This window comes from Rhinoraja longicauda, chromosome 18 (genome assembly GCF_053455715.1).
Source record: "Rhinoraja longicauda isolate Sanriku21f chromosome 18, sRhiLon1.1, whole genome shotgun sequence".
Classification (NCBI taxonomy): Eukaryota; Metazoa; Chordata; class Chondrichthyes; order Rajiformes; family Arhynchobatidae; genus Rhinoraja; species Rhinoraja longicauda.
The window spans coordinates 9,110,403-9,238,408 of NC_135970.1; the positions used below are offsets into that span (position 1 = coordinate 9,110,403).

The window sequence follows — 128,006 nt, forward strand, 5'->3', positions numbered from 1 at the left end:
TAAGGTGCACCACAAAATCCCAAATATTGTGACCAGCCTACTCACCTCCCTGCCTCTGTCCCTAGAAATATCTTTTAATAATGAATCTGAAAATTGGAGGCAACAATTAACCTACAAATAAATTATGGGGCAAAATACAAAGTGCTAGAGAACTCAGGGATTCAGTGGGTCAGGCAGATAGATGGAACAATGGGGTGAAAGCTGAACAAGCGAGATGGGGTGGGGTAAAGCCTGGCAAAGTGTTTGGTTGATACAGGTGATGAATGGGGCATGGGATTGGCTGATAGGTGGAGTCATTGACAAAGACTAGAGGTGAAAAGGAGACAACAGGGTGTCAGGGGAAGATGTGGAATAAAATGTGAAGCTGGAGGGAAGCATATGGGGGTTTGGGACAGGGGTAGGGTGGAAAGAGAGGGATTAAAAGGGGAATATGGGACTCAGAGATGGGAGGTGCACGCACAGATGAAGAGAAAGGAGTATGAAGGAACTGCAGATGCTGGTTTAAACCGAAGATAGACTCCAAATGCTGGAGTAACTCAGCAGGACAGGCAGCATCTCTGGACAATAGACAATAGACAATAGACAATAGGTGCAGGAGTAGGCCATTCAGCCCTTCGAGCCAGCACCGCCATTCAATGCGATCATGGCTGATCACTCTCAATCAGTACCCCGTTCCTGCCTTCTCCCCATACCCCCTCACTCCGCTATCCTTAAGAGCTCTATCCAGCTCTCTCTTGAAAGCATCCAACGAACTGGCCTCCACTGCCCTCTGAGGCAGAGAATTCCACACCTTCACCACTCTCTGACTGAAAAAGTTCTTCCTCATCTCCGTTCTAAATGGCCTACCCCTTATTCTCAAACTGTGGCCCCTTGTTCTGGACTCCCCCAACATTGGGAACATGTTATCTGCCTCTAATGTGTCCAATCCCCTAATTATCTTATATGTTTCAATAAGATCCCCCCTCATCCTTCTAAATTCCAGTGTATACAAGCCCAATCGCTCCAGCCTTTCAACATACGACAGTCCCGCCATTCCGGGAATTAACCTAGTGAACCTACGCTGCACGCCCTCCATAGCAAGAACATCCTTCCTCAAATTTGGAGACCAAAACTGCACACAGTACTCCAGGTGCGGTCTCACCAGGGCCCGGTACAACTGTAGAAGGACCTCTTTGCTCCTATACTCAACTCCTCTTGTTACGAAGGCCAACATTCCATTGGCTTTCTTCACTGCCTGCTGAACCTGCATGCTTCCTTTCATTGACTGATGCACTAGGACACCCAGATCTCGTTGAACTCCCCCTCCTCCTAACTTGACACCATTCAGATAATAATCTGCCTTTCTATTCTTACTTCCAAAGTGAATAACCTCACACTTATCTACATTAAACTGCATCTGCCATGTATCCGCCCACTCACACAACCTGTCCAAGTCACCCTGCAGCCTTATTGCATCTTCCTCACAATTCACACTACTGGAGAGAAGGAATGGGTGATGTTTCAGGTTGAGACCCTTCCCTTCCTTGGGAAGGGATCAGTGAACCAAGAAGTTGTAGAGAGAGTGATCGCTATGTAAAACAGAAAGGGGTCACTGCTCCTTTCCCCTCCTCCATACACTCATTTCCCATCCTCAAGTCCCATAACACCTATAGAGTGTCTGTTACACGGGTCTGGTGGTGGGCAAGTGAATGACATGGCCTACTTATTGGAACCGACTGAGTGTAAGTAGAGGCCTCAGTTCTGGCGATGTTGGCTTGGCAGCGGACAATGACATTGGTTCCTTGAAGATAGACACAAAAAGCAGCATCTCTGGAGAGAAGGAATGGGTGACGTTTCGGGTCGAGACCCTTCTTCTGTGTCTGTCTTCGGTTTAAACTCAGCATCTGCAGTTCCATCCTAGACATTGGTTCCTTTGTCCTTCCAGTGAAATTGAAGGCTTTTGCGGAGAGAATCAAGTCAAGAGTGTTTTATTGTCTTATGTTCCACATAGAATAGAATAGAATGGCCTTAATTGTCATCCAAAAACATGTGTCTGGACGAAATTCCGTTACCCGCAATCCAACAATGAGAGGCAATAAAAATAAAGCAATAACACACACAATCACAAAACCAACATGAAACAAAAAACATCTATCCTACTCATACTACACATATGTGTATCCTACACATACACACATAAAAAACAAACTATACTAGTGCAAATAGACAAAACCAATGCCAAGTCCATGTAGTTCTGAGCTTATTGGTGGTTGTAGTGTACAGTCTGATGGCTGTAGGGAAGAAGCTGTCCCTGAACCTGGAAGTTACAGCTTTCAGGCTCCTGTACCTTCTTCCCTTTGGCAGGGGGTAAATGAGTGTGTGGCCAGGGTGGTGATAGCATTGGTGATATCTATCCAGTGCCTTGAGAAGCCCACACACTAGTGCCAAGCAGTTGTATTATTGCACTCCAAGCTGATGCTTGGCGAAAAACAACATATGTTAACTGCCCAGAGCACTGACGTGCTGCACATTTGTGATATCCTGATTGAGTTCTTGATTGTGCGGCTTAGGAACTTTTAACTTATGTCAACATCAAGGCATTCTCAGTTCCAGAATAATGGCTGAAGCACAAAGCATTACAATATATCTTAATCACAGCCTCAGAATCACACGTCGTGTTAAATTTACGTGAACTTTTCCCTTCGCAAACCAGCTGTCCTTTTCAGTAACGAAGTCGCTATGTTCTGTGACTGAACTACGCTGGAAATGGAGTGCAGCTCATTTTATTACAGCATGGACAGGGAGAAGATTCAAATTATATCTTCAGTTCAGTTTAGTTTATTGTCACGTGTGCCAAGGTACAGTGAAAAGCTTTTGCGTTGTGCTATCCAGCCAGCAGAAAGACAATACATGATTGCAATCAAGCCATTGGCAGTGTTTAGATACGTGAAAAGGAAATAACATTTAGTGCAAGGAAAAGCCAGCAAAGTCCGATCAAGGATAGTCCGAGGGTCACCAAAGAGGTAGATAGTAGTTCAGCACTGCTCTCTGTTTGTGCTTACCGCATTTGAGACCAGATTCCTGATTTTCAGGAACAAAGTACTGATCCACTGGTTCAAAATGTCCTGAAGCACTTCCAATAGCAGTAGTTGTTCTTTCACTGCTGAAATTTGGATAAACACTACTGCCTACACAGCAAGATCATACAAAGTGAGTAAATGCTTGGGAGATGTTGTTTGAGAAAGGAAGGACCAGAAAGAGATTAACAGAAAGCTTTCAATTTATGGTCCTGTTCTCATCCTCAGAAAGCTCAGAATGATTGGGCTCGTAAATTATTTAACAAAGGGTCGTGTTATCTCAGCAAATAAGATCATCAATCCGCACACAAAAAAAATGATAACGACGTTACTGGAAACATTCACGAGGCAGGAAGCATCTGTGGAGAGAGGAACAGATGAATATTTCAGTCTTACGACACCTCAACAGATGTCAGATTGCAAGAATTAGCACGGATGGTCTTTGATTTTCAAATACTGCGCACGAGAAAATTGAGGAAAACAGAAAGTGCTGGAGTAACGCAGCGAGTCATCTGCCGAGGGTATGGATAGGTGACGTTTTGGGTCGAGGCCCTTCTTCAGACTGATTTTACTCCAGCATTGTTTTTCTGCTCAAGATTCCAGCATCTGCAGTTCCTTGTTTAGTTTAGTTTAGTTTTGAGATATTGCTTGGAAACAGGCCCTTCGGCCCACCGAGTCCACCCGCTCACACTTGTTCTATGTTATCCCACTTTCTCATCCACTCCTTACACACTTGGAGCAATTTTGCAAACCTACACATTTTTGGGATGTGGGAGAAAATTGGAGCAGCCCAAGGTATCCAAGTGGTCGCAGGGAGAACGTACAAACTCCACACAGCCAGGATCGAACCTTGGTCTCTGGTATTGTGAGGCAGCAGCTCTACCAGCTGTGCCACTTTGCCACCTACAATGAAAAAATAAGAAAGTTGAACGAGTAAATGACCAGTTTATTGCCCTTAATTTGGCTGTAATAGTCAATGAGGGAGCAAAGCTCCAATAGCACAAATATTGAACCTCCATCTGAAGTGAAAAACATAGTTATGAATGAATGAATGAATAAGTTTATTGTCCAAGTATGTGCATATACAAGGAATGTGCCTTGGTGCTCCGCTCACAAATGACAACACAACCATATAGTTAACAATTAAGATTAAAGCATAAACTGATCAAAACAATAAGGATACAACATTACTGTCTAAACATGTGGGTGAAAATAAACAATAGACAATAGACAATAGGTGCAGGAGTAGGCCATTCAGCCCTTCGAGCCAGCACCGCCATTCCATGTGATCATGGCTGATTATTCTCAATCAGTACCCCGTTCCTGCCTTCTCCCCATACCCCCAGACTCCGCTATCCTTAAGAGCTCTATCTAGCTCTATCTAGCTCTATCTAAACCAGAGCAAAAAAGAAACTACAGACTTTGGTTATTGAGTAGAACTATCACTCGTGGGGGAAAAAGCTGTTTTTATGTCTGGCTGTGGCTGCTTTGACAGTCTGCAATCGCCTTCCAGAGGGAAGTGCTTCAAAGAGTTTGTGGCCAGGGTGAGAGGGGTCAGAGATGATCTTGCCCGCTCGCTTCCTGGCCCTTGCAGTGTACAGTTCGTCAATGGGGGGGATGGTTGCAGCCAACAACCTTCTCAGCTGTGCGAACGATCCGTTGCAGCCTATCAGTTTTATACCTTGCACAATGGACTGGACTTTTTTACAATGCAGCACTGACTGTTCCCTGGGCTGCTCACGCTAGATTGCACGAACAAATGGTGGAGAATAGCTTGAACCCAAAGCCTTCACACTCTGTGAGAGTGTTACCAAAAAAAACCCTTGGTTGAATGATGTAGGAGAGGACAGGTTGATATTTGCCTGGCCTGTGCTTTCTCACCTGAGGTGCAATTCCTTGCAGTGCTTTCGACTGCATTGACACAAGGGTTTTTACCACCAAGCCCCTGCCCCACTCTTTTCAGATGCTGCCCAGAGTTTAGATGCATCGACTTTTCTCAGATAGCTGCCCGCTTTGCCGACGTCCCTATGGTGATTTGCCAAACCCAGGCACAGAGTGATGTCTGAACTTCAGATCGATCGCAGGTTGGACAAACTTAGAACAATAAGTTGGAATTGTGGCAGCAAAATGAGGCGTTTTTTTGTTAAAGTTCCCATATAAAAGGAGCTCAAGACAAACAAATATCTGCCAACATGACAACTCCATGTAAACATTTATAAATCAGCAGACGAGGTGACACATAAGAGAAAAGACAGAGAGGCTTCCATAAATCAATGCTGTCATCTGCTGTTTAACACAAACTCCTTCCGCTAAAATCGTAGCTAGTCCAGGCTGTATTATATCTGGGACTGTGCCTAGCATCCCGTTGCTATCCATTGAAAGCCCCCTATTCCCATAGTGTCTCCCCACGGATGGAGCTTGATTCATTGCCAGCAGGTCCCAGGAACTGGGAATGTGAAAGGAATGGTGCTGGGAACCAATGTTGTGACCGGAAACGTGAGCACAGCGATCAGCCTGGCCCCACAGTAGGGCAGGCAGGAGTGATGCCAATAAAAATATACACAGGTCAATCAGCATCTGGGCTGATAGATGGCAGATTGGGTGTGTGGAGTCTGGCTGGGCTGTGACGTTGTGATCTGTACCCACAGCGTTAAAGAGGTAGAAATTCACCCGTTGTCAATCCCAAAATGAGTGTCCTCATGTTGGCTGGTTACTGAACTCACCTTGTCATATTGTTGTGGGCCAATGAAGCTCTGTCAAAAGTTGGGCAATGGAATGGAGAAACTTCTTTATTAAAACACACCAATTATCTTGAATTAGAGCCTCTCCCAAACTCAGCACCACTCCCACCATGTGTAGGAAAGAACCACAGATGCTGGTTTAAATCGAAGATAGACGCAAAATACTGGAGTAACTCAACGGGACAGGCAGCATCTCTGGAGAGAAGGAATGGGTGGTGTTTCGGGTCGAGACCCCTCTTCAGACTGATGTCAGGGGGGGGTGGGCGATACAGAGATAAAATGTAGTCAGAGACATTGAGACTGGTAGGAGAACTTGGAAGGGGAAGGGATGGAGAGAGAGGGAATGCAAGGGCTACTTGAAGTTAGAGAAGTCAATGTTCATACTGCTGGGGTGTAAGCTACCCAAGCAAAATATGTGCTGTTCCTCCAATATGCACTGGGCATCACTCTGACAATGGAGGAGGCCCAGGACAGAAAGTCAGTGAGGGAATGGGAGGGGGAGTTCAGGTGTTGAGCAACCGGGGGATCAGGCGGACTGAGCGGAGGTGTTCAGCAAAACCATCACCGAGCCTGCACTTGGTCTCAGCGATATACAGCGGATCCAATAGATGAGGTTGGAGGAGGTGCAAGTGAGCCTCTGCCTCACCTGAAAAGACTGTCGGGTTTCTTGGATGGAGCCGAGGGGGGAAGTATAGGAACAGGTGTTGCATCTCCTGCGGTTGCTGGGGAAAGTGCCTGGGGATGGGGGTGGTTTGGGTAGGTGGGACGAATTGACCAGGGAGTTGTGGAGGGAACGGTCTCTGTGGAAAGCAGAAAGGGGTGGAGATGGGAAGATGTGGCCAGTAGTGGGTTCCCGTTGGAGGAGGCGAAAATGTCGGAGGATTATGTGCTGTAAGCCGTGGCTAATGGGGTGGAAGATGAGAACAAGGGGGACTCTGTCCTTGTTACAAATGGGGGGAGGGGAAGCAAGAGCGGAGCTGCTGGATATCGAGGAGATCCCAGTGAGAGCCTCATCTATAATGGAAGGGGGGGAACCCCTGTTCCGTAAAGAATGAGGACATCTCCGATGACCTGGTGTGGAAAACCTCATCCTGGACGCAGGTGCGGCATAGACGGAGGAATTGGGAGTAGGGGGATAGAGTCCTTACAGGAAGCAGGGTGGGACGAAGTGTAGTCTAGATAGCTATGGGAGTCAGGGACCACTCCCACGATGTTCACCTGCACCAACTCGATCAGAATATGGAGGCCAGCACAGCGGCACCTCTGTGCCTGGGAGTCATCCCACCAAACAGAGCTTTAGATTTTTTTTAGATTTAGAGATGCAGCACTGAAACAGGGTCTATGGCCCACCATGTCTGCATTGACCAGCGATCCCCGTACACTGGCATTATCCTGTACATTAAGACAGTTTACAATTATTTTTAACGAAGCAAATTAACCGACCAACCTGTACGTCTTTGGAGGGTGAGAGGAAACTGGGGCTCCCGGAGAAAACCCACGTGGTCACAGGGAGAACGTACCAACTCCGTATTCAGGATCGAACCCCCATCTGTGGTGCTGTAAGGCAGCAACTCTACCACTGCACCATTGTGCTGCCCCTTTAGATGGGACTTGCCAGCAGATCACCCTGACACTGCTAACACTGCTGGGGTCCTTTGCTTTATTTCTAAATGTTTTTAATAACTAGAGGCATGTTAAATGTGTTTAAATAGCTTTGAATGGTTTTTAAAGCAGAAATAACAAAATTAAGTAGAATTAATTAAAAACAGCTAGATGCCACAGAAATCCATTAGAAAGGTTGAGATAATGTATAGAAAATAAGCAAAGCACTCAAACCTGCTCACCTTTTGGTGGGTCATCCCTGTGAAATGATTGGGTTGGTGGGGTGTGGTGGGGTGAGGGGGGGGGGATATGAAATGTGCATCTAGTCCCTTCAGCTTTGCACATCTGTGCTCCATTCCTGAACTTGGTAGTGAGTCAGTTGGCACAGACACTACAAGATGCATTTAGTTCAGTGCTACAGTGTGGAAACAGGCCCCTCGGCCCACCGAGTGTGCGTTGACCATCGACCACCTGTACAATCAGCCGTGCACACATTCTGTGTGATCCAATCCTACACACGAGGGGAAATTTACCGAAGCCAATTAACCTGCAAACCTGCACATCTTGGGAATGCGGGAGGAAACCGGAGCACCCGGAGAAAAGCTACGCTGTCACAGGAAGACAGACAGCAGCCGTGGTCATGATCGAACCCAGGTCTCTGGCGCTGTAAGGCAGCAGCTCTACTGCTGCGCCACCGTGCCCATTCGCCAGTTTATCATTGACCTGCACACTTCAGTGCCCAGACTGGCTGGACAGCGAAGAGGAAGGACTGGTGGTTCCGCATGGAACCATTGGCCACCGTCGAGCAGGATCCAGCCCAAGAAACAGTGGAGACATGAGGAACTACAGATGCTAGAATCTTGAACAAAGCACAAGTGGCAAGAGGAACTCAGTGTGGAGGGAATGGGCAGGTGATGGTTCAGGTCGGGACCATTTTTTAAACGATGGGTTCCTTTACATCCACATGGGAAGGCAGACAGGGGCTCGGTTTAACTTCTGGTCAACACTCACCCCTTCCCCACCTGACCCTGTCTGCCCATCACTAACCCCCCCCCCCCCCCCCCCCCCCCCCACCTCCCCAATCTGGTTCCACCTACCATCTACCAGTCTCTGTCTCACCCCTTTCTCTCGCTCTTTACACTGGCTGTCTTTCCTCTACACTTTTACTCCTAATGCAGTGCTGTGAATGAAACATCTGCAGGACAGGCTTCCCTCAGTAGTGTGCCGAAACGGCTGCCTGGAAAACGTTTACGAGCCATTGGAGCAATCCTCGACCCCATGCCCGTTTGACATAGATCTGTTAGTGCTTCTACCAGCTCAGGCATTTGGTGGCTGGGAACAGTGCACTTTGCTGTCTTCACAATGTGACTGGCATACAGTGCGGGAAAACCGAGAGAGCAAGGGAGGAAATGAGACGGAATTCAGCCTGGAAGTCATTAATACAAATCCACGTTCAAAGTATCGCCGGCTTTGCAACGCATGTATCAATGTAAGCACCATGGCAACCGCGCGGTTGTAAAGAGAGATCAGCACAAGGCAGCTCACTCTCTCACACTGGATCCGAAACCTGCTGATTGACTGAAACACAAAGCAAATCATTTAATTAAAATGTTTATTGAAACCAGAACTGAGAACATTCAAAGCAACCAGCTGTATCCAGGTTTGCAGAAGATCATGGCAGCTCACGACATATTTCATCCTTGGGTCACTATTGAGATTCCAAGAGTAACTAATTGGATGCAAAAAATGTGCTTTTATTTGAATTATAAAGGAAGGTGAGGAATCGCCAACTAAAAGGGACCTTGATTATTTATTGACTTACATTCCTAGCACAAAACCAGTATTTTATTTTCAATAGACAATAGACAATAGGTGCAGGAGGAGGCCATTCGGCCCTTCGAGCCAGCACCGCCATTCAATGTGATCATGAGTGATCATTTGCAATCAGTACCCCGTTCCTGCCTTCTCCCCATACCCCCTGACTCTGCTATCTTTAAGAGCTCTATCTAGCTCTCTCTTGAAAGCATCCAGAGAATTGGCTTCCACTGCCTTCTGAGGCAGAGAATTCCACAGATAATGTGCACCACTTTCGAAGCCAAAAAAAACCCCACAGCTCTTGGAATATGCACAAACAAAGTCAGCAGGTCAGGCAGCATCTGTGGGGAGATGCACAGTTATTGATTCAGTTCATTGGGCTCTCGCCACAACTGAGAACACTTGGAAATCAAACATGTTTCATGCCGCAGGGAAAGAGGGAACAAAGGGAATATCTGATGGGATGGAAACCAGGAGTGGTGCACATTCTCTGAGCCAGCCCCACGTAAGAGGTGCAGGTGTTGGCTGAGAGAGGCTGGTGAGGACATTATTTGCAGCTGATTTGGCTGAAGGAGTTGTCAATAAAAGTGGATAAATGAAAATGGAGATGGAGAGAGGGAAAAAAGGGCAAAGAGAAATGTCTCTGGGTGTAGGTTGCTGCAAAATGCTGCAAATGCTAGAAATCTCAAATAAACCAATACTGGAAATAGTCAGCAAGGCAGGCAGCATCTACAGAGGAAAAAATAGAGTTGTGTTTCAGATTAGTAAGGTTCCATCAGAATTGGTCAGTTGGGACAAGTCTGGGATCTGAAATTGGTTAGTTCAGTGTTAAGCCCTGAAGTCCACAGCGTACAAAGTCAGAAGATATGTGCCATAATCAATCTCTCAAAGCACTTCAGCACCATGGATGTTAGTGCCACCGGTCGGTTGCCATTGAGGCGCGTCACCTTACTCTTCTTGGCACTGGTATTATTAATACACTTTTAAAGCAGGTGGGAACGTCAAACCTTAGTAACAAGAGGTTGAATATGTCCGCAAAAAACTCCAGCTAGTTGGTCTGTGCAGGTTTAAGAAAGCAGTCATGTACAGCATCAGGTCTGGACACTTTTCATTTCCATTTTATTTTATTTCGAACATGTTAAAAGACATCAATTAAAAAACAAAATAAACAAAAAAAACAGAAGAAATACAAGGAATTTCATCCATTACTTAACATGTGCGAAAAGGAGTAGGAAGAAGTGTGAACTTATTTAATCCTACCCCCATTCCCTAATCAATATTTATCAAGTATCAGATATTAATACAAGAATACTCATACACCCTTATATGTTCATATAGATATACTTATTTAAATAATGATGTGTTGTTATATGTAGACCCCTGGTGACTGTTAATCCCCCTCCTCACTGTACCTAGAAAAAATCACTCACCAACAGTTCTCAGTCATGAAGGATCTTCTGACGTAGTCCTCATGGTCCATATTCCCTCCATTTCCTGCATATCCTTATGCCTATCTAAAGGTCACTATTGTATCTGCCTCCATTACTACCTTCTACAGCACGCACTCCAGCCACCCAGTCCCCTTCTGTGTAAAAAATGGGCCCCATACCTCCCCTTGAAACTTTGCCCCTTTTATCATAAGGCGATGCCCTCTAGTCTTTAAACATAGGTCATCAATTTGTATCATTAACTTTACCCTGTTGAATATTTCCAGCATGTCATACTTTTATTTAAAATTCCAGCGTCTGCAGAGTTTTGCCTACATTTCCAGAATTCTTTAATTTTAACTTTGCCTTTTTATCTCTCTCCTCTTCTGCTTTCAACTTTTATTTGCATCCTCTCCAATTTAATAAGCCTTTTTTCGCCACCCTCTCTCAGCCAGCACCACCATCTCTGACCTCATTTGATTCCCCTTGCTCCCAATCCTCCCACAGACATTCCCTTTGTCCTCTCCACCCTCCCCCTTTCTCAGCAACTGCAAACATGTTTGAATTATAAGGTCTTTATTAGTTTGAGAAAGCAGCCTGGCCTGAAACCAATAACTCTGCTTCTTCCTCCATCGATGCTGCCTGGCTTGCTGAATATTCCCAGCAACCGTTGGAGTTTTTAAAAACATATAAATTGTCCAATCAGTCTGCGAGAAAAATGATAATTAGGTCTACCTGCCAGACCACCAAACTAGGGTCTAAAAAACTCCTTCACTGCAAGAACCAGTATTTTCAATTCAAATTATTTTTTGTATCAATAACTATTCATTGGAGACACAGTGTAACTACATTTCCTCTGTTTTGAAAAGAATACAGCAAAACAAAGAAAAGTCTGTTTTTTATATTCCTCCATTCTCCCCATCAAGTTCCGCAACCTTCTGAGACCTAATATGCTCCAGTTTTGGCCTCTGGCTAAGCCCAAATTTTAATTACTCTTGTCATTCATAAGAATATAGGAGCAGGAGTAGGCTACTCAGCCCCTCAGGCCTGCCCTATGTCCAGTATGAGGAGGCTGCTCCATCCCAAACCTCATCTCCTCCTCTGTGCCCTCAATTCCCTGACCTTTAAAAACTCAGAGCGTTACGCCGCCAACAAAGAACCAGCCTCCACGACCCTCCAGGGTGGAGAACTGCAGGGGATCGGCACGTTGGCGCAGCGGTAGAGTTGCTGCCTTAGAGCGAATGCAGCGCCGGAGACTCAGGTTCGATCCTGACTACGGGCGCCGTCTGTACGGAGTGTGTACGTTCTCCCCGTGACCTGCGTGGGTTTTCTCCAAGATCTTCGGTTTCCTCCCACACTCCAAAGACGTACAGGTTTGTAGGTTAATTGGCTGGGCAAATGTAAAAAAAAATTGTCCCTCGTGTGTGTAGGACAGTGTTAGGCAGCGGGGATCGCTGGGCAGCGTGGACCTGGTGGGCCGAAGGGCCTGTTTCCGCGCTGTATCTCTAAATCTAAAATAATCTAAAAATTCTACACAAAGTTACTGTAATCTCCATTTTAAATGGCTGTCCCCTAAGCTTGTAACTGAATCCCCTTTTTTGGATTCTCCTGCAAGTGGGAATATCTTGACATCTACCATGTCATGCCTCCTGAGGATCTTACATGTTTCAATGAGTTTCTCCCTCATTCTTCTAACCGCAAAGAATATATTTCTAATTGTTTTCCATGTTTCTGATAGGGCAATATAGACATACCAGGTGGGTCTCCTTTGAACTGCCTCCAATGTTAGTATATATTTTCTTAGATAAGGGGACCAAAGCTGTGCACAGTACATCAAATGCGCATAATTGTAACGAAACTTCCCTACTTCTGAACTCTAAAGTAACAGTCAATAAAGGCCCTTTTTCCTTCCTAACTATTTGTTCCACCTCCCTGCTAACTTTTTATGTGCTCTGTGCATACGAATACCTAGATCCCATTACATAACTACTTCCCACTGCACTTAACTCATCTGCAACCTTTCTCTATTAAGATAATAATCTGCCTTTAGATTCATCTTACTAAAGTAATAATAATAATAATAATGCATTACATTTTATTAGCGCTTTTCATATACTCAAAGACGCTTTACAGGGATTTAGAGAACATAGGGAAGTGAATAAATAGATAAATAAGTAAACGAACAGAGAAAGGAGACAGAAGATGAGGTGACCTTCAGTGGTTGAAGGCAGTGCTGAACAGGTGAGACTTCAGTGATGTTTTGAATGTGGTGAGTGTGGAGGAGTCTCTGACGGTTTGGGGTAGTGAGTTCCATAGGGTGGGAGCAGCGATGGAGAAAGCCCTGTCCCCCCAGGATCTGAGTTTGGTCCGGATGTGGGGGCATGGTATGTGGCATCACACATGCCAAATTAAACTCCTTTCAGACTGAAGAAGGGTCCCGACCCGAAATGTCACCTAGAAAGGGAGTTTGTAGAGTGCCTCCGAGACAGATTCTTAGAGCAGCTTGTACTGGAGCTTACCAGAGAAAAGGCAATTCTGGATTTAGTGTTGTCCAATGAACCAGATTTAATAAGGGAACTCAAGGTAAAGGAACCGCTAGGAGGTAGTGACCATCATATGATAAGTTTTAATCTGCAATTTGAGAGGGAGAAGGTTAAATCAGAAGTGTCAGTGTTGCAGTTGAACAAAGGGGATTATGAAGGCATGAGAGAGGAGCTGGCCAAGGTCAACAGGAAAAGGATCCCAGCAGGAATGACGGCAGAACAGCAATGGCAGGAATTTCTGGGTACAATCCAGAAGATGCAGGATCATTTCATTCCAAAGAGGAAGAAAGATTCTAAGGGGAGCAAGAGGCAACCGTGGCTGACAAGAGAAGTTAGAGATCGAGTAAAACTAAAAGAAAAGATGTATAACATAGCAAAGAGTAGCAGGCAGCCAGAGGATTGAGAAACTTTCAAAGGGCAACAGAAGGTAACAAAAAGGGCAATTCGGGGTGAAAAGATGAAGTATGACGATAAGCTGGCCAAGAATACAAAGAAGGATAGTAAAAGCTTCTTTAGGTATGTTAAGGGAAAAAGATTAGTAAAGCCAAATGTGGGTCCCCTGAAGGCAGAAACAGGTGAAATTATTATGGGGAACAAGGAAATGGCAGAAGAGGTGAACAGGTACTTTGGTTATGTCTTCACTAAGGAAGACACAAACAATCTCCCAGATGTACTAGAGGACAGAGGATCTAGGGAGACAGAAGAACTGAAAGAAATTTGCATTAGGCGAGAAATAGTATTGCATAGACTGATGGGACTGAAGGCTGATGATCCCCAGGGTAATCAAGGAGGTGGCTCTAGAAATTGAGGACACATTGGTGATCATTTTCCAATGTTCTATAGATTCAAGATCAGTTCCTGTGGATTGGAAGGTAGCTAAAGTTATCCCACCTTTCAAGAAAGGAGCGAGAGAGAAAACGGGGAATTATTAGACACACAATGCTGGAGTAACTCAGCGGGTCATGCAGCATCTGACATTACTGGTGGGGAAGATACTGGAGTCAATTATTAAAGAAGTAATAACTGCGCATTTGGATAGCAGTAAAAGGATAGGTCCAAGTCAGCATGGATTTATGAAAGGGAAATCCTCATTGACTAATCTGGAATTTTTTGAGGATGTGACAAGTAAAATGGATGAAGGAGAGCCAGTGGATGTAGTGTTTCTGGACTTTCAGAAAGCCTTTGATAAGGTCCCACACAGATGATTAGTGGGTAAAATGAGAGCACATGATATCGGGGGTAGGGTATTGACATGGATAGAGAATTGATTTGCAGACAGGAAACAAAGAGTAGGAATAAACGGGTCCCTGTCAGAATGGCAGGCAGTGGCGAGTGGAGTGCCGCAAGGCTCGGTGCTGGGGACGCAACTATTTACAATATATATGAATGATTTGGATGATGGAATTAAAGTAACACTAGCAAATTTGCAGATGACACAAAGCTGGGTGGTAGTGTGAACTGCAAAGAGGATGCTAGGAGGTTGCAGGGTGACTTGGACAGGTTGAGTGAGTGGGCAAATGCAAGGCAGGTGCAGTACAATGTATATAAATGTGAGGTTATCCACTCTGGCTGCAAGAACAAGGAGGCAGATTATTATCTCAATGGTGTCAGATTAGGATAAAGGGAAGTGCAACGAGACCTGGGTCTCATACACCAGTCACTGAAAGTAAACATGCAGGTACAGCAGGCAAAGCTAATGGCATGTTGGCCTTCATAACGAGAAGATTTGCGTATAGGAGTAAAGAGGTCCTTCTGTAGTTGTACAGGGCCCTTGTGAGACCACAGCTGGAGTATTGTGTGCAGTTTTGGTCTCCTAATTTGAGGAAGGACATCCTTGCTATTGAGGCAGTGCAGCTTTGGTTCATGAGGTTAATCCCGGGGATGGCAGGACTGTCATATGAGGAAAGATTGGAAAGACTGGGCTTGTATTCACTGGAATTTAGAAGGATGAGAGGGGATCTTATATAAACGTATACAATTATAAAATGGCTGGACAATGTTGGGGGAGTCCAGAACCAGGGGCCACAGTCTAAGAATAAAGGGGAGGCCATTCAAAACTGAGATGAGAAAAGACTTTTTCACCCAGAGAGTTGTGAATTTGTTGAATTCTCTGCCACAGAAGGCAGTGGAGGCCAATTCGCTGGATGAATTTAAAAGAGAGTTAGATAGAGCTCTAGGTGCTAGCGGAATCAAGGGATATGGGGAGACGGCAGGCACAGGTTACTGATTGTGGATGGTCAGCCATGACCACAGTGAATGGTGGTGCTGGCTCGAAGGGCCAAAATGGCCTCCTCCTGCACCCATTTTCTATGTTTCTATGCCTTTTCTCCAGAGATGCTGCCTGGCCCACTGAGTTACCCAGCATTCTTCAGCAACTGAGCCCTGCAATTCCCTTGATCTTGCCCCCACTCTCACTCTCTTCCTTTAGGCCTATATTTAAAACTTGAACAATCTTCCAGTTGCCTCTGCTCATTGTGATGTTTTGCTTGATAATGCCGTTGTTAAAAGTTCAAAGCGATAAAGTATAAATGCATAACTGTATAAAAGTATAATTGTTGGCATTTGACACAGTGGCAAAGGGTGAACTCATTAAGGGTGAGAAGTAATTGCCATCAACTCCAACTGCCTCAAACACAATAATGAGTCAGCCCCACACCTAATATTAATTCAGACATTCCACTGTCATTCACTCTCTTACGCTAGTCACAATTCTCATCCATCATTCATTTAGTGTGTCAGCAGTTCTTGGTAATGACTGTAATTAGCTTCCAGTGGCACTTTATATTCATGTCTATACGCTCCTGACATGAGGTCAAATGCAGTGGAAATTGCTAATTTTACATTTAAATGGACTGAACCAGTTCAATGTATGCTATACCTTTCAAGTCCCACGAGAGCTCTCCTGCCACAACTATGTACTTCACCTATAATGGTTTCCAAGCAATCAGAATACAATTAAATACCAGCATCCTTAAAATCAGAATTATAGAATGGTTATATCTGTCCAAATGCATGAAAAATGTTTATTTTCCAACCACCTTGTACGATCCATTCCATTTCAAATTTGCTTCTACAATTACCATCGCAAGATTTGAACTCATGACTCCGTATCAATGTTCCAGGCTCCCAATGTTGGGCTCTGTAATTAAACCACCAGACTCCCAGACTACCAGACTCCTGCATCTCCCTTTGTCATTTTAATGATTTGTAAGCATTTTCACCCCTAAATCTCTTTGGATCTTATTTTTTTGCTGTTTATCGCCATTTAGAAAGTGTTCTCAAGGTGAGCTCACATCCATCACCATTGAAGGATGTGTAGGAAAAAAACTGCAGATGCTGGTTTAAATCGAAGGTAGACGCAAAATGCTGGAGTAACTCAGCGGGTCAGGCAGCAACTCAGGAGAGAAGGAATGGGTGACGTTTCGGGTCGAGACCCTTCTTCAGACTGATGTTAGAGGAGGCAGCGGGACAAAGATAGGATGTAGTTGGAGACAGGAAAACTAGCGGGAGAATTGGGAAGGGGGAGGGGAAAGAGAGGGACAGAGGAACTATCTGAAGTTATGAAGGAATGGGTGATGTTTCGGGTCGAGACCCTTCTTCAGACTAATGTCAGGGGGCCGGGACAAAGGAAGGATATAGGTGGAGACAAGAAGATAGAGGAAGAACTGGGAAGGGGGAGGGGAAGAGAGGGACAGAGGAACTATCTAAAGTTGGAGAAGTCAATGTTCATTGGGCTGCAAGCTGCTCAAGCGAAATATGAGGTGCTGTTCCTCCAATTTCCGGTGTGCCTCACTACGGCACTCTAACATTTCCGTCACCTCCAACAGGACCCCACCACTGGCCATATCTTCCCATCCCCTCCCCTTTCTGTGTTCCGCAGAGATCGTTCCCTCCGTAACTCCCTGGTCAACTTGACCCTTCCTACCCAAACCACCCCATCCCCGGGCACAACAAAGCATACAAAGATAAAATAAGAAAATAACTGCAGATGCTGGTACAAATCGAAGGTATTTATTCACAAAATGCTGGAGTAACTCAGCAGGTCAGGCAGCATCTCAGGAGAGAAGGAATGGGTGACGTTTCAGGTCTCGAAACCCGAAACGTCACCCATTCCTTCGCTCCTGAGATGCTGCCTGACCTGCTGAGTTACTCCAGCATTTTGTGAATAAATACCTTCAATTTGTACCAGCATCTGCAGTTATTTTCCTACACTATCTGAAGTTATGAAGTCAATGTTCATACCGCTGGGGTGTAAACTGCCCAAGCGAAATATGAGATGCTGTTCCTCCAATTTACGCTGGGCCTCAATATGACAGTGGAGGAGGCCCAGGACAGAAATGTCAGATTGGGAATGGGAAGGGGAGTTGAAGTGCTGAGCCACCGTGAGATCAGGTTGGTTAACTTCAGATAGTTCCTCTGTCCCTTTCTTTCCCCTCCCCCTTCCCAGTTCTCCCACTAGTCTTCCTATCTCCTACTACATCCTATCTTTGTCCCACCCCCTCTCCTGACATCGGTCTGAAGAAGGGTCTCGACCCAAAACGTCACCCATTCCTTCTTTCCTGAGATGCTGCCTGACCCGCTGAGTTACTCCAGCATTTAGTGTCTTCCTTCCATCACCATTGAAAGCTATTTGCCACCATTTTGCACCTATGGTTAATCCATTCATAGCTCTTTTTGATATAAAATATACTTCAGCATTGCTTCCAAAATTCCCTTCCTTTGAAATCAGCAGACTCGGGTATATGACTTTCAACCACCAACAAAGCTAACGAATGATCAGCAAAGTCACACCACTGGTAACAAATCGTTCCTCTTTGTCTCCTGCCACTCAGACAGTTTCCAAATCAGGTTGATGAATTATATTCAGTTCTTGCAACTTTAGCAGACTGTCCCTCAATGCCAGTCCTTAGTCAAGTGCCTTCTGGAATTTCATATTACTATCGTGCATAGACATTCCATTGTCCATCACTTTAATAAACCCTTCATGAAATCAATTGAATTCATGACGCATGACCAACCTTTTACGAATCCAGAATTGCTTTCTTTCAACAACTGAAAATTCTCAAGATGTTCAGTCCTCTATGTTTCAAAATTCTAGCAATTATCTGTTAATAGATGCCAGCCAAACTGATCCGTAACATTTTCACAATGCTGGAGTAACTCAGCGGGTCATGCAGCATCTCAGGAGAGAAGGTATGGGTGACGTTTCGGGTTGAGACGTTGTGACCCGAAATGTCACCCATCCCTTCTCTCCCGAGATGCTGCATGACCCGCTGAGTTACTCCAGCATTGTGTGTCTACCTTCGATCTTAACCAGCATCTGCAGTTTTTTTCCTACACCATAACATTTTCAGTTCAGTTTAGTTTCTTGTCGTGTGCACAGTAAAAAGCTTTTGTTGCGTGTTAACCAGCCAGTGGGAAGATAATACATGATTACAATCAAGCCATTCGCAGTGTGATGTCCCTTATCTTACATGATAAGGGAATAACGTTTAGTGCAAGGTAAAGCCAGTAAAGTCCGATCAAAGATAGTCCGAGGGTCCCTCATGAGGTAGATAGTAGTTCAGGACTGATAACAGCTGGGAAGAAACTGTCAGCTTTAGTTTTTAGTTTTTAGTTTTAGAGATACAGCGCAGAAACAGACCCTTCTGCCCACCGGGTCCGCACCGACCAGTGATGCCCGCACATTAACACTATCCTACACCCACTAGGGACAATTTTTACATTTACCAAGCCAATTAACCTACAAATCTGTACATCTTTGGAGTGTGAGAGGAAACCGAAGATCTCAGAGAAAACCCAAGCAGGTCACGGGGAGAAAGTGCAAACTCCATACAGACAGCACCCGTAGTCGGTATCGAACCTGGGTCACCGGTGCTGCATTCGCTGTAAGGCAGCAACTCTACCACTGCGCCACCATGACTGCCCTTAGCGGGTCCTTGAATCTGGAGGTTTTGCTTTTTTATACCTTTTGCCCGATGGGAGAGGGGAGAGAGGGAGCGGCCAGGGTGAGACTGGTCCTTGATTATGCTGCTGGCCTTGCCGAGGCAGCATGAGTTATAAATGGAGTCAGTGGTAGGGAGGTTGGTTTGTGTGATGGTCTGGGCTGCTTCCACAACTCTCTGCAATTTCTTGCAGTCTTGGATGGAGCTGTTCCCAAACCATGCTGTGATGCATCCCGATAAAATGCTTTCTATGGCGCATCTGTAGAAGTTGGTGAGGGTTGTTGGGGACATGCCGAACTTCCTAAGCCTTCTTAGGAAGTTGAAGCGTTGGTGTGCTTCCTTGGTCATTGTTTCAAATGGGTGGTCCAGGAGAAGTCGTTGGTGATATTTACTCCTAGGAATATGACGTTTTCAACCATCTCCCCTTTGGTGCTGTCAATGCAAACTGGGGTATGTGTTGGGAAGCTACATTTCCTGAAGGTAGACACAAAATGCTGGAGTAACTCAGCGGGTCAGGCAGCATCTCAGGAGAGAAGAAATGGTGACGTTTCGGGTCGAGACCCTTCTTCAGACTGAAGAAGGGTCTCGACCCGAAACGTCACCCATTCCTTCTCTCCTGAGATGCTGCCCGACCCGCTGAGTTTCTCCAGCATTCTGTGTCCACCTTCAATTTGAACCAGCATCTGCAGTTATTTTCCTGCTGCACTTCCTGAAGTCAATCACTATCTCCTTTGCCTTGCTGACGTTGAGAGCAAGGTTGTTGTCTCGACTCCAGCACACGAGGTGCTCAATCTCCTTCCTGTATTCCGACTCATCATTATTTGATATCCAGCCCACATTGGTGGAGTCATCGGGGAATTTGTAAATTGAATTTGATTTATACATGGCTGCACAGTCGAGGGTGTACGAGGAGTATAGAAGGGGGCTGAGAACGCATCCTTACGGAGCACCAATGTTGAGGATTATCGTGGAGGATGATTTGTCCCCTTTCCTCACTGGTTGGTCTGGAAAGAAATGCTAGAAATTTCATATAACATGCTGGAAACCTGAAATAAAAACTAAATGCTGGAAGTCCTTGGAACACATAAGCATCCTGTTCCTGAGAACATTCCCTGAACCGATTTCTCCTTAAGTCAGAAACGTTTGTTTTCTACACAGTCATATCGTATCTCTCTACATACACTTATCATAAAATTTTCATTTCATTAAATAATCACCCTAACATTCTCCATAAATAAATTAATGTAGCCAGTCGTTAGTGAATAACATGAAACTGACTAATAACAATTTTTTAAATTATAATTATAATTATAATAATAATTTTTATTATTATTAATAATAATAATAAATTGTTATTATTACTATTATTATTATTAATAATAAGAATTAAAAAAATTATTAGTTATTATTAGTCAGTTTCATGTTATTCACTAATGACTGGCTACATTAATTAATTTATGGAGAATGTTAGGAGAATAATAAATTGTTATTATTATTACAAATAATGTAATTATTACAAGTAACAAGTATTGCTATTATTACAAGTAATAATAATAATAATTATTATTATTATTATTACTTGTAAAATGCTTTTAATATTGTATGGGAGAAATTTGTACAATGTTGGATTTTCTTCAGTCAGGTCATTTGTAACCCAAGGTGTGTTGGAAACACACAGGTAGGTCTCGGCATCTGCAAAAAGAGACAAAAAGTAGATATTTCACGTAAACATTTTTTGTCAGAACCATAAAACTGAGCAAACAAACATGTTTTAAGTTGGAGAGAGGTGGTGGGGTGGAGAGGACGATAAGGCGGAAACCCTTGCAGAGGTGAGACAATGTTTCAGTGCCACCTCATTAAGCACGTCTGATTTGCTGCTGGCAAATCTGAGGAAAGACATTCTAGCCTTAGAGGGAGTACAGAGAAGGTTCACCAGATTGATCCCTGGGATGACAGGACTTTCATATGAAGAAAGACTGGATAGACTAGGCTTATACTCGCTGGAATTTAGAAGACTGAGGGGGGATCTTATTGAAACATATAAAATTCTTAAGGGGTTGGAGAGGCTAGATGCGGGAAGATTGTTCCCGATGTTGGGGAAGTCCAGAACCAGGGGTCACAGCTTAGGACCGAGATGAGAAAACATTTCTTCACACAGAGAGTGGTGAGTCTGTGGAATTCTCTGCCACAGAAGGTAGTTGAGGCCAGTTCATTGGCTATATTTAAGAGGGAGTTAGATGTGGCCCTTGTGGCTAAAGGGATCAGGGGGTATGGAGAGAAGGCAGGTACAGATTACTGAGCTGGATGATCAGCCATGATCATATTGAATGGTGGTGCAGGCTCGAAGGGCCGAATGGCCTACTCCTGCACCTATTTTCTATGTTTCTATGTTTTTATTTGCCTGCAGAAATATAATTAGAGGGAACTGAACAAGGACAAATGGGGGGAAAAAAAACAAACAGAAAATATTGGAACTGTGAGATGCAGAAGATAGAGTTGCTGATAGTCTGAAACAAAAGAGAAGTCTGGAAATGCCGCACAGATTACATAGAGATAAATAAATAAGTAATGTGTAGGAAGGAACTGCAGATGCTGGTTTAAACCGAAGATAGACACAAAATGCTGGAGCAACTCAGCGGGACAGGCAGCAACTCCGGAGAGAAGGAATGGGTGACTTTTCGGGTCGAGACCCTTCTTCAGACTGAAAGTCACTGGAAAGGGGAATAAGAGTTGTAGACGATGATGTAGAGAGATAAAGAACAAATGAATATAAGATATGTAAAAAGGTAACAATGATAAAGGAATCAGGTCATTGTTAGCTGTAGCTAGGTGGGAATGAAAGACTTGGGTGGGGGAGGGATGGAGGGAGAGGGAATGCAGGGGTTACTTGAAGTTAGAGAAATCATTTTCATACCACTGGATTGTAAGCTGTCCAAGCGAAATAGGAGATGCTCTTCCTCCAATTTGCGTTTATCCTCACTGACAATGGAGGAGATCTAGGTCGGAAAAGTTAGTGTGGGGATGGGAAGGAGAATTATAGTGTTTAGCAACCAGGAGATCAGGTAGGTCCAGACAGACTGAGCAAAACGATTGCCCAGTCTACGTTTGGTCTTGCCAATGTATGGTCCACATCTTGAACAACGGGTACAGTAGATGAGGTTGGAGGAGGTGCAAGTGAACATCTGCCTAATCTGAAAGGACTGTCGGGATCCCTGGACAGAGTCCAGGGAGGAGGTATAGGGACAGTTGCAGGAGAAGGTACCTGAGGAGGGGGATGGGAAGGGATGAATTAACCAGGGAGTTGAGGAGGGAAGGCAGAAGGCGGAAAGGGGTGGAGATGGGAAGATGTGACTAGTGGTGGGATCCTGTTGGAGGTGGCAAAAAATGTCAGAGGATTATGTGTTGTATGCGATGGCTGATGGGGTGAAAGGTAAGGACTAGGGGGACTCTGTCCCTGTTGCGAGTAAGGGGAGGGGGAGCTGCAGGATACTGAGGAGACACGTGTGAGGGCCGCATCTATGAAGGAAGAGGGAACTCCCGTTCCCTAAAGAATGAGGACATCTCTGATGTCCTGGTGTGGAAAACCTCATCTTGGGCGCAGATGCGGCGTAGACGGAGGATTTGGGAGTAGGAGATAGTCTTTGCAGGAAGCAGGATGGAAAGAAGTGGAAATAAGTCTTGTTGCAGGTGGATTACTTTTCAACAAACTGGAAGGGCGAGTTATCTGAAATTATAAAAAAATAATATTGAGACCTGCTTCAGTGCCATCAATGCATTCCGGGGTATGTGTACTGCTTCGCTTCGTGAAGTCGATCACTATCTTCTTTGTCTTCCTGACATTGAAAGAAATGTTGTTGTCTAAACACTAGGTCACCAGGTTCTCAATCTCCCTCTTGTTCTCCTTCTCGACATTAATTGATATCCAGCCCAGAATGGTGGAGTCTTCTGCGAATTTGTAAATTGAATTGGGTTTGTATTTGGCTACACCATCGTGGGTGTACAAGGAGTAAAGTAAGGGGCTGAACGCGTCTTTGTGTACCACCATTGTTGTGGATTTGTCCCCTATCCTCAATGATTGGGGTCTGTTGGCCAGGAAGTCGAGGGTACCAGTTGCACAGATGAGTGCTGACTCCAAGTTCCACAAGTTGGCTCATCGCACAGATCATTGACCCACAGCAGAACTGGATAGTACTGATAGAACCAGAGAAAGCGAGTTACCTGAAGTTGTAATTCAACGTTAAATATGGAAGGCCACAATGTGCATGGACAGAGGATGAGATGCTCTTCCTTAAGCTTATATTGGGAGTTGTTACAACAATACAGGAAGCTGCAGGTGGATAGCTCAGAGTTGGAATGGGATGGTAAATTATAGGAAGCCCTGAGTTGGCCCTGTGGGCTGAAACAGGTGCTCCACAAAGCCCTAACCCAACTTGAGTTTTGTTACTGCAGTCTAGAAGAGAGACCCATTGTGATTCCTAAATGCATGAGATTGGGAGAAGTGCAAGTGAATTACTGCTTCACCCGTGTGGACAGTTTGGGTCTCTTGATAGTAGGAAGGGAAGAAGTGGATGGATGGGAAAAGTATAACTTGATGGAAGAGGTGGGGATGGAAGAGCAGACCAGGGAATTGTAAATGGAATGGTCCCTTCAAAATGCTGAAAGGGCGGGAAGGGAAAGGGAAGGTATCCCTGGTGTGGAATCGTGAAGGATGATCCTTTGAATGTGGAGGCCAGTGGGGTGGAAGGTAAGTGCCTTCCTTATTAGGTAGATGAGAAACTCTTTATTGCTCTGTCCAGAGGGAGAGGGGGTGATTGCTGAGGTGTAATATAGTAAATGTGATAAAAGTCTCTGTCATGCATTGTTTAAAGGAAACCATAGTTCAGGGAGAAAGGCAACATCTCAGAGGCAAGTCTAATCATTAGAGTAAACAGGACAGTAACTGAGAGAATAGAATAGCATCCTGACAGGAGACATGGAGGATAGGAAGTACAGTTAAGATAGTTATAGGAGTCTGCGGGTTTATAATGGATGTTTGTTGGTAGGTCGTCCCCTGACACAGGGACCGTGAGATTCTGAAAGGGAAGAGCAAAATATGAACCATGTGGAGGTGAGAATTGGGTGGCAATTGGCAGCAATGGTGATGACATTGTTGAGTTTTGTATGAGTGTAGCAATCAGCACCAATACATGAGCAAGCCAAGGGGACTTCCAAAGTTTCTGCTGCTTCTCTTTCATCTATTAATTCATGATACGTGGATGTTGCCAACAATGACAATATATTGCCTGTTCATAACTGCCCCAGAAATTAGGAAGTAGTCAGGAAATAACATTCATGTCTGGCATCACATTCATGGGCGGCACGGTAGCGCAGCGGTAGAGTTGCTGCTTTACAGCGAATGCAGCGCCGGAGACTCAGGTTCGATCCTGACTACGGGTGCTGCACTGTAAGGAGTTTGTACGTTCTCCCTGTGACCTGCGTGGGTTTTCTCCGAGATCTTCGGTTTCCTCCCACACTCCAAAGACGTACAGGTATGTAGGTTAATTGGCTGGGTAAATGTAAAAATTGTCCCTAGTGTGTGTAGGATAGTGTTAATGTACGAGGATCGCTGGGCGGCACGGACTTGGTGGGCCGAAAAGGCCTGTTTCCGGCTGTATATATATGATATATGATATGATATGATAAGGGCCAGAGAGGCTAAAGGACTTCAGGAATTGGAATTGTGTACATGCACCAGTCAACACCAATGGTGCCAAAGGAGAGGGAGATGATCGGAAGCGTCAGGTTCCTACCTGTAAATATCACCAACAATTCGCCCTAGACTAACAATATTGAAGGTAAGGCAAGAAACTGTCGAGTTCGACTTCGCGTTCGCAGTCAGTTGGATGACAATAATCAGAGACGGCACAGACTTTACCTGTTAGTTTATTAGAGATCTCGTGGACAGGTTTCTAAAAGCACACACACCAGAACACCTGTCGCTTTGGGCTACCCGCGATATACTCAGATCCTTACCGCCATCTACAATAGCCTCCAGTCTGCAGCCAACAAAACCACATCAATGCCTCCACTTCCTCAAAAATTTGTCATGTCCAACTTCCACAGATGCATCACAGCTAGTTTGGCAAGTGCCCTTCGGAAGACCACAAGAGGGTTGCAGATGTAGTCCAGCCCATCGCACAAACCAGCCTCACCCCACCTGCCCCCACCATTGACTCCAGTCACAGCCGAAAAGGCCTGTTTCCGGCTGTATATATATATGATATGATATGATAGCGCCGCCATTGAGAATTATCTCAAACACAAAGACAAATGGAAACCTCTTTGGAAGAGTTATTGACCCAGTCACTAGTTCATTAGGGAGAGACACGGAGATTAAAGGGGACCTGCGCAAAGCAGTGTCATAGAGTCGTAGTGTGGAAACAGGCCCTTTGGCTCAACTTGCCCACACCGCCCAACATGTCCCATCTGCACTAGTCCCACATGCCTGCGTTTAGTCCATAGCCCTCTAAACCTGTCCTATCAATGTGCCTGTCCAATTACTTCTTAAAAGTTGCAAAAGTCCCTACCTCCTCCGTCAGCTGGTTCCATACACCCATCACCCTTTGTGTGAAAAAGTTACCCCTCAGATTCCTATGAAATCTTTCCCCCTTCACCTTAAACCTATGCCCTCTGGTTCTCGATAATCCTACTCTGTGCAAGACACTCTGTGCGTCTATCCGATCGATTCCTCTCATGGTTCTATGCAGTGGTTGAAGCAAAATGGAGATACTGTGTGCGTTTGATCTTAAATAATTGGTCTACATATAATGGGGGCGTGGCGTTAGCCCTGCAGAGTGCCATCCAAAATGCGTACCATTTTGAGCAAAACACAAAGCGCATAACGTTCTGTTGCACTGTGTAATAATGTACAATAATAATGTTGATTTTTAACCTGGGTGCTTTCCCTTGCTCGCACGGTGGGCGGGTGATCTGACTCCCCTTCTCAATTCAGGAATCAGCCGAGACCGCCGCCAAACCAGGAAGTTGAGCGAATATTTTTTTGTTTGGAAGCGAGTTACGTTCAACCTTTCCGCTTCCTGGGGCGGCGGTACCGGGACACAGGTCAACATTATCCGCGGGGCCCGCAGGGAGGCTTCACTGGAGGCCGAGACGCCTTCGGAGCGGAGGGTTGGTTCCAGCCAAGCCTCGGCTAAAGTCGGGAAGTCGATACATTTGTTGTTTAATACTTAGCAGCCTGACACATTGTTGCAGCGCCGGAGTCGCCCAGACATTGCCGCGGCTGCAGGTTGGATCCGATACATTGTTGCCGCCTGTGTCCACTGATCCGATACGTTGTTGCCGTCTCATTGTCCACTGATCGGATACATTGTTGCAAGGTCATTGTCCACTGATCGGATACATTGTTGCAAGGTCATTGTCCACTGATCGGATACATTGTTGCAGCCCGGCGGATGGCGAGCAGCGGCGGCGGCGGCCTGAAGGCCGGCGAAGAGCCCGCCCCTGACGGCCTGTGCGACGTGTGTGAGCCGGACGAGGCGCAGCCGGCCCTCAAGTTCTGCAACTCCTGCAGGCTCTCCTTCTGTCAGACTCACGCCGGGCAGCACGACGAGAAGCCGGGCAACCGGCAGCACCGCCTCCGGGACTACCCGGCGGCCCGCGGCGGCGAGGGAGAGGCCCAGTCGGAGGAGGAGGAGGAGGAGGAGGAAGAAGTGGTGGTGGTGGTGGAGGAGGAGGTGAAGGTGGAGGAGGTGAAAGTGGAGGAGGCCGCCGTCGCAAGCCAGGGGCCGACCAAGGGAAACGTGGAGCATGGGGAGAGGAGGAAATGTGTGGATCACAACCAGGAGATCACGCTCTACTGCAAGGACGATGAGAAGATCATCTGCGTGCTGTGTGCCGTGGGCTCCCACAGCCAGCACCAGCTCATTACACTGGACGAAGCCTACATGGCCGTGAGAGTAAGTCTCCTTTCAGTCCACCGGGGGAGGGGGGACGGAAGGAGAAGGGGACGGTCGCCAGTCGGGTTTCCAGAGACGCACGAATTACAAAGTACATCTGCACATTGGGTGCAGTCCAGTTAACCACCCCTTCTCTCACTATCACACTTTCCTCTCACTATCACAACTTCCTCTCGCCCTTCCACACCCACCCCATCAGATTGTTTAATAACAAAATAGTAAAAGCCCACATTTTCACATGTGCATCCCCCTTTCCATGAAACCTCTCCACACAGACTGGCACACCTCCTCATTGATTGTATTCAGGACAGAGATTGTCTGATTTCTGCATATCAGAGCAGTCAAAGGACTCGGGGATAATACTGCTTGGTATTGAGGTGGAAGATCAGCAGTGATCTTGTTGAGAGGCGAGATCCAGCTAGAGGGGCTGAATGGCCCACACCTGCCCTTACTAAGGATGCACTCACTGCAAAAGCCACAGGGCTGCCAGTGAAGCATTAAAACAAAGGTGAACGCCCATCCCCATTGGCCACCATGATTCACCAAATCCTGAGACCGACACCAAAATGTTGAAAGAAAGAATAGATGCTCGTTTACAAAAAAAAGCACAAAATTGCTGGAGTAACAGCGGGTCAGGCAGCATCTCTGGAGAACGTGGATAGGTGACGTTTTGGGTTGGGACCCAGAAGGGTGTTGGAAATCGATTATGGGGAGAAGGCAGGCACAGGTTACTGATTGTAGATGATCGGCCATGATCACAATGAATGGCTCGAAGGGCCAAGTGGCCTCCTCCTGCACCTATTTTCTATGTTTCTAATTAGGGTTAAGTAGAACTAGACAGTTATGTTGGATGTTAAATGGAATTGTGCAATATAATGAACTGTGTTATGTTGCACCCTAGAAAACTTTCCAACATGTCCAACAGGAGTGTTATAAATCCAAATTGGGAAATATTGGGACTGGTGGCCAAAGGCCAGGTACAAATAGGCATTTTGGGAAGTATCACAAAGAACTGGAAAGTTCAACATTCGTATAGGGTTATATTTGTCATATGTACCAAGATACAGGGGAAAACTTTGTTTTGTATGCTATCCAAGATGAACATAGCATAGGTGAAATCAACAGGTAGCTCAAAAGAGAAGTTGAACAGAGTGCAGAATATAGTGCTACAGCTCAGCGAAAATACAGATTTAAAAAAGACTAAAAGTGTAATGAGATAGATTGGAAGATCAGAAATGTATACTTAGCATATATGAGGACAAGTCAAGGGTCTGGTAATAGTCTGGGAGAAGCATTTCTTGAATCTTGCTATGTTCCTTCAAGTCTTTGTATCATCTGCCGAGAGAGTGGGTGAATGACGGGGTGATTATGTTGGCTACTTCCCTGAGGCAGTGTAAAATGTAGATGTAGGCTATGGTGGAGGCTGCTTAGCATGATGGCCTGGGCAGAATCTTCAACCGTCTGCAGATTCCTGCAGTCCTGGACAGAGCAGTTGTCATTCCAAGCTGTGATGCATCCTGATAAGATGCTTTCTGTGGTGATTCTGTGAACATTTCTAAGAGTAATTGGGGACGTGCCTGATTTCCTCAGTCTTCTGAGGAAGTGGAGGCATTAGGGTGCTTTGTTGACCATATTGATTTGGTCAGACCAGGCCATGTCGTTTGTGATTTTACACCTGGGAACTTAACCATCTCCACCTCAGCACCACTGGTTCAGACTGAGGCGTGGACTCTACTCCGCGTCCTGAAGTCGATGACCAGCTCCTTCTTTGTGCTGAAATAAAAAAATTGTTGCCTTGACCCCCATGTTATTATGCTCTTTATCTCCGCCCTGTACTCCATCTCGTTGTTGTTTGAGATACTTGGAAGGCCGCCTCCAGTTTTTAGATCAAAACTGTGATATCTTGAACTCAGACACAGAATAACAAGTTAATGACTGCACAGCTGTACTGTGGTTTATTCAATCATTTACAATCCTCCAACCAAAGGTGGCGCTAGTACAACTCCTTCCACCCTAATAAAAAAAATATTTCCTGGTGGACATTGTGTTTTGAATATAACCAACAGTATGAAATTATTACAATCTTGTCTGATAGTTTACTTTTATATAACCTGAATAAAATGAGGCATCATGCATATATGTTGCATATACAATGATATGTGCATTTCAGGAAATAACTTCACAAATTTAACCTAACCACTGGGTTTCTCCTTCTTTCTGGATATCTTCCCTGACCAAAAGTTTCTGACTGTTTAGAACAACTTGGACTCATTTTGAATCGAGTCAAGCCTTCCTTTGACCGACATTCATAGATTCCAGTCCATCAGTCAATTTTGTTTGACTGTCAACCCCACTTGAACCTCCATTTTCAGGCTGATTCAAACTCTCACTAACTTGTGTACCTTCTTGTACTAATCCTGGTTCATCTGGTACCTGTACATGAGTGGTAACCCAATTATCTGACTCGTCTAATTGGTCTGATTTCAACCCTGTCTGTGCTTGCATAGGCATGACATGGTCAATGTGCATTTTTCTCACCTTTCCACTTCCAAACATCTTGACCAAGTATGTCCGTGGTCCGCACTTTTTCACTACTCTTCCAGGTAACCACTTCACCCACTTGTGATGATGGTTTTTCACCTTTACCTTCTGATTCAACCCAACACTCCTTTCCTTTACTCTACTTCTGTCATGATATGCTTTTTGTTTCTCCTGTTTCTCTTCTATTGTTTGAGCCAAGTTTGGTTTCAACAGTGAAAACCTTGTTCTGGGTTTTCTTTTCAAGAACAGTTCAGCTGGTGTTTGACCAGTAGTGGTGTGAGGTGTGTTTCGATATGTAATCAGAAAGTTACCAGTTTGTGAAACAAAGACAACTGTCTTTTCTTTGGATTTGGATCCAGCAGTTGTTTGACTAATGTACGCTTCACAATTTGCACTGTGCGTTCTGCTGCTCCATTGGAAGCGGGATGGTATAGAGCTACTCTAATGTGTTTTACAGCATTCCCTTTCATGAATTGTGCAAACTCTTGTGAACAGAATTGTGGTCGGTTATCAGACACAATTTCCTCTGGAAATCCACAGGACGCAAACAACCCTCGCAAAATGTCTATCGTTTTGTTGGATGTCGTTTTTTTTCCCATCAAAAACACCTCAACCCACTTGGAGTGACTATCAATCACAATGAACAATTGTTGTTCATCTAACTCTGCAAAGTCAATGTGTAATCTTTGCCACGCTCTAACCGGCCATTTCCATGGCTGTAGCGGTACTGTGGGTGGATTCTTTCCAACTGCTTGACATGTGCTACACTCTTTCACCATTTGTTCTATGTCCTTATCTAGACCAGGCCACCATAGATAGCTTCTAGCTAGACTCTCTGGAATTCTCTGCCTCAAAAGGCAGTGGAGGTCAGTTCTCTGAATGCATTCAAGAGAGAGCTAGATAGAGCTCTTAAGGATAGCGGAGTCAGGGGGTATGGGGAGAAGGCAGGAACGGGGTACTGATTGAGAATGATCAGCCATGATCACATTGAATGGTGGTGCTGGCTTGAAGGGCCGAATGGCCTGCTCCTGCACCTAATGTCTATTGACTCTTTGATAGACACATTCCCAAATGCTGATCATGAAGATGTTCTAGCAATTTTACTCCATATTTTTCAGGTATTACAACTCTCGCTCCCCACATGACACAACCTTGGTCTACTGAGAGTTCGTTCCTACGTACAAAGAATGGTTTCAGTTCTGCCTCTAAATTCGGCAATTTGTTTGGCCATCCATTTGTAATATATTCCTGCACTCTTGACAAAAATCTGTCAGTGCGAGTAGCCTTCCGAATGTCCCCTGATGTGATAGGTAACTCATCTACATGAGAGAAGTAAAACAAGTCCTCTTTGTTTGGGGTAACCTTTGATTCCAAAGGTAATCTAGACATGGCATTAGCATTGCTGTGCTCTGCTGCCATACGATACTGAATATCATACTGGTATGCAGACAATATCAATGGCCATCTTTGCATTCTGGCTGCTGCCAGAGTTGGTATGTGTGCTTTTGGATTTAGGATCACTGTCTCGATTACAAACCTTCTACCATACAAGTATTTGTGAAACCTCCTAACGGCAAAAATCAATGCAAGAGCCTCTTGCTCTATTTGCGCATAATTTCTCTCACTGGCATTGAGTGTTCTAGACGCAAATGCTATTTGCCTTTCCTCTCCATTTTCTAACACATGGGAGATCACAGCACCAACAACGTATGGTGAAGCATCACATGCTTCATTGGCTTATTGACATCGTAATGAACAACCATTGAACTCTCTGCCAAAGGAAGTTGTTGAAGTGAGGTACTATAACAACATTTCAAAGTCATTTGGACAGGATAGGAAAGGCTTTGAGGGATATGGGCCAAACTCAGGCAGATGGGACTAGTGTAGATGGGGCATCTTGGTGGGCATGGGAAAGTTGGGCCGAAGGGCTTGTTTCCTTGCTGTATGACAATGACTCTGTGTTTGGGTCTGACAATGGTGATCAGTGAAGAGATGGCAGGGAAGGTATTTCGCATTGTGGATGCATTAGAATGAGCATTAGGAAGGGGAGTGGTTGGTGGAGATAGAAAAATGGACCGGGGGTTGTGGAGCACAGTCCCTGTGGAGGAAAGTGTGTTTGGTAATGCAATGCCACAGGTAATGGCAGAAACGGTGAAGGTTTGTATCTTTGCCAGTGGAAGGTGAGGGTGACTTTCCCGATCTTTGTTCCGCTTGGGAGGAAAGGGGTTGAGAGCAGAAGTTTACACCCCAGCGGTATGAACATTGACTTCTCCAACTTCAGATAGTTCCTCTGTCCCTCTCTTTCCCCCCTCCCCCCCCCAATCTTCCTTCCCAGTTCTCCCACTAGTCTTCCTGTCTCCTGCTACATCCTATATTTGTCCCGCCCCCTCCCCTGACATCAGTCTGAAGAAATTTATTCACAAAATGCTGGAGTAACTCAGTAACAAAGAGACCCGAAACGACACCCATTCCTTCTCTCTTGAGATGCTGCCTGACCTGCTGAGTTACTCCAGCATTTTGTGAATAAATACCTTCGATTTGTACCAGCATCTGCAATTATTTTCTTATACTATCAGTCTGAAGAAAGGTCTCGACCCGAAACGTCACCCATTCCTTCTCTCCCGAGATGCTGCCTGACCCGCTGAATTACTCCAGCATTTTGTGTCCACCTTCGATTTAAACCAGCATCTGCAGTTTTCGTTCCTACACATCCTGGAAGTAGAAGAGATGCATCCTGGAAGTAGAAGAGATGCATTTGGGAGCCCTGCCAACCTTGGTTGAGGTGAGATCACAATAATGGAAGAAGGGAGACATCTGAAAACACTGGTGCAGAGAGCAGAGTAGGGAAGACAAAGATGGAGGATCTGGGAGAATGGAATGAAGTCCTTGCAGGAAGCAGGCATGTGTGGTCGACACAGCCAGGGGTGAATACGGGCCAATGGATATTAATGACAAACTAATTCATCAGACAGGTGCCAAGAAACGCAGAAGTCAGAATGGAGGATATGAAAGTGAAAGCAAGGGGACAATTAGCAGCCGAGGTAATGAATTGTTTGAGGTTTGTGTGGGTGCGGGAAGCAGCGAATGATTGTCAGTGTAACGGAAGAATATTTGGGGACGGGACTGGAGTGAACCTGAAAAAGGAAAATACCACTGATCTGAAAATCCCCAATCAGTGAAAATGGCTTCTGTCTGACCACTCTGTTAATTCCTCTAAATGTCTTGACATTTTGCATCAACTCATCTCTTGGTCTCAGTACATTGCCCTTTAAGATACAATCTGTCAATTTATTTTTTCATCCACTGTTGCGGGAGAGAGGGGAGAAATGTCTGGCATTTATCTCAGCCCATGGTCTGTAACAATGCCTCTCAGTGAATGCTTTATAATGAATGTACAGTATTAAAAGCTAAATAATTGCTTCTTTTATCGAAGGCATGTAGAGTCTTGCACGTCAAGTCTGCTTTTCCTGGCCTGAGGCCATTATCGGTTGGGGGCTCTTTGGACCAAGTCCTGTGGCCAAACTCCATTGCAGACAAGTGACATGTGAGGAGAGTGGGTGTTAGAAACACTGCCGGCATGGTCTAGAAGCCAGTGCACAGGTCCCCATGACCAACAGGCTTGCTATTCCTCAAAGGCCAAGTGCTGTCTGTTGTGTGGTTGTTTTATGATGTCCTACAAGAAATGGCACTGGTGTCAGTGAACACTTACACTCAGTCCGCCAAGGCCTGCTGGATCTCACCCGGCTGGTAACCATTTCAACTCTTCTTGCCATTCCCATTCCGACCTTTCTGTCCTGGGCTGCCTAGTGAGCCCACATGTAAACCAGAGGTTAAGTACCTAATGTTCTGCTTGGGTAGCTTACAGGCTGGTGGTATAAACATTGAACTCTCCAATTTTTGGTTGCTAACCAATCAACCTTCCCCCCCATTATTTCATTGTGCCCCGCCTGTATATGCACCCATTTCTCCCACTACCTCCCCTTCCACCACATCCCTTCCTCTGGCTTCACATTTCATGCATCTTCTCTCCTTATTTCACAGCGTTTTGCCTTTTTAAATCATCCATGGCCTTTGTCCAACCATCTGCCAAATCACACACCCCCCACACACACACACACACCCCCCCCACACACACACACACACGCGCGCATACACACACACACACACACACACACACACACACACACACACACACACAAACACACCCCTGGCCTGCCTCCACCTATCATTTTCTAGGGTTTGTCCTACCCCCCCCCCCCCCCCCCACCTTGCTTCCAGCTACCTTTCCCCTACTACAATCCATCTGACGAAGGGTTCCAACCCAAACTGTCACCTCTACGTGTCTTGCAGAGATGCTGGCCGACCCACTGAGTTTCTCCAGCACGTGTCTTTGTCTGCTGGTATTTTATTGTTCCCTTAATCCCAGAGTTGAATAGTCTGGGAGTGTTCATGCAAATGAGTTTCAATCAAATCATTTTCCTGAAATTTCCATAAACTTTAGCTTCTCACCATGAACTTCACCAGCAGCCCCAAAGAGGCAATAGCCAAATCCAGCCTTTCTCGGTTTCCTTGCTCACTTTACCTCGTTCATCTATATACTAAAACTCTCGTTTGTTTGTTCCTGAACTACAGCCAAAACGCTACACTATAGCGCGAGAATTTTAGGCCCACCTTACTCACCATCGTCCCTTTGGTGTGAATGGAAGAAGTTTCATTGAAATCGGTGTTATATTTTAAAAAGTCATTCACATGTTAAAGTTTAAATCTATCTCCTAGGGAGGGAGGGGGAGGGATGGAGGGAGGAGGAGGGAGGATAAGGGGGGTGTAGTGGGGGGGAGGGGGGGTTGGAGTGGGGTGCGGGGAGGGATGGGGAGGAGGGAGGGAGGGGGGAGGAGGAGGGGGGAGGAGGGGAGGAGAGGCTGCTGCACCAATGCAGGAGAGGTTTGGGCCCAATAGGACCACTTGGCCAAGTCTTTACTTAAAGAAGTAGGACTTGCTTATCATTTCAAGGTGGTGCTGCGAACCTCAGCATTTCAAATCCATCACGAAATCCTCATGGTTGAAGCAGAAAGCAGGGGGGGGGGCAAGGAGAGAGGTTTGAGGTCATGTAACTGTAGAGCAACAAATGTAGCTGAAGCTGCACCTAGCACAACATGGAAGCTAGTTGTGGTCTCCCTGACCCCTTTTCCTCTCCTCTTCCTCAGAGTCGCCCTCCTGCTGACCTGAAGGGTGCCATGGCGGAGATGGTGGTGCGGTTGAAGTCAAAATGCGTCGATCCGCTTGTAAGTACCTGCATCTCGGCATTGGTGACCCGCTCTGCATTCACAGACTGAAATAGCCGGAGCACCACTGGCTTGGCAGCCACAGCGGCTGTTCCGATGGGCCCTCCTCTCGAATCTAACCAATATCTCCTCTTGTTTTGGGCCATATCATTCTAATAGTTTATATCACCAGAGATAAACTGATCATTCTGCCTTCCCTGATTGAGAGGTGCTCTTGCTCACAGAGCCCAAGGTATTTGAAACCATTTAGCTGTCTGTAAAGTGCTCTGAGACTTTGTCTTTTTACCAATGGAGGGTTTTTTCCCACTTCTCTTTAACTTCTCCATCTGGACAAAAGGTATGTGTATTTTATTTCTGTCATGAGGTTCTGGCAGGGTCAGCCTTGGCTCCAGTTTGGGAGACCCTGCTCGGCTCTCTTGCAGTGCACGTGTGGTCTGGGCTGCAACTCGCAATGGCAGGAGGGCTCGTCATCCAGTGCAAGCAAGTCACCTCGCCCGCTCGGCCTCAGCCCCCCCCCATCTGTGGCAGAGTCTGTGGCTCCCACGTTGTCCTCCTCAGTCACTTCAGAAGCCATGGGACAAGAGGAGGAAACCTGTCTGACATGGCATAGGTTCAGGTGCAGTTTAAAGCTGTTTAGTTTAGTGTAGAGATAAAGCGCAAAAACAGGCCCTTTCAGCCCACCGGGTCCGTGCCTTACCAGCGATTCCCGCACATTAACACTATCCTACACCCACTAGGGACAATTTTTCTTTTACATTTACCAAGCCAATTAACCTAAAAAACCTGTATGTCTTTGGAGTGTGGGAGGAAACCGAAGATCTTGGAGAAAACCCACGCAGAACGTACAAACTCCGTACAGACAGCACCCGTAGTCGGGATTGAACCCGGGTCTCCGGCGCTACATTCGCTGTAAGGCAGCAACTCTACCGCTGCCCCACCGTGCCACCCCCTCCCCCATTGTCCTTTCAGATATCATGGGTTAGGCACTACACAGGCTGCATAAAGGACCAGCCTCCCCTGTACACTGCCTCGGCAACATCCCTCATTTGGCAAAGTGCAGCTTTCCAGAAGGCAAAGCTCCCTGGACAGCCCAGCTGCCTGTGCAGTTGGCGTGGCAGAGTGCCGGAGCTGGAGCCACAGTTTTGGGCTGCAGGCTCGAGTGTTGAGGAATGATATCAAACTCACCAAGCTCTGACCTCCACTCCGCTGCTGGGGCCATTACTGCAAGCTTGCCTCGGGCTCCATGCACACCACACTTTTACAGTCGGCCCCATCCGGTCTTGAGAAAACAATATAGGGTGTGATTGGGGTAGGGAGAGTGCTATTCCCATGCTGCCTGGCAATACGAGGTGCAGTAATCTCTCGGGAAGTAATGGCCCACTGCCCCCCGTTGGTGCCCTGGCGATATCAGTGGGGCATTTCCTCGCACTGGCAGAGCGCGCTGGGAACTTTCGACCGTTCTTCATTCATGCATTCACACCAGCAGGCTCTTGCGTGCCTCACTGCACTTGTATCAACTTATTTCATTCAAATCCTCCCATCAGGCCTCGCTGGGGCTACCTCTCGCCCCTGACACAGTCGTGTTGGACAGCAGTAAGGAATTGGGAGTTGAGCGAGCCCTTTGTACAATTGGGTCATCCGCAGGCCGCTGTCTGATTAACAGAACACGCTACATGGCTTTCAATTAAGACTTTTCTTGCACAAGCTGTCAGCTCTGACAGCCATTCACAGCTCAGTGCTTCCTTGCTGTTCTGCCTTTCCCCATTACTTGCACTCAGAAAGTCCATTGTCCACCACTATATAATATTTGCAACAGTTTTGATTGAAGCCATTTGTGGTTTGTCGTTCTTTTAAAAGCGTAATTGTATGATATCCAGGCACACTTGCCAAGATTCGGAAAATGGTCAACTCCTTGGGGCATGCAAAATCTCTGAGGATAATGAGCAGGCTTTGTCAGATGATGTAAGAATATTTATTGTCGAGGCCTCGGCATTGTCCCTGTCAACCCTCAATGGAGAATGAGGGTGGAGAGAGACTGGCTGCTCGGTGCTTTCTGATGATCAGCCTCCACTAGTTCTGCATTGTTTGGAATTATGTGCCCACAGACCCGTGTGATCCCTTCATATTGGTCAGGTTCTAGAGTCTAGAAGCAGCACTGCCTGATATATCCCTGAGATATGCCTTGACCAGTAGCGATACTAAAGCATGCCAATCGACCCATTATAGACAATAGACAATAGGTGCAGGAGGAGGCCATTCGGCCCTTCGAGCCAGCACCGCCATTCAGTGTGATCATGGCTGATCATTCTCAATCAGTACCCCGTTCCTGCCTTCTCCCCATACCCCCTGACTCCGCTATCCTTAAGAGCTCTATCTAGCTCTCTCTTGAATGCATTCAGAGAATTGGCCTCCACTGCCTTCTGAGGCAGAGAATTACACAGATTCACAACTCTCTGACTGAAAAAGTTTTTCCTCATCTCAGTTCTAAATGGCCTACCCCTTATTCTTAAACTGTGGCCCCTTGTTCTGGACTCCCCCAACATTGGGAACATGTATCCTGCCTCTAACGTGTCCAACCCCTTAATAATCTTATACGTTTCGATAAGATCTCCTCTCATCCTTCTAAATTCCAGTTTATACAAGCCTAGTCGCTCCAGTCTTTCAACATATGATAGTCCCGCCATTCCGGGAATTAACCTAGTAAACCTACGCTGCACGCCCTCATTATGTCCAGAGTAGCTCCCATCAGTCCCAATTCCCTCTTTATTTCCATGTATTTTGCAACTTATTCTCTCTTGCAGTCTCTCACTCACTCCCAATACTGTCTGGTACCCTCACAGCTCCTATTAATGTTCCACAAGTCAATTAGGGTAGAGTTGCTGCTACCTTACAGCACCAGAGACCCATGTTCAATCCTGACCACGGATGCTGTCTGTATGGAGTTTGTACGTTCTCCCTGTGACCGAAGATAGTCACAAAATGCTGGAGTAACTCAGAGGATCAGGCAGCATCTTTGGAGAAAAAGAATAGGTGACGTTTCGGGTCGAGACCCTTCTTCAGACTGAGAGTCAGGGTGAAGGGTCTGAAGAAGGGTCTTAGCCCAAAATATCACCCATTCCTTCTCTCTGGAGATGCTGCCCTTCCCACTGAGTTACTCCAGCATTTGGTGTCCATCTTCAGTATAAAATCTTGTATGAAACATATAAAATTCTTAAGAGATTGGACAGGCTAGATGCAGGAAAAATGTTCCCGATGTTGGGGGAGTCCAGAACCAGGGGTCACAGTTTAAGAATAAGGTGTAGGCCATTTAGGACTGAGACGAGGACTTTCTTTTTCACCCAGATAGTTGTGAATCTGTGGAATTCTCTGCCACATAAGGCAGTGGAGGCCAATTCATTGGATGTTTTCAAGAGAGAGTTAGATATAGCTCTTGGGGCGAACGGAATCAAGGGATATGGGGGAAAAAGCAGGAACTGGGTACTGATTTTGGATGATCAGCCATGATCATATTGAATGGCGGTGCTGGCTCGAAAGCTCCTGCACCTATTTTCTAGGTTTCTATGTCTACGTTTCTAAACCAGCATCTGCAGTTCCTTCCTACACACTCCCTGTGACCACGTGGGTTTTCTCCAGGTGCTCCAGTTTCCTCCCACACTCCAAGGATGTACAGGTTTATAGGTTAATTGGCTACTGTAAATTGTCCCTAGCATGTGTAGGATAGTGTTAGTGAACGGGATGATCGCTAGTCAGCACGGACTCGGTGGGATGAAGAGCCTGTTTCCATGCTGTATCGCAAAAGTCCTCCCTGTTCAATGGTTAGAATGTTTTCCAATTGAGCCCTTCAAATGATTTTGTCCAGCATCACACACCCTGGCTTAATGGAATATGATCTTATCTATTAAACACCACATGGAACACCACTGCACAGTGTATTTGAAGCAATTCGCTTGTCCCCTTATTCTATGATGTCAACAAAAATATTGTCAGAGAACACTTTCCTCAATCAGTATAATTTGATGTAATTTTTACCCAATCATCAGTGTAATGTCAAGTCGAGTCAAGTCAATTTGGCCTGCACACCCCTCTGTGGCAATGAGTTCCACAGATTAACTCTCCCTCCACATAATGGATAAACGCCACCTCTCACTTGCTACAAACGTGGCTCCCTCCTTCATGCAAGTGTTCCATACCCCTCGTTCTGTTTAATCATAACTGACACACCACAATTGTAGTCCCTCATTCACAACTATTTTTGTTTCTTCTTAAGCTATCCCTCCTGGGTCACAGGTAGTGTAAGAAAATAACTGCAGATGCTGGTACAAATCGACGGTATTTATTCACAAAATGCTGGAGTAACTCAGTAGGTCAGGCAGCATCTCAGGAGAGAAGGAATGGGTGACGTTTCGGGTCGAGACCCTTCTTCAGACTGATGTCAGGGGAGGCGGGACAAAGGAAGGAAATAGGTGGAGACAGGAAGATAGAGGGACAAGTTATAGGTGCAGACTTAGGCCATTCGGCCCATCGGGTCCACTCCGCCATTCAATCATGGCTGATCTCTGCCTCCTAATCCCATTTTCCCGCTTTCTCCCCATAACTCTTGACACCCATTCTAATCAAGAATTGTCTATCTTTGCCTTAAAAATATCCACTGACTTAGTCTGCACACCCCTCTGTGGCAATGAGTTCCACAGATTAACTATCCCTTGACTAAAGAAGTTCCTCCTCACCTCCTTTCTAAAAGAGCGCCCATTAATTCTGAGGCAATGACCTCTGGTCCTAGACTCTCCCGCCAGTGGAAACATTCTTTCCACATCCACTCTGCCTTTCATTATCCTGCAAGTTTCCATAGGTCCCCCCTCAACCTTCTAAACTCCAGCGAGTAGAGGCCCAGTGCCCAGTCAAACGCTCATCATATGCTAACCCACTCGTTCCTGTGATCATTCTTGTAAACCTCTTCTGGACCCTCTCCAGAGCCAGCACATCCTTCCTCAGATAAGGGGCTCAAAGGTCCAGGATGGGGTCCAGGATGACTTGCTCCCCCTACATTTCTGATAAATGCCAGATGCATGTGCATGCTTTGTGTTAATGTGGGTGGCCAATGCACGCTAATAACCATACAACCACACAAGCAGAGATGAGAGACACGCAGAGACGAGTTACACACGCAGACAGAGAGACGCACACACATGAGAGAGAGACACACGCCAGCGCACACACGCGCACGCACGCACCAATGACAATGTACCCTTTCTCTAATAGGACCGTTCATAGACATCCTCTACCCCATTTTCTTTTCCTGTCAACTTCTTAATCTTTATCCACCCCTTCCCTTGTGGCTCATGATCTTTTCCTTTGCTGGTGAATCTTTGGAAATCTTTATCCAAGAGGGCAGTGGAAGGCAAGTACTTGGAATATTCCAGTCAGACTATTGGAGATTAACAGATATAAAGGATTCTGATTGATGCAGGAAAGTAATAAATGATCAGTCGAGATATTATAGACTGTTAAGACATAAAGGAGGAACCGAGTGGTCTACTTCCAATTCGGATTTTTATGTTGATTGGTTTCCTTTGATTATCACACTCTGCCCATCCTGGCTCACCCCATTCTCCAGCCCCAACCCCACAGCTACTTCCTCTCCTAAAGTGAGTACTTCTGACCGATGCTCACCTTCTTTGAAGCCACCACTCGATTTCTGATCACTGCCCATCTCTCCCCCCCCCCCCCGTGACTGAGTCTGTGACCGAGCCCAAGCTCAAATGAACATCTTCCAGAAGACCTTGGGAGAAATTTCAACCATCTATCCATGCTGCCTTATGTGGGAAGATTGTTCATTCTCAATGCTCTGTGCATGGGCCTCAAACAACACGGCACTAGTAAAGATATAACAAACTACAGATAACAGATCAGACTGAGGAAGGCATCCGACCCAAAAGGTTTTCCTGAGATATTGCCTGACCCGCTGAGCTATCCAGTACTGCATCTTCATTTGTAAACCAGCATCTGCAGATTATTGGGCAGATCATTAACTGCCCATTTCCCTCCACAGATACCACCTGACCTGCTGAGTTCCTCCAGCACTTTGTTTTTTGCTAAACAAAATTATACCTGATCTGATAAGGGGACTCGAGGTAAAAGAGCCATTAGGATGCAGTGATCACAATATGATAAGTTTTACTCTACAAATTGAGAGGGAGAAGGGAAAATCGGAAGTGTCAGTATTACAGTATAGCAAAGGGGATTACAGAGGCATGCGGCAGGAGCTGGCCAGAATTGACTGGAAGGAGGCCCTAGCAGGGAAGATGGTGGAACAGCAATGGCAGGTATTCGTGGGAATAATGCAGAAGTTGCAGGATCAATTTATCCCAAAGAGGAGGAAAGATTCCAAGGGGAGTAAGAGGCACCCGTGGCTGACAAGGGAAGTCAAGGACAACATAAAAATAAAAGAGAAGTACAACAAAGCAAAGAAGAGTGGGAAGCCAGAGGATTGGGACTCTTTTAAAGAGCAACAGAAGATGACTAAGAAGGCAATACGGGGAGAAAAGATGAGGTACGAGGGTAAACTAGCCAATAATATAAAGGAGGATAGTAAAAGCTTTTTTAGGTATGTAAAGAGGGAAAAAATAGTCAAGGCAAATATGGGTCCCTTGAAGTCAGAAGCGGGGGAATTTATTATGGGGAACAAGGAAATGGCAGACGAGTTGAACCGGTACTTTGGATCTGTCTTCACTAAGGAAGATACAAGCAATCTCCCAGATGTTCTAGTGGCCAGAGATCCTAGGGTGACGGAGGAACTGAAGGAAATCCACATTAGGCAGGAAATGGTGTTGGGTAGACTGATGGGACTGAAGGCTGATAAATCCCCAGGGCCTGATGGTCTGCATCCCAGAGTACTTAAGGAGGTGGCGCTAGAAATTGTGGAAGCATTGGTGATCATTTTCCAATGTTCTATAGATTCAGGATCAGTTCCTGTGGATTGGCGGGTAGTTAATGTTGTCCCACTTTTTAAGAAAGGAAGGAGAAAGAAAACGGGAAATTATAGACCAGTTAGTCTGACATCAGTGGTGGGGAAGATGCTGGAGTCAATTATACAAGACGAAATTGCGGAGCATTTGGATAGTAGTAACAGGATTGTTCCGAGTCAGCATGGATTTAGGAAGGGGAAATCATGCTTGACTAATCTTCTGGAATTCTTTGAGGATGTAACTAAGAAAATTGATAGGGGAGAGCCGGTGGATGTGGTGTACCTTGACTTTCAGAAAGCCTTTGACAAGGTTCCACATAGGAGATTAGTGGGCAAAATTAGAGCACATGGTAGTGGAGGTAGGGTACTGACATGGATAGAATATTGGTTGACAGACAGAAAGCAAAGAGTGGGGATAAATGGGTCCCTTTCAGAATGGCAGGCAGTAACTAGTGGGGTACCGCAAGGCTCGGTGCTGGGACCGCAGCTATTTACAATATACTTTAATGACTTGGATGAAGGGATTAAAAGTACCATTAGCAAATTTGCAGATGATACAAAGCTGGGTGGTAGTGTGAACTGTGAGGAAGATGCTACGAGGTTGCAGGGTGACTTGGACAGGTTGTGTGAGTGGGCGGATGCAGTTTAATGTGGATAAGTGTGAGGTTATCCACTTTGGTGGTAAGAATAGGAAGGCAGAGTATTATCTGAATGGTGTCAAGTTAGGAAAAGGGGATGTACAACGAGGTCTGGGTGTCCTAGTGCACCAGTCACTGAAAGGAAGCATGCAGGTACAGCAGGCAGTGAAGAAAGCCAATGGAATGTTGGCCTTCATAACAAGAGGAGTTGAGTATAGGAGCAAATAGCTCCTTCTGCAGTTGTACAGGGCCCTAGTGAGACCGCACCTGGAGTACAGTGTGCAGTTTTGGTCTCCAAATTTGAGGAAGGATATTCTTGCTATTGAGGGCGTGCAGCATAGGTTTACTAGGTTAATTCCCGGAATGGCGGGACTGTCATATGTTGAAAGACTGGAGCGACTAGGCTTGTATATACTGGAATTTAGAAGGATGAGAGGAGATCTTATCGAAACGTATAAGATTATTAAGGGGTTGGACACGTTAGAGGCAGGAAACATGTTCCCAATGTTGGGGGAGTCAAGAACAAGGCACCACAGTTTAAGAATAAGGGGTAGGCTATTTAGAACTGAGATAAGGAAAAACTTTTTCAGTCAGAGAGTTGTGAATCTGTGGAATTCTCTGCCTCAGAAGGCAGTGGAGGCCAATTCTCTGAATGCATTCAAGAGAGAGCTAGATAGAGCTCTTAAGGATAGCGGAGTCAGGGGGTATGGGGAGAAGGCAGGAACGGGGTACTGATTGAGAATGATCAGCCATGATCACATTGAATGGCGGTGCTGGCTCGAAGGGCCGAATGGCCTCCTCCTGCATCTATTGTCTATTGTCTATAGCGAAATTCCAAGTTTCTGGTATAAGTCATGTTACACTGAAGTGTTTGGGTAGAGGGGCAAGTCCTTCACTGAAAGAATGAAAGTGGAAAATGTTGCAAGCATTTACTCGAGTTCATCCACTTTACTCTGCTACCTCATGTACGATATCCCTGTATCACAAGAATCTGAGAAGCTGCCTCTTCTTACATTGAAAATCAAATGATATTATTTTAAAAAAGACAATTTTGCAAGAGCAATTAAGTTTTGGTGTGTAATTACTTAGTTGATGTTTTCATCCTATGAAACATACCTTCCCTGTGTCCCCCTCCCTGACTGTCAGTCTGATGAAGGGTCTCGACTCAAAACGTCACCTCTTCCTTCTCTCCAGAGATGCTGCCTGACCCGCTGAGTTACTCCAGCATTTTGTGTCTATCTTCGGTGTAAACCAGCATCTGCAGTTCCTTCTTACATTTCTGAAACCTTCCATCCGTTGTCTTGGTGGGTGTATCACTCATGGCTTTGTCACTTCTTATCGTATATCATGAACAGATATATTAATGCTGACATTGGCCGTGAGCAAAGTGGCAACATTTGCAGTTTACATAAGCATCTGCCAGGTCTCCAGAGATGATCATATCATATCATATCATATCATATCATATACATACAGCCGGAAACAGGCCTTTTCGGCCCTCCAAGTCCGTGCCGCCCAGCGATCCCCGCACATTAACACTATCCTACACCCATTAGGGACAATTTTTACATTTACCCAGCCAATTAACCTACATATGTACATGTGAGTACCTGAGCTAATCCACGGTCTGCACGAGGCTAGTGACAATGTAGCCATGAGAGAGAGTGAAGTCCTCGGAGGAGTCGAGCTTCCCCTCCTGGAGAGTGAATGTACTGCGACCATCATCCCTCCTCTGTTTAAACCAATGCATGGAAACCACAAGCATGGCGGTGATAACATTGTTGCTAATTTCCAGCCACACCGGCTTAGCTTCACAAGCAAGAGTCTTCCTCACATCAGTAGACAAGAGCAAATTCCTGTGGGTTCAACAGGAGGCATCAGTAAAATGAGTAAAATCAGTAAAATGAGCTTTTGAAAAGCTGCCAATTGTCCCTCATACTCCCAACCACTAAATTCAATAAATTGCATCTTTGCAGTGTCCAACACACCCAACATTGCTAGCTAGCTGGGAAACTTGGATATGACGTCGTAATAAAATACATTGATTAAATAGCCTCTGATTAAAAGGTTAAACACACCTCCAGATTTCCCATCCGATCCTTTCCTGGTTTTAGGGTTATTACTGTCACATGGCCTCAATTGCATCTGGAAATTAAAACCTAACACACATACTGTATATATCATATTAGGGACAGCAATCCACCAAAGTTGTAGCCCATCTAAGAGATTTACAAGTTGTCAAAGATACTAGTGACAAAAGCAATACCTAATAGGTTGTACTTAAAATCCCTTTTAGGTAATGGTGTAAAAGAGGAGAGTGAATAACAGATCTGGAAAAAAATATATAACCTGAATTTTAATAAAGGAAAAAGAAAAACTCAGTAGATACAGGGTTAAGAATATGTTTCCTTTCAGAAAGAAAGCACTGTAATTTTATTTAACTGTGTACTTCTTTCCAATTTGGCAGCTTCCCATTTATCAATGCTGTCTGCTGAACCAATATGTGTCACAGTCAAGCCTTCCTTACGTAAAAAGACACAAATAAAACGCACAAATGTCTTGGATTATTGAACAACGTTAACAAAAAGGCTAGATTAACACAACATTTATTAATCTGCTCAGCTTTAACCTAAACCACCAAATGATACGGCATGCTGTCCAACTCGCATCTCTCTCGTTAGCGCTGCTTTGATGTATGCGATCTGACGTCAGGCTGTTATGGGCTGTCTGCATCACTGTCACCATGACAACTGTGTAAGACAATCCATGATCCCAGACCTTGGTCACACGTAACAGGACAGCTTATCTGCCCAGGACTACTGGTTCTAATGAGAAAAGAGTAATTACAATTCTTCCCTGTCAAAACCTCCTCGCTCACATGAAGCACTTATGTTCTTGCTTTTAGGTGCATTCGATGGTCCACCCACCACTCACGGAAAAAAAACGATATAGTGATTACAATACTGCAGATATCCTCCAAAAAAAATCAATTTATAATGGTTCCCCATAAAACTATAAAAGGTTTACCTCACTCTAATTTATTCCCAGTCTCTAACACAGAAGCAAGAGCTTAACTTGGGCGAGGTGGATGCTCAGCTTGGGTTTGTAACCGAACACACCACAAATCAACAGCATTAATGCACTTTGATTTAGCATTATTAATACTTTGCACTAGGATTCACAGCCAAGAGAAAGGACATTTGCTCTAAAGAAAGGCTACAATGATCCCTTCTCGACTTCAAAATATCTTAGAGATTTGATCATTCATGATAATTCATTAATTATTTAAGGATTAAAAAGGGATTTTTTTTCTCCACAATTTCAGAAAACAAATGGTTTGATTTTCTTTCTATTTCCTTTGCTGACCAAGAAAAAGTCATGCTAGTTTGCAGTGCTTCTTTGGCTATGCTCGGGTCCATTGGAGAGAATATACTGCATGCGACGGCACAGTGCCCCATCAGGAGGTTTGTTTGCAAAAGTATTACATGGTGTGGTGCAGTGTCATGTCGATTGGGGAGGTCCCGGGTTTGACCCATGAGCTGTGTAGAATTGGATGATCTCAGCTGAGGTGACAGTAATAGCCTTATAATTAGCCTCATAAAGCCCAAAATGGGATAGTGGGTGGGAAGATAATCCGGTATTCCTATTTTGAAGTACTACGCAGTGATTGCAGTAAAGTGCAAGTACGTGGTCATTGTGTGAGACAAGCTTTTGCTCGTGCTGCCTGGGAGGGCTGTACTAGAATGGCAGCGTGATAGGAAGCAGTGGAGGGCGAAACAAGGAGACCAATGGAATAAACTAAAGCAGAAGCCAGATGAAACAACGGCAAAGTGGTAAATAGGACCATTGTGCAAAACAAATGGTGAACAATGGAAATAGATAAGATACTGTTCCTTACTATGAAGAGCACTTGCAACAAGGTGGATGAGTTAACAGCACAAATAGATTGAAGGGTCGACAAAAAGGAAAGGAGGTTGGGTGATGTTATAAGTAAAGGAGAAAATCAATGAATCAATAAATTATGACGCAGGTATGTATGGGTGGAGCCAAGAAACACCAAGAGGCAGAAAATACTGGCGGGGTTGTGTATAGGCCACCAAACAGAGGTGGTGATGTACTGGAAGGAGTTCAACAGAATTCCTTCCTGGACCAAAGGGCATGTTCCTGTGCTGTTCCAAATCAGAGATACATGCAAGAAAGGTACAACTGTAATCATGGATGACCTTAATCATAGTGACTTTAATTGACATATCGATTGGAAAAACAATTAGCAAAAATAGTGTAAAGTAAGAAATCTTGGTGTGCTACATGATAATTATTTTAGACCATTTTGAGGAATGATCCAGAGAACAGGCCATCCTAGATAATGTAGGAGACTGCAGATTCTAGACAAGGTATGGTTAATTATTCCTTTCTCATTGCACGTGTTGTTGTGAGTAACCTCTTAAAGCAGGGCAATCATAAGATGATATTCTTAATTAATGTGGAGAGTGAAGCAGCTTAATCAGAGTGTTGGGACTTGAATCTGAACAAAGGAAACTATGAAGGGACAAGATAATATTGGCTGTGATAGATTGGAGAACTACTAAATGGGTTGACAGTGAATAGACAACATGCACATGAACTACAACAATTATTCATTCATGTTTGGCATAGAAATAAGTTCAGAGAGAACTGAATCTTGACTTATGAAGACGGAGACATGAGTGAGGGATTCATCTGTGACAGCGGGGGAGAAACCATGTATACTAAAGAACGAAGATAGACACAAAATGCTGGAGCAACTCAGCGGGACAGGAAGCATCCCTAGAGAGAAGCAATGGGCGACGCCTATGGGTCGAGACCCCTCCTCAGACTGAGAGTCAGAGGAGAGGGAAACCAGAAACATGGATGTGCACAAAGAGAATGTAAGATGTGAAAACGACAGACTGTTGTGTGCCTCCTTGTTACCTTCCCCTCAGCCAACAATGAACCATTAACATTTTCTTGATCATCTGCTTTGATCTGTTGTTTTCACATCTTACACTCTCTTTGTACCCCTCCACATCTCTAGCCTCCCCCTCCGCTAACTCCCAGCCTGAAGAAGGGTCCCGACCCAAAACATCACCCATTCCTTCTCTCCAGAGATGCTGCCTGATGCTGAGTCACTCCAGCGTTTTGTGTCCATCTTCGGTGTAAACCAGCATCTGCAGTTTCTATCTGCACAAGCAGTTAGTGTAAGTGGGTTTGATGACAGGAACAAGAATGTCGCTGCTTCTCTTTGAGATTCTGGGGAAACCCCATCTTCATCTACAGTCTCGTGTGCAGTTTCGATCTCCTTATCTGAAGAACAATATTCTTGCCATGGAAGGGCCATTATTAGGGTTTGCTAGATTGATTTCTGGGATGGCAGGACATATATATGCTGCGAGATTGGGTCAATTAAGCATGTAGTTAGTTGCTGGACCTTAGACAAATAAGAGGGGATCTCATGTTGGAGGGGGGTTGGATTATGAGGATAATGTAGGCAAGCCGAGCCATATTCTCATCACTTTAAAAGGAGTCACTGAAACATACAATGTTGCAGAAAGGTTTTCCCTGGACCTGGTGCATCCAACAAGGAGTTACAGTAATAAGATAAGGGACTGGTTATCCAGGACCAAACTGAAAAGAAATTGCTTTGCCCAGAGGACAGTGAAGCTGTGGAATTTTACATCACAGAATGCAATGGAAGACACAGCACTAAATATATTTAAGAAGGTGGAATATATATTTAGTAGTTCTAAAGGGCATGCAGGAAGAAATTGAGAACATGGTGCAGAAGTAGGTGATCACCATGATCACACTGAATGGTAGAGCTGGCCTATTGGCATATTCCTGCTATTATTTTTTTATGTTGGGTCTCCACAGTTAGAGCTGACTGCTGACATCTGTAGTCTGGATTTATTCTTTTGTAAACAAGTGTTTATTGGCAAGTAGCCTGTTAGATACCAGCATTAGTTTCCACTTGGGAAGGGAGAAAATGAACAGCATCTAAAGGAGGCAAAGAAGAGCCAAGCTGGAAGGATGTTACTACAGCATTGTAATATATGGTCCCACCATAAAGGCACCAAGGATGCAACCATGTTGTGCTTATCTTTCCCATTCTCCATTTACATTGAGCAACGCATAGGGAAACGGATTCTCCTCAAATAACGAAAACATGGATACCACTAAGGCCTTCTTCTTTGTATCTAATGTATCTTCATAAACATACAGAAGTGCTATAATGGTCTGGTGCATTAATGTACATTAATAAGCCAGCTTGTGTGTTTAAATATATAAATGGAAATTATATTAACAAACAAGCTACTCTATACAGTGTACTTATGATACTTATGAGCAGTAATCCATTTTCAAATCGTAACTTGAAATAAAGAACTGTGTTCTATTAGAGTGGTGCACAGCATGGAACCACTTGGCACAAGTGGGAGGGAAATTGATCACTCCATTTTCTAGGCAATGATCGGTTTGGTGTAGCAATTATTGAAAACTCACTGTACCGAGTCAGTCACTTTGCTGAGTTGAAGGAAGAGGATGAAGTCAAGCCACACTACTCACTTAAAACACATGTTGTTACTTCATCCACCATTCCGTGCAATGTAATAGTTTTTAAAAAAAGTGAAGCTCATTTATACGGTGTACCATCATGTCTCCAAGTGCTTGCTCATTTATTAATGTTTCAAAATCTACTTACATTGGCCTACATTCGGCCTGCCACATGTTTCACCCAAAAGATTCCAAAGTTTAGTGGGGAAAAATGTCTTGTTGCAAATATACTTCAACCAAAGTCACTTGAAAATCCTGAATGTGAAATGAGGTCCATTTCTCATCAATACTACTCATATCCTATTCAATATAGGGTTGCTCCCAATCCTAGCCCTACATGCAGTAATAAGTGAGTCATCTTTTTTACACTCACAAACAATGGTATGACATGCCAATTAACCAGCTTCAATGGTAAAAGTAAATCTTCTACAATTGGGTATCCAATTGCTCAGGAATTTCGACAATACGACAACTAGCCCATTCATTCTCATCAATAAACCAACAGGTCTATTCCTGTTATGGATCATTGTGAATGTTTTGTTTCTTCCTAGTTTTTAATAATGTTTTGGGGCTCTCATAATCGTTCACTGTAACATTGCCTGCTAGTCCACATTTCTCACGCTTGGCAATACTCCCCGATGGATTACACCCTCATTCTCTGTAATATTGACTGATATAAACCCTGTTTTGTTAGAATACAATATGATGAATCATAACACTCATTCCAAGCAGGTATAACGGATAAATATCACCAATGAATCGTGGTGATATTTCACAGCAATATTCATTGTTATAACACACCCCTGATTCACAGCCAATATCACCCTCCCCATTCATCACAATATGAAATGATACACCATAGCCCACCATGATATATTGCCAGCAATATTGTCTGGTATATGATATCAGTCATTCACAGCAATATTGCTCTGATACACCCACGTACATAGTTACATACCACACCTCTCATTCGTCGCATTAGTGCCTGAGATTTCATTAAAAGCACTAACGGGCATATCGTCTGCATCCCCCCATGCAGTCCAATATGTAGCGTTGTACCATATCCGCTGTTCCTGTTCACTGTGTGATATATCATGTCCGTCCCTCGTATTCTTGCTCGTGTCATCTCATCCGTGTGGTATCTAATTTCCTCCCTCAGGTGACTCAGGGGCAAATGATAGACTGTATTAAGCAGGAGTTTGCCAAGATGAGGAAGCTGTTGATTGAGGAAGAGCGCAGGGCCCTGCACCTGGTGGAACTGCAGGAGGCAGTGGCCACGGCACACATAGCCGAGGTCATCGCCGAGATTAACGTCACCATGCAGAAGCTGACCGAGGAGATGGAGGAGGTCACAAAGCAGCTGGACATCTTCAACGATCTGGCACTCATGAAGCCGAAGGTGAGGAATGCTCACTCACTCACTCACTGTGGATATGCCTGTAAGGATTAAATGAGCACAACATGTAAACCCATCACTAAGCACTGGCCATCCTTCGAGGAGGTACAGCTCCACGTAAAGTTCCTAATTATTCCAAGATAGTGCTGGTGTTAGGACAATGAAACAATCCATTCATCTATCCTCCCTATCGCCAATACCCTGGATTAGTGGGAACTTGACATATGGAGAGAATGGACAAACTTAGGACAAACTGGAGGCGAAGAGGAGACAGAATAGAAGTTTATAAAATTATGAGAGGCAGAGTTAGGGTAGACAGAGCCTTTTACCTACATATGTCAGGTACAAGAGGACATGACTTTTCAGGTGAGTTTAAAGGTGAAAGGAAATGTGCATGGCAATTTTGTTTGCAGAGTACAGAGGGTGCCTGGAACATGCTGCCAGGTGTGGTGGTGGAAGCAAATACGATAGTGGCATTTTAGAGGAATTTGCAGGAATTGGAGGTACATGGAGCACATGCAGGCGGAAGGGACTGGTTTAAGTAGGCATCACGTCAGCAGCACAGACATATCGGGCCGAAGGGCATGGTCTTGTGCTGTGCTGTTCTAATTTCTAAACCAAGTATAAAGCTTGGACAGCAGCCCACAGGGCTAAGTAACACAAGAAAAAAAATAACCTTATCAAATAATAGGATAATTTACAAAATAATTCATATATATAGTTTTTCTCTTCTCAATGCCCTTTGATTTATCTTGGCCTCAGTCGCACCACATCTAATGACTTATTCACAAAATGCTGGAGTAACTCAGCAGGTCAGGCAGCATCTCAGGAGAAGGAATGGGTGATGTTTCGGATCGAGACCCTTCTTCAGTCTGAAGAAGGGTCTCGACCTGAAACGTCACCCATTCCTTCTCTCCTGAGATGCTGCCTGACCTGCTGAGTTACTCCAGCATTTTGTGAATAAATACCTTTGACTTGTACCAGCATCTGCAGTTATTTTCTTACATCTAATGACTTGGTCGCTATTTCCATTGTCTTATCCTTCCTGTCGATGAACTAAAGCAAGCATCGATTTATCTCGAGGTCCATTATTTATCTCTGTATCTATTGATATTCCTCCTTGTATATTGATTTAGCTGCACAAAACACCGTTCTATTGACATAGCACTTATCTCCACGTTTAATAACACAACTCTGAATCTATCGACAATTCCTCCTCCATGACAGCAACGTGAAGTCTATTGTCAGACATGGACACAAGAAGTTGGAGTAACTCAGCGGGTCAGGCAGCATCTCTGGAGAAAGGGAATAGGCGACGTTTCGGGTCGAGACCCTTCTTCATACTTTAGTCTCGATATGAAACGTCTGCTATTTCCTTTTCTACAGCGATGCTGCCTGACCTTAATGTTTAATCCTGACCTCAGGCACTGCTGACATGGACATTGCATCCTGTGATCGCATGAGTTTCTTCCGGGCACTCCGGTTTGCTCCCACATCCCTCCCACATTGTGTATAGAAGTTGGAGGGTCATGTTGCAGTTATATAAGACGTTGGTGAGCCACATTTATAGTGTTGTGTTCAGTTTTGGGCGCCGTGTTATAGGAAAGACATTGTCAACCTGGAAAGGGTGCAGGGAGGATTTACAAGGATGTTGCTGGGACTCGAGGGCCTGAACTGTAGAGAGTAGTTGAGCAGGCGAGGACTTTCCTTGGAGCGCAGTAGGATGAGGAGTGATATTACAGAAGCATACAAAATCATGTCTTCAAGATTGGGGAATTGAAAACCTGAGGACATAGGTTTAAGGTGAGGGGGGAAAGATTTAATAGGAACTGAGGGGTAACTTTTTTACACATAGGGTGGTGGGTATATGGAACGAGCTGCCAGAGGAGGTTGTTGAGGCAGGTACTATCGCAATGTTTTAAGAAACATTTAGACAAGATAGATTAGAGGGATATGGGCTAAACAAGCAGGTGGGACTAGTGTAGATGGTACATGCTGGTTGGTGTGGGCAAGTTGGCCCAAAAATGGCCTGTTCCCACATTGTAACACTTTATGACTATCCGAGAGGTAAGCAAATCAGTAGGTTAATTGGGCACTTTAATTTGTCCCAGGTGTGGGTGAGTGGCTGAATGTGGGGCGAGTGGATGGATGTGTGCAGAAAATAAAATGGGATTGGTGTAAGATTAGTGTAAATGGGTGATTGTTGGTCAGCACAGACCTTTGGGCTGAAGGGCTACTTCTGTGCTGTATGAGTATATGACCCTAAACGTGTACTATCGGTCAGATGCCTCAACTAACTTTGTGTATTGTCTCTTTGCAGGACATCGAAGATAAACTCAGGTATGGTGATGCCCCTTATTATCATTTGAATGCAGTAACATTTTATTGTTAAAATGCCAATAAAACCAGCCACCTTGACATCCAACTTCACATGGCTGTACTGATTTTACACAAGGCCATTTGCCAGACAGAAAGTGATACAATTGTGTGCGCTAGACAGAGATTGTCAAGATGACTATGTAATTCAGAGACTGACGTGTTACAGGGACCAGTACATATACTGTGTGTTAGATGTTGACTGACTTGGAACTGACAACTGCACAGTACAAGGACTGACACGAACATTCTCTGTTCTTTAGAGATTTACAAGACCACTGCTTGTTTTATTGGGATTTGTGTAGTTAGTTATTTGTGTGTTATCCAGGAATTGTATCCGACAGAGTCTGAAGTGGACATTGAGTGAACTCAGAACTTCAGGCCACAGTTTTATACAGGGAATGTGGGGATAAATTTAAGTACCAAATAGGTGGTTTCAGGTCTGGGAACCAATGGAGACCGACCCATTTGTAGTTTTGATGGGTTCAGCTTGGGGATGAGAGATCAATCTTTGCTCAAGTCAAATCAGTGCAGTAATCTGCACGGCTTCTTATACCATGGTTTCTATCGCTTATAGGGTTTATAGGATAGATCATCTTTGGGAAGACACTGGAGCACCTCGGGCGGGCGGGGGGGGGGATGGACGACGACGACCCCTGCAATCATTGGTGAAAATGCAAACTGCACACAGAGCTTAGGAGTTGTGCATTGCATTGGTTGCTGGAGCTGTGAAACAGCCACACGGTGCTGTGTGTGCTTGCTGTGTGTGCTTGCTGTGTGTGCGTGCTGTGGGTGCGTGCTGTGGGTGCGTGCTGTGGGTGCGTGCTGTGGGTGCTTGCTGTGCATTGTGGCTCCCTTAAACAAACATCAGATCCCCTGAATCAGACTCCAGGCACCAGCCATGGTGAGTACGATTTGCAGATGTCACTATTCTTATGTGTGCAATTAACCCTCTTTATTTACTGGTATTTTTGAAAGTGTTCGAACTTGTTTATTTCCATTTAATTTTTCACCATTTCTCAAAAGGAATCTGGGGGCATTTTGTTCAAAAATACTCGATTTTCATGTCTTTGCCAGACAATTACTTAGCTCTTTCCTTATGAATTTCAGAGTATGTGGTTACTCCAGGGAGGCCCGCTGCAGATGTGTTTGGCATTTGAAAGCATGCGGTTACCTCTGTCTATGCTTTCATCTGTAAAGTAGATCTGCCCCAAATTTCAGAGATGGCCACAAAATGATATAAGAGGATTTGGGAAACTGGGAGATCAAGATGATGTCAACAATAAGGGCAACATGTTCTTCAAACAAGCCTTCAGCTTTATTTATGGTCTTCATTCAGAGGAATGCCTTCTGAATTAATTTCACGTTGCAAATTTAAGCATGGATGGGGATGGTGGGATAACTTTGTTTCGTAAGTTATGATTAGTACCTGCCCTGTCGAGGATTCTCTGACTGCAGCCTTGCTCCATGTTTAGTTGTAATGCGTCCATACCAACTGTAAACTTGCTCCAACACCCACTTTGTTTTAATGATGCCTCTACAGCAACTGAGGATGTTTTCTGGAACAGTGCTTTGTCGAACTAACAAAACAACTGGCAGTGTTGAATAATGAAAGGGAATAACATTCACTGTAACTAGAATTATTTAATTTTACCTGATTGCAAGGAAACATGTAATGAACGATGACCAGAAGGTGATTGAATTAGTTATTAGGTTTGAGAGGGGAAAGGCCGAATTGAAACCCAAACTGAGTATAGATGAGACAGAAAGTAACGATGTTGAACTGAATGGAACTGATTTTGACTAAAACTACCGTCTAAGAGTGTGGGTACGCAAAAGAGTATTTGGTACAATGGTGGATATTTATACAGCCTTAAAGGAGGAGGTCCATTTATCTTCAAGAATCTTTACAAACAAGAGATGTGCAGTATAAATCTAAAACATGCAGCTGGTATGAATGTAACATGGGAAAGCTCACATGTGCTGCTCGAATTTTTTTTTTAAAGCAAAGAAATACAAAGACAGTGGAGTTACATTAGGTAATGTTAGCAGTAAAACACCTCCGGTATTTGAAACAGTTAAGGAAAATGTTTATTTTCAAATTTCATGCTTGTTTCCAAATCACCTTTAATTACTTTGCTGCTCTGTAATCTGCTCTGGCTATGCAACCTGTGTGGCATCTTCCAACTTTGGCTTCCTGGACAATCTCGACTTTTGATCATCAACTAATTGGCGCATCCATGTCTTCAGATGCGAAAGCCTTTAGCTCTGTCACTCCCTCCATCAAGAGATTTGCCACACTTCTTCGTTGTTGACTTTACAAAATCTCCTTAGAACTCTCCACCTTTTCCTGCCCTTTGCTCATCCACTCTCAGATCCCCTGATGTAATTTTGTGTCAAATTTTATTTGTTGACCGTCATCTGAAGTACCCTGGCCTGTTTTACTGTATTAAATCATGGCATCCATACAAATTAATGTTGAAAATTAAAAACTGACTCGCATGCCAAATGATCACTTTGCGTAGAACTTCGTAATTAACTTTAAGGTGTCAGAGATAGCAGGAAAATTAAAGCTAATTGTAAGGGCAGGTGTTTGCTAGATATAAGCTGTGAAATGATGATAATAAGGAAATTAATGAGCATAAAGACAATTGGATCTCCAAGATTTGGCTTGGTTCACACCCCGGACTTTTAAAAATGATAATTAAAAACTTTTAAAAATGTTTCAAGATAGTCCAACATTTAGAAATGATCGTCTTTTATTAAAAATGTGCTAATATCACTTGACTACTCAAGAAGAGCAAGAACAGGAAACCAGAAAATGTTGGCCTATTTAATTATCAGGGGATCATTACTTAAATTTGTTGTTGGGGATAGGGTGACTGAGCATTCAGACAATCAGGGTTTGACTGTCAGATCTAATGAATGCAGGGGCTTTTTGTGGGAAAGTGACTAATATGGGGAAAAAAGGGATCGTCCAGAGAGGTTATTGGCATGGACTTACAAAAAGCATTGTTAAGTCTACATAAAAATGAGAATAAAGATGAAAATGCATCGAATTGGAATCCATCTGTTTGATATTGGTGGATAATTGGCAGATAGAGAATGGGAGCAGAGAATTGGAAACTGTCCCAGGTAGCAGGAAGTGACGTGCCATAAATCCCAGGGACCTTGGGTTTTACAGTGGTTACCAACGATTCGATTTAGATTTTTTTTAAATTTAGAGATACAGCGCAGAAACAGGCCCTTCGGCCCACCGGGTCCGCGCCGCCCAGCGATCCCCGCTAACACTATCCTACACCCACTAGGGACAATTTTTACATTTACCCAGTCAATTAACCTACAAACCTGTACGTCTTTGGAGTGTGGGAGGAAACCGAAGATCTCGGAGAAAACCCACGGGGGGAACGTACAAACTCCGTACAGATGGCACCTAAAGTAAGGATCGAACCTGAGTCTCCGGCGCTGCATTCGCTGTAAGGCAGCAACTCTACCGATTTGCTCCTAGTTCTAAACTTTTAATGCAAGTCTGAAGTTAAATGATTGGAGTGGGAATTGCCCAGGGCAATTAATGTGTTCTGCAAAACAATGGCAACAATGCTGGGAGGTGTGCGTTCATCAGCTTGGAATTATGGGGTTGATTGAATTGGCTTGCATTCCTTCAAGCTTTGGCGTTGAGGGTTGATCGAATTTATGCATTTTAAGTGAACAGGGGATTCATTTTGTTTAACACTGCAAACATATTTCAACCTGTTGGTAAACTGGATGAGTGAACACAAGGAACTGCAGGTGCAGGTATGAGAAAAAAAGACTGCTGGAGTAACTCAGCGGGTCAGGCAACCTCACTGGAGGAAGCTAGATAGAGCTCTTAAGGATAGCGGAATCAGGGGGTATGGGGAGAAGGCAGGAATGGGGTACTGATTGAGAATGATCAGCCATGATCACATTGAATGGTGGAGCTGGCTCGAAGGGCCGAATGGCCTCCTCCTGCACCTATTGTCTATTGAGGAAATGGATGGACGACGACATTTTGAGTCTTGGCGAATAGTCCCAACCCCAAATGTCATCTATCCATGTCCTCCAGAGATGCTGCTTGACCCACTGAGTTACTAGAGGACTTTATGTCTTTTTTTTGTCAACAAAATAAATATCTGATTTTCCAGAAGCTCGCTGTTCGTGAATTAAATCAAAAAGTACGTTTTCATTCAACAGCTCCAGAAGCATGTTGAATCGATGCAATTATGAAACTTGAGATGATAGATTGTTAAGGATATCTAGAGAGAAGCCCAAAGGCAGGGAACAAGGGTGGGATGGAGATTGAGTGGAATCTGACAGAACGGTGTAGCAGTCACAAGAGGCTGCTTGTTAACTTTAATTTGAAGGATGCTTGTTAACAGTGGAACCTCAACTTTAAAGAACATAAACAAGCTGATCGCATTTTAAAAAAACAGTCCCTGTATGTAACTTGCCATAAGCAGTCCATCCATTTGCATCCCACATTACAGTTGTCAAATTTTGAAATATGGCAACGAGCCAACTTTTTAAATTTGTATTCAAAACCTAGAGGCTACTTGATTGAAACAGATAACACCCTTCTCAGGATGAACGCAGGGAGCATGTCTTCTCTCAATGATTAATTTAGAAAAAGGGGTCACTGTTTAAAAATTAAACGGTTGCCCTTTTACGGCAGTGATGAGGTGATTTTTTTTTCTCTGAGCGGCAGGAGTCATTGGAACTCTTTCTCACAGGGCAGTGGAAACAGAATCTCTGAGTAATTTTAAGGCAGAGGCAGGCCCAGTGACACAGTGGTAGAGTTGCTGCCTTACAGTGCCAGAGGCCCTGGTTCGATCCTGACTACGGGTGCTGTCTGTACAGAGTTTGTACGTTCTCCCTGTGATTGTGTGGGTTTTCTACCACACTCCAAAGATGTACAGGTTTGTGGGTTAATTGGCTTTGGTAAGTTGTAAAATTGTCCCTGGTATGTAGGATAGTATTAGTGTCCAGGGTGATCGCTGGTTGACGTGGATTCGGTGAGCTGTAAGTCTAAAAAGTCTAAAGGTAGACACTTGATAAGCTGGGAGGGGAAGGCTTACCACAGCTAGACGGGAATGTGGAGTCGAGCTTACTGTCAGATTAGAAATGGTGGAGCAGGCTTGATGTACTAAGTGGGCTACAGCTCCTAATTTGTATGTATGTACGATACCTTAGCAACTCAGTGCAATGTCATGGACGACACAGTCTGCTTTATGATGGGTGTAATGGGGGCACGCAGCACATTATGCCTGTGCTCAGCTGGAGTACCAATGCAATAAAAAGGGGCTTTAGCACTAAAACAAAAGGATAATTGTTAACTCAAGTGATTATGGTGACATGGTGGAACAGCATGAAGCAAAGGCAGGAGAGGTACATGGCGGTGATCTGACTTTGGGCAGCAGTGTCCTGTGGAGACCGACACATGCAGAACTGAACCTTTGCAGAACAGGAGCCCTTAATGTTGACAGGGGAGAGCCGGTGGATGTGGTGTACCTTGACTTTCAGAAAGCCTTTGACAAGGTTCCACATAGGAGATTAGTGGGCAAAATTAGAGCACATGGTATTGGACGTAGGGTACTGACATGGATAGAAAATTGGTTGACAGACAGAAAGCAAAGAGTGGGGATAAATGGGTCCCTTTCAGAATGGCAGGCAGTTACTAGTGGGGTATCGCAAGGCTCGGTGCTGGGACCGCAGCTATTTACAATATACATTAATGACTTGGATGAAGGGATTAAAAGTACCATTAGCAAATTTGCAGATGATACAAAGCTGGGTGGTAGTGTGAACTGTGAGGAAGATGCTATGAGGTTGCAGGGTGACTTGGACAGGTTGTGTGAGTGGACGGATGCATGCAGATGCAGTTTAATGTGGATAAGTGTGAGGTTATCCACTTTGGTGGTAAGAATAGGAAGGCAGAGTATTATCTGAATGGTGTCAAGTTAGGAACAGGGACGTACAACGAGCTCTGGGTATCCTAGTGCATCAGTCACTGAAAGGAAGCATGCAGGTACAGCAGGCAGTGAAGAAAGCCAATGCAATGTTGGCCTTCTTAACAAGAGGAGTTGAGTATAGGAGCAAAGAGGTCCTTCTGCAGTTGTACAGGGCCCTAGTGAGACCGCACCTGGAGTACTGTGTGCAGTTTTGGTCTCCAAATTTGAGGAAGGATATTCTTGCTATTGAGGGCGTGTAGCGAAGGTTTACTAGGTTAATTCCCGGAATGGCGGGACTGTCATATGTTGAAAGACTGGAGCGACTAGGCTTCTATACACTGGAATTTAGAAGGATGAGAGGAGATCTTATCAAAACGTACAAGATTATTAAGGGGTTGGACACGTTAGAGGCAGGAAACATGTTCCCAATCTTGGGGGAGTCCAGAACAAGGGGCCACAGTTTAAGAATAAGGGGTAGGCCATTTAGAACTGAGATGAGGAAAAACTTTTTCAGTCAGAGAGTTGTGAATCTGTGGAATTCTCTGCCTCAGAAGGCAGTGGAGGCCAATTCTCTGAATGCATTCAAGATAGAGCTGGATAGAGCTCTTAAGGATAGCGGAGTCAGGGGGTATGGGGAGAAGGCAGGAACGGGGTACTGATTGAGAATGATCAGCCATGATCACATTGAATGGCGGTGCTGGCTCGAAGGGCCGAATGGCCTCCTCCTGCACCTATTGTCTATTGTCTAATGTACATGTAAGAGATATACCTGACCACATGAACACTGAGGTCTTGGGGGAATCTTGCCATGTGAAAGCACCTTCGGCTGAACCTTGCTCCCTAACAGCCGTAGAGAGCTGTTGTTGAGAGATATCAGTTTATTTGTTTTAACGCAACAACACATTTCAGGGTGCTTTCCCTCTTGCAGAGGGAGTACTGATACTCCAGGCAAAATCATTGCCAGCAAAGCCCTGAAAACTGTTGGGTGGAGGAACTTCTGTTTATGGACAACATGTATTTTTCTCTGCCCTGTTCTCTCTGTTTTTCACTTCTTCATTCTGATTGCTTCATACCTGTTTGCTTTGCCGCTGTCAAAGAATCTTGCTCTCTCTGTTTCTTCCCCCCCCCCCTTCTCTAATTCATCCATCTTTCTGCCCCATCTTTTTAGTTAAGCTTTACTCAGTCCCTCTCTCATTGCCTCATTCATTCTACCTGCAGCATTCATTTCATCCTTTACATTTCTCACTCTATTTCCACCCCGTTGTGTTGCTGTTTTTGCCTTTTCCCAGTTTCTCTAGTGAAATAAATATAAAGAGTGAGGCAGATGCCGTGAAATGTTTTCAGTGCGATGAACATAGAAACATAGAAACATAGATGCAGGAGTAGGCCATTCGGCCCTTCGCGCCTGCACCGCCATTCAATATGATCATGGCTGATCATCCAACTCAGTATCCTGTACCTGCCTTCTCTCCATACCCCCTGATCCCTTTAGCCACAAGGGCTCATCTCGGTCCTAAAAGACTTTTCCTTAAACTTCCTTAAAACTTTGCCTTATCCTTAAACTGTGACCCCTTGTTCTGGACTTCCCCAACATCGGGAACAATCTTCCTGCATCTAGCCTGTCCAACCCCTTCAGAATTTTGTAAGTTTCTATAAGATCCCCCCCTCAATCTTCTAAATTCCAGCGAGTACAAGCCGAGTCTATCCAGTCTAAGCCGAGTCTATCCAGTCTATAGAGATAGAGTCTGTACTAAATCATGGATCTTAGAACAGTACAGCACTGGAACAGGCCCTTCAGCCCACAATGTTTGTACCATACATGATGCCAGGTTAAACTAATCTCCTCTACCAGCACTTGATCCATATTCCTCCATTCCCTGAATATCCACCGACAAAATAAAAACAAATTGGGATTTACTCAAAGGCTGGGGGTAATGAAACTGAAGGAGTTTTGTGCGTGTGTTTATACGTTGCTTTGTATTTGAACTGCAGGAATAGGCTCAATGGTGTAAACTTGGCAGCAATGTTGTACGAATTAACTTTTCCCCGAAGGATAAAAGACATTTCTGCAAGCACAAAACTGAGCTTCGAGGGAACGAAAGAAGAAAACAAAAAAAATCAGTGCACGGTTTCTCTTCACGTAAAGCCTGTATGAATATAGCTCATTTTCACCTGGCATTAAGGCCCTCAGGGGTTTCAATTTGCTCTCTTTGCAGCTTACACTCTTGGCACTCAACACAAGCCGAGCATAAAGCAATGAGGTAGAGTGAGAATATTCTGCACAATCGCCAGTGTGGGGCCGAGACTAAAACCCAGAGATAATTGTTTACTGGCTAGCTTTCCAATTCCTTTGTTGTTTCTTTCTTTGCTTTCCTGCTGCCTCTTTGTCCTCTCCCACCACGACTCATCAGCTCGTCACCCCTCCAGGAGAAACAAACTTAAATGTTTTTTTTCCCATTTTCAGAAACATCCATGCCCCCCCTCTGATTACAAAACCTGTCCACTCATTAGTTCAGGTGAGCACTCAGGAGTAAATTCATTTGTCAGGTTGCAATGGGCTCCTGCTCTCATGTATCACTCCTGGTGACAATGGGGTAAACTGCACCCCAGTTTGAGCCTTGTTTCCACCCTCTGCACGCACAGGTGCATGCACACGCACACGCACACGTGAATGCACGCACACGCATCTGTCCTCCCGCACGACATCTATTCTCATACGCATAAGCACGCCTGCACAAATAGATATATGCATGAATAACTATGTACACAGTCATACAGGCATGCAAGAACACATGTGAACAGACATGCATGCTCACGGCACATGCGTCAGCGCCCGCACGCATAGCATACAAACAACACGCACACAACACACACACGCAAAACAGACACACACAACACACGCACACACACACAACACTCATGCAACACATCACACACGCACACACACATGTAAACACATAGCCTGGACACATTTTATTCAGCAGGGCAGCCTGTGGGTGTGTTGGAAGCTGGCAGTGAACTAATAGTGGCATCTGAGAATTGGGAAGGTAGATCTGACCTTGCACGTCCCACAAGCGACGGAGCGTCTCCACTGAAGCCTATTTAGTTTTCCTCCATTACCATTTCAATGGCCAGATGGATTAGGTACTTGGTTCAGCTGATTTTGCTTGTGCCTTTTAGCTTGTGCAGCAGGTGCAATGTAGACTACAGTTGTCATGGGGATATATCAGATTGCCTTGATTTGCCTTAACTATGGGAATTATAATTAATTATTTTAATTAGTGGTGTGACCAAAGACTATTAACACAATAACAATATAGATAATGCCTCCTCCAGTTTGAAACATAGATTTGAGAATTTTATTTCCACTTGCACTGTGGAGGATGAAGTGATTCTTTTCCACTTTGCATTTTCCCCAGAGTGTTTAACTTGCCAATCGATCAGCTGCATTCCGTCATTAATATGAATGGAGCGAGATGCAGGAAAGTTCAATAAGAACCCAGCAGTCCCTTGAAACTAAGTTGTCAAGGGTTTGGTGAAGCAATGCAGAGGAAGTCTTGCATTAAAACCTGCTGGATATTCTCCGTTGCCTTTCTGCATTAAAAAGGGAGCCTTGAGAAATAACGGCTTGCGTTTATTTGGTGCCTTTCACAACCTCAGTGATTCTCTCAGCACTTGCCGCCAATGAACTGGCACAATGGGGTGGCGCAGCTGGTAGAGCTGCTGCCTCACAGCACCAGAGACCCAGGTTCGATCCTGACCTCGGGGGTCTCTGTGTGGGGTTTGCACGTTCTCCTTGTGACCACGTGGGTTTTATCCGGATGCTCCGGTTTCCTCCCGCATCCTGAAAACGTGTGGGTTTGTCGGTTAATTGGCCCTCTGTAAATTGTGTAGGGAGTGGGAAAGTGGGATAACGTAGAACCAGCGTGAACGGGTGATCGATGGTTAGCAACGACTCGGTGGGCTGAAGGAACTTTTGCCATGCTGTATCTCTAAACTAAACTGCATTTGAAGTGTTATAACCCAGGAAATGGCAGCTGGCTTACGGCCAGCAATTTGTACAGACAGCCTCGTGAGAATTACCACACAATGTGATGTCGAGATGCTGAACAAATATGAGACAGGCCATCCATAAATGTTTGGATTGAGTTTCTGCAACTCGACCAACAGGCAGGACAAGGGATTTTCTACAGTGCTTCTTGTCTGTGGCGGCCAACAGGTAACAAGTGTTTCCACTGAGGATCCTAGTGCTTGTTGCAGCACCATGGGCATCTGGCTGTGGCGGTGAGCAATTTAATTGTATCTCTGAGGACATCTCATCTTGAAAAGGAACTCTAGCAGAGGCTGGAGGGATTCCTGTGGGGTTGTTGACAGAGAGATAAAGGGTGACATGATTTCCCACAAATGCATACTTGTCGCACTGTAATGATTCCGCCCGTACGTGCTTTGAAATGTGCAGAAACAGCTCGCGTTGTTGATACTGATAAGCACGTCTCTCTGTCCGCCATCTTTTAGTTTTAGTTTACAGATACATTGCGGAAACAGGCCCCTTGGCCCACCGAGCCCGCGCCAACCAGCGATCCCCGCACACTAACATTATCCTACGCACACCAAGGACAAACTTTTTCAGTCAGAGAGTTGTAAATCTGTGGAATTCTCTGCCTCAGAAGGCAGTGGAGGCCAATTCTCTGAATGCATTCAAGGGAGCGCTAGATAGAGCTCTTAAGGATAGCGGAGTCAGGGGGTATGGGGAGAAGGCAGGAACGGGGTACTTATTGTGAATGGTCAGCCATGATCACGTTGAATGGTGGTGCTGGCTCGACGGGCCGAATGGCCTACTCCTGCACCTATTGTCTATTGACAATTGATATTTTTATCAAAGCTAATTAAGCTACAAACCTGTATGTCTTAGGAGTGTGGGAGGAAACCGGATGTCCTGGGGAAAACCCACACAGCTCACTGGGAGAAGGTACACACTCCGTGTAGTCAGGATCGAACCCGGGTCGATGAAGCTGTAAGGCAGCAACTCTACCGCTGCGCCACTCTGCATTCACCCAGAAAGATTCTGTAACCTCACTGCCACAAATTCTAACCATTCATTATGTGCTTGTAAGGTCTGAATTCCCTTACTTCCCCGCCTCAGAGGAATGTAGTTCTGCTTGAAGAACCTGGTGAAATCAGGGTAAAAGGACACAAAGTGCAGGAGTACCTCAGCAGGCCAGGCAGCATCTCTGGAGAACACCGATAGGTCAAGTTTCGGGTTGAGACCCTTCTTCAGATTTCCATGAGATCAGGCTAAAGTTTGCTTTTTTTCTTGTTTGATCCTTTCCAGCTTTAGTTAGAATCTGGGACCGAGATCTGGATAGATAATTCAAACATTATTTATTCTCGTGGGTAATCCTGCCAAACTCCTAGTTTCTCCGGCCTCTCCATACAGCTGGATTTCATGATCTGTACAAAAAATAACAAATGACAAACTGCTGGAGGAACTCTGTGGGATCAGGCAGCATTTGTGGAGGGAAATGGGCAGACAACTTTTCAGCTTGGGCTCCTGCAGACGACAGTCATCTTTCCATTTCCCTCCACAGAGGCTGCCTGTCTCGCTGAGATCCTCCAGCACATTGTTTTTTTGCTCAAGGTCCTGTCATTTGCAGTACCTCGTGAGGTCTCCATTTCATGAACCGCGCGCGGGTCATTCACAGAGGTCTGCTTTCTTCGAGGTTTTGATATCCTTCTTTGCCTCATGATTAGAGAATCAAATGACGCACAGTGTACAGTGGTGATTAGGAAGCTTGCAATTCACAAAGGCCTCGGGTATCCCTCCATCACTGGCTGCCCTTGAGGTAGGGTAATTGCTGCAACCAGACAGCTTTAATCACCGGCTCCATTGTCCTTTCATCAAATAATGAATAAAATAGTGGTTAACTACATAGGTTGAAATATAACATATTCTAAGGGGTCTTGACAGGCTGAATGTGGGGAGGATGCTTCCCCCTGGGAGAATCTGTTTAAAGTTAAGGGGTCACCCATTTAACACAGTGATGGGCTGAAATATTTTCACTTTGTGTGTCGTGCATTTTTGAACCTCCTGTAAAGGGCTGAGGAAAGAGTTAAAAAAATATATTTCTAAGACAGAGACACCAAGATACTTGATAAACAAAGATTACCATTGGCAGGAAAAAATATGTTGTAGTTAAAGTTGGATCAAGCAGTGCTTTTATTTTATTTATTTTGTAGTTTTAGTTTTAGAGATACAATGCGGAAAGAGACCTTTTGGCCCACAGAGTCTACGCCGACCAGCGAGCCCCTTACACTAACAGTATCCCACACACTCTCGGGACAATTTACAATTATACCAAGCCAATTAGCCTGTACATCTTTGGTGTGTGGGGGGGGGAAACTGGAGCTCCTGGAGAAAACCCACGTAGGTCATGGGGAGAACATACAAACTACGTCCGGACATGCCCCCTTAGTCAGGATCGAACCTGGCGCTATGAGGCAGCAACTCTTCCACCGCGCTGGAGAAGACGAAGCGGCCAAGTGGCCCACCCCTGCTCTTAATTCCTGTGGTCACGTAATCTAGACTTTTATTCACATTCAGTAGCCAGTACTTATTTCCCATCCTGAACTGTCATTGAGCCACTGCAGTCCTCCAGTGAAAGTGCTCACACAGTGAATGAGGAGGGAGTTCCTGGATTCGGGGCCAGGCTCGGTGAAGGAACAACAATATATTTCCAGGTCCCAAGGGGATGAAAGAGTGTAATCCCAAGCTAAAGGTGTCACTAGAGGCTCAACACCTTCGCTCAGTCCGCCTTAACCAACCTGATCTCCCGGTGGCTGAGCACTTCAACTCCCCCTCCCACTCCCAGTCTGACCTTTCTGTCATGGGCCTCCTCCAGTGCCATTAGTGAGGCCCACCGGAAATTGGAGGAACAGCACCTCATATTTCGCTTGGGCAGCTTACACCCCAGCGGTATGAACATTGACTTCTCTAACTTCAGATAGTTCTTCTGTCCCTCTTTTCCCTCCCCCCCTTCCCAGTTCTCCCACTGTCTTCCTGTCTCCACCTATATCGTTTCTTTGTCCCGCCCCCCTGACATCAGTCTGAAGAAGGGTCTCGACCCGAAACGTCACCCATTCCCTCTCTCCTAGATGCTGCCTGACCTGCTGAGTTACTCCAGCATTTTGTGATACCTCAGATAGTTCCTCTGTCCCTCTCTTTCCCCTCCCCCTTCCCAGTTCTCCCACTAGTCTTCCTCTCTCCTACTACATCCTATCTTTGTCCCGCCCCCTCCCCAGACGCCAATCTGAAGAAGGGTCTCGACCCGAAACGTCACCCGTTCCCTCTCTCCGGGGATGCTCCCTGACCCGCTGAGTTACTCCAGCATTTTGTATCTACCTTCGATTTAAACCAGCATCTGCAGTTTTCCTTCCTCCGGCATTTTGTGTCCATCCACACACATCTTGTCCAGCTGGTTTTTCTTCTGGGGCACTGTTCTGTCGAGCGCAGCAGCGGTCTCGAGGAGGGGTGGGCTGTGATGTTCTGAGTAAGGAGGCCCAGTGGCCCTACCTTTGGAGGGTGGGGCCGAGTAACTCTTCCGGCTCACGAGGCTCCCTCACCACCGCGGGTGCCCGCTTCCCTCGGCTGCGAGGCGCAGCTGCACCGGCACTGATAAGCTGGCTGTCTTCCAGGTAAAGCCTGCCGGGAGCCGACTCGGTATGTGGACGATTGATAAGAGCACAGGCTCACGGGTTCCCCTTGAGCTGTGCCGTCGTGAGAATTCGCCGCCGATGCCAACAAATAGAGCTTCAGCTGTTGGGAGCTGTGAAAGAAAAAGCAATCCTCCACTCACACTGCAAGGCTAACACTGCTGCATGGAAGTGTGTAGAACTGTGCAACAGCAAGTCTGAAGCCCCAGGCAATTACTTTCTCCTGAGGGGTAGCCAGCAGAGTATTTTACCTACTCGAGGCTGGTGGATCATCGACAGTCAGAGGCTGCCCTCTCACACTATTCAACATGGCAGCAGAATGAGCACATTCAAGAGGGTTCAGGATAAGTTCCTCAGTTCCAGGAGCAGAATTAGCCCATTCGTCCCATCAAGTCTATTCCGCCATTCAATCATGGCTGATCTGTCTTTCCCTCTCAACCCCATTCTCCTGACTTCTCCCCATAACCCCTGACACCTGTACTAATCAAGAATCTGTTAATTGCCACCTGAAAAATATGCATTGACTTGGCTCCACAGCCTTCTGTGGCAATGAATTCCACAGATTCACCACCCTCTGACTAAAGAAATTCCTCCTCATCTCCTTTCTAAAGGTGCGTCCTTTTATTCTGAGGCTGTGCCCTCTGGTCAGAGACTCTCCCACTAGTGGGAACATCCTCTCCACAAACACTCTATCCAGGTCTTTCACTATTCGGTAAGTTTCAATGAGGTCCCCCCTCAGTGAGGTGCCTATGAGGATAGGCACAGCCCTCCGTTCTCTCCTCAACCTCCCTCTTTTTCCTTTCCTCCCTCCTGCGCCTTCACTGGCGGGCTCTCCTCCGCACCTGGGGAAGGGTTGTGTTCTCAACTAGTTTTGCTTCACCAGCCCCTTGTGTTGCCAGTCACACGATAAATGCAGTTTTGACGCGGGAGCCATAACGACCTTATCTAAAACAACACCTTACACGACTTTGGCTTATTATAAAATGTTCACAGCTGATGAGGTCCAAGTTGTGACAAGCAGTACGTACATAGCAATCTCCCACATATAGCAACTTGTTAGTGAAGTAGTTCCGAATGGCTATCCCATTTTTCCCCTGTGACATAGAAGGCCTTTTGGCCCATCATGTCTCTGCTGGCTCTCAGAGCTATACCATTCCCCAATGTGCCCTGTCAGCCACTCAGCCCACATTCCCATCAACATCCTCCAGATTCACACACACTGGGGGCAATTTGCAGAGGCCAATTAACGTATCAACCCGTATATCTTGGCATTTGGGAGGAGACTGGAGCACCCGGGGAAAGCCCACACGGTCACCGGGAGAACATGCAAACTCCACACAGGCAGCACCCAAGGTCGAGATCAAACACGGGTCTCTGGAGTTGTGAGGCAGCAGCTTTACTTGATGTGCCATTGTGCTGCTCCTGTAAAGCTTTCTTCATATTTAGGGAGTTTTTACTGGTTTGAAATTTGATAAGAGATTAACATTTCAAAATCTGCAGATAATGAAACAGAGTAAATAGAGATGATTACATTGAAAGCCTGAATCCTATTTTCTCTCAGTTCCAGTTCTATGGCCCAGGATTCTGGTCATGTGTGGAATAAACCGTTCAGTGGTCAGTCAGTGTGTAAATGCTGTTTAGAATTCTCAGTGAGTCGGTGCAGGATTCTGATCAAGTATGTAAACAGTGTTTGTGGCTCTGTTTTTGTGTGCAAAATGTGTTTAGGGGTTTGGAATTGTGCAAAATATATTCAGGGTCCTAGTCCTTTCTGTTTAGTTTAGTTTAGAGACACAGCGCAGCAACAGGCCATTCGGCCCACCGAGTCTGCACCAACCAGCGATCCTTGCACATTAACTAAACTAGGGACAATTTTTACATTTATACCAATCCAATGCACCTACAAACCTGTGCGGCTTTGGAGTGTGGGAGGCAACTGAAGATCTCGGAGAAAACCCACGCAGGTCACGGGGAGAACTTACAAACTCTGTACAGACGTCATCCATAGCCAGGTACCGCAAAAAGCTGGAGTAACTCAGCGGGTCAGGCAGCATCTCAGGAGGGAAGGAATGGGTGACGTTTCGGGTAGGGACCCTTCTTCGGACTGAAGAAGGATCTCGACCCGAAACGTCACCCATTCCTTCTTTCCTGAGATGCTGCCTGACCCGCTGAGTTACTCCAGCTTTTTGCGATACCTTCGATTTGTACCGGCATCTGCAGTTATTTTCCTGCACCCTTAGCCAGGATCGAAACCAGGTCTCTGGGGCTGTAAGGCAGCAACTCTACCGCTGCACCACCTAGTCGAGTGTGTGAAGTATTTCAGAGTTCTATTTGAGCGTGTGAAGTGTTTCTGACCTCTACTAAAGTGTATACAGTATGTTCTGGATTCAAGTCGAGTGCAGAAAGATTGTTCACAGTTCTGCAGCAGTATCTAATGTGTTCAGGGTTCAGGTTGAATAAAATGGATAAAGGGGAACCAGTAGATGTGATGTATTTGGATTTCCAAATGGCATTTATCATCATAGAAGGTTGGAAAAGATAGTAGTGGAAAGAGGCCATTCGGCCCTTTGAATCTGCTCCAACTTTCAATGTGTTCATGGCTGAACCTCTGTTTCAATATTATATTCCTCCTCCCTCCCAATACTCCTTGATGCCTATTGATTCCAGACATCTTTTCTTGAAACATATTCAGCAGCATGCCCCCCACAGCCTTATGTGGAAAAGGATTCCACAGGTTCACCACCCACTAAAGAAATAGATTTATCCCTATCTCAGTCCTACATATGTTATCCCAGACTGTGACCCCTTTTCTAGATCTACCCCATCCCCGGGAATCATACCTGATTAGCCCCATGAGAGTTTCAGATCTCTTCTCATTCTTCTGAGCTCCAATGAATACCGGCCTAGACGACACACTGTCTTCATGCCACAGTCCCATCCTGTCAGGGACCAGTCTGGTGAACCTGGGTTAGAGTGACACATGGAGTGATGCATAGAGTTGAACTCATGCATTGTGGTGCATGTATGAGCATGGTTGGGCATTGGTTAAGTAAAAGGAAATAGAGAGGCAGGATAAGTGGCAGGGCGCCGCGGCCTAGGGAGAGGCCGGCACGGAGCGAGTGGTCGAGTCGGGCCGAGGTCAGGTCGGAAACCCGGGGTTGGATCGGGGCCTTGAAAGGAGTCGGGCCGAGGCAGACGGGTCGCGTCGTCGAGAACAAAGAGGGCCCGGTATGGGGGGGGGCACCGAGAATTAAGGGGGACCCAGTGGGGGGACCACCGTAGAGGTAAGGGGGACCCAGTGGGGGGATCACCAAGAGGTAAGGGGGACCCAGTGGGGGGGGCACCGAGAGGTAAAGGGGACCCAGTGGGGGGACCACCAAGAGGTAAGGGGGACCTAGTGGGGGGACCACCGAGAGGTAAGGGGGACCCAGTGGGGGGACCACCGAGAAGTACGGGGAACCACCGAGAAGTACAGGAGGAAGATGGGATAAATACTTTTTATAACTTTTGAGGCAACTCTTCTGGGTACTTTGTACGCAAAAACAAAGAATTTCACTGCACCGAGCTAGGTACAAGTGACAATAAAGTGTCATCATCATCAAAATGGCATTTGGAGTATAACATGGGGAGCTATCAGATCGTACAGTTTAATAAGAAAAATAGAAAAGCAAATTGCTGCTTAAATGGTGAGGGACTAATGTACAGAGGTGTTATTGTGTCCCCAGTCATGAACATTATTGTGCAGGTTCAGCAAGTAATTAAGAAGGTAGTGGAATGTTGTCTTTTATTACCAGAGGGATGGAGAACAAACATAAGGGCCAAAACTCACTGAGAGACGGCAGGTACTGGAATCTTGATCAAAAAACACACTGCTGAAGAAACTCAGCAGGCCAGACAGTATCTGTAGAGGCAAATGGACAGACTACATATTTTTGGGGTACCCTTCTTCAGACTTGGTCTTGGTGAGACCTTCCTTGGAGTGCAATATAAAGTTTTGGACCGGGCATCTGATTATCTTGGACCGGGCATCCTTGATGGTAGGCAGTTTGGAGAAGGTAGATGTTGAGAGGATGTTTCCTTTGATGATCTTATCTAGAACTAGGACCATAATTTCAGAATGAAGGCTCATCCATCTTTTCTTATTTCATTTGGGCAGCTTACAACACAGTGGTATGAATATTGATTTATCTAACTTTAAGTAACACTTGCATTCCCTCTCTCTGCATCCCTCCTCCACCCAAGTCATACCAGTTTCAAAGTCGTCTTGTTGAGTCTCATTGTTCTCGTTCTCACTTAGGCCACAGCTAACAATGAACTGTTTCCTTTATCATCGTTACTTTTTTGCATATCTTTCATTCATTTGTTCTGTATCTCTCTACATCACCATCTTTATCTCTCGTTTCCCTTTCCCCTAAGAAGGGTCTCGACCCGAAACGTCTCCTATTTCTTTTCTCCAGAGATTCTGTCTGACCCGTTGAGCTACTCCAGCTTTTTGTGTCTACGGTCATCCTTTCAAGATGTATTAAGAGGAGTACTCTCTCTGAGAGTTGTGAATCTTTAGATTTCATGCCCCAGAGAACTCTGCAGGTGGTATCCTTGAAAATATTTAAGGCTGAGACGGGCAAATATCTTGTTAATTGGAGAGTGAAGGGTTGTAGGAACAGGCAGGGAAGTGGAAATGAGGCCAAGATTAAATCAGGCATGATCCTCTGAAATAGCAGGACAGGTTTTAGATGCCAAGTGGCCAACCCCTGCTCCTATTTCTTGTATTTGTTTATGTTCAGAGTTGTGATTGAAAGATTGAATTGTGTACAGTGTGTTCAGAATATTAGTCGGGTATGGATATTCTCAGTGTAGGAAGGAACTGCAGATGCTGGTTTACACCTCAATGGGACAGGCAGCACATCTGGATAGAAGAAATGAGTGACGTCTCGAGTCAAGATCCTTCTTCGGTGATTTCAGTGTTCCGTGCAAGTGCAAAATATGTTCAACGCTCTGATACAATTGTGTAAAGTGCGTTCAGGATTCCATTGGCGTGAGTACAGAGGTCCTGCATAACCAATGATCAGATTCCAATTTGTGTTATTTGTCTGTAATTTTGCCTTTGCCTCTTTTGAGTCAAAAAATATGTTGGCCGGGCACTTTAGTCAAGATGAAGCTATTGCCATTTCATGAATTATTAAACCCAAAATGTCTGATCTTTCTTAATTGCAGCAGGTGTCATTATTATCCCATAATATTGGCAACAGCAACATCACCATTAAATACGCAAATTGATCGGCAATTCCAATGCTTTCATTATAAACTGGGCTAAAAATATGTCCTTGCTGATTGGATCCTGAAATATAACATTGGTGCCGTGCTGGAATAGCCTATAAATGAATTCTGCTAATTAATCCTAATGCTCAGATGTATATTAGGTTAATTAGGGAGCAGACGATTCCACTTTAGTCACTAACTACAGCTTATCATGAATATTGAGATAGTTTTGTTTTAGAGATACAGCGCGGAAACAGGCCCTTTGACACACCCAGTCCTTGCCGACCAGCAATCCCCGTACACAGTACTATCCTACACACTACGGACAGTTTACAATCTTTACCAAAGACAATTAACGTATAAACCTATACATCTTTGGAGTGTGGGAGGAAACTGGAGCACCCGGGGGCAAACTCACGTGGACACGGCGAGAACGTACAAACTCCATTAATCTTGATTTATTTTTAGTTCTTCCCATAGTCCCATCAATTTCCCCAAGATTCTACTCTCACATACATACTTTGTCCAATGTTCAGTGGCCAATGAGGCTCTCAACCTGCACAACATTGGGACGAGGGAAGAGACCCTTGCGGTCACGGGGAGAGCGTGCAAACTCCACACAGACAGCACCGGAGGTCAGGTTTGAACCCGAGGCACTGGTGCTGTGAGGCAGCGGCTGTGTTAGCTCTGATTCTACTTCAAGACCCGTTGATGGAATCAGAAGAGGAGGCAGTTGCGGTACATGTGTAGCTTTGACGGTCATGTTTGCAAACAGGCGGAGAACTTGCAATGGGAGAAACTGAGACTATCTTGGAAAGGCAGAACCAATTGAAAGTGGCTGAGCGATTAAACCCAGCAATGAGCAGGGCAGGGTGGTAATAGTGGGAAGAACTGGATGGAGAGAGACTGCTCCCAACATGGTGATTAGTATTCTTCTCAGCCAGGTACCTTTTACAACAGCACATCAGCCTCTCACTTTGTGGCCGTATATTACAGTTGTAAATACAATACAGAGATGGTATTTTTACTACCTGTGTAATGGGCTGGTGGTGTGGTATTATTAATCCATCTCTAATTGGGTTGCTAAGGGCCAGAGTAAATTGCATTGTTAAAGGCAATAGCTTTTTCACCTCCCAATCGCTGATAGATGGATTTTAAGAGCCAGTGTGTGGCTCACTGCTCACAAAAAGGCAGAAGTGGCTGGATGAAGAATTAGCACTGAGGGAAGAGTGGTGGTCCCCCCACCTCCTCTAGCCATTGGCAGAGTGGAGGTGGGGTTCACCATCAAATGCCTCCATGCTTCTGCTTGATTGGGATAGCCCCTTTAACCAACCCCTCAGCTGGCAATGCCCCAAGACCATGCACTGACCGGGCAAAGAGCCAAGCGTTCTTGACTGCGATGTTTGTTCTCTGTGTATTCTCCTTGACAATGCTGTGCATTGTTTAGTTCGCCTCCTGTATCTCACATCGCCAAGTGATTTTAATCACCGTTGGGATGCAGACAGGGGGAGGCGATTCAATCCATTTGTGTTTCTGTAGCCCCGCACATAGCTTGCCTTCTCTCCAGTGACCCAGCCTCGAGGAAGTCCACAGTTAATACCCCAACCTTCCTTTCATATTGTTTTCTGCCGTGCCTTCTCAGGCCCTCTGTCGGCCTCCATTTTCCTTGGATTGGAAGGAGGGGAAGAAAGATCTGGGTGTTAAGTTACTCAGCATCCATTAGGAAATATTGACCTCTCTGTAAAACATTCCTCAGGCAAAACTGGTTGTTTTTCATGGGGGGGGGGGGGGGGGGGAGAGGGAGGGGGAGAGATCCATTATGAAATTTAGTTGGAGAAAGTGGAGAAAGTTAAGAAAATGCTCAGCAGAGTGGCACGGAGAGCTAATAACTGGAAGATGAGAAGTAAGGAAAGTCTATCTCTTTTGCTTTCTCCTGCCCTGGTGGGTGAGATGCAACAATGATAAGCAAATGTTTGTCATCATCAGTTTATCTACCATGTACCCGTTTTTGAGGCGAAAACCTCTCCTGTCCTGTCCCCATATAACTTTGGCGGTGACCTCGTGCTGTACCAAATCATTTCACAGCCAATTAAAACATTATCAAAGCTTTTCAACTCGTACAAGGGGCTGTCGCAAATGGAATTGAAATAGTCCGTTAGAAAACTGCCTCTGCTGGTGTGGGTTGAGTGGTGACTATTGGCCAGGACAATGGAAGAATTTGCCAACATAATAAAATGTAGGAGGGAGTAATTAGGTGATTAATTCAGGAGGTCCTCACGTGCGCACCTCTATTTATGTATTATGTTCCTTGATCCTGCATCCCATTTGACTCCTCTGACCACCTTCACTTGAAATGGACCACTGTTAACATTTATTCTTTTCTTCCTCATCATCAAGCCCCTTCGATGCTCTGCCTTGCTATTCTGGTTCAAGGTTTCCATACCCCCACCGAACACATCCCCGTCTCTAAACACCAGCTCAACCTACGTTCACGCCAATAATCTTGGCAGTGCCTTCATCCGCCCCAGCTCCATTCGCTGAAAAGTTTGATGAGCACGGGTGTCAAGGGTTATTGGGAGAAGGCAGGAGAATGGGGTTAGGGAGGAGAGATAAATCAGCCATGATTGAATGGAGGGATTCGATGGGCTGAATGGCCTAATTCTGCTCCTATCACTTATGACCTTATGACGTCCTCCTTTGAAGCTCTGTACAAAACCCTTCTATACAATAAATCGAACAATAAATCTTTCTATCATATTTACTAACATCTCCTTTCCTGTCTGATGTATGTTGCATTTCAATGCACCTTCTGTTTTAGAAAATGCATTGTGATGTTGTACCATGTGCACCTTTAAGAGCCATTTCTCTCAATGTATTCTCCCCACGATGAGGGAAATGCCTGTAAAGCTGACAATTTACTTAAAGGTAGAGGTTACCAGGTTAGGTTTAGGTTACACTATTGGGCAGCTCAATGGTGTAGCTAGTGGAGCCACTGGCTCTCAGCTCGAGTGGAATTCGTTCAATCTTGACAGGTACTGTCGATGTGGAGTTTGCACGATCTCACTGCGTTCTGTGTGGAACTCCTGCAGGTGCTTTGGTTTCCTCCATCCCAAAGATGTGCAGGTTGTTAAGTTAATTGAGTACTGTAAATTGGCCTTCGTGAGTGCGGAGAATAAAATAGAATTTGCGTAGGATTAGCGTAAATGGGCACTTGATCGTCAACATGAATCTAGTGGATTGAAGGGCTTGTTTCCCTGCTATACGGGTCTGATTCTCTCAATGGTACCAGGGCTAAGAGTTCTAAAAATCTTCTCTGGTCTTTTTTGTGTAATGTTTGAGTGAAGAAATTAAGATCGTTATCACTGTAGGGAATAGATTAACAAATCAGATAACCGATAGCTAGAATGGAGGACAAGCTAACACTCACTGCTAGATGTGTGTATTTGGGCCAGTGTATAATTTGGATTTGGTTTACAAATGATTGAAAATGACATTGGACTGAAGCCACGGGCTGTGATGAAATAACTCTGTCTGGAGGTGCACCTGGCTTGCCCAGAGGAAAAGCCTGGAGAGGTTGGAAATAAAGAAGGCATGCGAGAGTGAGCTGAAAGATGTGTCATAGAGTCACACAGCATGGAAATAAACCCTTCTGCCCAACTTGCTCAGGCCGACCAAGAAAGAGTCATAGAGTGATGCAGCGTGGAAGCAGACCCTTCGGCCCAACTTGCCTACACCGGCCAACATGTCCCAGCTACACTCGTCCCTCCTGCCTGCATTTGGTCCGAAACAATAGACAATAGGTGCAGGAAGAGGCCATTCAGCCCTTCGAGCCAGCTCCGCCATTCAATGTGATCATGGCTGATCATTCTCAATCAGTACCCCGCTCCTGCCTTCTCCCCATACCCCCTGACTCTGCTATCCTTAAGAGCTCTATCCAGCTCTATCTTGAATGCATTCAGAGAATTGGCCTCCACTGCCTTCTGAGGCAGAGAATTCCACAGATTCACAACACTCTGACTGAAAAAGTTTTTCCTCATCTCAGTTTTAATGGCCTACCCCTTATTCTTAAACTGTGGCCCCTTGTTCTGGACTCCCCCAACATTGGGAACATGTTTCCTGCCTCTAACGTGTCCAACCCCTTAATAATCTTATACGTTTCGATAAGATCTCCTCTCATCCTTCTAAATTTTACCTGCCTCTACCACTTCTTCTGTCACTTTGTACCAAGTACACTCCACGCTCTTTGTGGAAAAAGTTGCTCCTCCAGTTCTATTTTAAATCTTTCCCCTCTTGCCTCTAGTTTTAGGTAAAGACTATGGCTATTCAACTTATCTACATTTAAAACCGCGATGGGGTCTTCCCTCGGCCCCCTGTACCCCAGGGGGAAAAAATCTGGCCTATTCAGCGCTCGTTAAAACTCAAGCCCAACAGAGCCGGTACCATCTAAGTAAATCCTTTTTGCACCATTTCCCATGTCAAGCATCAGTTAAAGCAGAACAATTGTAGCGAATAGAGTCCCTTTGCCTAAAGTTTTGTCCGCTGCTCTGCGTGGTCCAGCCATTGCAGAAATATGGTCAACTGAGTATTAATTATCAATGCCATGAGTTGGTGGATCAAACTGATCACGTTTAGATTGGGTTCCAAGTTTCCACATCAACTATTGAAACATTTATTCGAACCAGATGTTGGCTGTGAATGACAGCACAAGGTAAAATTAATTTCCATGCAGAGGATGGGGGCTGCATTTAATGTTGACATTCCCTCGGCAAAATAAACTGCTTATCTGTAATTAACTATAATTGCTTATCACCAACCTCAGCTGTCTGGGAAGTCAGGCCAAGTTTTAAAGCAATATCAGAGTCATTTTGTCGTCTATGGCTTTATCATACCCTAGAGATCATCAAACCCGACCGATAACAGGGAAGGAAGTAAATGGTTAAGTCGGGATCACTGTGACTGTGTGCAGGGCCATAGTCACGCTTGGTCAGTGACCAAGGCCACATAATTGTGATGAGTAATTGGCTCTGGAACCTTTCTGTGAAAGTGGAATCACAGTTAGACAAGGTGGCGAAAGAAGGCTTTCAGCATGCTGGCTTTCATCGTTAAGTACAGAAATTATTCTGTCTGAAGAAGGGTCTTGACCAGAAACAATAGACAATAGGTGCAGGAGGAGGCCATTCGACCCTTCGAGCCAGCACCGCCATTCAATGTGATCATGGCTGATCATTCTCAATCAGTACCCCGTTCCTGCCTTCTCCCCATACCCCCTGACTCCACTATCCTTAAGAGCTCTATCCAGCTCTCTCTTGAATGCATTCAGAGAATTGGCCTCCACTGCCTTCTGAGGCAGAGAATTCCACAGATTCACAACTCTCTGACTGAAAAAGTTTTTCCTCATCTCAGTTCTAAATGGCCTACCCCTTATTCTTAAACTGTGGCCCCTTGTTCTGGACTCCCCCAACATTGGGAACATGTTTCCTGCCTCTAACGTGTCCAACCCCTTAATAATCTTATACGTTTCGATAAGATCTCTTCTCATCCTTCTAAATTCCAGTGTATACAAGCCTAGTCGCTCCAGTCTTTCAACATATGATAGTCCCGCCATTCCGGGAATTAACCTAGTAAACCTACGCTGCACGCCCTCAATAGCAAGAATGATCCATCAGTCTGAAGAAGGGTCTCGACCCAAAACATCACCCATTCCTTCTCTCCACAGTTGCTCCTGGTTTTTTTTGTCTAGCTTCGGTTTAAACCAGCATCTGCAATTCCTTCCTACACATAGAAATGAAGACATTACGTTACAGTTGTACAAGACATTGGTGAGGCCGCACTTCAAGTATCGTGTTCAGTTTAGGTTACCCTGCCGTAGGAAAGATGTCATTAAGCCGGAAGAAGTGCAAAGCAGATTCATGAGGATGATGGCAAGACTCAAGGACCTGAGCTGCAGGGAGAGTTTGGGCAGGCTAGTTCTTTATTGCTTGGAATGCTGGAGATAGGGGGAATGATCCAGTAGAGGTGTATAAAATCATGAAGGGCATAGCTAGGGTTAATTCATACCACTCTTTCATCAGGATCGGGGAGTAAAGAACTAGATGGGTAGGAAGGAACTGCAGATGCTGGTTTAAACCGAAGATAGACACAAAAAGCTGGAGTAATTCAGTGGGACAGGCAGCATCTCTGGAGAGAAAGAATGGGTCACATTTTGGGTTGAGACCCTTCTTCAGATTGAACTAGATGGTATAGGTTTAAGGAAAGAGGGGGAAGATTTAGTAGAAACATGAGGGGCAACCTTTTCCACAGTGTGTATAATGGGTATATGGAATGAGCAGCCAGCGAAGGTGGTAGAGGCAGGCACAACAACATTGAAGTCATTTGGACAGGTACATGGATAGGAAAGGTTAGGAGAAATATTGGCCAAGTGTAAACAAATGGGACTAACTTGGATGAGGCATCTTGGTTGGCATGGGCTGAAGGGCTTGTTTCCATACGACCATATCTGTTGTGCTGCATGATTCCATAACTCCAATCTCTGCAACGCAATGTTTAATAAGAGATCCAATCACGTACACAATTAGAACCCCACCCAATTGCGGCCAATCCAAAACCAACCCAACCTATTCCATATTCAACCCTGAGTCATTTGCAAAATAAAAAGCAAAAAAAAACCCCATCCTTACATTTTTGCTCACACATTACTATATGAAGTAATACCAAGACCTCATCAGGTACTGAGTTGGGCCTGGGTCTGGTACTGGGCAACCCTGAGTGTTTTATTAGGATATTCATCTAACCAATTTTCTCCAATCCAAGCTGATGTGTTTATCGAGTCAATTTGAGCTCAGGTTGTACCTGGGAGGATGCCACAACTCTCTATTTAAGGTAGTATAGACAGAGGAGGGAATATACCCTCTGAACCAGAACCCTTCTTTGGATAGCTTCCAGAGACAGGAAGAAACGCCAGCTGGAATAGCACCAGATGGAGTGTTCTAGGAGAGGCACGGTGAGTTAGATAAAGAGGCGAGTTCAATACACCGTTTCCTGACCATCTGTCTTAAAGTATCTTTTGGTTTCAGCTTTCCATTGTATAATCCGGATGTTTGTTTATTCAATGCAGGTGTGTTGCTGGATTTCACCCAGTGAAAGGCAATGGGCAGAAACGTAATTCTGTCAAAAGGAGTCGACAATCTAATAGTCATACTAAATGAGCGGGATATTTACAGTGTGCACTGACCAAGGGGCCTCTTTCGAGATGGATACCACTAGCTTATTAAAACAACGACTCCCTTTTGAAGTTATCTATTCATTGGTAACATGCTGTTTAACATCCAAATTACTTGGCGCACAGTGACCCTTGCATAACACATTCCAGCTGTGTTTCAAACCTGCAGAAACGCACAAGAGCCAATGAGGAATCGTAGTTTCCACCCGGCTTCCAGAATGACTGGAATACCAGACGGGCAACACTTGCAAATTGCTGCCTCGTTTCTTCAGAGCAGCGTGAAATCTGTTCATGAAAATATTTATGAGAGCTTAGCAGATGGAAGCAAAATTCCTTTCCCAACCTATTAACCCAAAACCATCTGTTTTATTCCCCTCGAGCTACTGAAGGGGGCTCTATACCGCCAAAGGTACAGTTTTTCAAAGAGGTGTTTAACCGAGGCATCACCTCAGCTCAACATGAAAGAGCCAATGGCTTTCTTTTAAGGAAGAGCGGGGGATTTATTCCTGTTTCATTTACTCTCTTTTGTGATCTGAGCATCAATGCCAAAGCCAGAATTTATTGTTCGTCCCTTATTGCCCTTGAGAGGTTGGCAGTGAGCCAACTTCATCAACTGCCACAGTTCTTCTCATGAAGGAATTCCCACAGTGTAGTTGGAGTCATGGAGCGATAGAGGAATGCAGCACGGAAACTAGTCCTTTGGTCCACTCATCATTAAGCACCCACTTACACCAACCTTACATTAATCCTTTTTGTAAATTTTCCTCGCTTTTCCATCAACTCCTCACCGATTCTACTACTCGACTACACACTCGAGGTGTGGCACTTAGTGGAGGCACGGTGGCGCAGCGGTAGAGTTGCTGCCTTACAGGCCAGCGCCGGAGACCCGGGCTTTCTGTACGGAGTTTGTACGTTCTCCCAGTGACCACGTGGGGTTTTCTCTGAGATCTTCAGTTTCCTCCCACACTCCAAAGACGTACAGGTTAGTAGGTTAATTGGCGTGGTATATGTGGAAATTGTCCCTCGTGTCTGTAGGATAGTGTTGATGTGCGGGGATTGTTGGTCAGTGCGGACTCGGTGGGCCGAAGGGCCTGTTTCCACACTGTGTCTCTAAACTAAACTAAACTAAACTAGAGGCAATTCACACTGGCCATTTAACCCACCAAAATGTAGGAGGAAACTGGAGCACCTGGGGAAAGCCCACACGATCAATATGTGCAGACCACCTGAAGTCAGGATGAACCCCGGGCCTCGGATGCTGTGAGGCATTGGCTCTACCCACTGTGCTTCCCTGTTGGGGAGGCAATTCCAGGATTTAGATCCAAACATATATTTCACACATTAGGATAGATTGCTTGCTATTGTTTAGCCATCAGCCACACCTGAGGTTTAGACAATAGCAAGGAATATATTGGTATTTTCACATCGCTGTTTCTGTGACCTTAACGTGCACACAAAGGCTGCTGTGCATTCCGACATTACAACAGTGGCAGCAAAAGCTGACCATGGCCATTTGAGTCTCGCAAGGTCTTGGTGGTTGCCTGTGATGTTAACTGGTTATTTCTAGCAGGGCAACAGCAGCTCAGTATCTCCAGGATAACTCTGGTTGGGTGAGCACCATTAGACAGGGTTGATTGGTGCAGTCATCATTGAGCAGAGCTAAAGACTATGTGCAGCAGGACTGATGTGCACTGAGGGGAGCAGAAGATCTAATATAAAATGCCTCAGCTCAACAGAAGAGACTGTGTTTCCTCCAGGACCCATTACAAGTACGCATTGCTTTTCCCAAATGCAATTACAAGCATAGTGTGATGTGCTTGTGAATTTTTAATGAACAGCTCTAATGGTGGCCTGACCCCAGATATCCTGCCATTAGTGCCATTATGAAATATAACCTTAGCGTGTGTCCTTGTGATTTACATCCACTCGGAATTCAGCCGGTGCATCTTTGCTCTTGCTCATAATGCAGTATTAAAGCACTCGTAATGCAGTTTGTACAACCGAGTAAATGATTCGGCATCTTCATCAACAACTCCTTTTTCAAGGCGTTTCTTAAAACCTACTTCACCTCTCGTCAGATGTCATCCTTTGACCTGCTATCAGCTCCGAGTGTCACCATTTGTCTGGATTATGCAGAGAGCAGAGCCAAGGGACTGAAGGGGACACCATTTAAATGCAAGTCGCAGCTCTGTGGATGCAGAGTGCCACAGCGAGAGTGGAGCCTTGATTCTGTGGCTGGGAGAACGCCTCGTGTGGTCTGATGGCAGCAGCAAGAGTATTTGTCCCACCCACAAGGGGTTCTGAAAATAGGTGCTACTTTCCATGTGGCCTGAAATCATCGCTGCTGAACTAGGAGTCTCTGGAGGGTTGGAAACACGAGGAGGTATAGATGCCTTGAGAAATTGGAGCATTCTCACACATAAGGACAGGGCAGGATTAGTGTGTCACGGGTGCCTGATGCCGGTACAGACTTGGTGGGCCGAAGGGCCTGTCTCCGTGCTGTAGCTCTGTAAGAACGGCTGTCGGTCAGCAGGAGGTTTGCTGGTGAAGCTCTTCAGAGGTCTGTGAGGCTGTGGCACTCCCATTGGAGAGGGGAATAAAAGGGGTGGATGGGACATGGGAAATGTAAACAGTATTTTTCTGCTCCAGGTTCTGGTTGGGCCGAATAGCCAGACTCCAGGTTTTTGTTCCCACGCCCTCTTTGATGTGACTGGAAGAAGTGGGAGACCTGGCCAACAGGTGCTGCTACAGAGTCCTCTGCTCCCACAGTACTGTGTTACTGTGCTCCTCAGAAGACACAAGGAGATTAAATGCAAGACCGGGGCTGCAGGAGCACCAAGGGTCAGGCTGTGAGATATGAAGACTAGAATCTATTTCAGCAGCAGGGAAGCAAAACAAATGAAGGTGATGAAAGATTTGACGGTATACACATCAAATTTACATTCAACTACTGAAAAGTTTGCTGGAGATTTCATTGCATTAGACGCCAAGGGAAGATCATTACTGTGGCAAAATACTTGTTTGGATTCCACCGCCTCTGAAGAATTACAATGAAGGGTCTTTATTTCCAATCTTTTTTGATCGGCTTCAACATTCCTATCCTCTGCCGGTGACAGGGAACAGTTCCCATTCATTGCCTGCAACAGGGACCTTAGAAGGCATAATCCGCATAGTCGCACCCTGGCCACTCCCTCTTCTCCCCTCTCCAATCAGGTAAAAGGTATAGAAGTGTGAAAATGCACACCTCCAGATTCAGGGACAGTTTCTTCCCAGCTGTTATCAGGCAAATGAATCATCCTACCACAACCAGAGAGCAATGCTGAACTACTACCTACCCCTTTGATGACCCTCGGACTACCCTTGATCGGACTTGCTGGCTTTACCTTGCACTAAATGTTATTCTATTATCATGTATCTGTACACTGTAAATGGATGGATTGTAATCATGCATTGTCTTTCTGTTGACTGGTTAGCACACAACAAAAAGCTTTTCACTGTACCTCGGTACAGGTGGCAATAAACTAAACTGAACTGATCTCATGAAAGTGACAGGGATTGGGTTCCATCCACTGGTCACACAGGGAATGGTTCCCATACACCGACAGTGACAAGGAATGGTCCTCTTTCACTGCGCGTTACAGAGAAAGGTTCCCATCTGCTAAAAGTGACAGGAAACAGTTCCCACCCACTACCGGTGAAGAGGAACGGATTCCTTCCACTGCCGGTGACAAGGAACTTGGTAGACATTGTAATTCAAGTTATGTAATCAAACGTCTTGAAAAGGAATTGGTACAGAACGGTTTCCCATTTGCAGTTAACAGACTTGGGTAGAAGGTGCAAGCGGGTTTTGCTTCCATACACATGTTGCCCATTGGGCAGTAGAGCTGCTATCGAAGAGGCCGTAGGATGTGCTTCTTATTGATGGTACCCAGCACCCACAGTGCACCAGAGATGGATGAGGTATTAGTCAAATGGCCTGCTTTCTCCTGGGTAGTGTCCAGCGTTTTGAGCATTGTTGGAGCTGCACTCTTCCAGGATATCGGAGAGCATCACACTTCCAACTTCTACACTGTGGCTTGAGTTAGAGCTTTGGGAGTAAGGAAGCTCATGTGGTAGCGCGTCACAGGACTACCAACCACTGACCTGCTGTTGTAGCTTCAGTAATGCGTCTAGTCCAGTTGAGATGGATTTCCCAGGGTGTTGTTGGTAGGGTACGCAACAATGGTCAAGTATTCAACAATAGTCATGGTATTGAATGTTGGCTGTTCAAATCTCTCTTCTTGTAGAAGGCAATGGTCTGACATTTCTGTAAGTTAAAAGTTGCTTTCTCCATGGGCTGCTTCACTTTCTGAGGAGTTGTGAATAGAATTAAGCATGTGCATTCATCAACGAGTGTCCCTACTTTTGACTTTATGCAAGAAGAAGGTCATTGATAAAGCAGCTGAACGTGGTTGGGTCTAGGGTACTGCCCTGAGGAACTCAGTGATGGCCTGAAGGTGAGGGATTGACCTCTAAAACCACAAGCATCGTCTGTGCAAGGTATGACTCTAATCATTGGAAGATTTTCTCTCCAATTAGTTTCTTGTCATATGTACTAAGGAACAGTAAAAGCAGACACAAAATGCTGGAGTAACTCAGCGGGTCAGGCAGCATCTCAGGAGAGAAGGAATGGGTGACGTTTCGGGTCGAGACCCTTCTTCAGACTGATTCAGTCTGAAGAAGGGTCTCAACCCGAAACATCACCCATTCCTTCTCTCCTAGGATGCTGCCTGACCCGCTGAGTTACTCCAGCATTTTGTGTCCACCTTCGATTTAAACCAGCATCTGCAGTTATTTTCCGACACAAGGTGCAGGGAACAGCTTTTTGTAGCGTGCTATCCAGTCAGCGGAAAGATTATATTTGATTACAATCGAGCCGCCAATTCTCCTTGACTTCTGTTTAATTGACGCTCCTTGATGCCACCATTTTTGACCCTTGGCCCTGAAAGCAAAGGCAGCCACTTACTGTGCTTCTGAAACAAAGCAGCATGGTTCAGGTTGGGGAGAGCGTTGTCACATGGTCTTTCCTCCTGTAGTTGCACTGGGCAAGTGCGTCATTCATGAATTGGAATTGAGTTAGACAAGTGAGTGAATGCCTGAGAAGAACAATGTTGAAAGGATATGGGATGTGGGGAAATGTCATATTCACTCTCACACCTATAGTCCACGTCATGTGTTCCCCAGTTTCGAAATAGATCCAAGTTTAAGATAAGACCTATTTCAAAGGCAGCGAACACATGCAGTGAACTGGCTCGGGTTAAGTGGGAATTTCTTTGAGAAATGCCGCATGGATTGTCCAGACTTCTGATGGATTCATCTAGTGAAATAGCATGGAACCAGGTCCTTCCGCCTACCAAGTCCATCAACCCCCTGTGTGCACTGATCCTATTTATTCTTGCCGGTGCCGCACTCTGGGATTGCCTGCACACTCGGGGTTCTCCAGGTTGATCGGAGCAAATGCCATTCAGATATCTTTGTTTTCGAGGCCAGTTTGCAAACCCTGTGTGTTGTCACACATTAAGGTTAATACCATCCAGGTCCCAGTAGACTGAGACAAGAAACTTTCCTGCGTTATCACCTCTCAGCTGGAATGGGAGTCAGGCTTGGAACGGCTCTGGGTCTGTGTGGGATCGCGTTGAGCTTCTATTTCTGACCCCCAACAGTCAGCCATTTTGTGAAGCACAGTTTCTGGGTTACTGGCCACACCTGGTCGAGTTCCCAACGTTAGTTGTCGTGGAAAACAATAGCAATCTTGATTAGAATGGGTGTCAAGGGTTATGGGGAGAAGGTAGGAGAATGGGATTAGGAGGCAGTGATCAGCCGTGATTGAATGGCGGAGTAGACTCGATGGGCCGAATGGCCTAATTCTACTCCTATAACTTGTGAACGTGAAAAGGCCATGTCCCTTGTGCCACTGCGATCCGTGTGGCAAGGCACTGCCACAGCGTGGTTGAGCTAGACCCAGTAATGGGGAACCCCATCAGCAATAAGGAAAGCCACATGTAGAGACCTTCACAGTCTGTGATTGGAGACACAACTAGCGATTGCACTGGAGATGCTGAGAATATGCACCCAGGGCATTCATTATCACGAGAATCGGAGCCCTCAGGAGCAGAGCAAGAGCTGTAATACCACTTTCTTTTTGTAAATGACTGCAAATATAAATATCATTACATTGCCTTTTTGGAGCCTTACCCATTCTGAAAGCTGGCAGGGATTAATGCCTTCTGCAGCACCCACACTGGAGATTCAGAAGGTAATTGCTCAGTGTAAATTATGCCTGTTGCCGTGGTGATAGTGTTGAGTGCACCAAAGCGTGAAATGCTTTACTGCTAAAATTGGGAAAGATTCATGGTCTGTCATGTTTTATTTTTTCGTATGTGGCACCTCTGAAAGAATGATAAAGTACTGTATTCCCCTGAATAATTGAAGGTCTTCAGCCATATTCCGTAGCCTTTAGTGCTGTGATGTTATTGCTTCAGTCCAGATGGGAAGAGAATCCCCTGCTGCCCCAAGGCAGTTAAGGTTCCCTCGCTTCCCGACTCTTCGTTGCCTGGGCCAATTGACAGTCAGTGGATGATACATGGAATGGGTTCATTCCTCCAGCATTTTGTGTTTATCATCGGTTTAAACCAGCATCTGCAGTTCCTCCCGACACCTTTCCTTGATGTGGTACATTTCCATGAAGCATGATCTTGGTCTCATCATATGGCCATCCATCGCGTGTGGATCAAGCCCACAAACTCATGGTGTTGAGTGTGCATCACCCTCAGTGGCAGGAATGTCCTCTCCCTCCGACCAGTGAAGGCCCAGCCTGAGATGGCTCCAGCCCAGGGCTCTTCACAGTAATCAACTATCAAGGCCGGCACAGAGTCCCTCAGCTCACGAAGGTGAGAGGTATTGTGAGAAAGAGCAATATTGTTCCGGTGTCGCGGGTTGAATAAAGGTTAGCAATGGGAGCTCAAGATCTCAACCATGTTCTGCCTCACTTCGAGGAAAAAAAGGAAAAAAAAGACAACTGTGTCCCTCTTAGAACAGTTTTCCTGGCAGACTTGCAATAGAGGCGAGAGCTCATAAGAAGTATAACAAGCGGCACGGTGGCGCAGCGGTAGAGTTGCTGCCTTACAGCGAATGCAGCGCTGGAGACTCAGGTTTGATCCTGACTACGGGCGCCGTCTGTACGAAGTTTGTACGTTCTCCCCGTGACCTGCGTGGGTTTTCTCCGAGATCTTCGGTTTCCTCCCACACTCCAAAGACGTACAGGTATGTAGGTTAATTGGCTGGGCAAATGTAAAAATTGTCCCTAGTGTGTAGTGTTAATGTGCGGGGATCGATGGGCGGCGCGGACCCGGTGGGCCGAAGGGCCTGTTTCCGCGCTGTATCTCTAAATCTGTAAAAATAAAAATAAATGTTGCTTCTAAGTTATCTATGAAACCCTTTAGACTACATCATCAATATCACTAAAAGGGACTCTGGACTAAGTATATCTTGCACACTTCCACAGCAGGTTATAGATCAAGAGGGGCTTCACTTTCGGGGCACCGTGTTTATTTTTGTGGTCCGTGAAGGTGACAGTACTGTAAATGAAAATCTGACGCCGCACTGGTAGATGAAGACAGATTGGCTTGGTGGACTCTGCTTGGAGCCAACCTGTCTGTGTTTGGAAAATAAATGGGACTTCTGGAGTCGAATCTGCTGCCATTTTCAGGTCCTCGTCATCCTGGGTCATGTTCCTCATCAGCTTTGTTGACGACTAACAAATGTACGTGTCTGGGGAAACAATCACCAAACACGAGCAAATGGCAGAAACAATTAAATGCATCACTTGGTTATTCATTTGTCATCGTCTGAGCAGGGTAATGCTGACAGAGGCAATACTTGTCAGACTCCCCAGGACACCACCAGCATACCTTTGTGTGCGTGTATCTGAAGCACAAAGTCATTTAAAATTATATCTTCATAATAACCATTCCTGAATGCTGCCCATAAGTTTGGCATAAATACTCTGAATTGCGGGCTCTAGAACAAACTGGGGAAATTGGGATTATTTTATATAATTAACAGTAGAACTAGTTGCAGAGATTGAAAGATAATTCCAGGAAGGGATGCAGCTGTTCATGAAGCTTGGAGAGGAAATCAAGGTTCGGAATGAGGTGTAGGTCAGGCAGCCTCTTCAAAGTAACTCGGATTGCTTCCTGTGTGTTTAATTGCCTTACCAAGGCATAATGCAAGCAGCCACGATACTTTCTGCAGTCTTTTTTTGTTCTTCACAAATTTTGTTGTTGAAGACAGACAAGGAGTTTACAAAAAGATAGACACTAAAAGCTGGAGTAACTCAGCGGGTCAGACAGGATCTCTGGAGAAAAGGGATAGATGACGTTCTTCTTCTTCAGAAGAAGAAGAAGGGTCTCGACCCGAAACATTGCCTATTCCTTTTCTGCAGAGATGCTGTCCGACCGGCTGAGTTACTCTGATCTTTGGTTTAAACCAGTATCTGCAGTTCCTTCCTATACAAAGAGTTTACAAAGACGGCTTTCCGTTGAGTGCAGACTGAAGCCAGGAAATGGTGGAATAGTGAGAGGCTTTGAGAGATGGCACCAGGCACAAACATACAAGCAGAAATGATGTTGAAGAGCTCTCCTCGTTGCCGACAAGTGAAGAGAAGTTACCAACCGTGGTGGTCTAGACTTGATTAACAATCCAAGAGTAAGTGTGCATCTTGAAAAAATCTTGCAAATAACATAATTACATTTAATATTAGGAGTGAGATGAGGAAGGAAGAGGCTCCAACAAGGATTTTAAATTTAAATATAGATAGTTTGAAAGGATAAACACTATATTTACCACAGTGACCCGACTGAACTGTTAAAATAAAGACACGCTTTTTAAAAATAATTCCTTTTATCTTTCACTAAAGTGCTTTATAGTTAATGGAGTAACTTTGAAGAGTGGTTGTGATATCTTATTGGGTAATTGTACAGTCAAACAATTGGGTGTGCGAGAGGAAAGCAATATGATACGAAACCTCTTAAAATCTGGAGCCAGTAATTCACAGCACCTGGAAAGGTGCATTCGTTTGGTGATGTAGTTACTGAATTCTAACTTAACTTTCTCCAAAGGTCTGCACAGGACCACAGAATAGCCTTTAGGGGCATTGTGTCCTTAAACCAGTCGTCCATCTCGATCTTAGCTGCACAATTATACTATGTACTTTCTCATTATGTAGTTATAAAAAACTTCTGCACAGTCATTGATTCTGGAGTGCTTGGTGCAAGCCCACGTGGTTAGTAAGTGAAGATGCAAATTCTACACAGGCAGCAACTGATATCAGGGTTGGAATTTGGTCCTTGAAGCTGTGAGGCTCAGCCTTACGCCACCCAATGTTGTTGTAAGGGGCTATCTGCGTATACACTATCAATATGTGGAACATGATAATGGATGTGGCAATCATAAACAAAACAACAAATGCTGGAAATTCAAAATATACATGCTGGAAAGATTCAGCAGCTTGGGCCACATCAATGGGAGGAGAATGAGAGATAGTGTTTCAGGCTGAAGACCCTTCATCAAAATAGACTTGACATAGGGATCTTAGATTTGAATTGTTCGCTCTGCTCCTCTCCCCACGGATGCAGCCTGACCTGCTGAGTATTTCCAGCTTTTTCTGTTCTTTGTAAGTGGATGTTGTATCCAGGCAGAAATGTCTTGCCACTGGATGTCAGTGCAAACTCTGGGGCTTATTCATCAATTAGTTTAGTTTAGATTTGGAGATACAGTTTGGAAAAAGTCTCTTTGGCCCACTGAGTCCACGCCGACCAGCAATCACCAATTCCGTCCCGCACACTCGGGACAATTTACAAAAGCCAATTAACCCACACACCTGCACGTCTTTGGAATGTGGGAGAAAACCCGGAGCACCCGGAGAAAATCCACATGGTCACAGGGAGAACGTGCAAACTCCGTACAGACAGCACCCAAGGTCAGGATCGACGTCCGGGTTGCTGGCATGATAAGGCACCAATTCTACCGCCGCTCCACTGAGCCGCTCAATTAGCGCAAAGGATACTGGGAAAAAAAGAACAAATGTTGGTAAACCTACATTAAATATCACCTTTCCATAAAGATTGATTCTTTTCTTGAAGCCCAAATGGAGCATCATACATTAAATTGGCCTTTGTCCTGGAGTTTCTAAACCTAAGTCTACAATGGTAAGGTGAGCAAATGAGGATGAAATCAAATCCGAGGTAAAAAAGTTACTTTTAAGAGCAGTTAAAGGAAACAAAAGGCCACAAAGAAAGTTTTAACTGTTGTAAAGAATAATACAATAAGTTTTTATAACTATATGGAAGAAAAACGAATGACAAAAGAGGAATTATGCACAGATACAGTATGAATTGTTATGGATGATAAGGAAATTTCACGCTCGCTTAATGAGTATTTTGTATCAACTGAGGACCTGGATTAAGTGCAAACAGCACAAGGCAATCTGAAATTGTCAAGGGATAAACTTAGTAGGTTTAATGTAATTAAGTAATTTTATTGGAGAAAATAATACAACTTGTTACATCAATCTCTGAGACCTGATTGTTTCCACCCCAGTGTATTAAATAGAGAGAACATTTCAGATGCATTAATCATAATCATATTATCCCAAACTTTCTGAAATCAGGAATGTACCTTAGGATAAGAATATTGCAAATTACTACACACCATTATTTTGAACGATGGGAGGGAGAAACCAAATGACAAAAGACACTTCGATTTAGTATAAACTCATTGGAACTTACCGAAATGTTAGTCGTAAAGCTCAGAAACAGGCCTTTCGGCCCACAGTGTCGATGCTGACTATCATGTTCCCATCTACACTAACCCCATTTTCCACCACTTGGTATGTGGCCATCTGTGGCTTGGCGATTCACGTTCTCCTCTAATGTTATGACACACACTTCCTTCAACCGGGAGTACAGAGAAGGTTCACCAGATTGATCCCTGGGATGGCAGGACTTTCATATGAAGAAAGACTGGATAGACTCGGCTTGTACTCGCTGGAATTTAGAAGATTGAGGGGGGATCTTATAGAAACTTACAAAATTCTTAAGGGGTTGGACAGGCTAGATGCAGGAAGATTGTTCCCCAATGTTGGGGAAGTCCAGAACAAGGGGTCACAGTTTAAGGATAAGGGGGAAGTCTTTTAGGACCGAGATGAGAAAGTTTCTTTTCACACAGAGAGTGGTGAATCTGTGGAATTCTTTGCCACAGAAGGTAGTTGAGGCCAGTTCACTGGCTATATTTAAGAGGGAGTTAGATGTGGCCCTTGTGGCTAAAGGGATCAGGGGGTATGGAGAGAAGGCAGGTACGAGATACTGAGTTGGATGATCAGCCATGATCATATTGAATGGCGGTGCAGGCTCGAAGGGCCAAATGGCCTACTCCTGCACCTATTTTCTATGTTTCTATGTAACACACACTTCGTCATTGTGATTTGAAATGGAGTGACAATGTTTTCTGGTTGTGGGGAGGGCTGATGTCTGAACCAACTCTGAGGGCAGTTGCAGGAGTGTTGAGCTCACCACGAGGTTCTTGCCGCCATTACCATAACTGGGATCTGGTGTTGAACACCTTTTCTGCCGCCTTTCTAAGCTTTATATCACCTGCTGATATTACCCTGCATCACACCTCTCCATTGCCCCCTCTCTCAGCGCATGTATATGTATGTACACACTCTCATGCTCACTTTCCCACTCACACGCTCCAAGTCTCTATTAAAGATATCAAAGAAAGCAGTGGTCCTACTCTTGATCCTTGGCGAACACCATCTTCCAGTCTGAAAAGCAATTATTTACCATTACTCTCTACTTTCTGCCCTTCAGTCAATTTCCTGTCTGTGCTGCTACTGATTATTTCATTCTATGGGCGTCATTTAGGTCGATTAGACTTCTGTAAAAGATTTCATCGTTTTTACCAAAGGGGAATGTATTTAAATCTTAATTCTTCACAAATATACTTAATTGGTTTAAAGTGTTTTCTGGTGTTTGTGTTTCAATTTTTCATTCAAAATGATTAATAATTGATTTTTAATGGTTTGATTCATTTTTAATGATTTTTGAACATCTTCCAAATTTTGCAAATGTCAGGGATTCATTAAGATTCAATGGTTTGGAGAGTTTCAGCAGTCTTTGAGTCTCTGGGTGAGAAGCCTGCCTGAGCCAACTGTTAAAATGTTGCTGGGTATTTGGACTCGGCATGAATACAACACAGAAAACAGAATAGTACATGCTACAGTGAAAAGCCTTCGTGGCGTGCTGACCAGTCAGCAGAAAGACACTGCACGATTACAATCGAGCCATTTACAGTGTACAGATACATGATAAGGGAATAATGTTTAGTGCAGGGTAAAGCCAGCAAAGTCCAAGCGTCACCAAAGAGGTAGGTGGTGGTTCAGCACTGCTCTCTGGATGTGGTAGGAAGATGAAACTAAGCTGTGCCTATACAAAAGCCTCCTAAATGCCACTATCACACCTGCTTCCTCCACCACTCCTGACAACGTGTTTCCAACACCCACCACTCTCTGTGTTAAAAAAAAACTTGCCCCAATCATCCCCTTTAATCTTTGCCCCTCTCACCTTAAAGCTTTCCGCTCTTGCCATTGACATTTCCACCCTTGTAAAAAGGTTCTTACTGTCCATCCTATCTTTGCCTCTTATTATTTTACATATTTCTGTCAGGTCTCCCCTCAACCTCTGATGTTCCAGAGAAAACAATCCGAGTTTGTCCAACCTCTCCTGATAGTTAATACCCTTTAATCCAGGCAGCATTCTGGTGAACCTCTACTACTGCTCCCTCTCTAAACCCTCCACATCCTGTAATGGGGCACGCAGTTCACCTAATGCACCTAAACAATGTCCGATAGAACTGCAATGTGACTTACTGACTCTTATTCTCAATGCCCTGACCAATAAAGGCAAGCATACCACACACCATCTTTAACACCCTATCGGCTGCGTGCCATTTTCAGTGAGTTATAGATTTGGACCTTGGAATCCCACTGTTCATCAATGCTGTTGAGTGTCCTGCCATTAACTGTATACTTTCCCCTTACATTTGACCTCTCAAGGTGCAACACCTCCCATTTCCCTGCCTTCATCTCCATCTATCATTTCTCCGCCCGTTTCTGCAACTGATCTATGTCCCACAGTATGATTTGACAGCCTTCCACTCTGTCCTGGATTATCTCGACTTCCAGTCTTGAACAATGGAACAATATTGGCCCACTCTCCAGTCCTCTGCGACCTCACCAGTCGCTGCAAAAATTGTTGCCAAGACCCCTGCAATCTCCTTTCTTCCCTCTGGATGTGGGATAGATCATGTTGGGGCCTGGGGATTTATCCACCTTAAGGCTCTTCAAGAGCTCCAACTCCACCTCCTACTTGATCTCAAACTGCCCAAACATACACATAATCCCCACACTGATCTCTCTGTCCTCCATGCTGAATAGAGATACAAAGCACTTGTTTAATCCTTCTCCTACATTCTCAGACGGCAAATATAAATTCCCTCTTTTATCCTTGAGTCACCTTTTCCCAGGTCACCCTCCTGTTTTTAATTACATATAAAAAGTCTTTAATCTGGCTCCCCAATGACATTTCATGGCCCCTTTTTGCCCTTCGAATTGCCTACTTGAGTTTTTTCCTGCTTGTGTTATATTCCTCTTTTTCATCTTTCTAAACCTTACATATGCTTCCTATTTCTTTTTGACCAAATTTCCAACCTCTTTGGTCATCCAAGGTCCCTTGCCTTGCCATCCTTATCTCTGCAATTTACTGGAATACGCCGATCATTAACTCTGATCAGCTGACCTTTAAACAACTCCCATGTGTCAGATGTGGACTTAAGCACAATAACAACTGCTCCCAATTTACTCTCCCCAGCTCCTACCTAATAATCTACCCGACCACAATTTAGTACCTTTCCCCAAAATCCAGACTTATCCCAATCCAGATCTACCTTGTAACCTGTTACCACAATGCTCATCCACTGAAACATCAGTCACCTGGTCGGACTTGTTTCCCAATACGAGGTCCAGTATGGTCCCTCCCTCCGTTAGTTGGACTCTCACATACTGTTTCTGGAAACCCTCTTGGATTCACTTAACAAACACTGCCCCGCCAATGCCTTTGTGCAGTTAGTAAATCCTAATCAATACTGGGGAAGTTGAAGTCAATGCAGAGGCGAAGAATGATGCTTCAGATGTACACAACTTTGGTGAGCTCCCTGCTAACGCAATACATTCATCTCTAAGCACCAATTAATAGGGAAGATGGAAGGCACAGGGACGTAACACTCCAGCCCCTCAAGCCTGCCACGTCCCTCAGGGAGGCAATGCCGTTTCTGGTTGTCACTCCAGTTCTGCATCCCCGCAGATATCTTCAAGTTAAAATCCAGTAGTCCAGAAAATCTCATTGTCAGGCTTCACCATTGACCCAAGCATGCTAGATTAACGGAGTTTTACTGGAGTCACTGGAAAACACTTTCAAACCTATTGTAATACAGGGAAAGATTAAATTTCCAAACAAAATATAATTTAATTAATGTAGCATTTTTTACGAACTGAAGTGTTGCGTGAGCACTTCACATTTGCATGGTAATTGAATATCGTAAATTCACAGTGAGCTGTACAACAAATCTGTTCCATAAATACCTCGGCAAAAGAGGTTGTTATTTTCATAAGCATTACAGGCTGGCAGCTAAATTTAGTATTCAAAATGTCATGTCAATAATTTTTATATTTTCACCTTGTGTCAGTCAAATCTTGCCTTGGTTCTGTACATGTTAAATGCATTACAGCTTTAAGTGAATTATTTAGTCCGAGTAATGGAAAACTTCAAATCATTCCTTTCGATTCTACAAGTATTGTTGTTTTAAAACCATATATTACAAGATTTAAAAACTTTATGCCTGTACCTGTTTGGACAGAAGATAGACATGCTGGAGTAACTCAGCAGGACAGGCAGCATCTCTGGAGAGAAGGAATGGGTGACATTTCGGACCGAGAGCCTTCGTCTGAAGAAGGGTCTTGACCCGAAATGTCACCTATTCCTTCTCTCCAGAGATGCTGCCTGTCCCGCTGAGTTACTCCAGCATTATGTGTCTATCTTCGGTCTAAACCAGCATCTGCAGTACCTTCCTACACACTACCTGTTTGGACCCATTGCAGGATGTCCCCATGTTATGACGGTAAACTGAGGTCAGCAACAAAGAAAATCTGTGTGGGATAGGATCACAGAAAGAGCATTGGTGGGAGAACGAGCAGGCGTGGGCAAAACAGCCTCGAACTGGCCTCACTGGCCCAGTGAATGAGTCTGCCCCGAGCTCCCAGCTCTGCTCCGCTCGACCCAGCCCCCGGCTGTTGCAGCTCAGGGTGCAGTGTGCGAGAAGGCACGCGGAAATACTCTGTTCCCACCGGCTGAAGATGTCTGAAGATGCCTGCAGCCCAGCCACAGCCAGGAGATCCATCCCATACATCCCGCCAATCCATCCCATACATCCCGCCAATCCATCCCATACATCCCGCCAATCCATCCCAATACATCCCGCCAATCCATCCCATACATCCCGCCAATCCATCCCATACATCCCGCCAATCCATCCCATACATCCCGCCAATCCATCCCAATACATCCCGCCAATCCATCCCATACATCCCGCCAATCCATCCCATACATCCCGCCAATCCATCCCATACATCCCGCCAATCCATCCCAATACATCCCGCCAATCCATCCCATACATCCCGCCAATCCATCCCATACATCCCGCCAATCCATCCCATACATCCCGCCAATCCATCCCATACATCCCGCCAATCCATCCCATACATCCCGCCAATCCATCCCAATACATCCCGCCAATCCATCCCATACATCCCGCCAATCCATCCCAATACATCCTGCCAATCCATCCCATACATCCCGCCAATCCATCCCATACATCCCGCCAATCCATCCCATACATCCCGCCAATCCATCCCAATACATCCCGCCAATCCATCCCAATACATCCCGCCAATCCATCCCATACATCCCGCCAATCCATCCCAATACATCCCGCCAATCCATCCCAATACATCCCGCCAATCCATCCCATACATCCCGCCAATCCATCCCAATACATCCCGCCAATCCATCCCAATACATCCCGCCAATCCATCCCATACATCCCGCCAATCCATCCCATACATCCCACCAATCCATCCCATTCATCCCACCAATCCATCCCAATACATCCCACCATTCCATACCATTCATCCCGCCAATCCATCCCAATACATCCCGCCAATCCATCCCAATACATCCCGCCAATCCATCCCATACATCCCGCCAATCCATCCCATACATCCCACCAATCCATCCCATTCATCCCACCAATCCATCCCATACATCCCGCCAATCCATCCCATACATCCCACCAATCCATCCCATACATTCTGCCAATCCATCCCATTCATCCCACCAATCCATCCCATTCATCCCACCAATCCATCCCAATACATCCCACCAATCCATACCATTCATCCCACCAATCCATCCCATTCATCCCACCAATCCATCCCATACATCCCGCCAATACATCCCATACATCCCGCCAATCCATCCCGTTCATCCCGCCAATCCATCCCATTCATCCCACCAATCCATCCCACCAATCCATCCCATTCATCCCAATCCATCCCATTCATCCTACCAATCCATACCATTCATCCCACCAATCCATCCCATACATCCCGCCAATTCATCCCATCAGTCTTCCAAACGCTTGTCCACATGTAGAGGATGTCCATAAACCAGGAACTGTACTTGGATAGGAAAGGCGGGGAGAGACACAGGCATAGATATGCATCAAGGTCAGCAGACAGGAGGTGGACTGAAGGGACTGTTGCTGTGCTGATTCTATGATTTTGTGATCTGACTTGCATACATGTAGTGTACATGTTATGCATATCTTACACCACGTGCATGGAATAATAAATATGATTGTACTGTGTGTTTCACATTAAATTTTTGTGCAAACATAATGCCTGGGATTTTTCCAACGGGTGAAATCTGCTTTCTCTGAAATTCTCCAGTGCAGCTGCAGTTTCCTTGCCCCTTCCGCCAGTGCGCAGTGGAAGCTGCTCTGGATAACTTCCCAGGCTTTGTGTACTTGCTCAAAACGATTGTCCTGTTCTTTTTCCAAAGGGCGAAATTCCACAGAAATGACTCCCCTCCTCCAGGCAAGCGTGGAGGTTCTGGAGAGCCTTCAACTGCAAATGGACCGTGGTGAAGCAAGCAACCAGAATTCTGGTAAGTCAGCACCAGAATTCAGTGGTTAATGGAAAGTGTCCACATCTGGGCCCTGGATACGATTCATTGGTTGTACGGTGATACAGGCAAGTGATCTGTAAGTTTTGTTGCAATTCTGTGAGCTTAAAATCAGGTCTGGATGGTGGACTGAAAGTCGCTTACCTGCAGTTTTAGTTTCAGAGGTTCAGAGGGGAAACAGGCACTTCGGCCCAACCAGCGATCACCTTGGACACTAACGTTATCCTACACACTAGGGACAAATCTTTCTAACAACTTAGCGAAGCCACTTAACCTACAAACTCTGTATGTCTTTGGAGTGTGGGAGGAAACCGGAGCACCCAGAGAAAACCCACGGGGTCTCAGGGAAAACGTACCCACCCCGTACAGACATCACCTGTACTCAGGATCGAACCCGGGTCTCTGGAGCCGTAAGGCAGCAACTCTACCACTAGACTACTGTGCCGCCCTTGACCAGTAAACATGACAACGTTTCAACCTAAGTCAGCAAGTTCAAGACATGAAAGGTGAAACGTGGTTGAACGATCTAAAACAACAGTGCGTAGAACTTCCTTACAGTTTGAAATGAATGCAATTTGCTGACTATTGATTCAGCTGCCATTTGAATGTTAGGTGCTGAATGAGTTGGTTAACTTATCCCAAATCACCAAGGAACAATAATAATGCACCAACCAACCAACGGCACAGCTAATGGAACCACTGCTTCAAGGCCCCAGTGGCCCAGGTTCAGTCCTGATCTCCAGTGCTCTATGAGGAGTTCCCATCTTGTCCCTGAGACTTCATGCGTTTTCCCTAGAAATTTTAGCTTCCTTCGCCATCCCAAAGAACTGCAGGATGGTAGGTTTATGAGACACTGTTACTTGCCTCCTCTATAGATGAGCTAAAATATGGAGGGGGGGGTTGAGGGGAAAGTAAAAATGGAATTAGTACAGCATTAGTGCAGATGGATGGTTAATGGTCAGCACGGACTTGGTGGACTAAAGGATCTGTTTCGAAACACTACAACACATTATTGGTTAAAAGCACAATGTTAGTATATGTGCACAGATGTATTGAGAGTTTACTACTTCCTTCACTTTAAGCAGTTGAATAGTAGATCGCTAATTGGCAGGGTGAGCGGACAGAACTTGCTCCAAAGCTGTGGTCTATGTCACTTTGGATCAGTTCTAGTGGTTGGTGACTATTAATTTATAATAATGCAATTTAGCAGATGATGAAAATGTTTAAAAGTGTTCATTAAGAAACATAGGATGAGGCCATTCGGCCTAAGAGCTGACAAACCCGTAGCTTTGAATTGTTAGTTTATTATATTTACAAAGAGTGATTAACAAAATTCAGAGCCCACACAATCTCATCCTCGTGACCAATATGGTTGAGTTAATCCACTTTATCCCTTAGGGTGTAAGAGTTATCTTCTGGAAAGGCGGTGAACTGATTTGTAGCAGATTATCTGTTTCATCTGGATGGAAAAATCCCTTTTGTACTTCACAGAATGGCTGTAATCTCCTTTATTATCAAAGTAGCCACCGTGTTTAATCTCTCTGAGAAATCCTTCGCAAGCCCCGGACCTGAATCAGAATGATTTTAATTTCCTCAAAGCCAATGTTCAACCTTTGTGGCATGGCATTAAGTTTGAGTTCTCCCATTGATATAAATGTGTGGCATTTTCTCTCGCTCCCAGTGGTGTGGGTCTTATCCATCCAGAAGCATAATGGTCATCTTCACCGCACGGGGAGCAACACTAGCACATGACTTTTGTCAACCTTTGACTCCATCAATCAGTAGGCACTGCAGACCACTCTACTCAAATTCAAGTGCCAACAGAAATTAATCTCCATTTTATGCTTGTTCTATGATGGCTTCCAAGCAATAATCCTGAGCAAAGGGTCTGCACCAACCAAAGACGTAAGGTTTGTAGGCTAATTGGCCTGGTAAAATTGTAAATTGTCCCGAGCGTGTGTAGGATAATGTTAGTGTGTTTGGGGATCGCTGGTCGTCATGAACACGGTGGGCTGAAGGGCCTATTTCCGCACTGTATCTGTAAATCTAAACACAGCCCCTCACAATGTTGGCTGATAGTGTAGACTGATGTCAAGCAAAACTGATGGAAGGAGTTGGGATGTGGCTGACTCAGAGCATAATTGAAGGATGGAACATGTCTGGTGTAAATGGGCAAATGTCTCTGGATGCTACGTTGCAGAAGTGGATGCAGGCAATGTGTCTGGAGCTCTATTCAGAGTTAAATAATATGCCGAGGTTGTGCAGTATCTGATTCAGCTTGAGACCGTGGTACAAAATTTGTAATAAACCTTACTAAGTTTGTGCTCTGTGCTATTCCCATCTCCATCTGCCTGCAGCTTCAAATAACCTTGCCCTCTATGCTCCATCTTAGCCAACCTCACTGTCTCTGTCACCTCTAAACTCCATTGTAAAATCCTCCGAGACTGGATGCCCATTGCCAAGTATTGTCCCATTCGATTCAGAAAATGTGAACAGTAACTCTCTTCGTAAGCACTGGCCCTTGTCTTTGAATACTTAACCAGAGATATCAATATCTGGTACGGTATGTTTAAAATAAATATGTGTCCTGTTGTTTAGGAATCAATAAGGTTGTCAGTCTGGCACTCCTTGAAAAGTCCTGAAGGTTGATAGTGCATTCCTTCAGAGAAACCCCATTCAAAACTAGAGGAAATAGTAACATCAAACTAGTGGTGCGGTAATTAGAAATAAACCGAGATTGGTCGATTGTGGGACAAAGGATTCACGGGACAGGAAGCTGGTGCAGGAAACTGGTTCTGAGGGAGAAGCTCAGACATGACTTTATTGAAAGATGAAGCAGGTACAAGGGTCTGAATGGCCTATCCCTGCTCCTTTTTCTTATGTTATATCCCTGGTGGAATCGGAAAGCAGGTGGCTGGTGGATTCGGGGTAAGAAGCTGAGCACAGTTGCCTTCTGCAGAGAAGACTCGAACTAAGCTGGGAGATGTCAAAATAGTTAGCTCAGAAAGGGCACCAAATGAGGTACCAAATCAATTACAAAGTAATGTGGGTTGGCCGATGGACGAGAAGCAAAGGTAGCAAACATTAACCAGCAAATTGTTGAAAGACAAACTGGATGCATTGTCAGTTTTGGTTCCAAACAGTGAAGCAGCCACTCTGAATTAAAGCAGGCTCCATGTGTGAAAGAGAAATAACTGACATTTGTAGGGTAGCACATCTGTGAGTGAAAGATGAAATGGGGGTCTGTACGGAGATTGTACGTTCTCCCTGTGATTGCCTGCGTTTTCTCGGGGAGCTCCAGTTTCCTCCCAGACTCCAAAGACGTACAGATTTGTAGGTTAATTGGCTTCGGTAAAAAATTATAAATTGTCCTTAGTGTGTAGGATAGTGCTAATGTACGGGATCGCTAGTCGGCGCGGATTCGGTGGGCTGAAGGGCCTGTTTCCATGCTGTATCTCTAAAGTCTAAAGGTGGATTTCAGAAGTTACAGAAAGCATGGCCAACAAAGCAGTGTCTTTCAAAGAAGGAAACTAGTCACGCTGTACTGAGCTCGGCAAACAAAGTTATTTTATTATTGGATAATGAAAGTTGTCATCGGCATCATGAATCAATAAGCTGAGCATAAAAAAACACCACAGTCACCACCAGCAGAAAGACAAAATGTTTTAGACAAGAGTTTCCCACCTCACAAAACCAAGTCGGTGTTTTGGAGCAGGGAGTTGAATGAATGAAGTCCACTGTTGGCCAGGACAGATGGCAATGAGGGACTTGCTCACGAAGGTTTAAGCTGCGTGTCTAACGAGGGGAGGCATAGAACAGAGAGGACATCCCAGCAAAGGGCAACATGGTGCTGTCTGTCTATCTTCTGCACGAGGTGGCACTGACTGTCCCTAATGGAATCTTCAACAGACGTTGGAATTCCCAGCCTGGAGTTGCCAGAGGATCTGAGCGGTGGTGTTAGATGGATTTGAGGATAAAGTGAATCAGCATTAGAAAGGGCCCAAGGTACTGCAGTAGGGATTTGGTCCACTTTAGTACATTCACAGCAACATGTGTGGATATGTATTGCAAGTTCAGGCACTGATGCAACCCTTGTAAGGGGTGATATTGGGGCCTTATGGATTAAGACATCAGTATAGCTGAAACTGCTGATATGGGAACATTCAAATCAAAATTTGCTCAGCACAGCTAAAGCCATAAGCAAGGAAGCCGGGATACAGCACTGATCAGAGTGCTAGGACTTCCCATTGCAGATACATGGATGAAGACACAGTGGAGTCTGCCAAAGTCAAAATAAAGCTCAGGCGAGAATGTGAACAGTGCTGGGTACAGGAGCCGCAAAGCTGTTAGAAACTCATGTGGTGGAGGAGACCTTTCTAAAAAACCACGTGGCCTCCAGAAACCAGGCAATCCTGGAGGCAATGCCATTGATTCAGGGCGGGACACAAGTCCACATTCAGGAACCAAGAAAGAAGTTGGTGACAAAGTGGGTTGGAAACAAAAGTGCGATTAGAAATAGTGGCCCTTCCAGTGAAACAGGGGCTGTATATCCTGTCATTCCATTTTTTGTTGTTATATTTTTTCCAATCGCAGTTGATTAGGAAACTTCAGAGTAGAGTGCCTTAGTTTGAGGAAGAACAACAAGCAAAACTAAAGCTGAGAAATTGAACTCAGATTGGGATCCATCAAGGATCCAGCTTTCAAGATGGGTCACAGTTGCTGACAATTGGCAGTGGGTCAGATACAGCAGGAACAGGTTGCAATACTGGTTGTAATACTGGAAGCCACCCGCCTTCTGGTTCCACATGGTAATACTGGCATTCATTTTTTTATTTGTCTTCCAGATTTTCCTGAAATTTTCCATCTTCCTTTATCTGCGCTTGTGCAGAAGATTTTTAGATTTAATCAATGCATTTTAAAATTTGTAATGGATATTCAACTTCGACACCTGTGACCAAGCGAGGGGCTTTTTGAATTTCTGAATGCGGCTGGAAATCGCGGACAACATGATCAAGAGTTGCTAATCGTTAGCAGAAGTGAAGCGTGAATGGAGATCCAGCCACAGGGTGCCACCTGGCCCAATACAACCCGGATAAAACAGATGGTTCATTGTACCTTGCTCCTGGTCGTGGAATATTCCATTTATCAACGCGTCGTGAACTTATCTCTAAAATTCCTTCTTTTAATCACCATATTCAGCACTTTTCCTGCTTTTGTGTGCTAGGGCTAGACTAGGTGTAGAAGAACTGCACATCCTCTCAATGTACTTTGCTGAAGATCGTCAGCCTTCCCTGCAATTGGATTAATTCCTGAAACAACTCTGGAAAGCTGTCAAAAGGACACTAAAGAAACAAATTGTTTTCTTTTATCCAAGCGAATGCATAGGAATGTACATTTTAAGCATTTGGAGGAGTAATTTAAACAGATATGTATTGTGCGTACATGCTTAATTATATTTTTTGGGGGGGAGATGGGGCTTAAACTCTGCTCCACTTCAACACTTATGGAGTCATTGAGTCCTACAACATGGACACACACCTTTCGGCCCAACTTGCCCACACCAACCAACATGTCCCATCTACCCCGTTCCTGCCTTCTCCCCATACCCCCTGACTCCGCTATCATTAAGAGCTCAATCTAACTCTCTCTTGAAAGCATCCAGAGAATTGGCCTCCACTGCCTTCTGAGGCAGAGCATTCCACAGATTTACAACTCTCTAAGTGAAAAAGTTTTTCCTCATCTCTGTTCTAAATGGCCTACCCCTTATTCTTAAACTGTGGTCCCTGGTTCTGAACTCCCCCAACATTGGGAACATGTTTCCTGCCTCTAGCGTGTCCAATCCTTTAATAATCTGAACAGGGTGGGGGAGAGGCAACAGTTCAACTGCTCACTTTCTCGCTGGGAGATGACACCAGTCTGTCAGCACAGGTGATCCACCTCTTAATGATTGGAACAAAACACAACACATTGGGCGGTCACGGTGGTGCAGCGGTAGAGTTGCTGCCTTACAGTGAATGCAGCGCCAGACACATAGGTTCCATCCCGACTATGGGTGCTTTCTTGTGTGGAGTTTGTACGTTCTCCCCGTGACCTGTGTGGGTTGTCTCCGAGATCTTCGGTTTCCTCCCACACTCCAAAGACGTAGGTTAATTGGCTTGGTATATGTAAAAATTGTACTTACTGGGTGTAGGATAGTGTTAATGTGCGGGGATCGCTGGTCGGCACGGACCTGGTGGGCCGAAGGGCCTGTTTCCACGCTGTATCTCTAAACTAAACTAAACTAAACTAAAGCAACAAAAATTTACTTCCAAGCCTCAACTAAGCAGCTGCCTGTTTACTCCAAGCATGAATTTCACTTTGCATAGACATTGATTCCAACAGATTAACAAGATTAAAGTTATAATCTTCAAACGTTGTCTTCAGGACACAGGTTGATAGCAGAATAGGGGGAATTTTAGCAGGGGGTGAGCACTTGAGGGAACGCAAAGGGTGAGTCCAGTTCTAACTCACCTGCTGGAGAGCAGCAGGACCCATGAGGTGAATAAGGCCATTGATTTAGATGGAGGACCTCAGTACTGCAGATGCAATAAATAATCTGCTCAAGGAATACTGGGGATGGGAAGCATCTGTGGAAGGAAATGGACAATCAATGTTTCGGGTCGGGACCCTTCATCTGGACTGAAATAGTAGAGGGGAGATGGCCAGTTAAAGAGGTAACGGGCAAGTGGTGGGGCAAGAGCTGGCAAGCGGTCAGTGGATCCGGGTGGAGAGCGGCTGATTGTTCGATGGAGTCAGGTGGTGGAGGAAAGGGTGGAGATAGTGACAGAGGCTAGGGGATGATAGGTGGAGGCAACAAAGAGCTACAGGTGCTGTCCCAATAGGAAAGGAATGGGGATGGGACACCTTGTAGAGATTGGATGTGAACACCCCTCAAGCTCAAGGATTGGAGATGGGTTCCCTTCCTCACTAGGTCATGTTTTGGAAGCTTAGGGATTCCTGGGTTTTCCCCTCCACCACCACCCCATGTGTGGACTGCTCCACTGAATATGCAGACCGAGTGTCAGAGTATCTGACCTGGTCACAGATCACAACTCCTTCCCTGCCCATGAGATGATCGCATCGATCTGCCCCATTCCCTTCACCTCTCCAGCACCACATTAGAATTGGAATCAGTTGTGTATCATGCTAAAGTAACTGTTCAACACGGTTACTTCAAAAGTCCAAATTGTTCTCATGCTGAGCATAAAACTGCTGGGTTGGCTGTGCGTTCTGAATCGTTGGCTATGTGCAACTCTGTACCAGTGGGAAAGGGTCACAGGTGTAGGCAGATATCCAATAGTGCAGTTGTTTGTGTAATATTCATACTTAGAATTTGCCATTTGTCTTGTCCATACCTGAAATAAAGATGCTTGACGATTGAAGGTCCTCTTGTGTTGTAACTGGGATCTGGAATGCCTATGGATGGTTGGGTGGGTGATGATTGTCTTCTGCATTCTCAGAGCCTCCCTGTAGCGCCCCACTTGTGGCTTGTTCATCCCCATTCCTTCCCGTTCTCATTACCAGCAGCCAGATGACCTCGCTTATTCTGAGCTGTAGCTGCAGGGATTTGCAATACCTGCATTGTAGGATGCACAGCTCAGAGAAATTCCAAGCCGTCATCTACATCATCTCCTGCAAAACTCATCTTTTGTTGCACCAGAGACCCGGGTTCGATACTGACTACGGGTGCCTTCTGCACAAAGTCTGTATAATTCTCCATGTGACCGTGTGGGATTTCTCCGGGTGCTCCGGTTTCCTCCCACATTCCAAAGACGTGCAGGTTCGTAGGTTATTTGGCTTCTGTAAATTGTCCCTAGTGTGTTGGACAGAACAAGTGCATGGGAATGTTCGTTGGTCGGCGTGGACTTGGTGGGCCGAAGGGCCTGTTTCCACGCTGTATCTCTAAAGGAAACTAAAACTAAGATGTTGCATTCAACAAGCAAACTGCTGAAAAAAAACTAGCGAGCCAGGCATCATCCATCTATGGAAGGAAATGGTCGAGATTAAGCGCCTGGGCCCAAGACATCACCTGCCTATTTTCCTCTACGGATGTTGCCTGCCCTGCAGAGTGCTTTTGCTGCAGGATATTAAAGTTTCTTGTCAATGGAGACACCAAGGAATTGATTGTGAAGAATTTCATGATGGTAATGCTGCTGAACATCAAGTGGAGGGGGTGCATTATCTTGCTGCCGATAGCCCATGCCTGGCATGGACGTCACCATCTGCAAGGTAGGTGCAGCACATTTTCAAAGCAATGTGGAAACCTATAAATACACTGCGACTACTCAGAGAATATAAGCCATCTCTCTCACCAAGCTTTCGATAAACTAACCTAACATCTTGCTTGATGATTAAGCATCAGTCTCGTGTGGACTGTTCCTGTCATGCAGTACTTTTGGGATGCTGTCTATAGAAAGATACCTCAAGCATTACCAACAAAATCTTCGGCGTTCATGAATGAAAATCAAAAATCACTGAAATCTGAAATTAAAACAGGAAGTGCTGGTAACTTTTGTCAGTTCAGTCTGCATCCAATGACATAGGAACAGAGATAATGTTTCAGGTTAATGAAAAGCAAAATAGCTCCAAATGCTAGAAATGTAAAATAAAATTGATTTAGGGATTCTATTTCTCTCCCGCAGATGTTGCCTTACTGGCTGAGAATTTATTGTACTTTCTGTTTTGTCTGCAATGTTAATGTTGTTTTTTAGTGTAGTTTACATTAGAGATACAGTATCAAAACATGCCCTCTGGCCCACAGAGCCACCACTTGGCTATCGATCACCCATTCACACTAACTCTATGTTATCCCACTTTTGCAACCACTCCTTGCACACTCGGGCAATTTACAGAGGCCAATTAACTTACAAACCCGCACATCCTTGGGATGTGGGAGGAAACCGGAGATTCTGGAGGAAATCCACGAGGTCACAGGGAGAATGTGCAAACTCCTCACAGACAACTCCCGAGGTCAAGATCATAACAAGAGTCTAGAATGATTCATTGTCGCATGTACCGAAACGGAACAATGAGACTCTTACTAGCAGCAGCATAATAGGTCTGTAAAAAAGTTTAATAAGTAAGAATTGCAAAAAGAAAATAAAAGCTCAAACTCCCGAGTACAACCAAACCAGTTCATAGTTCAAAGTTAGGTTGGTCTTTGCAGTGTCCAAGTGCCTGACTGTTATTGGGAAGCAGCTGTTCCTAAACCTGTAGGTCACAGTTTTCAGACTCCTATACCTTCTTCCGATGGCAGGGGTGAAATGAGAGCATGGCGATGGGCCGAAGGGCCTGGTGTGAGTCTTTAATGGTGCTGGCTGTCTTTTTGAGGCAGCATCTCCTATAGATCCCTTTGATGGTGGGGATGTCTATCCCTGTGATGGATCAGGCTGTATCTATACTTTTTGTAATCTCCTTCACTCCTGGGCATTTGTGTTAGCGAACCATGCAACCAGTCAATATGCTCTCTCCAGTGCACCTGCAGAGGTTCAAGAGAATATTTGTTGACAGACTGAATCTCCTCAATCTTCTAAGGGAGTAGAGGCACTGATGGACTTTCTTTATAACTGCATCAATGTGCTGGGTTCAGGACAGACCTTCAGAGATATGCCCAGGAACGTGAAGTTGTTGACCTTCTCCACCACTGAGCCATCAATGAAGACAGGTTTGTCGATCCCGACCTTCCTCTTCTAAAATCAATAATCAGCTCCTTGGTCTTATTGATGTTGAGAACAAGGTTGTTGTCCTGGCACCATTCAATCAGACAATCGATCTCCCTCATATAGTCTGACTCATTATCATCATCTATAACTTGTCCAACAACTGTGGGGTCATCAGCAAATTTAAAGATGGAGTTGGAACTGTGTCTGGCTACAAAACCGTGGGTCTCGAGTGAGTTGAGCAGGGGACAGTGCACAGCCTTGTAGGTGCTTCTGTGCTGATGGTTATCGCGGAGGAAGTGCTGTTGCCAATTCGTGCCGATTGTGTTCCGTTGATGAGGAAGTTGAGGATCGAGTTGCAAAGAGATGTTGCAAAGGGAGACCCAGATCCCTCAGCTAGGGAACAAATTTAGAGGGGACGATTTTCATTGAACGCTGAGCTGTAAATGATGAACAACAGCCTGACGTGTTATGTGTTTTTATTGTCCAAGTGGTCCAGTGGAGAGTGGAGAATCAGCCCGATCACATCCCTCATCGATCTATTGTGGCGGTCGGCAAGTTTTAGTGGGTCCAGGTTCTTATTGAGGAATGAATTGATATGCGCCACAACAAACCTCTCACAGCACTTAATCACCACGGTCCTTAGTGCCACCGGTCGGTAGTCATCGGGGCACGCCTCCGTCCTCCTTTTGGCTACCGGTATTATTGATGCCCTTTTAAAGCAGGTGGAGACCTCAGACCTCAGTAATGAGAAGTTGACGATGTCCCCAAAAAACTCCAGCCAGTTGGGCCGCACAGGTTTTGAGAACCAGCTACACCATCAGGTCAGGATGCTTTCAGAGGGTTCACCCTCCTAAAGGATCTTCTGACGTCGGACTCAGTGACTGATGTTACATTACCATCATGGACTATGGGGGTCAGAGAAGGCACAGCAGTGTTCTCCTTAACGCGCATTGAGCTCGACCGGGAGTGATGCCTCACTGCCACTTCAGCCTTGTAGGAAGAGAGGGCGTGTAAGCCTTGCCACAGTTGCTAAACGTCTTATCTCGTTCTCCAATTTAGAGCGCAAGTTCCTTTCGGCCTTTTTGATGGCCTTCTCGAGATCCTACCTGGACCTCTTGTATGTGTCTGCAGTGCCAGACTTCAATGATCTAGATCATGCTCCTCAAAAGATTTCGGTCCTCTTGATTCATCCAAGGCTTCTGGTTGGGGAGCACTCAGATGGCCTTGCTGGGAACACACTCCTCCACACATTTCCATATGAAGTCGGCAACAACCGTGGTCCTTTGCCAAGTCGTTGAACAGTGAGACAGCAGCTCTACCAGCTGCGTCACTGTGCCACCATTTTCTCCATTCTGGTCCCTAAACCTGGCAATATATTCGTGTACCCTTTTTATGACACTTATTACTGATACTTTAGCCACAGGAGGGAAATTAGCTTGTCATCTCCATCTGTATTGAGGCTCAGTTTTGTTTCCAGTTAGCTATTTGAATAGTGTATTTCATGTCCTAAATTTGGTTTCATTTCCATTTCCAATCACACAGAAAACACCGACACGATCAAAGAAATTGTATGAGATTGAGGGTCCAGAACGTATGTGCAGCTTACTCGGCATAACGTAGGTGTCAGCTGACCTTAGCAAGGGTAGAGAACTAGTTATAGGCAGCCAAGGTCAAGTGAAAAGCGTATTGTTATGAGCCAACACCGCAAGCACATTTCAGAAATGATTACTTATCTTCACGCTGGGTGCTTCCTGCTGTTACTTCTTGAATTACACATGAAATGATTAATGGTCCATTGTATAAAAAAAGAAGACAAATAATTGATCTCTGCAGTTGGTATAATTTCTGAGCCGAGTAAAGAATTTCTTCAGAAGTCTGGATTTTGCAATGCTGAAAGTAAAAACCGAATTGTCGGAAAACAATGCTTGATTCAAAACTACGTTTTAATTGAAGTAAAAGTCAGCCCCCTCCATTACAACACCCTGCGCTCACCTTGTCTAGCCATGGACAAAGGAATCTTAGAGATTGCGCCCTGCAGTCACTTACACTTTGAACCTACTGCTCACATCCCAGCAACCTGCTGAGAAACAAATTTGGAAATAAGACCCGGGACCAATTTATGAAAACTCTGGTAATCTTCACTGAACCATTCAAGAGGGCACCGTAGCAGTGAGATAATCCATAACTTACGCACAATTTACCGAATATAACTGAAAACGTTGGCTCCTCGTGGGAAAAGGTTACCAGGTGGCCAGAGGATAAGATTCAAGGATGAGATTCAAAATAGAGTTAGATAGAGCTCTTAGGGCTCGCGGAATCAAGGGGTATGGGGAGAAGGCAGGAACGGAATGATCAGCCATGATCACACAAAATGGCGGTGCTGGCTCGAAGGGCCGAATGGCCTACTCCTGCACCTATTGTCTATGTTTCTATGAGATGAAGAAATGCAACATCCCTACTGACTCGCTAAGTTTTTTACACAAAGGGCAGTGGGTGTTTGGAATGAGCTGCCGAAGAAGGGAGTTGATGCAGGTACTATCACAATGTTTAAGAAACATTTCGACAGGTGCATGGATAGGAGAGGTTTGGTGGGATATGAGCCAAATGCAACAGGTGGGACTAGTGTAGGTGGGACCGCTGTGGGCAAGTTGGGCTGAAGGGCCTGTTTCCACACTGTATGACTCCACCACTCCTTGGAATCTCTGAGCAAAGACGTCCTGAAGTGGAGCAGGGGCATGTGGGATGCTGTGGAGAAGCACGTGTCTTTTTAGATTTAGAGATACAGCGCGGAAACAGGTCCTTCGGTCCACCGGGTCCGCGCCGCCCAGCGATCCCCACACATTAACACTATCCTACACCCACTAGGGACAATTTTTACATTTGCCCAGCCAATTAACCTACATACCTGTACGTCTTTGGAGTGTGGGAGGAAGCCGAAGATCTCGGAGAAAACCCACGCAGGTCACGGGGAGAACGTACAAACTCCGTACAGACGGCGCCCGTAGTCAGGATCGAACCTGAGTCTCCGGCGCTGCATTCGCCGTAAGGCAGCAACTCTACCGCCGCACCACGTGTCCTTGCGTTGGGAGCCACGTGAGGAGTGCACCGCCTCACAAACTCCTCAGCTGTCATGTCGGCCATTGCCTGCTCCAACGATGGAAGAACCTGTGGGTCCCACACTGGGCCCATCGGCCTACCTGGGACACAAGGGAGTGGAAGCAAGTCATCCTCGATCTTAAGGAAAGATCTAAAGAAGTTTGGGGAGGGGCAATGGATGTATCAACCAAACTTCCTACTCTTGCCTGCTACGTGGTGGCTGTTGAAATGTGTAAGCAGTGCGATCGATCTGCGTGGCTATGACACCCCCATGGTTGAACAACCTGCTGGCTCTCACTGTCATGAAGGATGTGACTTGCGCAAGATATGGCGGCATGGTGGCGCAGCGGTAGAGTTGCTGCCTTACAGCAAATGCAGCGCCGGAGACTCAGGTTCGATCCTGACTACGGGCGCCGTCTGTACGGAGTTGGTACGTTCTCCCCGTGACCTGCGTGGGTTTTCCCCGGGATCTTCGGTTTCCTCCCACACTCCAAAGACGTACAGGTAGGTAGGTTAATTGGCTGGGCAAATGTTAAAAAAATTGTCCCTGGTGGGTATAGGACTAGCGTTGGTGTGCGGGGATCACTGGGTGGCGCAGACCCGGTGGGCCGAAGGGCCTGTTTCTGCGCTGTATCTCTAAATCTAAAATCTAAATATCACTTCCCGATCATCCCCACATTAGCAGCCAAGCCACCCACAGATTAAAGTCATTCAGAGATAAACCACACTGAGCAGGCGTCTAGCACATCCTGTATTTGTGCACTGTGATAGGCTGGATTCTTTTTGCTGACTGGAAACCAAACAATATAAAAGCTTTTCATTGTACATGTGACAACAAGCTAAACTAAACTAAGAAGTGTAAGCAGGGTGGGTCAGCCTCTCCTGCATGCACTGCTGCTCATTGACACCATGGCTGATCTTCGACTTCAGTTCCACCTTCCTGCACAAATCCCATATTCCTCGATAAATAAGAGCTGGATTACAACTGCAGCCAGTCAAGAGGTATCTTTCACATGGAGTAAGCCCCAAGTCATTGCACTCAAAGCAGGGGGGGGGGGATGTTGAGCCAAAGGAGGAGATAATGGAAATACTTTGATCTTACCAGAGATGGTACCGCTAGTTAAGCCGATTGGTCAGAGCTCCAGGGGCCCGGGTTCAATCCTGACCTCAATGCTTCTGTGTGGATTTGCAAAGCTCTCCCTGCGACTGTGCGGATTTCGCCGGGTTCCCCTGTTTCCTTTCACATCCCAAAGGTGTGCGGACGCGGTGACTAATTGGCTGCTATAAATCACCCCCGGTTTGTAGGCCAGGGGTGGAACCCGGTAGGAGTTCACGGGAATGTGAAGAGATGAGATCACAGGGAGGAAGGGATTACCCTGTGACACGGGGGCATAGATTTGATGGGTCGAATGGCCGCCTTCTATGCTGAGTCAATCTTTGAAACCCCTTCATTACAGTGAAATGTGGAGCTGAAGGAAGGAATCGGGATGGAAAGGGATGGAGGAGGAAATCACAGCAACAGAGGAGGAGGTACCACGGGGATGTAATACAAGTAGTGTGGGCGGCACGGTGGCGCATCGGTAGAGTTGCTGCCTTACAGCGAATGCAGCGCCGGAGACTCAGGTTCGATCCTGACTAAGGGGGCCATGTGTACGGAGTTTGTACGTTCTCCCCGTGACCTGCGTGGGTTTTCTCCGAGATCTTCGGTTTCCTTCCACACTCCAAAGATGTACAGGTATGTAGGTTAATTGACTGGGTAAAAATGTAAAAATTGTCCCTAGTGTGTGTAGGATAGTGTTAAAGTGCGGGGATCGCTGGGCGGCGCGGACTCGGTGGGATGAAGGGCCTGTTTCCCCGCTGTATCTAAAAATTAAAAAAATTTAAAAAATTTACTCTGAGGCTGCTGATTATTGTGGCCTTGTGTAGAAGCCACCAGCATCTTCATTTTGGGCAGAATGAATTAAACTTGGGAGAAGAGTTTCACTGACCACAGATGATGGCGCGTTAGAAACACTTGTAATACCATTTTCCAGTTCCAATGACTTTTGAATGAAGAAGTGGTGCTGAGTTTTATTGCTTCAGTCACTGATGGCGGAGACAGTGGTTCCAAGCAGAGTCCATGCGCAAACACGCTCCACATAAGTGAATAGTTTAGTGGACGTTCCTGACATAGAGGTTGCAAATCCACCTCTGCAACCACCCATGGCAGGACAGCACCAGTGAACCAAGAGCAAGGGTTCCAACCCGAAACGTCACCCATCCTTTTTCTCCGGAGATACTGCCCGACCCGCTGAGTTACTCCAGCACTCTGTGTCTATCTTTAGAAGTTAGAAGGATGAGAGGGGATCTTATCGAAACGTATAAGATTATTAAGGGGTTGGACACGTTAGAGGCAGGAAACATGTTCCCAATGTTGGGGGAGTCCAGAACCAGGGGCCACGGTTTAAGAATAAGGGGTAGGCCATTTAGAACGGAGACGAGGAAAAACATTTTCAGTCAGAGAGTTGTGAATCTGTGGAATTCTCTGCCTACGAGAAGGCAGTGGAGGCCAATTCTCTGAATGCATTCAAGAGAGAGCTAGATAGAGCTCTTAAGGATAGCGGAGTCAGGGGGTATGGGGAGAAGGCAGGAACGGGGTACTGATTGTGAATGATCAGCCATGATCACATTGAATGGCGGTGCTGGCTCGAAGGGCTGAATGGCTTACTCCTGCACCTATTGTCTATTGTCTTCAGTATGAACCAGCATCTGCAGTTCCGTTCTACGCAGTACTAAACAACACTGGTTTATTGATCGGGTGTGGCTCGGGTTCCATTGAGAACCAATGTGCCCGGAAAGCAACTTGCGGGTGGCTATGTTCCAATGTACCCACTGCTCTGATTGTGCTGGTGTTGCAGGAGCTGTTACTTCCAGAGTGTGTGCTGGCAGAACTCTTTCTAGGGGAAAGCTTGTGAGTAATGGGAGGATGTTCTTCCTGGCCTGGAGGTGGATCCTTGCTCAAAACTTCCACTGCGAGTTTAAACTGAAAAATTGGAATGCATTTCTCCCTGCTAGAAATTTTGATTTCTAATTAATCTATTAAATATGAAGAATTGTTAAGCTTCTCCCTTGCTGTTGCTCCTATAATTTCTGGGTTTTTGGCCATTATCAGCAGCACTTGCTAAGATAAGCAGGTCCTACAGGGAAAGAATGCCTGGATTTAAATCCATTTATTTTTCAAGAGATTAAAATGAGAACTGAGCTGAATTAAATTTAAAGGTGTTATTTCGTTTTCTGGCACCCACGCTCCCTGCTGTCAGTCCTGATGTCGGAACATGCTCCACTCGAGAGGATCAGAGCAAATGTCTATCCTCGGTAATGTTTTATTCATTCAACCCAATGTACGCTAGATCTCTGAATGGCAGAATCTGTAATGATTGAAGGCAGCTTTTTCAGAGGACTGTGCTTCTTGCCAGGAATTTAGATTTTTCACCTTCTCTCCTGCCGATGATTGACTAATTCTCCATGGGCAGCTGAACTTGGCAGAATTCTACCAGTGCCACCCTGTCATAGCTTTGGTTATAACACATGGGTTAGGCACCGCTGTTACGCTCACCACACCAGAGGAAGGACACGATTGCACTTACATCCAGGATGGTGCTGGAAAACAACTGCAGATGCTGGTACAAATCGATGGTGTCTGAAGAAGGGTCTCAACCCGAATCGTCACCCATTCCTTCTTCCTGAGATGCTGCCTGACCCGCTGAGTTACTCCAGCTTTTTGTGATACTTCCAGTTTGGTGCTTGTAATGAGGCGATGTTTAGTTTAGTTTAGTTTAGTTTAGAGATCGGGCGTGGAAACAGGCCCTTCGGCACACTGAGTCCGCACCGACCTCTGATCCCTGCACGTTAACACTACCCTACACACGCTAGGGACAATTTTACATTGATACCAAGCCAACTAACCTACAAACCTGTACGTCTTTGGAGTGTGGGAGGAAACCGAGTATCTCGGAGAAAACCCACGCGGTCATGGGGAGAACATACAAACTCCGTACAGACAGCACCCGTAGTCTGGATCGAACCCGGATCTCTGGCACTGCGAGCGCCGTAAGGCAGCGACTCTACCGCTGCGCCACCGTGCCACCATAGAGAGGCTGAAATTAGACACAAAGTGCTAGCATAACTCAGCAGGTCAGGTGTTCTTAGCCCCCTTCTTCACTCCTCGTACACCCACGACTGCACAGCCATGTACAAATCTAATTCAATTTACAAATTCGCAGACACCACCACCATTGTGGGCTGGATATCAAATAATGATGAGATGGAGTGCAGGAAGGAGATTGAGAACCTTTTGTCCTGGTGTTGAGACAGCAACCTTGCTCTCAATGTCAGCAAGACAAAGGAGACAGTGATCGACTTCAGGAAGTGATGGGGTACACGTACCCCGGTTGGCATTGACGACGCCGAAGTAGAGACGGTTGGAAGCTTCAGAAGGGATCCGAGGAAGAACTTTCTCACTCAGATGGTGGCTGGATTGTGGAACACGTTCCCTGACTGGGTGTGCGGACAGGCATTCTCATGACATTTAAGAAGTATCTCAACTAACGTGCCTCACCAAAGCATAGACCATACCACCATCCTGACCTAGATGACTGGTCCTTCATCGTGACTGGGTGTGGGCAGAACCTCCCTCCCTGACCGCACTGTGGGAGCACCTTCACCAGGACTTCACCTGCATCCGCCAGATGAAGATGCACAGAATTAACAGTGACTTTGGTTGTATGGATTCAGAACTGGCCTTCTGATAGAAGGTGGAACAACAATATTCAGGGTGGAGGCCGGTGAACAGTGGAGTTTCGCAGGGATCTGTGCTGGAACCTCTGCTGCTTGTGATGTATATAAATGACTTGAACGTGAATGTAAATGTAAACGGGTTGTTAATAGGTTTGCAGATGACACCAAGATTACTAGGGTCGCTGACTGTGAGGAAAGTTGTCAAAGTATATAGCGGAATTGTTACCATCAAATCGGAGGTACAGGGTACCAAGATTTAATAAGGTTAGACTGAAGCACTCTTTTGTGCACCAGTTAATCCTGAAACTAAACAGAGAACTTACTCCCAGATCAAATGTACGTTGAAGGGTCTTGAATGTGTCGTCATTTGTGATTGCAATGTTATGGTGAATATATGTATCCTCGTTTCTTGTCTTACATTCTTTGTTGATGTTGCAAGTGGAGCTGCTGAGATGCAAGAAAATTTTTAGACTTGATCTGACAATAAAGTATTATCGTATCATATCGTATATAGACCAGCTACACAAATGAGCGGAGAAAGAAAAGGCAGATAAAGTTTAATCCAAGCAAGTATGAGGTGTTTCCACTTCAGAAAGTCAAATGCAAGTGGAAAATATACAATTAATGGCATAGCCCTTAAAGCATTGATGTACAGAGGAATCTTGGAGTCCAAGTCCATAACTCCCTGAAATTGGCAGTACAAGTCATTGTTACCCAGCACGGAAACAGGCCCTTCAGTCCAACTTATCCATGCTGATCAAGATGCCCCATCGACACTTGACACATAACCCAAAATCTTTCCTATCCATGTACGTGCCCCAATGCCATTTAAATGTTGTTATAGTACCTGCCTCAACTATCTCATCTGGTACCTCGTTCCATACACCCACCATCCTCTGTGTGAAACGAGTAGATAGAGTGCTAAAGGAGGCATACTGAGTATCATCAAGTCTTAATACAGCCTTATAGGACTTTGGTTCGACCACATTTGGTTGGCCCATTACAGGATGGACGTGAAGGTTTTGGAAAGGGTGCAGAGGAGCCTTACCAGAATGATGCCTGGATTAGGGGGATTAGATTAGCCGCAGGGAGAGGAAGGAGAGATGTGTACTGTTGTCTCTTGAATGCCGGAGTTTGCGGGGAGACCTGACAGAAGTATATAGAATTATGAGACGCATTGATAGTGTAGACAGTCAGAACCTTTATCACAGGATAGAATTTTTTTTTTAAAGGTGAGAGGGGCAACATTTAAAGGAGATATGCAGGACGTTTTCTTACACAGAGGGTGATGGAATGCCTGGAATGCACTGCCAGGGGTTGTGGATAAAGCATTTAAGAGACTTCTGGAAAGTGTATGGATATGCAGGAAATGGAGGGATATGGAGTATGTGCAGGCAGATAAGAGTTGGTCTTGGCATCATGTTCGAGCACAGACATTGTGGGCTGATGGGCCTATTCTTGAAGGAGTTAGGAAGGAGTTGAGTATAGGAGCAAAGAGATCCTTCTGCAGTTATATAGGGCCCTAGTGAGACCACACCTGGAGTATTGTGTGCAGTTTTGGTCTCCAAATTTGAGGAAGGACATTCTTACTATTGAGGGAGTGCAGCGTAGGTTCACTAGGTTAATTCCCGGAATGGCGGGACTGTCGTATGTTGAAAGACTGGAGCGACTAGGCTTGTATACACTGGAATTTCGAAGGATGAGAGGGGATCTTATTGAAACATATAAGATTATTAAGGGACTGGACACGTTAGAGGCAGGAAACATGGTCCCAATGTTGGGGGAGTCCAGAACCAGGGGCCACAGTTTAGGAATAAAGGGGAGGCCATATAGAACGGAGATGAGGAAAACCTTTTTCACTCAGAGAGTTGTAAATCTGTGGAATTCTCTGCCTCGGAAGGCAGTGGAGGCCAATTCTCTGGATGTTTTCAAGTTAGATAAAGCTCTTGATAATAGTGGAGTCAGGGGGTATGGGGAGAGGGCAGGAACGGGGTACTGATTGTGAATGATCAGCCATGATCACATTGAATGGCGGTGCTAGCCTGAAGGGCCGAATGGCCTCCTCCTGCACCTATTGTGTATTGTAGTACTGTTCTAAGTTCTATGACTGCAGAGGATCGCGGAAGAGGCTCACTGCAGTCTTCTCCGAGGGCAATTAGATGCACAGAAGAAACGCTGGCTTTTCTAAAGATACCAGCATCCCTTGAATAAAGAAACACAGAATAAATCTTCATTGTTCTTCATGCAATTTTTCAGCAGGATCCTAGTGTTCCTTTTCTGTCAAGAGATTAATTCACTCAAACATATTTAAAAAAAACGCTGCTGCTCGAAGGATCAATCCCAGTTTATGGTCAAAGAACACAGCTCAGAATTGCTTTCCAGTTGTGCAACTGTAGCGCCAATTATTTACTTTCCGACATTAACATTAAATATTTATGCTCCTCTCCTCCACAAATGAAGGTTAGAAGTGCGTACTGCTTCTTCGTCTGCTTCCCCAAGCAGCAATGATTCGGAGGGATGCATGTCTTAAACTGATGACTTAGATCATTGGTAATAGAGTTTATTCGGGGGATCTGAGCATCTTTTTTTCCATCTGGAATATGTGCCTTGGATAAGGTGGATGTGGAAAGGATGTTTTCACTCGTGGGAGAGTCTGGGACCAGAGGTCACACAGCCTCAGAATTAAAGGGCGTTCGTTTAGGAAGGAGATGAGGAGGAATTTCTTTAGTCAGAGGGTGGTGAGTCTGTGGAATTCTTTGCCACTCAAGGCTGTGGAGGCCAAGTCAATGGATATTTTTAAGGCAGAGATAGATAGATTCGTAGGAAAGAAACTGCAGATGCTGGTTTAAATCGAAGGTGGACACAAAATGCTGGAGTAACTCAGCGGGTCAGGCAGCATCCCGGGAGAGAGGAATGGGTGGCGTTTCGGGTCAAGACCCTTCTTCAGACTGATGTCAGGAGAGGGGGTAGGACAAAGATAGGTTGTAGTCGGAGACAGGAAGAATGGTGGGAGAACTGGGAAGGGGGAGGGGATAGAGAGGGGAAGCAGGGACTACCTGAAGTGGGAGAAGTCAATGTTCATACCGCTGGGGTGTAAACTGCCCAAGCGAAATATGAGGTTCGTGATTTGTACGGGTGTCAGAGGTTCTGGGGAGAAGGTAGGGGAATGGGGTTAGGAGGGAGAAATAGATTAGCCATGATTGAATGGCGTAGACTTGATGGGCCGAATGGTCTAATTCTGCTCCTGTCACTTACGATCTTATGGAAGGCAGTGGTGACATCTGAATGATGTGCCCGACTGTTTCAAAGGGCGTTTCACAGTCAATCAGGTGGATGGATCTGCAGTAGCATATAGGCTGGACCTGGCGGAGGGTGGCGGAGGGTGGCGGAGGTGCCGGGAACGAAGGGGGGCCTGGCAGTGGGGTTTGGGGGCTGCTGCCACATGCGGTGGTGGGCAGTAGATAGGACGGTTTGGTTAACGTTTGTAACTGTCGGCGCCAAAACGTGGCGACACTTGGGACTGAAATGTGGTAATGCCCAGGCAAGGTCAGCTATACGATTTTACCGGGTTGTATGCAAACCAAAGCATTTCACTGCACCTCGGTACACATGACAATAAAGCCTCGTTGAATCATTGAAGACTGCCAGACTCCCCCACCCCAAACCACAAAGGTCATTAGTCAACTAGAGTTTTTTTACAACAATCCAATATCTTGTCTGGTCTAGAAATGTCAATGGCGTTTCTCCAATTTCCATGTTATTAACCGATTTTAAAATTCCACAGATGCCACTTTGAGATTTGAACCTGGCTCCCTGGATTGCTCCGATGTTCTCTGCTTCCTATGCGAGTACCTTGACCATTGTGCCACCACCATGCCTTGACCTCACGTGGGCTGAGCTGCAGCCTGAGCCCGAGCTACTGTCTTACAGAGTTCAAGGGCATTGCCACCCTCAGTGACCAGCTTATTTAAAGCAGCAGTGAGAAGCAGCAATCGATGTCAACTGCAGCATTAGGGAAGTCACTGACACTTCTCATTTTCTGAGGATTCAGTGGCAAACAAACTGAGCAAAAGGCCTGGATAGAGTGGATGTGGAGAGGATGTGTCCACTAGTGGGAGAGTCGAGGACCAGAGGTCAAAGCCTCAGAATTAAAGGACGTTCCTTTAGGAAGGAGATGAGGAGGAATTTCTTTAGTCAGAGGGTGGTCAATCTGTGGAATTCATTGCCACAGATGGCTGCGGAGGCCAAGTCAATGGATATTTTTAAGGCAGAGATAGATAGATTCTTGATTGGTCAGGGTTTCAGGGGCTTTGGCAAGAAGGCAGGAGAATGGGGTTAGTAGGAAGAGATAGATCAGCCATGATTGAATGGCAGAGTGGACTTGATGGGCCGAATGGCCTAATTCTGTTCCTATCACTTATGAACATATGAACAAATGCATGAACATTCAAGTATTATGGTTTCAGTGTCTTACATGAAACAGGCCCCTTGTTCCAGCATGGAAACAGGCCTCTCGGCCCACCAAGGAAACAGGCCCTTTGGCCCACCGAGTCAACACCAATGTCAATGGCCCATTCACAGTAATCCAACACCAAACCAATGTTATTCTCCTGACAGATTCTACCGCTCAGGCGCATGAAATAATAGTTCAACAGGGCTTATATTCTGGAATTTAGAAGGATGAGAGGTGATCTTATAGAAACATGTAAAATTATTAAGGGATTGGACAGGCAAGATGCAGGAAAAATGTTCTCGATGTTGGGGGAGTCCAGAACCGGGGGTCACAGTGTAAGAATAAGGGGTAGGCCATTTAGAGACTGAGATGAGGAAAAACATTTTCACCCAGAGAGTTTGTAAATCTGTGGAATTCTCTGCCACTGAAGGCAGTGGAGGCCAATTCATTGGATGTTTTCAAGAGAGAGTTAGACTTGGCTCTTAGGGCTAACGAAATCAAGGGATATGGGGAGAAAGCAGGAACGGGGTACTGATTTTGGATGATCAGCCATGATCATATTGAATAGCGGTGCTGGCTCGAAGGGCCGAATGGCCTACTCCTGCATGCATTTTCTATATTTCTATGTAAGGGGTAATTTACAGTGGCAAATTAACTTCCCATGAGTACGTAAAGAATCACGAATCAGGAGTGTTTAACTGTCATGTACACAGGGATGGGACAGTGAAATTCTTACTTCCTGCATCTTTACCCCCTGCAGCACAGTAACACAACAGCACAGCAAATAAATGTATCATCAGCAATAAATTACCAGTGTAACCAGACCACAATAGTGCAAGTCGAAGTACTGTACTGTGCTGAACTTATACAGAGCCCATGATGCCTGGTTGCTGAGGTAGGGTTGTGGTTAGGGATGTGCACAGATGTCCAAAAGCCTGATTGTTGATGAAAAGAAGGTGTTCTTGAACCTGGAGGTAATGGTTGTCAGGTTCCTGTTCTTTCTTCCTGAAGGTAGCCACGAAATGAGAGTGTGGTCAGGGCTTGTGTGGGTCTTTGATGGTATTAGCTGCCTTGTTGGGGCAGTGCATCCTGTAGATCTCGATGATGGTGGGGAGATCAATACCTGTGATGGGCCAGGCAATGTTCACCACTGTCTGCAGCCCCCTTTGATCTTGGGTGTTCAATTACCAAACCACTCTGTGATGCAGCAAGTCGGTATACTCTCTGTTTGCATTGCCATGGTATGGCCATTAGACCCCAGAAGAAGTGATGGGCTGTGTCCACCCCAATGTCTGTATACAAGAGTCACCTCTCCTTAAATCTGATGAGCCTTTTGGAACATGAAGGGTTACTGCCTTTAAAAGGGCAGAGGCAATGAAACATAGAAACTGAGAAAACAAGAATAGGCCATTCAGCCCTTCAGGCCTGCTCTGTCATTAAGCATGGTTTCAGCTGATTTTGCACTTAAGCACCCAGTTCCCACCTTTTCTCAGTATCCTCATTCCTTTGGCATTGCGAAATATATCTGCCTCCTGGAATATGCTTCAGTGACTGCCTTCTGCGCTGGAGAATCCATTGGTTCACCACCCACTGCATGTAAAATCTGTCCTGATCTCAGTTCTAATTGATCCCCAGCTCCAGACTCTCTATCCATCAAGAACATCTTCCTTGTATCTAGTTTGCAAAGTCTTGTTAGAATTGTATAGGTTTCTATGAGATTCCCTCTCGTTCCATTAAGTCTAACCAACCCAGTGTTCACACAGAATCTGCCACGTAAACGTTCCTTGCAAGAGCAATCTCCCATTGACAAGGAGACCAAACTGCAGAGTAAACTCCAGCTGGGGTCTCACCAAAGCCCCTACATCCTCACGCCTGTTCTAACACCCCCCTGCAATGAAGGCCAACCCTCCCACATCATTTACATTTCTCCCTTTCCCAATCCATCAGCACTTGAATCAAAAGAGAGCCAGAAGTCAGCTACAAAATTGGCTGTGTGCAAGTGTGTGTGTGCGTGTGTGTGTGCGCGCGTGTGTGCGAGAAAGTGTGCGCTCACATGTGTGAGGACGTGACTGAGAGAGGGTGCCTGTGTACTTGTGTGTGTGCGAGAGTGTGCAGTGTGTGTGTGCTTGTGTGAGAGTGTGTGCATGGGTGTGTGAGTGCATGTGTGTGTGAGAAAGTGAGTATCTGTGATTGCCCATGTATGTGTGTGTGTGTGTGTGTGTGTATATGCGTGAGAGTGTGATGTTGGTGAGAGAGTGCGCGTGTGTCTGAGAGTGTGCGTGTGTCAGAGAGTGTGCATGAGAGAGAGTGTGCATGAGTTCCTACATTCTTATAGTAATTACGATTGACTGCATCGCCTATCTGAGATCACTGAGGAGAAGCAGGGTGTAACTACAAAGCACAGTTTAATGGCACCAGTATGTCGCCATTTATTTTCTTGGTTCTTTGTATTAGTTATCCAGGGCCTTATCTCTCCTACTGTTAATCAGACTCCATCGATTTCCAGTTGTTTCCTTTCTCTTTTCTCTCCAGCACTCTGAACCTGTGAATGTCTGTTTTACATTGTTTCCCTATCCAGTAACCTTTGCTCGTGAACGGTGTGCCAGCTGAGGGCAATTTATTTCCCTCCCCTCCAGTTCCCTGCCTCGCCTAAAGACCACATTTTAATCAGTGCATTCGGAGTGAATCTCAGCAACCTCAGGGGCAGGGGACAGAGCATTGGTCTACTCCATCGATAATTGGTCTGAAGAAGGGTCTCGACCCGAAACGTCACCCATTCCTTCTCTCCTGAGATGCTGCCTGACCTGCTGAGTTACTCCAGCATTTTGTGAATAAATACCTTCGATAATTGGTAAGGACGCAATGCAAGCAGATTTAGACCTGAGATAACTTGGGATGAGTGTTGAGATGCTGGTGAGAAATACAGCACTTCCCATGAGGAAAAAAAATGAGGAATGGTAACCACACCAATTCAGATCACAAACACCAAAATAGTTTGCTCTTCGAAATCAGAGATACAAAATCAATATATATGGATTTTAGATTTTTAGATTTAGAGATACAGCGCGGAAACAGGCCCTTCGGCCCACCGAGTCCGCGCCGCCCAGCGATCCCCGCACATTAACAGTATCCTACACACACTAGGGACAATTTTTTTTACATTTCACCTAGTCAATTAACCTACAAACTTGTACGTCTTTGGAGTGTGGGAGGAAACCGAAGATCTCGGAGAAAACCCACGCAGGTCACGGGGAGAACGTACAAACTCCGTACAGACGGCTCCCGTAGTCAGGATTGAACCTGAGTCTCCGGCGCTGCATTCGCTGTAAGGCAACAACTCTACCGCTGCGCCACCGTGATATATGGATAACGGGCGGATATAATGGAAATCAATCTTTACTTATTTCCTTACACCGTAGATAGGACATACCCCCCATCAGGTCCTTGCTGGCTCACAGGGCAAAGTAGAAAATTGTTTCAGAAGTTGGCAAATTATTTTCAATATAGTTAAAATAAAGTGGTAAACGTCAATGCAAAGACTAAGATCACATAGTCTTTAGGAAGCAAGAGCCCAGCTAGAGTGGAGGATCAAATGAAGAAAGATCACGACCAGAAATGTTGCCTGTCCATTTCCCTCCAGTGTCGGACAATAAGGGATTTTTTTCATATTTCTCTTCTGAAGTACGTAGGAAGATACTGGTTTAAACCGAAGGAAGACACAAAATGCTGGAGTAACTCATCGGGACAGGCAGCATCTCTGGAGGGAAGGAATGGGTGACGTTTCGGGTTGAGACCCTTCTTTAGACTCAAAGTCACGAGAAGGTGAAATGAGAAATATAGACTTATCTATAAATAGACACATATATAGACCCCCTAAACGTCACCCATTCCTTCTCTCCAGAGATGCTGCCTGTCCCGCTGAGTTACTCCAGCTTTTTGTGTCTGTCTTCTCTTCTGAAGTAAATCTGCACATGTTTGCAAAGTTTAAAAAAAACAACATTTTGGGTTGGGACCCTGCTTCAGTCTGATTGTAGTGGGGGGAAGAAAGTTGGTAACAGATGGGGACGGGACAAAGCCTGGCACGTGATCGGTGGATACAGGTGAGTGGGGTTTGACCCCCCCCCCTCCCTTCTCCTGTGTCCACCACCTACACCCACATGCTGATCAAACCACTCTTCTGTATCCACTTACATCCATCTTGCCATCAAACCACCTTCGCCTTACCCCTTTTCACTTGCCAGGCTTAGTCCGGCCCTCACTTCTTTTCCAGCTCTCTCTCCCTCTACTACAATGAGTCTGAAGAAGAGTCCCAACTGAAGCATCACCCATCCACTTCCCTGCACAGGTGCTGCCCGACCCGCTGAGTTCCTCCAGCAGTTTGTTCTAGGATTAAAAGTATCGATGCTGGTCTGCTGAGCCAAGGATCCGGGCCAAGTCTCTCAATTTATTTCAAAGGGTGCAGAATTCACCAGAAATCAAATGATGTTCAAAGCACAGAAGACTGATGTGGCTAGACTTGTCCTGGTCCCCTTACTTTTACAGAGAACAGGGAGTCAGTGGGTATGGGGAGAAGGCAGGAACAGGGTACTGATTGTGAATGATCAGCCATGATCACATTGAATGGCGGTGTTGGCTCGAAGGACCGAATGGCCTACTCCTGCACCTATTGTCTATTGTCTAACATCATCAGCAATGAAGGATGGGTTAAAAAAACCTCACAAGAATGGCATCAGAAGCAGGAGTTATCAGAGGGGGGAGATAGGGGGGAGGAACAGGGGAGGAATGGGGGGAGAGGGAGGGAAGGAGGGAGAGGCTGGGGGAGAGGGAGGAAAGAGAGGGGGAAAGAAGAAAAAAGAAAGGAAACATAAATCATTCAAATAAAGTAAAACATTTACTAGCACTGCTGATTTCCCCACCAGCATGGAGACCATAAACGTCCACAACACCTGAAAGGCGGTTTCAAAATATGCCCACACTCTCCCTTCAACGATTCACTCTTTGGGACAGCCTTGCACAGTGGCCAGTCCAGTAGACAGTCAGATGGAGAAAGAGCTAAAATACACTCTGTTCCATTCAGGATGTTAATCAATATTTCCCTTTGTAATTTTACACAAGAACTCCCTCTACAGCTTTTACAGCTCACTGCACCACCGCCTCTCAACACACACTGGAGAACATCGTCAAAGGGAACTCTCGTACGGAACCGTCACCTTGGTTACCTTTAATATCCAACAATTATTCTTACTTTTGCTCGTTCTAAAACATCTTTCAGGAGATATTAAGGGCATTTCATTTTAAAAGACATCCAGATAGCTTGATTTCTCTTCTCTATTACTGACAATGCCTGTCATTACAACCTTTTGCACTGACCACAGTGTCATATGATGAAGAAGGAGGTCATTCAGCCCATTGAGCATCTGCAAGCATTCAGAGTCATTCAATAGACAATAGACAATAGGTGCAGGAGTAGGCCATTCAGCCCTTCGAGCCAGCACCGCCATTCAATGCGATCATGGCTGATCATTCTCAATCAGTACCCCGTTCCTGCCTTCTCCCCATACCCCCTGACTCCGCTATCCTTAAGAGCTCTATCCAGCTCTCTCTTGAAAGCATCCAACGAACTGGCCTCCACTGCCTTCTGAGGCAGAGAATTCCACACCTTCACCACTCTCTGACTGAAAAAGTTCTTCCTCATCTCCGTTCTAAATGGCCTACCCCTTATTCTTAAACTGTGGCCCCTTGTTCTGGACTCCCCCAACATTGGGAACATGTTTCCTGCCTCTAATGTGTCCAATCCCCTAATTATCTTATATGTTTCAATAAGATCCCCCCTCATCCTTCTAAATTCCAGTGTATATAAGCCTAATTGCTCCAGCCTTTCAACATACGACAGTCCCGCCATTCCGGGAATTAACCTAGTCAACCTACGCTGCACGCCCTCAATAGCAAGAATATCCTTCCTCAAATTTGGAGACCAAAACTGCACATAGTACTCCAGGTGCGGTCTCACCAGGGCCCTGTACAACGGTAGAAGGACCTCTTTGCTCCTATACTCAACTCCTCTTGTTATGAAGGCCAAAATTCCATTGGCTTTCTTCACTGCCTGCTGTACCTGCATGCTTCCTTTCAGTGACTGATGCACTAGGACACCCAGATCTCGTTGAACATCCCCTCTTCCTAACTTGGCACCCTTCAGATAATAATCTGCCTTTCTATTCTTACTTCCAAAGTGAATAACCTCACACTTATCTACATTAAACTGCATCTGCCATGTATCCGCCCACTCACACAACCTGTCCAAGTCACCCTGCAGCCTTATTGCACCTTCCTCACAATTCACACTACCCCCCCAGCTTAGTATCATCTGCAAATTTGCTAATGGTACTTTTAATCCCTTCATCTAAGACATTAATGTATATCGTAAATAGCTGGGGTCCCAGCACCGAACCTTGCGCCAGTTCCACCAGTTCCATTCTCTCTGTAAGCTGATCTCTTTCACAGGCCCATCAACTCCCCTCGGGTTTAGAGTCATCGAGTCATACAGTGTGGAAACAAGGACTTCGGCCCAACCTGCCCACACCGACCAACATGTCCCATCTACACTAGTCCCACTTGCCTGCGTTCGGCCCATATCCCTCTAAATCTGTCCTATCTATGTACCTGTCTAATTGTTTCTTAAAGGTTGCAATAGTCCCAGCCTCAACTACCTCCTCTGGCAGTTCGTTCCATAGACCCACCACACTTTGTGTGAAAAAGTTACCCTTCAGATTCCTATTAAATCTTTCCCCCTTCACCTTAAACCTGTCCTCTGTTTCTCGATTCCTCTACTCTGGACAAGAGACTCTGTGCATCTACCCAATCTATTTTTCTCGTGATTTTATACCCCTCCATAAGATCACCCCTCATCCTCCTGCGCTCCAAGGAATAGAGTCCTAGCCTGCTCAACCTCTCCCTACAGCTCAGACCCTCTAGCCCTGGCAACATCCTCGTAAATCTCTGTACCCTTTCCAACTTAACAACATCTTTCCTGTGACATCATGCCCTTAATTGAACACAATACTCTAAATGCAGTATAAGAAAATAACTGCAGATGCTGGTACAAATCGAAGGTATTTATTCACAAAATGCTGGAGTAACTCAGCAGGTCAGGCAGCATCTCGGGAGAGAAGGAATGGGTGATGTTTCGGGTCGAGACCCTTCTTCAGACAGATGTCAGGGGGGCGGGACAAAGGAAGGATATGGGTGGAGACAGGAAGATAGAGGGAGATCTGGGACGGAGAAGGGGAAGAGAGGGACAGAGGAACTATCTAAAGTTGGAGAAGTTGATGTTCATACCACTGGGCTGCAAACTGCCCTGGCGAAATATGAGGTGCTGTTCCTCCAATTTCCGGTGGGCCTCACTATGGCACTGGGAATGCAGCCTCACTAATATCTTAAATAACTGCAACATGATCTCCCAACTTCTACACTCAATACTCTGACTGATGAAAACCAATGTGCCAAAAGCCTTTTTGACCACCCTCTTTAGTTGTGGCACCACTTTCAAGGACCTATGTATCTGCACTCCTAAATCCCTCTGCTCTACAACACTCCCCAGACTCCTACCATTCACTGTGTAGGTCCTGCCCATGTTTAGAGAGAGATACAGCGCGGAAACAGGCTCTTCGGCCCACCGAGTCTGCGCCGCCCAGCGATCCCCGCACATTAACACTATCCTACACACACTAGGGACAATTTTTACATTTACCCAGTCAATTAACCTACATACCTGTACGTCTTTGGAGTGTGGGAGGAAACCGAAGATCTCAGAGAAAACCCACGCAGATCACGGGGAGAACGTACAAACATCGTACAGACGGCGCCCGTAGTCAGGGTCGAACCTGTGTCTCCGGTGCTGCATTCGCTGTAAAGCAGCAACTCTACCGCTGTGCCACCGTGCCACACATAGACTTTGTTAGACTTTCCAGAATGTAACTCCTCATATTTGTCTGAGTTAAATTCCATCAACCATTCCTCAGCCCACCTGGCCAGCCAATCAAGATCCTCCTGCAACCATCTTCACTTTTGTATCATCTGCAAACTTGCTATTCTTGCCATGTATGTTCTCATCCAAATCATCGATATGGAAGACAACCAGTAAGTGGACCAGCACCGGACCCTGAAACACACCACTAGTCACAGGCCACAATTCTGAAAAGTAACCTTCCACCATCAGCCTCTGCTTCCTTCCATGAAGCCAATATTCTATCCATTCAGCTATATCTCCTTGGATGCCGTGCGATCTAACTTCCCAGAGCAGCTTACCAAGCGGAACCTTGACGAATGCCTTACTGAAATCCATATATACAAAATCTCCAGCTCTGCCCTTTTGGGGTCACGTCTTCAATCAGATTTGTGAGACACGGCCTCCCACGTACAAAAACATGCTGACTATCCCAGCTTTTAGACCAGCTGGCCTGTAGTTCCCAGCATTTTCCCCACAGCCCTTCTTGAATAGAGGCATAACATTTGCCACCCTCCGGTCTTCCGGCATCTCTCCTGTATTTAATGATGACTCGGAAATTTCCTCTCCAGCTTCCTACAGTGTCCTCGGATTTATCTGATCAGGCCCAGGAGATTTGTCTACCTTTATACGTGTCAGGACCTTCAGCACCTCTTCGACCGTAACATTGATGATTTACTACCACTCATGGGGGAATTAGCAGCAGCCAATTAGATGTTTACTGGGCTAATGTGTCGGGGGTCAAAATAGGAAGGGCGCTTTTTGAGCTGACAGGAAAAGGCAAGAGGCAGAGAGAGACTTTGCCGGGCCAATAGAGGAAGAGACGTGAAGCAGAGTGAAGTTCTGCTGAGCCACTAGGATGAAGCATAAAACAAGGAGAGTCACACCAAAGCATTTTAGAGCTCCAAGTCGAAAGTGGAGCTCTGTCAATATTGGTGAATACATTCTGGCAACCGTGGTCCATTTTAGTTTAGTTTAGTGATACAGCATGGAAACAGGCCCTTCGGCCCACCGAGTCCATGCCGACCACCGATCCCCGTACATTAGTTCTATCCTACACACTGGGGACAATTTACAATCTTTACTGAAGCCAATTAACCTATAAATCTGTACGTCTTTCGAGCGTGGGAGGAAACCAGAGCACCCGGAGAAAACCCATGCGGTCACGGGGAGAACGTACAAACTCCACACAGACAGCACCCGTAGTCAGGATCGAACCCGGGTCTCAGGCGCTGTGAGGCAGCAACTCTACTGCTGCTCCTTGATGATACACAGGAGACATTCATATCAGGGAAGCGCTACAGAGCAGGACTGCAGAAAAACGTTCCTTCAATTACACTGCTGAATTATGAGCAGGAGCTGAAAACTCTTGGTCTATTCAAGCCTGAAAGGAAACGCGGGGAATTGGCCTTGGGAGAGTTAGCAGCGAGATCGACAATGGTCCTGGGGGGAAGCAGCTTGGCACTGAGCGCGTCTGTTTGCTTTGTATTAAATAGCTGAACATGTCAGAATGCTTTCGCTTTCCACCATCACAAAGCCACTCATTGCTAACCAGCAGGGGAAGAAAGCTCCGGGCAGACCAG

At 45.5% G+C, this 128,006-nt stretch overlaps 1 protein-coding gene across 2 annotated transcripts; it reads left to right on the plus strand.

Moving 5' to 3' along the window:
* Window positions 1-26,000: 26,000 nt before the first annotated feature.
* Window positions 26,001-103,816, plus strand: trim44 (tripartite motif containing 44). 2 transcript variants are annotated; one of them, XM_078415080.1, is made up of 7 exons: window positions 26,001-26,505; window positions 26,540-27,084; window positions 34,830-34,907; window positions 50,236-50,475; window positions 52,793-52,812; window positions 96,273-96,377; window positions 101,240-103,816. In XM_078415080.1, the coding sequence occupies exons 2-6, from the start codon at window positions 26,581-26,583 to the stop codon at window positions 96,355-96,357; spliced, it is 927 nt and encodes a 308-aa protein (XP_078271206.1). In that variant the 5' UTR covers window positions 26,001-26,505; window positions 26,540-26,580; the 3' UTR covers window positions 96,358-96,377; window positions 101,240-103,816. The 2 variants fall into 2 exon arrangements, with proteins under 2 accessions (XP_078271206.1, XP_078271204.1); XM_078415078.1 differs by having other exon boundaries at window positions 26,002-27,084.
* Window positions 103,817-128,006: the final 24,190 nt, after the last annotated feature.

Coding starts and splice junctions, on each gene's coding strand:
- trim44 (XM_078415080.1), top strand. CDS start 26,581: ATGGCGAGCAGCGGCGGCGGCGGCCTGAAGGCCGGCGAAGAGCCCGCC. Junction 34,908..50,235: donor CAAAATGCGTCGATCCGCTT/GTAAGTACCTGC, acceptor TTCCTCCCTCAG/GTGACTCAGGGGCAAATGAT. Junction 52,813..96,272: donor GACATCGAAGATAAACTCAG/GTATGGTGATGC, acceptor CTTTTTCCAAAG/GGCGAAATTCCACAGAAATG.